Source organism: Eleutherodactylus coqui, chromosome 11, assembly GCF_035609145.1.
Source record: "Eleutherodactylus coqui strain aEleCoq1 chromosome 11, aEleCoq1.hap1, whole genome shotgun sequence".
Classification (NCBI taxonomy): domain Eukaryota; kingdom Metazoa; phylum Chordata; class Amphibia; order Anura; family Eleutherodactylidae; genus Eleutherodactylus; species Eleutherodactylus coqui.
Genome location: NC_089847.1, coordinates 65,406,375 through 65,550,553, shown reverse-complemented (window position 1 = coordinate 65,550,553; position 144,179 = coordinate 65,406,375). Strand labels below are relative to the sequence as shown.

The 144,179-nt window shown below is 46.0% G+C and overlaps 2 protein-coding genes across 3 annotated transcripts in view; both read left to right on the top strand.

Moving 5' to 3' along the window:
• Positions 1 to 25,890: 25,890 nt before the first annotated feature.
• FIBP (FGF1 intracellular binding protein) lies at positions 25,891 to 91,589 on the top strand. 2 transcript variants are annotated; one of them, XM_066582305.1, is made up of 11 exons: positions 25,891 to 26,007; positions 31,524 to 31,619; positions 39,272 to 39,470; positions 45,839 to 45,965; positions 46,063 to 46,163; positions 53,810 to 53,943; positions 55,036 to 55,141; positions 78,275 to 78,338; positions 78,429 to 78,515; positions 89,610 to 89,707; positions 91,310 to 91,589. In XM_066582305.1, the coding sequence occupies exons 2-11, from the start codon at positions 31,535 to 31,537 to the stop codon at positions 91,377 to 91,379; spliced, it is 1,071 nt and encodes a 356-aa protein (XP_066438402.1). In that variant the 5' UTR covers positions 25,891 to 26,007; positions 31,524 to 31,534; the 3' UTR covers positions 91,380 to 91,589. The 2 variants fall into 2 exon arrangements, 1 of the variants encoding a protein (XP_066438402.1); XR_010787083.1 differs by lacking the exons at positions 25,891 to 26,007; positions 31,524 to 31,619; positions 39,272 to 39,470; ... (5 more) ...; positions 89,610 to 89,707; positions 91,310 to 91,589 and adding an exon at positions 57,304 to 60,482.
• Positions 91,590 to 122,270: 30,681 nt separating this feature from the next.
• Positions 122,271 to 144,179, top strand: part of EFEMP2 (EGF containing fibulin extracellular matrix protein 2) — a 101,332-nt gene continuing 79,423 nt past the window's right edge. The window contains exons 1-2 of the mRNA XM_066582304.1: positions 122,271 to 122,539; positions 123,764 to 123,844. Of these exons, the coding sequence (XP_066438401.1) occupies positions 123,764 to 123,844 (81 nt within the window). The 5' untranslated portion in view covers positions 122,271 to 122,539. The remainder of the gene's footprint in view (positions 122,540 to 123,763; positions 123,845 to 144,179) is intronic.

The following is a 144,179-nucleotide window of genomic DNA, read 5'->3' as shown; positions in this document are numbered from 1 at the left end:
TACAGATTGGGACCCTCTTCTCTCCTACTGTCTCTCCTCCATCAATTGATCCACACGGCGGCGGCCCATAAAGGGCTCCGTCTTCTTTAATAAGGTCTTATGCATATTAGAACAACAACAACAATAATAATAATAACACGCTCCATAGAGTGCATCCTTCTGACCCGAATTGTTAGCCCCTTATATATGGCAAAACAACCGAAGGCATCTCCTTCTATGGAACCAGTCCCATAGAGTGCATCCCTCTCAGCTAAACCATCAACAACTAACTAAACTAAAACGGAGGGTTCCTTCGTCTATGGGACCTATCTCACAGAGTGCATCCGTCTCAGCTAAACCATCAACAACTAACTAAACTAAAACCGAGGGTTCCTTCTTCTGTGAGACCAAATGAAAAGAGAAAGAGAAAAAAAAATTCTGCAGATACAAACAACCTTCACTACTGCTAAAACGCTACAGACTTCAAAGTACAAATAGAGTACAGACTAGTTTCTGGGTGAGCGATTGGTGAGCTTATCACGGTCAGTGGTCCGTGACGGCAAACCCGAAGCCCACGAGTTACCGTGTAGAACTCTTAACCCAACCCGTCCGGTCACAAAACACAGATAGTCCCTCCTGCTGCAAGACTCTCAGCGTAAAACACAACATAAATATATGCTGGTCTTACCTGGAGTTCTGTGAGTTGATCAGGCTCGGTTTGCAGCAGGACGGCTTCCCCGTGGCGTGGATCCGGGTGGACTGCGCTGCACGGCTCCGGTTTTACCGCCCCACTTTTGGGTGCCATTTGTCAGGGAAATTTCTGCGTACAGCACCAATCAGGCCCACCCCAATGCCCCGCTGCTGGCGGTAAAGAAGAGACACCACACACGGAGGTCTGGTATAGTTCCTCACACGGGGACATGACTGCGCACTTTATTACAGATTACATGGGATCTTATACCCTTTGGTCTCATCACTAGGAATGGGTGATGGGCTCATTGGCTCAAATTCACCGCATAACCATATATGGGAAGTCCGGATTTCCGGCTGAGGCACTGAAAGTTATATACGTAGTTGAGCAGTCGTTATCTAGATATGGCGCTTCTGGGAAAACAGCCAAGTACGCGGCCTTCGTGTTCGGTTCTGTATCATCTCTGAATTTCTGGACACATCTCTCTCAGCCTTGCAAACCTTTGGAATATCTGATGTAAGGCGACATATAAGTTTTTCTCATTTTAACTTTGAATAGAACTTGCATACAGGTATAAAAGCATAAAAAACATATGGCAATATATACATATACCCTCACAGAAGCCATCCGACCCACAACCGCATCCGCAATTGACATTGCGGATAGGCCACGGGTACCCGCGTCATAGCCTACTGACAGCATTGGAAAAACAGATATTATTTAAAAAAATCTGTACTGCAGATGACCGGCTGTGTGCGCCTGCAGTCATCTGCATTACAGAAAAGACAAGGTACACAGGGTTGCCGGCCGGGGATCAGAGCCAGATTCCGCTGCAGGCTCTCGCATGCCGAATCTGGATTACCCATGTGCAGCCAGCCTAGCAACATAAGAGACTCATTATGCTTATTTTAATGTCCTACTTGGTTCAGGAGACATTAAAAGTAAGATGAGCTACATTTTTTATTTTGGTATGGACTTTGGCCACTTGTTTTGAGGCTCAGCTATCAACATTTTCTTACTGCTTAAAGCATTGTCCAAGACAAATTTTATTTGTAAAAATGGGTTTCCCATGCTGGAAAATAACAAATAAGCTTACGCTCACCTCTCCTGCCTCCCTGCATCTCCCTTGCCAACAGTTCCAGGTCTCCACTGGGAAGTGTTTATGGGACATCAGAGGCTGCTGCAGCCAGTCACCAGGTCAAGAGCTCAATCGCTGAGCTCTGTAGTTGGCTGCCGCAGCTTGTGATGTCCCGTAAACAGGTTGCTGCAGCCTGTAAACACGACACAGTGGAGACCTAGAACTGTCAGCAAAAGACATGCAGGGAGGCAGGAGAGGTGAGTGTAAGCTCATTTGTTATTTTCCAACATGACAAACCCGTTTTAGAATAAAAAAATCATCTCAGACAGCCCTTTTAAAGATCAAGTAGATAAAGGCTGAGAATCACTGAGCTAATCTGCCATTATGTGGGCACCCTTAGTTGCCATCAGGGAAAATGCCATGTTCTGAGTTCACTTTTTTATCTAATGGCAATTTCATTCATCAAATAAGCATGTGTTAGAGTTCTACCGGTTCACAATCTGTGACATGAATCGCACTATTTTTGGAAGATAGTGGTAGCAGCCATTATCTCCTGATCCTGTACAAACCCTTTAAAAGAGTCTCAGAGATGAGGAGTAGATACTGATAACTAGGGTTGATGGAAAAAGCGAAACATTCAATTTGCTGGTAAGTGTGGGTAGAGCACAGATATGGCAATAAAATCCCAGGACCATAATTATAACTCATCCATTTCATGAACTAATTTGCTACCGATAATACATTTGACAGAAAAGGACCATGTTATACCCCTGGTCACTCAGTTGCATTCCTGTTTTAAGCCCACCATGTAGACAAGATAATGATTAGATGCAATGCAGCCCATCAATTAGCCATGGCAACGTTCGTATGAACAATCCCATCTATAACTCTAACAACTATACTGGACAATCAGTGATGCAGTTTAAAAACGGACTCGCTGGGATTTGCACAAAATAGCAAATGATTTCCAGATTTGGCCATTTTGGACAACTTTTAATTCATGTGTATGGGCACCTTTACTGTGGCAGCTGTTGACAAGACTCTAATAAGGCAAATAAATGTAAGTTCACCTAATTGCAAATAGATTCTGAGTAAGGAATGTGAAATGTAGCCTCCAAAGTAACTGCTAGCAAGAATATACAAATATAAAAATACACACAAATGATTTGACTGGGCTATTATGCTTACACATCATTCACTCAGCTTTTGTCCCATGTTTTGCATGGCAGACAATTCCCCTCCTGTGGCATGTCATGGCATAAATGAAATAAAGGTAAGCCTGGTAAAGCTTCAGCCTCTAACTGTATGCAATTAAACTCTTTGTGTGGTTGCTATAGTAACAGAGCGGGGATTCTGATGAATTGTGGCAAAAATTAAGGCAGTTAGGTCACCTGACAATTTTGACAATTTCTGTAAAGTAAATTATATACATATGAGGTTTCTCTATGTATAAGAAAAAAGTAGACAATTTTTTTGTTTTTAATCAGGAAACAAGGTGACAACTAGGATTCACTAACCATCCTACTGTAAGTAACACTTTCTGAAATTATGAAGAGATGTTTGGGCTTATGTTAAAACCCTTGCTCCTTTCAGGGTTGACAACTGTCCAGAAATTCCTGAACAGTCCGTAAAAATAGGGGACGTTTTTTCAGTCTCTCTGAAAAAAAATATAGATTTGCCTGTGATTTTTTTGAGGCTGGTGATACTTGAGCAGTTCCTATCATCATTTAAGAGCTCATATTAAATGCTGGTAATTAGTTAATATCAATATCTAACCTTTAGGGTGCATTCACATGAACGTATATCGGCTCGGTTTTCACGCCGAGCCGATATACGTCGTCCTCATGTGCAGGGGGGGAGGATGAAAGAGCCAGGAGCAGGAACTGAGCTCCCGCCCCCTCTCTGCCTCCTCTCCAGCCCTCTGGGCTACCTTTGACCGTTTAAATTTTACTGGGTGTCTGGTGGGAGTTTTAGTCCCTCACTATTGCAGTTAGGCTTGTTTGCGGCCTTCCTGACTATTTTTTTCTGCCTGGAATTTACCTTACAATACTGCTCTCAGCTACAAAGTGTACGCAAACAATTTCATAATTATTTACACCGGTCTGTGTCTGCAGTGAATTATAGACGCACAGCGTATGGCCAACACAGCCACTTATATAGGGAATGTGATATACACACTATACAGCCTGTATTCTTTTAAAAAAAGAAAAAAAAAGCTCCTTTGACCGTTTAAGTTTTACTGGCTGTCTGATGGGAGTTGTAGTCCATCACTATTGCACAGTTAGGCCTGTTTGCGGACTTCCTGACTATTTTTTTCTGCCTGGAGTTTGCCTTACTATACCGCTCTCAGCGAGAAAGTGTACGCACATAATTCCAAGATTATTTACACCGGCCTGTGTCTGCAGTGAATTTGACGCTCAGCGTACGGCCAACACAGGTACTTATAGAGGGAAAGTGATATACACAGTATTTAGCCTGTCTTCTTTTTCAAAAAAAAAAACAAAAAGCTCCTTCGTTGGGCTACCTCTGACCGTCTGCATTTTACTGGGTGCCTGGTGGGAGTTTTGGTGCATCACTATAGCACTGCTAGGCCTGCTTGCGGCCTTCCGTCCATTTTTTCTGTCTGGAGTTAGCGTTACACGCTCTCTGCGTGAAACTGTACGCATATACTTCCATAATTATTTACAGCGGTCTGTGTCTGCTCTATTCGTAATCCACCATGCTGAGGGATAGGGGTAGGGGTCAAGGATGTGGACGCAGACGTGGGCGAGGACACGGAGTTCCAAGCAAGGATGTGGGCACAGGCCGAGTTCCTGGTCCAGGTAAATCCCAGCCGGCTGCAGTGGGATTAGGAGAGAGGCAAGTTTCTGGGGTCCCCAGCTTCATATCACAATTTATGGGCCCACGTGGTAGACCTTTATTGCAAACGGAGCAGTGTGAGCAGGTCCTGTCGTGGATGGCAGAAAATGCATCCAGCAATGTATCGGGCACCCAGTCTTCTACGCAGTCCACTGCTGAAACTCTGAATCCTCTGGCTGCTGCTCCTCCTTCCTCACAGCCTATACTGCTGCTACAAAAATGGTACTGGGGTCTGCATATGCTTCTGCTACATAAATGTTACAGGGGTCTGCTGATACTGCTGCTACAGAAATGTTACAGGGGTCTGCCTATACTTCCACTACAGAAATGTTACAGGGGTCTGCCTATACTGCTGCTACAGAAATGTTACTGGGGGGTCTGCCTATACTTCCACTACAGAAATGGTACTGGGGTCTGCCTATACTGCTGCTACAAAAATGGTACTGGGGTCGGTCTATACTTCTGCTACATAAATGTTACAGGGGTCTGCCTATACTGCTGCTAGAGAAATGTTACTGGGGTCTGCGTATACTGCTGCTAGAGAAATGTTACAGGGGTCTGCTTATACTGCTGCTACAGAAATGTTACAGGGGTCTGCCAATACTTCTACTACAGAAATGGTACTGGGGTCTGCCTATACTGCAGCTACAAAAATGTTACTGGTGTCTGTCTATACTGCTGCTACAGAAATGTTCCTGGGGTCTGTTTATACCTTTGCTACAGGAATGTTACAAGGGTCTGTCTATACGATGGGTGCACTAAGTCTTCCCATCGAGGTGTTTTACCTATGTGGCACAAATAATACAGTGACTGACTAGGCCAGAATTGCTGGCCGAGGCCAAGTTGCTTGGCGGGTTGAAACTCTCCCATGGTTGGGCACTCCGATTTCTTCCTGTGTAATACCATCTTTGTGCACTTACAGCATAGGCTAGGCCAAGGAACTCAAAGACTGCCCTTTCCAGTGTTGAGCTATCTATGTTGCGACACATGGATTTCCCATTGCTATGTAACTCAGGGCACCTTGGGTCACAAAGGTGGAGGCTTGGAACCAAGCCTGACCCTGGGCCGGCTAACGTGCTTCCCACACAGACTATAGCGGGTCCTGGTCATGGTGTCTTGGGCTTGTAATGCCACCTCCTCCTCCTGCTTGGGGTCAGGGGATCAGCACTGGGCATCATGTATTTTCTCCCGTGTTACCACAGTTCTCTGAGACACTGGTTTGGGCCAAAGAAGAGGAGCGTTACTGCATTGATTAGACCTTCACAGCTGTACTAGCATCGGATACCGCTCTATGCCCACGATTGCTGAGGGTGTGTGCAGAGGCCTATGTCCTCGGCACAGTGAAAGTCTGGCATGTTTGGGCACTATCATTTCTTCATGTTTATTACTGTCTTTGGGTTCCTTCGGCTCACCTACGCTGTGGGTGCACAAAGACTTCCCATAGCGGTGATTTACCTGTCCGGCACAAAGTCACTGACTGACTTGGGTAGGGTGCATAGTGCAGATGGCTTTCCCCTTGCGGTGTCGACACCTAGACAGAATGAATACTGTGTGGGCACATGGACTTCCCATTGCTATGTCAGTCGTGGCACCTTGGGTCTCACAAGGTGTATGCTGGGACCGAGCCTAGCCAAGGGCCCGCTCACATCCTTCCCACACAGGCTACAGCGGGCCCTGGTCATGGTTTCTTGGCCTTGTAAGACCACCTCCTCCTCCTGCTTGGGGTCAGGGGATCAGCAATGCGCATCATGTATTTTCTCTCGTGTTACCACAGTTATCTGAGAAACTTGTTTGGGCCAAAGGAGAGGAGCGTAACTGCATTAATGTTACAGGGGTCTGCCTATATTTCAGCTGCAGAAATGTTACAGGGGTCTGCCTATACTGCTGCTACATAAATGTTACAGGGGTCTGCCTATACTGCTGCTACACAAATGTTAATGGGGTCTGCCTATACTGTTACTACAGAAATGTTACTGGTGTCTGTCTATACTGTTACTACTGAAATGTTACTAATACTGGGCTCTGCCTATACTGCTGCTATTGAAATGTTACAGGGGTCTGCCTATACTGCTGCTACAGAAATGTTACAGGGGTCTGCCTATACTGCTGCTACAGAAATGTTACAGGGGTCTGCCAATACTGCTGCTACATGAATATTACTGGGGTCTGCATATACTGCTGCTACTAAAATGTTACTGGGGTCTGCCTATACTTCTGCTACAGAAATGTTACAGGGGTCTGCCTATACTTCTGCTACTAAAATGTTACTGGGGTCTGTCTATACTGTTACTACAGAAATGCTACTGGGGTCTCCCTAGACTTCTGCAACATAACTGTTACTGGGGTCAGCTTATACCTTTGCTACATGAATATTACAGGGGTTTGTGCATACTATGGGTGCACTAAGGTTTCCCATCGCGGTGCTCTACCTATCTGGCCCAAAAAAAACCCAGACTGACTAGGGCATGGAGTGTGGGGCCGAAGCCAACATGTATTTTCTCTAATGTTACCTCAGCTATCCGGGGCACTGCAATGGGATTTATTTATGTACCGTCTGTGGGTTCCTGGGAGCCACCCACGCTGTGGGTGCAGACAGACTTCCCATAGCGGAGTTGTACCTGCCTGGCACTTTTAAAATAACCCAGACTGACTAGGGCATGGAGTGTGGGCTGAAGCCAACATGTATTTTCTCTAACGTTACCTCAGCTATCCGGGGCACTGCAATGGGATTTCTTTATGTATCGTCTGTGGGTTCCTGGGAGCCACCCATGCTGTGGGTGCACACAGACTTCCCATAGTGGAGTTGTACCTGCCTGGCACTATGAAAAAAACCTAGACTGACTAGGGCATGGAGTGTGGGCCGAAGACAACATATATTTTCTCTCACGTTACCTCAGCTATCCGGGGCACTGCAATGGGATTTCTTTATGTACCGTCTGTGGGTTCCTGGGAGCCACCCATGCTGTGGGTGCACACAGACTTCCCATAGAGGTGTTTTACCTGTCTGTCCCCAAAACACTGACAGACTTGGGTAGGGTGCAGAGTGCAGATGGTTTACCCCTTGAGTTGTCGATGAGGTATCCAACACCCAAACAGAATGAGTAGTGTGTGGACACATGGATTCCCCATTGCTATGTCACTCACAGCACCTTGGGCCACACAAGGTGTTTGCTGGGACAGAGGCTGACCCAGGGCCCGCTCACATACTTCCCACACAGAGTATTGCTGCATTGTGGAGATGTGTAGAAGTGCTGGGCTAGCAGCTGAGTCCCCTTTATGCCCACTTTTGCAGCTCCTGACGGAGGTGGCACAGGATTGGAATGAAGATCGAACATCAATTTCTCATCGATTCTCTACAGCATTGTGGGCTATGGCCCCCCCCCCTTTTAAAGAGGGTCGCTACCTGGCCCTGCCAACCCTCTGCAGTGTGTGCCTCCGGTTCCTCCTCATCGCAGACGCACTTATAAATAGACATGAGGGTGGTGTGGCTATGAAGCCAGCGTGTGGCATGAGGGCAGCTGAAGGCTGCGCAGGGACACTTTTGTGTGCGCTGCAGACGCAGGGTCGTGCAAGGGGTTTTTGGGCAGCATGTAACCCAGGAGAAGAGGCAGCGGTGTATCCCGCAGGCAGTGATTGTGCTTGGTTGGAGGTAGTGTGGTGCTTAGCTAATGCGTGCCTTGCTAATGAGGGTTTGTCCGAAGTAAAAATTGTTGGGGGGGGGGCACTCTTGCCGCTATTGTGGCTTAATAGTGAGACCTGGGAACCTGAGATGCAGCCCTGCATGTTGCCCCTCGCCTGCCCTATCCATTTCTGTGTCGTTTCCATCACTTTCGTATGTTTTCCAGATTTTCACAAATAAAAACCTTAGCGGAGCATGGGTCATATACAAAAATGCTCGAGTCGCCCATTGACTTTAGTGGGGTTCGTTACTCGAAACGAACTCTCGAGCATCGCGGAAAGTTCGACTCGAGCAACGAGCACCCAAGAATTTTGGTGCCTGCTCATCTCTAGTTGGCAACCCTGGTTCTATTGGGAAGGTCTTGTATACTGCTTACAAAAGAGGGAAAGAAAACAATGCATGAGAAGTTTCATTGTACACATATGTTTCAACAAGTCGTAAAATACGAGTACATGAACAAAAGCTTTAGAGAGAACTCTCATTCTTTGCATACAGAATACAAACATAAAGAAAGACATAGACACAGGGTAAGTGTTCAGCTGTCAGCTATTTCCACCATTAGGGTGCATTCGCAAATAGCAGATTTGCTGCAGATCTCGCAAATTTTAACATGGATTTTGACACAAATCCACAGTAGACTTTACTCCTTCAACTGAAATGGTGAAATCCACTGCAGATCTGCACCAAAATCTGCAACGTGTGCATGTATCCTTAAAGGTTTTTTTTTTTAAACTGCTGACCGATCCACATTATAAGTCATCAGCAGCTATCCATTGGGAAATACTGCTTAGGACCCCAGACAATCCGCTGTTTGCCAGGCCAGCTGTCACCCTGTACGGAGTAAGGCCTCATGCCCATGGCCGGGCCAGATTCCGAATGCAACATCTCACAGGGAAATCAGACCTGGTGCCCCCAGAGATCCATGTTCACCTGTGCGGATCCACGCGAGTTTCTCGTTCGACGAGATGGCTTGCATGCTTAGTACAGCGCATGACGCATCGGTGGTGGGCTATGACGCAGACTTCCGCTATACTTCTGCAGTGCTCACTACGGAAGTATCACGGGATGGATGGCTTTCATTGACTGCAATGCTGCGATTCTCCCCCGCAAGCGAAAAATCGCACTTGATTTCCGCTCGTGGGCAGGGGGGAATCTTTTCACCTAGCATGTCCATAGATGGACATTGCTGTGGAATTCACAGTGGGCATCTGGCTGCGAATTCCGCAGCGAAAATCCATCCGTGAGCTTTCGGCCTAAGAAGCAAATAGCTCCATACATTGTGAAGTGGCCAAGTATACTATTGCAGGCACAGCTCCAATTCACTTCAATGGGAGCTGTGCTTTCTTTACCACACTGGGTTTTGTACAATTTACTGAGCTATCTGTTTCGTGCTTTGTAAATGGTGACAACTGTGGAGAGGTCATAATTTTTTTAAGAGCTAGAAACCCCCTCTGATCTTAAGCTTCCCAATTACAATTGATAAATTTCAATCCAAGAGTGTTTTATAATTTTTTGGTTGACAGCTATATGAATACAATACACAAACCTTCTCAACAACTATGTTCTTCTGAAAACAGTTGCTCATTTTCCAAATTTTTATGATTGTTGATCTGTGCATGGCATTTTCGACCAACCAATGATTTGCTATTTTGCTTACAGCATGATGTTTTTTTCCTTACTTTTGTATGGAAAACTAAATTCCTAAGATTGGTTTAGTCTAGTGTGTATGGACTGCAATAATGTTGAGGCAGTTCAAGGATTGCTGCCATGCTAGTAGTCTGTTACAGGTTTTGCAGGTGGTTCTCCATCTTCTGGCCATGGTGGGTTTGTATTAGGTGAGACATACTTAGCCACACCTGTGGGTAATTGTCATGGCCATGTAGTCTGGCTGATGCTGACTGAATTACCGTTGAATCTTTAGTCTAGCTCTGACTGTGGTCTCAGTCAGAACTTGGTCCTGGACCTATCGATTGCCTGCTGCATCTCAAAGCTAAGTTTGTGTTTTTTTTCTTTTGTGTTTATTATGCTATTCCCTGTCTCATGTAGGGTCAACTAAGGACCGAGGTACAAAGTCAGGTACGTCCTTGTAATGGCGAATTGCTTGTGTGTAGGCAGCTCCCCATCCCTGAGGTTATTAAGACAGGGAAACAGTTCCCATGTTTTAGTTTATTATTGTTTTGACGCAGTTTGTGTGCGAGATCTGCAGGTGACGGGTCCAGCACGTCCTAAGTTAGGACGGGACATATTCAACAGCCCATAATTACTCGGTGGGATCTATGTACATCTGAGATGGATCCTATTAAGGTTTTGTCAGCTCAGCTAAAGGCACTGACGATTGAGGTCACTGAGCTTAAACAGCGGCATCTGACTTTGGCATCTCTAGGACAGGAGCTTAAACTTGATCTACCTGACCGATTCTCTGGAAACAGGCAAGAATTTATTTCCTTTAGGGCTGTTTCAGACGACCGTATATCGGCTGGGTATTCACGCCGACCGATATACGGCATCTCTGTCTGCAGGGGGAGGAGTCTGGAAGAGCCATGAGCAGTGCTCTGAGCTCCCGCCTCCTCTCTGCCTCCTCTCCAACCCTCTGCACTATTTGCAATGAGGGGAGGCGGGATGGGGTGGGGCTAAGTTTCCGGGAATTAGCTCCACCCCCATCCAGCCTCCCCTAATTGAAAATAGTGCAGAGGGGGTGGAGAGGAGGCAGAAAAGGGGAGGGAGCTCAGAGCACTGCTCCTGGCTCTTCCAGACTCCTCCCCCTGCAGACAGAGACACCGTATACCGGCCGGCATGAATACCCGGCCGACAGGGGCGTAACTATAGGGGATGCGGTTGCACCCGGGCCCAGGAACCTTAGGGAGCCCATAAGGCCTCTCTTCTCCATATAGGGAACCCAGTACTATGAGTAAAGCATTATAGTTGGGGGCCCTGTTACAAATTTTGCATCAGGGCCCGGGAGCTTCAAGTTACGCCTCTGCCGGCCGATATACGGTCGTCTGAAACAGCCCTTAGGTCTCCCACACACTTGCGTTTTTGTAGCGCTGCGTTTTTTGCTAACGCAATTGTCAATGGGACTTTCTAATGTTAAAAATGCAACGCACCAAAAACGCAAATTGTGTTGCGTTTTTAACATTAGAAAGTCCCATTGACAATCGCGATAACAAAAAACCCAGCGTTACAAAAACGCAAGTTTGTGGGAGCCCCTAGAGAGTCGGGCAGTATTTTTTTTTATAGGTCACGTCCTGTTTCCTTGGGTGATGAGTCACAGAAGGTGGGCATCGTCATTTCCAGGCTGCACGGGGCTCCTCAGGCATGGGCTTTTTTCTTGCTTCCCTCCTCTGAAGCCTTATCCTCTGTGGATAGTTTTTTGGGGTTTTTTTCTGTGCCTTTTGGTTTAATCTATAATGATCCCGATATGTTGTCACTGGCAAAAGGAAAGATCACAGGTGTACATCAGGGAGACTCTCCTGTTGAGGATTTCTGTGCCGAATTCCGCCATTGGGCGACAGAGACTCAATGGAATGACCTTGCTTTGCGAAGCCAGTTTTACTGTGGTCTGGCTAATAATACTAAAGATCTATAGGTTGCCTATCAGATGCCTTACGGCCTTGATGACACCATGTCCTTGGCAGTTGGATAAGAGAAAGGCAAAGTAAGCTGTCCGCTATTTCATCTTTCATGCTTACTGGTGGGGAGGAACCCATGCAACTGGGTTCATTAGTTGGTAACATCAAGAGGAAAAAGAAGTTGTAGTTTAAAGGGCGGTGCTTTGCATGCAAACATATCGGTCGTTTGGTTCAAAATTGTCCTTGTCATAAGCCTCGGCTTGAGGAATTAGGGGGCCTGAAGGTTCACTGATTGCTTGGATGGTGTCCTGCAGGCTGGTTCTGCCCGCTGAGATCCTTCTCAGGGGCGATAGTGATTAAATCACAGTTTTTCTTGATTGTGGAGCTGGTATTAACCTAATCCATCATGAGACGATGAAACGCTTGGAGTTGGAGGTAAAACCTATGGATTCACCCATTCCTGTGTCTGCCATTGACACCTCTCTATTATTACAGTAGTGCTTGAAATTTTGTGTTCCGGATATATGTTTAAAGATCGGATTATTCCATACCAAGATAAGGTGATTTTTTTTACCGACCACAAGAACCTGATCTACTTAGAGTCAACCAAAATACTTAAAGGGGTTGTCCCGAGGCAGCAAGTGGGTCTATACACTTCTGCATGGCCATAATAATGCACTTTGTAATGTACATTGTGCATTAATTATGAGCCATACAGAAGTTATAAAAAGTTTTATACTTACCTGCTCCGTTGCTGGCGTCCTCGTCTCCATGGTGCCGACTAATTTTCGCCCTCCGATGGCCAAATTAGCCGCGCTTGCGCAGTCCGGGTCTTCTTCTTTTCTGAATGGGGCTCCGTGTAGCTCCGTGTAGCTCCGTGTAGCTCCGCCCCATCACGTGCCGATTCCAGCCAATCAGGAGGCTGGAATCGGCAATGGACCGCACAGAAGCCCTGCGGTCCATGGAGACAGAGGATCCCGGCGGCCATCTTCAGCAGGTGAGTATGAAGACGCCGGACCGCCGGGATTCAGGTAAGCGCTGTGCGGGTTGTTTTTTTAACCCCTGCAGCGGGGTTGTCTCGCGCCGAACGGGGGGGGGGTTTAAAAAAAAAAAACCCGTTTCGGCGCGGGACAACCCCTTTAACCCAAGACAGACATGATGGTCACTTTTTTTTTGCGCTTTGACTTTATGGTTACCTATTGTCCTGGCAGAAAACTTTTAAGGCCGATAAGTAACCATAAAGTCGAAGCGGAAGGCCGATGCGCTTTCCAGGAGCTTTGTCACGGTGGGTTTAAACGAACTCCCTGCGCCCATTCTTTCTGAGGAGGTTGTAGTGTCAGCAGTTTCACTATATTTGGAGGAGCAGGTCCTTAAGGCACAGGATTTAGCCCCAATGAGCCTACCGATGGGAAAGCTTATTGTCACTGTTCATTTGAGGCTGCAGGTGCTGTCTGAAGTTCATAGTTCTGTGTTAGCTGGTCATCTGGGGATTAATAATGCCCGAAAATTACTCACAAGAACTTTTTGGTGGCCGTCATTACAACAAGATATTTTCAGTTTTGTCTCTTGTGAGGTTTGTGCCAGAACAAAATCACTTCATAATGCTCCTTCCGGGAGGCTGATGCCTTTGACGATACCAGCGAGACATTGGATTCATTTGTCTATGGACTTTATTTCAGATTTGCTGCTTTCTGAAGGTAGTACTGTCATCTGGGTTGTGGTAGATCGTTTTAGCAAGATGTATCATTTTGTGGCTCTTCCCAGTGATAAAACCTTGTCCAGATTGTTCATTACTTATATTGTGACATTGCACGGGTTACCAGCAAATATCGTCTCTGATTGTAGGTCCAGTTTGTTTCCAGGTTCTGGCGTTTTGTTTGCTCTTGGTTGGGAATTCAGCTCTTTTTCCTCAGCATATCACCCAGAGACTAATGGACAAACAGAGATGTAACCAGAGTCTGGATCAGTACTTGCGGTGTTATGTCTCAGAGAAGCAGGAGGATTGGTCGGGGTTTTTGCCTTTGGCTGAATTTGCACTTAACAATAGATTGTTGGAATCTACAGGGATGTCGCCTTTATTTTGTATTTATGGGTTTCATCCATATTTTGGTCCCTTTTCCAAGAAGGTGTCTGTACCAGAGGAAAATGAGTTTTCCTCTAATAATGAGGCAATGTGGGAGGATATTCAGAAGAACTTTCTGAGGACGATTTAAAATTTCAGCGGGTAGCGTATAATAGGTATTCTGAGGGGACTAATTTCTTGGTGGGAGATTTAGTGTGGTTGTAAACTAAGAAACATAAAACTCAAACAGCCCTTTAAGTTAGGCCCACGATTTATCAGGCCTTTTAAAATCATTGAAAAAATTAATCCTGTATCATTTCATTTGGAGATCCCTAGCTCTAAGAGAATAACTATTGTGTTTCACAAATCTCTTAAAGAAGTTTGTTGATTCAGGAAATGGTTCATCTCCACCAGCCCCGATTTTGGTGGATGGAGATATTCAACTTGAGATAAGTCGCATAGTGGACTCTCTTCAAGTTAAAAGATCCCTACAGTATTTAGTACATTGGCGTGGTTATGGTCCTGAGGAGAGGACATGAATAAAGGCTGCTGATGTCCATGTGGATCGGCTTGTGAAAAAGGGGAGGTACTGTTGTGGCACTTCTGGAATTGATGCCATGCTGATAGTCTGGTGCAGGTTTTGTAGGTGGTTCTCCATCTTCTGGCCCTGGTGAGTTTGGTTTTAGGTGAGACATGTTTAACCGCACCTGTGGGTAATTGTCATGGGTATTTAGTCTGGCTGATGCTGGACTGAATTGCCGTTGAATCTTTAGTCTAGCTCTGACTGTGGTCTCAGTCAGAATTTGGTCTTGGACCTATCATTTGCCTGCTGCATCTTAAAGCTAAGTTTGTATTTCCTATGTTATTCCCTGTCCCACGTAGGGTTACTTAAGGAACGAGGTACAAGGTCAGGTACGTCCTTGACAGAGTGAATTGCCTGCTTGTAGGCAGGTCTACATCCCTGAGGTTATTTATATAGGAAAAGAGTTCCCATGTTTTAGTTTATTATTGTTTTGACGTAGTTTGTGTGCGAGATCTACGGGTTATGATTCCAGCACGTCCTGGGTGGACATGACAAAAACAAAAAAAAGAAAACCAATAAAATCCAATCTGTCCAATCCCTTCAGTGCGATGATGAGGATCCAGGCATTAGTCTGACTGACACTATGGAGTCCGGAAGGAATTTTTTTCCCCCAAAAGGGATAATTGGCTTCTGCCTCATTGGAGTTTTTTTTTGCTTTCCTCTGGATAACAAACTGGGGGTGGAAACAGGCTAAAGGGAGACAACATCCATCTAGTTCAGCCTAACATACTATGTTACTATGTATGTTAGGGAAAAGACAACCAGTCACCATAGGGCTCTGTCACACGAAAATATTCTTATAGCATAATGCACACGCGAGTTTTGCATGTGAAATACGCTGTATCAATCTGACATAGACAGCCATGTTGCCACTCACTTGAATTGTGAGAAATACACATGCAAGAAAAATCACAGCATGTTCTATCTTGGCTGATATTTCATGCATATACACGCCAAGATAGTGCATGGCGATTGGCGGCACACAGCAAGTATGCAATGTCATTGCATACTTGCTAAGTGCCACGTGCATGTCTCTCGTGGGCGGTATGCATTGAACTACAGCCATCTGAGCCCGAACGGAGTGGGCCATGGCCTAGGAGACAGTGGGGTAGAGTTTGGCCTTCTCACAGTGGCTCTACCGTCTCCCACCTGGAGGGTAACCGATGACACGTCCAAGGGCTGAGGGCGGGCCAATAAAGGGGAACCCAAATAATAAATTACCTTGGGTTCTGTTATGTCTCGTGATGCCACCGCTTCTTCCACAGCAGGGGATTCCTGGATGATGGAGTAAATCCTCACCCGTGTAGCTTACGTAGGGGGATTCCTGGGTAACGGAGTAAATCCGCTCACACACACGGGTACAGTTTAAGACAGAGCCTCTGGAAACGGATGGGTGACTGGTCATTTACTTAACTTCAAGAACACAGCAACAGTTCAGCAGCTTCTTGACAAGTGATGTGACAGGGAGAACTCATGGGACATCAGGAGAAACCATAGCCACAGTTATCTGTAGGTCCTGGCCCGGTATCACACTTTCTTCTTTTTCTCTCTCTGACTCTACCAGTTCATATTCATGGCTTAAAACACGCTGCAGAACTTCTGGGGAGTAGTAGTCCCCACACTCGCTAGGCCATCCTTTCGGCCACCTCCATTCTGTGTCTGTGGGTTGAATGTATCCACAGACAGTTGCCTTGCACGCCTTTCTCGAACAAGACTCAGAACAGAACTCCCTTTTCTGCTCAGACCCAGAACACATATCTCAAGCATCATCATGTGACGGACAAAAAGATACAAAACCAAACAGCCATCCACATACCAGACACTTAACTCTTCCCGTGCTGCAGCTATGCAATTCTGAGCATACACACCATTAAGAAGGCGCCCCGGGGTAGAGTTTGGCCTTCTCACAGTGGCTCTACCGTCTCCCACCTGGAGGGTAACCGGTGACGCGTCCAAGGGCTGAGAGCCGCAGTTTGAAAACTGCGGCACTTTGCTGTAGGTTTTGGAGCGGTTCAGCCACTGACATTCCGTTGCAGCTTTCTCTCCCAATAGAGAGACGTGAGGCCGCAACTAATAAAAAAAAAAGAATTAACATGCTGCAGCAGTCAATTCCGCGCCACATCACCGGTTCCGCCCAGCTTTGCTGCGACGGATTGGCTGTCCCGTGTGTACGAGATTTTTGCAAAAACTCGTCCACATGGCTGTCTAATCCCAGGATTAGGAGCCGTGGGTGGATTTGCCACATGGATTTTACGCAGTCAAATCTGTCCCGTGTAAACCCAGCCTGAAAAGTCACCACAGTGGAGACCAGATTTTTTAAGGGCCACCCTTTTAGTTAAAGAGCTCAAATGTAGATATGATTCACGGTTTATAGGTCATCAATACGTGATTGCTGGGGGCAGATCTTTGTCCTCCCACTAGCGAGCTATGGAGGAGCTATGTTGCTCTTTCAAATGACACATTACCTATCCTGGGTATGAAACTGCCATCCTGTATCCCTGTCATTCAGTCATTTCCTATCCAAAGTGTACCAAGACTAGGTTTCTGCACGGCTTGAAGATTGAGAGGATTTTTTTTTTTCATGGATTTGTTTGTGTTATCCATATCTAGGTTTGATATCCCATCGCATCTGTCAACTATACATTTGCATTTTATCCTGTGCCTGCTTCATTTTTGATTAGTGGCGTTTGGTGTTAAATATGTCAACACATACCAACATAAAACCTTGCCAGCGACGCACTAGTCATAACAATTCATTGCATTGTGATATGACCCTCATACTGCAAAAAAGATAGTAGAGCTCCTGTAAAAGATAAAAGGATTACGAGTATTACTGGACAGTTATCCAGTAACCCTTTGCAGACAAACATTTTCACAGCTATTGGGCATAAACAAGGAAAAAATACTTACAAAAATACAAGGCTGGGTTCAAGTAGGATGCATCTCCATGCAATAATGTGAGCTTTCATTCCTGTGAAAAAAATATCTTCAGAAACAACACTTTGGATTTACAAGCTAATCACCCTATTAGCATGTTAGTCTCCAGTCCCATATACCTACCCTGTTTCCCTGAAAATAAGACATAGCCTGATTTTCCAGAATGTTTGAGGATACAAAATGATTTTTCAGCCTTTTTGAGGATGCTTGAAATTTAAGCCCTACTCCAAAATTAAGCCCTGCTAACAGTTAATTAAAAAAGTCAATTTAAATAGTGTCCAGGCAGCTATACATGTAAAAAAGTTAAAACTTTTTGTTCAAAAAATTAATATAAGACACTGTCTTATTTTCGGGGAAACACTGTAGTAGACACAGACACAAAAGTACACGGTACAGGAATGAGTTGTGGCATTTGCTACAAAATAGAACTTTTCTTATCATGAAGAAGCAGGAGCCACCCAGGATAAGAAGAGAGGTTGATTTCTTGATGACCCAGCAAATAAAAAAAAAAATAAAAAAAGGTGCCAAGACTAGAGCCATAAAGGAAGGAAAGTTTTATAGGAAGCCCTGGATGAGTTGCACAGATATGATACATGCAGGGCTGATACTGTACTGTAAACCAGGAGCAGCATCTTCAGTATATGTACAAGACAGCTCTGTTGTTGTTCTCATTTGATCTGAAAAGAATAAGGCCCAATGTCCACAGGCGCATTTGCAATGTGGATTTAAATTGCCATATTGCCAAGATCCGCAATTCAAGCCACTCATAAGGAAGCATGGGCGACCGCACTGTAATTAAAGCTTGCGTATTTGTTTTGTGGACCTCTTGGTCTTGGGGCGCCCGCGTGGGAAATCTGCAAATCAAACGGCCCATATGGAAGCATGGGCGCCTGCAAATTAATTAAAGCATGCAGATTTGTTTTGTGGATGGTCTGTGGGTTCTGTGGGAAAGCAGATCTTTGAAAAAAAAATCTGTACTGTGCATGTCCGACAGCGAGACTCGTACAGGTATGCAGGGTCCTCGGCCATGGGCAGGGTGGGATTACACTGTGGGCTCCCACTCGCGGAATCTGTGTTTTACTTTTCCTGTCTATTTTCATTTGCTTTATAGTGGGCACCATCATGAAGGATTTGTCTCCATCGATGGTTTACATCACCCATAGGTCATAAGACAGTTTGAAAGCAGAGTAGCAAGGTCTTGAATAGCACTGTTACAGAGCTATATCAGACTTCTACCCTGTCAATCTTCCATCATAATGTGCAAGCAGTCAGTCATTGTGACCAGGTCAAAGTCACATGCTGTTCAGCTTCTTAGTTTCTAATGTGGGCTCCCTCTGCTGGCTAGTCACAGGAAATATGTATTTATATTTCTCTTCAAAGAAAAATAGGACATAAAATAAAAAAACAAATAACACACCTTATCCCTTCATGCATGAGAGATGTGGGTATTTGCAACGGCTGAGCAAAGCGCGCCAAAGTGAGGGAGACCATGAAGGTTGCAGAAGGGTTGTCACCGGCGGCTCTATGGTCCCTCCAGACAGTGGCGCCAAAGGTGCTGTGCTCGGGGGTTGTACCGTGATACACTTACAGGAAGGCCTCTCACTCGTGACGCCAGTACTCCAACTGGGATTCTTGGTATGGAATGCTGATTAAATAAATGAGACAAGTCTGGTAGCTTGTGGTAGTAATCTGGGAATATGCAGATATACTAAGTGTAAGTTTGAAACAGTTGAACGGTGTAAAATCTCCAATACAGTACTTGGTAGTGGTACAGAGATATACAGCAGTATGCAAATTGAACACGTTGTAGAATACAGTAATATTTAGTTATGTAGAAACTGACTTCAACGCTCTCTCTCCTTTTCCTTTTTTTTATCTCTGACACTAAACTGAAACTGATTCAGAAAGACAATTCCCCACTAGTTGCTCTAACTGAAGGGCTGAGTGAACTGGTTAAAGTGTAGATGAAGCAGAATGTAATGTGGTTGTTGAACTAATCCTGGCTTTGAATTCACCGGGTAGTTTTCATGCTCACTGTTTTGGTGAAAAGACCGACTGCTGAAAGGTCCTCCTCCTCTTTGCTGCGGATCACCAAGGGAGCGGAATGAGACGTGTCTCAACCCTGGAAAGAACGTGCTGATACTGCTTGCTTTCTTCTGTACGAGTGCTTCCTCCTACTCCGATACGACCTCTCTCCTCCAACAGCCTGACCTCGGAAACCTGTGAAAGTGTGTGTGTGTGTGTGTGTGTGTGTGTGTACCAATCGGGAGCTTTTGGCAGCATTAGGTGTAACCTGGGCATTTCCTGTAGCTGAGCCTGGCCAACCCATACTGATCTGGATTATGGTTTTCTCCAGCAGGTTTCGGGGTATTTTGCAGCTTCCAAATTGTATAGTGTGCACACATCATCGACCAGATCAGACACAAATGCTGGTCTAAAACCAGGAGAGTCTCTACAATGTGTAGAGGCTCAGGCTTTTTATTATAACACATGATAACCACCCTTTAATGGGCGTGCAACAGATTACATCAGTAACATATAAGATTCTCATTTGTCGGATCATATAGAATCCCCTGCCTCTCTGCCCACCCTTCAAGTGTTGATGTGGCGCAGACTTTGTCCTAGCTGAAGTCATTTCTGTGTAGTGGTAAATCATTATTTAACTAACTTCAGGATGGGAGGGGTGGTGAAGTGCTAGGAAAACACTCAGTATTGGACAAGTATATACATATAACACTATGGCCCTTAACTCTTAGAGGCTTCTTGTGCAATTTTTATGTACTCAACTAACATTACATCACACATCCATTGTCTAGCAAATACCATGATTAGATTGTGTGGCCTTTAAACTCTACAGAGCTAAAAGTCATTACAATAGCATAATACATTTGGTTTATACAAATCAATAGACATTTTATACTGACTAATCATCATGTCTATCACAATACTTCTGGTGGAGACATACTACGCTAATACCGATTGCTACTTCCCCGAAGTGATACGAGATATTTTTGAAACCTGTTGCCTGGATCAACAAATGGGGCTATTAAATAGTACAACTCATCCTGCAAAGAGCAAGGCCTTATAGAGCTCCATCAATGTAAAAATAAAGATGTCGGTGCTCTTGGAATGCAGGAAAACAAAAGCAAATCTTAAAGAAAAAAAAAAAATTTGTGTTCAAGAATAGCAAAGATAAAAAACTGCATAAACTTTGTATCACTGGAGTTGTGCTGACCCAGAGAATAAACTTATCACATTACTTATTTTGCACACTGAACACCGTAAAATGAAATCCAAAAAATAAGTGACATAATTTTTTTTCTCCAATCCTGCAAAAAACAATGAATATAAGTTATGCAATAGATTATTACGTACTCAAAAATGATGGCATTAAAAAAATACAACTAGTCCTGCAAAAAACAAGCCCTAATATGGCCATGTCAACGGCAAAAGTAAAAAATATTGGATCCTAATACGACGATGGGGAAAAAATGTAAAGATTAGTTAGTTATTAAGGCGCAAACAAACTTGCTCACTAAAAGGTTAAGTACTATTGTTGTCATTTTTATTTATTGGCACAGTTGCATTATGATGGAGTTAGGGTTCATTCCCACTTGCATATGCGTTTCCTTTTACTGCCACAGGAGTCAACAGTAAGCCAGCTATCGCTGCAAATGGCAGGAATTGTGCACCGTGCATAATAGCGTAAAACACTGACTAGTTTATGTATTTTTTATTAAATTCCTCGCTTTGTCTCAATGTATTGCGTATGTACAGCATTGAATATGCAACCCCTAGAGAACAATATAACTGTACGCACATGATACGCAGTGAAATAGAACATGCTGTACGTGTAATATGTGGTGAAATTACGCTTGTGGGAATGAGCCCTTAGTGTTTGTCTTCAGTAATAAACTCTGCTGTGTTGTGATGATGTCACAAGTAGTTATATTAGTTCATTAAACGTGTGCATTTATAGCCTTTAATACAAACCTCCCACTCCCATTTTCAACATTATTTCCGAGCTGTTCCAGTTTTTATTAGGGGTTACAATTCACTTAAAAAATTGTTTTCTTTATAATTTATTTTGAAATTGAGGATATTTTCGCTAAAATAAAGTACAAAAATGGGTTCCTCACGTTTTGATATACAGCGCACATACTGCAACGGTTTTAGTTGGCGTCTGTGTAGTGGCCCAGAACATCATCCTGGTCCCCTCCATAAATTTCATACATGTTTTGTCTCATATGGATGCACTGTGCAAAGCTGTCATGTCATTTTCTGCATATGTGTTCCACAGCTGCAGCAGCTGAGGGGTTAACTTTAATAAAACCATTGCATGCCTGTAAAGGTAACAGCTTGTCTTGTCATGTGGTACAAGTGAGGTTATAAATGAGAGAGATAGAGAGCGGGAAAGGAGTCCATCTTCTGGAGGAGAGAGTGCTAATACAGAGCCACATGGAAGCACCTTCAGTTTCCATGTAGGTGAAGATGGAGGAAGAGGAGCGACATCCTGTAGCGTGTGGAGAGTGGATGTGAAGGAGTGAGTCCCTAAAGTGAGAGAGAGCCCTACCAAATCCCTAAAAACAGGTACCCGTTCAGAATACAGGTGTTTTCCTGTGTGGCCATCCAGCGCTAGGATGCTGTGCGGCGTGTATCTTGGCTAAGCCTTTTCTTGAATAATTGTCTGCCAGAGTGCATGTGGAGTGACCCCCCCCCCCCCCACCCCCCTTTCTCCTCAGGAGTGCTCCCAATCCAGCACCTGGTGACATACAGATAACATGGACTGTAGGACCGTATTCTTACTGTGTATCCTCCCTACCTCTGAGCTATAGCCTGTCATTACATAAAGTGAACTGAACCTACATTATCAATTGTTCTTAAGTAAAAGTTATACCGGGACTTAACTGTTCCTAAGGACCCGAGGTACTACAGCTAAGTCTCCGTGTTCGTTTCTCCACCGCATAGAATATCAGTGTGTGGCAATGGTGGCGTCACGAGTGATAAGTACTACTACTCCCTCCCCCCCCAATCCTCTTGACATTCCCTACAGTAGGGGTGTCGGAGCTGGCCTGCGATACTACACTGGCCTTGGCTGCATGTCATTCCTCCAGGACCAGAGCATGGTAAGTGCCACTGTGACGAGACAGCACTTAGCCCTCCCAGCTCTTCACATTAGCCAGGTGCCCAGGGTCACCCCTCTGGGATGTTGCTTCTGCGGTGGGTTATTTTTGTTTTTCATTTATATATTTCCCCCATGACATCATATAAGACCTCTGGGAATCATTCACATTGTCTTCTTTTTTTTAATGTCACACTTTTGCACTGTAGCTGGGGCATCCATAAGAGCCCCAGTTACAGGCGAAAACATCACCCTAGTGTGACAGTAGGAAAAAGATACTTCAAGGGCAGCATAAAGGGTGCAAAACTTACATCTGTACTAGATGTGTACTTTATTCCTCACAGCAATGTTTCGATGCTGAGTATAGAGGGTCTTGATGCTGCCCTTGAAGTTTCTCTTTCTCTTTCTGCTGGTGTGATAAGGTGTGCATTTACCACTTCCCTGGATTGCAGTATTATGTCTCGATCATCACTGTAGCAGCGAGAGAAGAGTGCTGCTACAGTGCTGAAAAGATTGCGTGAACGGGCTACTTCATGCTACTTGAAGTAGCCCGTTCACACAATCCGAGGTGCGTGCTACATGCTTTCAAGGCTCCTATAGGAGAGTATGGAAACCATGCAGCAAAGATAGGACACGTCCTATCTTTGCGTGCACCTCGGAGCCGACGTGAGCTTGCACTCGCATGTTCTATCTTTGTTACATGCACATATTCATTGGTTCCTTTAGAAGCACTCGTTTCACATGCCTCTCAAGCGCTACAATGGCGCTCTTCTGAACGAGGCCTTAGGTAGTGCTGCTGAAGATATATGAAATTCCTAGTGTGACGGTAGTCACTGGCAGAGCTGATCAGCCGAGGGCCGGACCTGTTTGATTGCAGGAGCAGGCGCTTTAATCCCACGCTGTACTTCTGTTATCGGCTGGGATTAAAGCCCAGGACCAAGTACCGTATATTTACTGAGCTTAGTCCTTAAGGGGTTAGACAAGCCCTAAAAAGCCCATTTCCTTAGGGAGGCATATCGCATCCCCTTTTGTAATGCTCTCATTTAGATGGCTTCATACACTGCACTTGGATAATACAGGAGACGCTGCTCTCTGTGGCAACCACACACAGAAATAACAGCAATACGAAGGACCTTATACAACAGTACTGAGCCGTATAGATGGGGTTTCAGAAGCTATTACACATTAACTCACTATTAGGCCAGCTTCAGATGCGTGTAGTGTAACACGTCTGTAATATGGATCTATAATACGGACGTGTTGCCTGAAATACGCTTGACTGAAAGTGGCTTTAGCAGCACCCACATCTGTAAGGCCTCCCTTGCACAGACATTTTTTATTGCCATTAGCGCAGCGCTTTCAGCAGCGCACTAATCGCTGTATAGCTCTACCATTGTTTTTAAAGGGACCACACAGACAGCTGCTTGATTGCAGCGCTTTTTAGCGCCATGATTTTCAAGTGGTGCCTGTTCTATTTTTGGGTCATTTAGCGTTTCCTATCAATGATGAGGAGTGCTAAAAGCTGGTGTCGGCTGCAGCATCGCTGCGGCTTAGAACGTCAGTAAAACGCATTTGTGAGGGAGGCCTAAGAGTCTCTCTCACTTTGCAATTCCCTTGTCCTCTCCTTTAACTTCTATCAGCAATTGTTTTTTAAAAACCCAATGTATTGTGTATGGACAGCGTTGCATACAATGCCCATAGAAAAGTATAGGGCTCATGCTGGATTATACAATGAGAAATAGAGCATGCTGCAATGTACTTCTTGCGTGTATCTGCAGGCGGTGTTTACATGCTCATGTGAATGGATCAAGTGCAGTGGGCCAGCGGGTCCCACAGGACAAGTGTTGGTGTGAGTGTTCTGTCTCATCTGTTTATATGCCATCCATGGATATAGAAAGTGCCGTCTGTAGGAGAGACCATTTCTCCCCTTCTCTCCACTAGAGCTTAGCTCTCATGTCAGTGGAATACCGCAACGCCCGTGGACAGGCAGCCTTAACCCTCTCCAATCCACTGTCTGATGTCTGAAGACATTATGATTTAAAGCTGTACAGCTCCGATGTTGGAAGACATCCGTCGGGGTTCTCTTACTGTATATTGCCAGCCTCTCTGCTGTCAGTCTATCCAACGTGTCACCTCGTGCAGTACTGGCTTTAGCCAGCATATAGCGCCGTTATATAACGGCAGAAAAAGAGTAAGCTCCCTAGGAAAACCAGGATACAAATTGGATTGGAAAGGGTTAATGGGGAGACTATAGTTAGTCTGTCATTGTATGTTCAATGAGGGATCCTATTTGGTAATACCTAAAGGCCCATTTACACCCAACAATTCTTGCTCAAAATTCATTCAAAGCCATCTTTTGAGCAAGAATCATTGGATCTAAACGCGCGGCCATCGTGCAGTTTTTGTTAACTATTCGCTCATCGTTGTCTTTCAGCAAGCTGAAAGAGAACGATGAGCTCTATCCGTACCACGCGCTGAGTTCTCAGCGGGATACCGCTGATACTATTGTTTCAGCTGGTATCTGGCTCGGAGAACACAGCAGGGTTGTGATGTGTTTTGTATACCCCACTCAGAGCGCTCAGCTGTATACCAGCTGAGTGCTCAGAAGACAACAGCTGTATGCAGAAGATAGCGCTCCAGCTGTGTTCTGCATTCCCTGCTTGGAGCGCTCAGCTGTATAGCAGCTGAGCACTCTGAGAAGGCAACCGCTGTTTGCAGAAGGGAGCAGTCCCGCTTGTCTTCTACATACAGCGTGAACCTTCATTTACACACTTATGCAAAGTGAACACTCAAAACTGTCACTCAGACTGCCGTTTGAGTGAATTTTGAGCGATCATCTTGCTGTGTAAATGCACACGATTATGGCTCAAAAGGTGTCTTTTGAGTGATAATCGTTGTGTCTAATTGGGCCTAAATACTGGGTCTCATATAAACAGGATATTCATGCATACCATGTGTTGCTCCCTCATCGTTTTTGAGGAGCACGCTCACCTTTACGGTAAATTGATAAATTTGGGCACATTATGTTGCTATTAGATTGCTTTTTTGCAATCCCTATTGTGATTCAATGCACATACATCTCTAGGTGGTCCAGGATCTATGTGTGCACGATATTCATTTATTTTCCCTTCCTCTTGCTTGTAATAAGTGGTAATGTCTCCGTTTGAGGTTGCTATGGCGACTTGAATACTTGATTACGCAGCTCAACGTAGTGAGCAGTGTTCACGTGACACTGGTCACATGACTATGGTGACGCTGTGAGCTCACTGCTTGGGCTTTGTTTTAGCAGTGGGTAAGCGCTCACGTGACGTAGTCACATGACCGGGTTGCTGCTTGCAGTTCCGCACATGTGCAGTAGCATCTGAGGACGCTGATGCCGTTTAACACATGAGAGACCAGCACTGACGAGTTGTGTATGTCCCGGAGCTCAGCTCTTTGCTGCTTCTAGGTACTGAACAAGTTAATTTTTACCATATGGTGTTTGTAGTTAATGCTTTGCACATGTCCGCACCTGTTACCATGTTAGCCTGTGTGCATTCATAGGTGTTTGTTCAGAGTCATGCGTTAGCTTGAGAAAAATCAACAAACGGTCGACCCGTTGCTGCTTGTGATTTTTTTAATGGAGTGATAAAGTTTTATTTGTGCATTAGTCTGCTGCCACTCTTCATTGGTCTGATGTTTGTGGTCCACAGCCTAATCTTTGTGCAGCGTGCAGGTTATTGGGCCTGTGATCTCCTCACCTGTGGGTTATCCATAGCATATGCTGCCGGACACTTTGTTTATAGAGTGCGCATCACATAGTCAGAGAAGCAATGGATTGTGGGGAGCGGGCGCTGATGCGGTGTGTGGGGCGCTGATGCGGTGTGTGGGGCGCTGATGCGGTGTGTGGGGCGCTGATGCGGTGTGTGGGGCGCTGGCGCTGATGCGGTTTGTGGGGAGCGGGCGCTGATGCGGTTTGTGGGGAGCGGGAGCCGATGCGGTGTGTGGGGAGCTGATGCGGTGTGTGGGGAGCGGGCGCTGATGCGGTTTGTGGGGCGCTGATGCGGTTTGTGGGGCGCTGATGCGGTTTGTGGGGAGCGGGGCGCTGATGCGGTTTGTGGGGCGCTGATGCGGTTTGTGGGGCGCTGATGCGGTTTGTGGGGCGCTGATGCGGTGTGTGGGGAGCGGGCGCTGATGCGGTGTGTGGGGAGCTGATGCGGTGTGTGGGGAGCTGATGCGGTGTGTGGGGAGCGGGCGCTGATGCGGTTTGTGGGGCGCTGATGCGGTTTGTGGGGAGCGGGGAGCTGATGCGGTTTGTGGGGAGCTGATGCGGTTTGTGGGGAGCTGATGCGGTGTGTGGGGAGCGGGAGCTGATGCGGTGTGTGGGGAGCGGGCGCTGATGCGGTGTGTGGGGAGCGGGCGCTGATGCGGTGTGTGGGGCGCTGTTGCGGTGTGTGGGGCGCTGATGCGGTGTGTGGGGCGCTGATGCGGTGTGTGGGGAGCTGATGCGGTGTGTGGGGAGCGGGCGCTGATGCGGTGTGTGGTGCGCTGATGCGGTTTGTGGGGCGCTGATGCGGTGTGTGGGGAGCGGGCGCTGATGCGGTTTGTGGGGCGCTGATGCGGTTTGTGGGGAGCGGGCGCCGATGCGGTTTGTGGGGAGCGGGCGCCGATGCGGTTTGTGGGGCGCTGATGCGGTTTGTGGGGAGCGGGCGCCGATGCGGTGTGTGGGGCGCCGATGCGGTGTGTGGGGCGCCGATGCGGTGTGTGGGGCGCTGATGCGGTTTGTGGGGAGCGGGCGCCGATGCGGTGTGTGGGGCGCCGATGCGGTGTGTGGGGCGCCGATGCGGTGTGTGGGGCGCCGATGCGGTTTGTGGGGCGCGGGGCGCTGATGTGGTTTGTGGGGCGCGGGGCGCTGATGCGGTTTGTGGGGCGCTGATGCGGTTTGTGGGGCGCTGATGCGGTTTGTGGGGCGCTGATGCGGTTTGTGGGGCGCTGATGCGGTTTGTGGGGAGCGGAGCGCTGATGCGGTTTGTGGGGCGCTGATGCGGTGTGTGGGGCGCTGATGCGGTGTGTGGGGCGCTGATGCGGTGTGTGGGGCGCTGATGCGGTGTGTGGGGAGCGGGCGCTGATGCGGTGTGTGGGGAGCGGGCGCTGATGCGGTGTGTGGGGAGCGGGCGCTGATGCGGTGTGTGGGGAGCTGATGCGGTGTGTGGGGAGCTGATGCGGTGTGTGGGGAGCTGATGCGGTGTGTGGGGAGCTGATGCGGTGTGTGGGGAGCTGATGCGGTGTGTGGGGCGCTGATGCGGTGTGTGGGGCGCTGATGCGGTGTGTGGGGCGCTGATGCGGTGTGTGGGGAGCTGATGCGGTGTGTGGGGAGCGGGCGCTGATGCGGTTTGTGGGGAGCTGATGCGGTTTGTGGGGAGCGGGCACTGATGCGGCTTGTGGGGCGCTGATGCGGCTTGTGGGGCGCTGATGTGGTTTGTGGGGAGCGGGCACTGATGCGGCTTGTGGGGCGCTGATGCGGCATGTGGGGCGCTGATGCGGCATGTGGGGCGCTGGCGCCGATGCGGTTTGTGGGGAGCGGATGCGGTTTGTGGGGAGCGGGCACTGATGCGGTTTGTGGGGCGCTGATGCGGTTTGTGGGGAGCTGATGCGGTTTGTGGGGAGCGGGGAGCTGATGCTTTTTGTGGAGCACTGATGCGGTTTGTGGGGCGCTGATGCGGCATGTGGGGAGCGGGCGCTGATGCGGTTTGTGGGGCGCTGATGCGGTTTGTGGGGAGCGGGCACTGATGCGGTTTGTGGGGCGCTGATGCGGTTTGTGGGGCGCTGATGCGGCATGTGGGGAGCGGGCGCTGATGCGGTGTGTGGGGAGCTGATGCGGTTTGTGGGGAGCGGGCGCTGATGCGGTGTGTGGGGAGCGGGCGCTGATGCGGTGTGTAGGGAGCTGATGCGGTGTGTGGGGAGCTGATGCGGTGTGTAGGGAGCTGATGCGGTGTGTGGGGAGCTGATGCGGTGTGTGGGGAGCGGGCGCTGATGCGGTGTGTGGGGAGCGGGCGCTGATGCGGTGTGTGGGGAGCGGGCGCTGATGCGGTGTGTGGGGCGCTGATGCGGTGTGTGGGGCGCTGATGCGGTGTGTGGGGCGCTGATGCGGTGTGTGGGGCGCTGATGCGGTGTGTGGGGCGCTGATGCGGTTTGTGGGGAGCGGGCGCCGATGCGGTGTGCGGGGCGCCGATGCGGTGTGCGGGGCGCCGATGCGGTGTGCGGGGCGCCGATGCGGTGTGCGGGGCGCCGATGCGGTGTGCGGGGAGCGGGGCGCCGATGCGGTGTGCGGGGAGCGGGGCGCCGATGCGGGGAGCGGGGCGCCGATGCGGTGTGCGGGGAGCGGGCGCTGATGCGGTGTGCGGGGAGCGGGCGCCGATGCGGTGTGCGGGGAGCGGGCGCCGATGCGGTGTGCGGGGAGCGGGCGCCGATGCGGTGTGCGGGGAGCGGGCGCCGATGCGGTGTGCGGGGAGCGGGCGCCGATGCGGTGTGTGGGGCGCCGATGCGGTGTGTGGGGCGCCGATGCGGTGTGTGGGGCGCCGATGCGGTGTGTGGGGAGCGGGGCGCCGATGCGGTTTGTGGGGAGCGGGGCGCCGATGCGGTTTGTGGGGCGCCGATGCGGTGTGTGGGGAGCGGGCGCCGATGCGGTGTGTGGGGAGCGGGCGCCGATGCGGTGTGTGGGGAGCGGGCGCCGATGCGGTGTGTGGGGAGCGGGCGCCGATGCGGTTTGTGGGGCGCCGATGCGGTGTGTGGGGAGCGGGCGCCGATGCGGTGTGTGGGGAGCGGGCGCCGATGCGGTGTGTGGGGAGCGGGCGCCGATGCGGTGTGTGGGGAGCGGGAGCCGATGCGGTGTGTGGGGAGCCGATGCGGTGTGTGGGGAGCGGGAGCCGATGCGGTGTGTGGGGAGCGGGAGCCGATGCGGTGTGTGGGGAGCGGGCGCCGATGCGGTGTGTGGGGAGCGGGCGCCGATGCGGTGTGTGGGGAGCGGGCGCCGATGCGGTGTGTGGGGAGCGGGCGCCGATGCGGTGTGTGGGGAGCGGGCGCCGATGCGGTGTGTGGGGAGCGGGCGCCGATGCGGTGTGTGGGGAGCGGGCGCCGATGCGGTGTGTGGGGCGCCGATGCGGTGTGTGGGGCGCCGATGCGGTGTGTGGGGCGCCGATGCGGTGTGTGGGGCGCAGATGCGGTGTGTGGGGCGCCGATGCGGTGTGTGGGGCGCCGATGCGGTGTGTGGGGAGCGGGCGCCGATGCGGTGTGTGGGGAGCGGGCGCCGATGCGGTGTGTGGGGCGCCGATGCGGTGTGTGGGGCGCCGATGCGGTGTGTGGGGCGCAGATGCGGTGTGTGGGGCGCCGATGCGGTGTGTGGGGCGCCGATGCGGTGTGTGGGGAGCGGGCGCTGATGCGGTGTGTGGGGCGTTGATGCGGTTTGTGGGGAGCGGGCGCTGATGCGGTTTGTGGGGAGCTGATGCGGTTTGTGGGGAGCGGGCGCCGATGCGGTGTGTGGGGCGCCGATGCGGTGTGTGGGGCGCCGATGCGGTGTGTGGGGAGCGGGCGCCGATGCGGTGTGTGGGGAGCGGGCGCCGATGCGGTGTGTGGGGCGCCGATGCGGTGTGTGGGGCGCCGATGCGGTTTGTCGGGCGCTGATGGGGAGTAACAGGTAGCCCCCAGTAACAGGTAGCCCCCACCCCTCAGTAATAGGCAGCCCCCCCCCCCCCCCCCCAACCCATATACTAACCTCCTCCCTGCTGTCAGCGTCGCTCTCTCTCTGCTTGCCCTGATGTCAGTGTGCAGCCCGGCACGCTTCCTCCCCTAAGACCTCTCCTGCGGAACTAATGAGCAGGGGATTCGGGGAGGAGGATCCTGGCTGAACACTGACATCAGTGTGCGCCGGGATCAGCGTGATTACCAGCGGGGAGCTGCGGCGCCCCCGCTGGTAATCGCTTCATTGGTGAGCGGCGTCGGCACGCCGTGGGCCACATAACACGAGGCAGCGGGCCTTGTGTTTAGAAGAAAAGTTCCCGGCGGTGCCGCGGACCGGTGCTAAACACCTAACGGCCCGGCTCCGGTCCGCAGACCGGTGGTTGGGGACCCCTGATCTAAGCCATCTGGACTTCAGAATGATACATTGTAGCAAACAGTCAGTGAGGTTCATGCTCTTATAGAGAATTGCATAGACTGGAAACAATTGTTTCTCACCGAGGTACAATAGAGCTCTGATCATAAAAAGAACATCCATGTTAGAGTATGTTCACACGGCGTATTTGACAGGGCGGAGAAAAATCTACTGCAAAATCCACTTAAATAAACCACAGAAACCACTCTTGGTTTTTAGGTTTTTGTTTTTTTTTTCACTTGAAATGTATTTTGAAGTTCCATTGATTTCTATGTCAAAAAACAAAGTGGAAAACGGAAAAAGAAGTAACACTCCGCTTTTTGTTTTTTCAATGATGCATACTTTAAATACGATATGGGGAAAAAGCACGCCCCCAAGGCGGGGAGACGGTTGCCCATTACGAATCAATGGGACGCGTATTTTACCGCAGAAGACGAACTAAAATAAAATACCCCATGTGAACATACTTAATGGGCTATTACACGGGGTGATTATCGCTCAAAATTTCTTAAAACGAATCCATTTGAGCTATAGTCGAGCAGCATAAATGCACAAAAACCTCCCTATTCGTTCACAGGCCCTTATTGCTTTCAGTTAGCATAAAAACCAATGCTGGATCGCAGGCTTGTCATTCAGTGTAAACGCTCAGCGCTTCACATGGACGATGAAGCGCTGAGCAAGAAGCCCGTGATCCAGCAGTGAAGTCTGTCAGTGTAAACGCTCTGCGCTAACGACCTTAGCGGTGAGGTCAGCGTTCATGCAGTCGTTTACCCGCCATTACTGTCAAATGTCATTAAGATGTGCAGCCCTTCTGATCCAAACTTTTCTCTTCACAGAAGTTCTCGCTATGGCCAATGAACTAGATGTGTTTGTTGGAAATACCACGCTGATCGATGAAGATGTTTATCAGCTCTGGTTGGATGGATATTCAGGTAGTAAAGTCCATATGAAGATCTACTTCCACTTGATCCATGCTTATTTGTTTAAAAAAATGGGCAAATGAGAGAAATCCCTTTGTTACAAATAACCCCAGATGAGGCGTGGATTATTTGTGACATAGATGAGACCAGGGGCAGGCAGAGGACTATTTGCCTGATTTCGTTTACAAAGTAGGGCTCAGCCGTATATATAGAAAAGGGAGACAGCAGGAGAGCTGGAGAAGATCCTAGTGGTCCCTCTGTGTGTACTGAGGTTGAGCCGTGCTCTGACAACTGTATTTATGACAATGTCGGATATTATTTACAGACACAGCGATGGAAATATTCTCTCGCCTATTTTATGGTAATAGGACAGTGGCTTTCAGTCAGTTGGATTCATTGCGTATGTGACTGCTCAGCTAATCACAGGCTACAGTAGATTGGCTGAGCAGTCATGTATGCAATGCATAGCGTGTGACTGCTGAATCCTCTTCCTGGATCGGAGCGGTAGAGATCGGATGTCCACTTCAGAGCTTTTCGTGGCCCTGAGGAATATTGCAGCTTTTCTTTACTCCCCTCTGTTTCTCCGCAGCAATATCTTTTAGATTTGGCTCCCAGCATTTTTGAATCTGTCAGTTGGTTGGTCAATGGGTGACGTCCGATTGGGTGACAGTAAGCAATGGAGACCGCTCACTGCGACAGAGTTAAAGCATGTAAACAGAATTGAACAGAGGTCAGTACAGGAGAATGTGGAGAAGTAAAGACAAAAGAAAAGCTGCAGTAGAGTCAGCAAGGCAGCCGCTGAAAAGCTATGCAGCAGTCCCCGTTGACCCTAGGACCCCACAGGTCCTCTTTATGTAGCCCTCGGTCCAGTGCAGCTACCCAGTCTCCACAGCTCCAATCCTGGAAGAAGCTTCAGTAGTAACATACCGTTCATTGTGCACATGACTGCCCATCCAATCACAGGCTTCAGTGGTGATACTGCCATGAATGTGATCACTGAAGACTGAATGGCTGGGCAGTTGCATATACAATTCCTTGCTACAGTAGAGTCAGCTGGAGCGCACACAAGAACATGCAGGATTTACTAGTAATTCAGCACTGCCCCGCATAATAATATAAGGGTACTTAATGCACTCAATGTCAACACAAAGAAGGAGTATAAAGGCAAACAATTACTTAAAGGGGTTGTCCCGCGAAAGCAAGTGGGTCTATACACTTCTGTATGGCCATATTAATGCACTTTGTAATGTACATCGTGCATTAATTATGAGCCATACAGAAGTTATCAAAAGTTATTCACTTACCTGTTCCGTTGCTAGCGTCCTCGTCTCCATGGTGCCGTCTAATTTTCAGCGTCTAATCGCCAGATTAGACGTGCTTGCGCAGTCCGGGTCTTCTTTTCTGAATGGGGCCGCTCGTGCCGGAGAGTGGCTCCGTGTAGCTCCGCCCCGTGCCGATTCCAGCCAATCAGGAGGCTGGAATCGGCAATGGACCGCACAGAAGCCCTGCGGTCCACCGAGGGAGAAGATCCCGGCGGCCATCTTCACCAGATAAGTATGAAGACGCCGGACCACGGGGATTCAGGTAAGCGCTGTGCGGTTTGTTTTTTTTAAGTCCCTGCATCGGGTTTGTCTCGCGCCGAACGGGGGGGCTGTTGAAAAAAAACCAAACCCGTTTCGGCGCGGGACAACCCCTTTAAGAAAACGCTTAATACATATCACAGACAACACAAGAAGACAGAAATAAAACCAAAGATCCATTGAATGGGAATTTAAAGTGCATAACAAATCTCAATATAAAAGAGAGATATACGGGTCTTGGGGACTCTGACTAGTAAAACATACATGTCACGTCTGTCCTAGACTGTTGGCAAAACCAAGAGATGATTGAGTACCTGAGCAGACAGAGCAGGTGTGTTTCCTTGCTACACAGGTAGAAAAAAAGAACATATCAATAAATCTCAAAGTAATAATGATAATATCATTGATAATTAGGACCAATCTATTTCTTCTTTAAGATCGCCAATATGCATAGAAGTGCTTCCAAGATTGTGTACTAAGAATACAATATTTAGAAGAATCTCTAGTCCATGTCTATATATTGTAGGGAGGAAGGAACACAGTAAATGGAGGATGGAAGAGCCAGAAACTGTAGAGAAACATAAAATTAGTACATAATTGTGCATGGGAAGGGGAGCATGAGGAATTATAGCAACGGGGCAAATCTGGCCACTTCATTTAATCCCTCAGGGACCCTGATTCCTAATCTGACAATCCACCTGCATTCCTTCTGAGCCAGGATCTTTTTGACAGTTTTCCCCCTGACCCCACAATGCTTTGCCTCATACCACAGGCAAAAAAGTTCTTGGGATTTCAATCCTGAAACATTCTAAAATATTTGGGAATAGTTTTTAATAACAAGGGATCCTCACCTTATTGCACCGCCAGAATATCCCCGCAGGCTCTTGTGTGCATATTCTCCGCTCGCAAGATGTGAGCCCAATATAAATTTTTGAGCACGGACATTATTTTTAATATAATGACCTAGTAAAAGGATTCCATAGTATAACAGCAATATTTGCAGATGATACGAAACTATGTAAAGAAACTAACGCAAGGTGGTTGCAATAGGATCTGAATAGGTTGGGGACTTGATTAATATATGGCTATGCATATGGGCAGAGGAAATACATGTCACCATTACACACTAAATGGGAAATCACAGGGTAACACTGACATGCAAACAGACTTGGGGATTTTAGTTAACTGTAAGCTTAACTAGAGCAACCAATGTCAGGCAGCTGCTGCCAAGGCAAATGGTCTGACCATTGACTTGTAAAAAGGAAAAACACACGTGGAATATTGTGTTCAGTTTTGTGTTCTGGTACTCAAGAAACACATATCAGAGCTTGAGCGGGTACAAAGGCAGGCAACTAAAGTAGTATATGGAATGGGCACACTACAATACCCAGAGAGGATATCAAAATTGTGGTTATTTAGTTTGGAAAAAAGACTGAGGGGCAACCTACTAACTATGTATAATATATCAGAAGTCAATACAGAGATCTCTACCATAATCTATTTATACCCAGGACTGTGACTGTAACAAGGGGGCGCCCTCTACGTCCAGAGGAAAGGTTTGTACACCAACACAGAAGTGGGTTCTTTACTGTAAGAGCAATGAGACTATGGAACTCTCTGTTTGAGGACATGGTGAAGGCAAATTCGATGAGTTCAAGAGGGGCTGGGGGCCTTTCTTGAACGGTGCAATTTGCCTTGTTAAAATTCCTAATTACTTCAAAAGAATCTACGGATTATTCCCATTGTTAGATTGAAGTTAAGAAGACATTTTTATCCTTAAATTGGGAAAATTTGGCTTCTATCCCATTGTTTTTGGGGGGTTTTTTTTGCCTTCCTCTGGATCAACACTAGGGGGGGGGGGGGGTTATAGGCTGAATTGAATGGACATATGTCTTTTTTTTTTACCTTACATACTAGATTACTGTGGCATTTAACATAGTAAAAGACATTCATGGTATTGCATGAGATATATTTCCTACCATCGTCAGCCGATTTAGAAGAGCTGGAACATAATGTATTTTTACAAGCAATGCAGTCACTACATAGAAAACATTCCCTATGAGGTGGATAAGAGGTGAATGCATTTCTCAATCTGGGTACTGTAAGCAAGCGGTGGTATTCTTGCTACTGGATCCCCAACCTTTTAGACTGAAATGTTCACCAACCATGCAGAAATGCTCAGGGGACGTGTAGAAAACACATCCCACAATCCCCGACACATGACATTTCAAGGTTAAAGGGGTTGTCCCGCAAAATAAAGTAAAGTTAAACACTTCTGCATGGCCATATACATGCACTTTGTAATATACATCGTGCATTAAATATTGGCCATACAGAAGTTATTTACTTACCTACAGGGGGTCCCCCCCCCCCCCCCCCCCCCCCTGTGTTGGCGCCCCCGTCTCCCTGGCTGGTCTGCGCATGCGCAGACCAGCTGTGCGGCGCGAGCACGCTGGAGCGGCCCCTTCAACGGGACAGAAGAGGCAGACTGCGCAAGTGCGTCTAATCGAGCCAGGAGAAGGATTCGGTCGGCGCCAGGGAGACGGGGACGCCAGCACAGGGGGGGGACCCCCTGTAGGTAAGCAAATAACTTCTGTATGGCCAATATTTAATGCACGATGTATATTACAAAGTGCATGTATATGGCCATACAGAAGTGCTTAACTTTACTTTATTTTGCGGGACAACCCCTTTAACCCCTTGAGTGGCACGCCCGGAAATTTTCCGGGATGAGCTCCACTGCTCATAGCAACATAGCCCGGAAGATTTCCGGGCTATGTATCACTATGGGAGCTGCAGAGCACAATGCCACAAGCCCTTGACAGTGTGCTCTGCCTGCACAGACCCACAGAGAACAAAGCAAGGGCTTTGAAAAAACAGCAGAAGATATTGCCGACATGCCGGCAATCTCCTGCACTGGTTTGTTTACAGGTTGCCATAGAGACCATCGGCTTGTCAGAAGCAAGCCGATGGTCTCTGTGGCAGGGAGAGCTGGTTGTTAGCTGTCAGAGGACAGCTAGGTACTAGCTCTTACAGCAGAGATCAGAGAAAACCTCCGCTCTCTGCTGTGTTAACCCTTTACATGCTGCAGTCTATGTGACTGCAGCATGTAAAGGGCTGTCATCATCGGACCCCCGGAATGTGATCAGGGGTCCTGATGGGTCCCTGTGGAAGTCCCCTAAAGGGACAAAAGAAAAAAAAAATTAAAAAAAAAAAAAAAAAAGTAAAAAAATTTAAAAAAAAATAATAAAAACACTTGTCTCCCTTACTTTGTACAAAATCAAAAATATAATCACACATGTGGTATCCATGCGTCGTAATGACCCAGAGAAGGAAGTTAATACATTATTTAACCCCTTAATGACATGGCCCCTTTTTTTCTTTTTTCCCCATTTCTTTTTTTCCTCCCCCGTTTAAAAAATCACAACTTGTCCCGCAAAAAACAAGCCCTTATATGGCTGTGTCAATGGAAAAATGAAAAAGTTATGGCTCTTGAGACGCAACTGCAAAATTAGTTGAAATTCAATGATTAGACCATTTTAAAAAACCTGCCCTTGTGGGCACGACAGGGTGGTAGGAAACCCGCCACTCAAGGGGTTAATGGATGTCAGTTCACATTGTGCAGATTCTCCTGCACCGACCTGCAACAAAGACACGTTATGCATTTTGTCTGACTTTGCATTATCAGATTGTTCCAGTCCATGTTGCATCATTTCCTCAGTCCTTGGAGTGCTCTCCCCACTTCCACGACTTGATAGCTGGCATTACTGACGCTCCTCTGGACCCCCAGATGACAGTCCTTGAATACAGTTCACACCTGCAGTTTTTGTAGTAACCTGCACCGTATCCTATCCCTCCCACAGTTGGGAAAAATTTGGAAAGCCCGTGCCCAACACGAATTCTACAGGCAGTCGCTCACATTTTGTCAGGACCCATGTCACCGTATCATATGGAGTCTCAAAGGTCCCTCATCAGTCTCTGGACCACAACAAAGAAACGGTAAAATGTCTAGATTAATAGTAGACTTGTCCTGCTGTGGATCCAAGTCCACTAACAGTAGAATCCCACCCACTATTAGCTGGCAGGTTCTCAACTCCAAATTTACTTGAACTGTCGTCCTGGCACACAACCGTCTGTTTTGTCAACCCTACAGATGCAGTCCCTATGTCTCCTGGCGACAGTCTCCAACTGTCGGCGACTGTTGCCCATGGCAACCGCAAACTTCGGCCTCCTGGCCCTTTAACTAATGCCTGCAGCAGCAACCGCAGTTTTGGCCTTCTAGCCCTTTAAACAGCAGCTTTTGTTGATCCACAGCCCCTTCAACTTCAGCCTCCTGGCTCTTTTAAATGCCTCCAGCACCACAGCTCACAGTAATATTCATCTGCACACACGTTGCTCTTTGCGGCTTTGTGCGCCATTCCATTTGTGCCAGCGCTTCCTCCACCATATGTAAGCAAGGAAGGGGAGGTACACTTGCTACTGGATTACCAATCTTTTAGACTGGAATGGCCACGAACCGTTTAGAAACACTCAGGAGATGTAGATTCTCTTTCATAATTTGGCGCCCGTCAGCCTTTATTCAGTATCACACAGGTATCTCATACATAGCATACAAAGTCCATAAACACCCCACCTGGGTGGGAGTCAAGGGTTGTCATCCCTGTCTGACTCCAGGCCTTACTTGGTCCTCACTGGACCCCGGCATGCAGTCTGTCCAGCTACCAAGCTGTAACTTCTCTCTCTCACTTCTGGCAAGAACTGGCTTTTATATATCCCAGCTGTACCTACTTCCTGCTACGCCTAGGGCAGTAATGGCAAATCTTTTAGAGACTGAGTGCCCAAACCCAAAATCCACTTATTTATCGCAAAGTGCCAACCTGTCAGGGGGCGGGGCTTATCACAACGCATCATTTTTACCTCCGTCGTTATAAAAAGGCCAGGGCTGTTTCAAAATAGATGGTGCAAATTTTGACTGCCTTTTGGATGCTGGAATGCTGCAGAATTTGCCGCTGAATTTTCTGCTGAGAACATTCTGCAGCATTTCCGCCATGTGTAAACCTACCCAAGTGGTAATAGTGACCCCCAGCGGCTATAGTGACCCCCCCCCTCATCTCCTTCAGCGGTAATAGGGACCTCCCACAGCGGCCCCCAGCGGTAATAGGGACCTCCCACAGCGGCCCCCAGCGGTAATAGGGACCTCCCACAGCGGCCCCCAGCGGTAATAGGGACCTCCCACAGCGGCCCCCAGCGGTAATAGGGACCTCCCACAGCGGCCCCCAGCGGTAATAGGGACTTCCCACAGCGGCCCCCAGCGGTAATAGGGACCTCCCCCAGCGGTAATAGGGACCTCCCCCAGCGGTAATGGTGACCCTCCCGCGCGCAGCGGCCCCCCCCCCCCCCCAGCGGTAATGGTCACCCTCCCCCCGCGCAGCGGCCCCCCAGCGGTAATGGTGACATCCCACAAGGGCTTTCTCCCCACCCCCTTCCCCACAACCGCTATATAATTTACCTACCCCCTGCTCGGCGCTGGTGCTGATTCCAGGTGCACACTGTGACGTCAGTGTGTACTGCCAGATGCCTCCTTCCCTGCTCTTGCGGAACCAAGTAGGGGACGTCAAGGGAGGGGGAAGGAGAATCCTGGCTACACACTGACATCACAGTGTATGCCGGTATCGGCGCCGCTAGCAGAACAGCTGAGTGAATACTGCCACGGGAGCCCTAGCCCCTGCCGGTATTCAATACCGTGGTGAGTGGCCGACAGCGGCGCGTGCCAGCAGGGAGGGCTCTGCGTGCCTCCTCTGGCATGTGTGCCATAGGTCACCACTGACCTAAGGTGTTACCCCTTTCTATCTCTTTTTGCAGGTATCAGAATGCCTGTTCAGCACCCTCTATAGGCCCTTCTGATACTGCACTACTACAGTGCATACTAATGAGTATATCACTAAGGTTATGACTCTGTTCCAATGTCATCAGTGGTCTATCAGAAATGTTTAACCATTCCCTACTCGTGGAATTTTTTTCAATTCTGAAAAATCTGTTTGTCAAATTTTAAAGTTTCATTTTTCATGTAACTCATTTTTGCAGTGAGTGATGCTGTCAATATTCGTCTGAAGAGTGGGATTTTAGATCAGACTGGAGCTGGCCCCGATGTTCTGGAGAGCGACACTATGGACCATTACAGAACCTTTCAAATGCTTGAGAGACTTCTTCATTACCCACCAAAACTGGTTCAACAGTTACTCTTTCAGATTCCACCTTACAAGCAAAGCATGCTGATTGAGAGGTAACCGTTAAACATATACAGTGAAGGAAAAAGGTATGTGATCCCTTGCTGATTTTGTAAGTTTGCCCACAAAAACATGAACAGTCCATAATTTTTAGGGTGGGTTAATTTTAACCGTGAGTGATAAAATATCCAAAAAAAATCACATTGTCTAAATTACATATATTTATTTGCATTTTGCACAGAGAAATAAGTATTTGATCCCCTACCAACCATTAGGAGTTGAGGCTCCTCCAGACCAGTTAGATGCTCCTAATCAACTCATTACCTGCATTAAATACAGCTGACTTAAATGGTCACCTGCATAAAAGACTCCTGTCCACAGACTCAATTAATCAGTCAGACTCTAACCTCTACAACATGGCAATGACCAAAGAGCTTTCTAAGGATGTCGGGGACAAGATCACAGACCTGCATAAGGCTGGAATGGGCCACAAAACCATAAGTAAGACGCTGGGCGAAAAGGAGACAACTGTTGGTGCAATAGGAAGAAAATGGAAGACATACAAAATGACTGTCACTCGGCATCGATCTGCGGCTTCATGCAAAATCTCACCTCGTGGGGTATCCTTGATCATGAGAAGGGTGAGAAACTTCACAGGGGGAACTTGTTAAAGATCTCAAGGCAGCTGGGACCACAGTCACCAAGAAAACCATTGGTAACACATTACACCGTAATAGATTAACCCCTTAACGACCAGCCCATAGTGTTTTTACGTCCTCCCGAAGTGGGCTTTATTCTCTGAGGACGTAAAAACGTGTCCTGCAGAGAATAAAGCCCCTCGGGCTATGGACATGAAAGCTCCATGCTGTTGGTGTCCGCAGGTAGCCGATAGCATGGAGCTGTCATCCGGGGCTGCGGGGACTCCCTCACCTCCCGGCAATGCGATCGGCGCTATCCAATGGATAGTGCCGATCGCAAAAAAGTAAATAAAAGTGCAAAAAAAAGTTAGATTCCGCTTCCCTGATGGATCGGATCCATCAGGACAGCTGAAATTACTCACCGAGGTCCGCCGCACTGCTCCCCGCTCTCCTGGTCCTCCGGGTCCCGAAGCCGGCGTTCTGCGCATGCGCGCCAGGCGGCATTACGTTAGCCGCATGCGCAGAAGGCCTAGCGGCCCGGGAATTTTAAAATCTCCCGGCTCCTGTTGGTAGCCGGGAGGCAGAAGATGTCAGCGGGGACTGCGGTGAGCGGTCCCCGGTACCGCGATCGCCGTTATCCAATGGATAACGGCGATCCTGGAAAAGTGGAGAAAAAAGTAAAAAAAAGAAAAGTTTCACCTCCCCTCATGGATCGGATCCATGAGGGAAGGTGAAAATACTCACCCCCGCTTCCTCCATGTCCTCCGGCCGGTCCCAGGACCCTCCGCTGGCTTCTGCGCATGCGCTGATGTGGCACGCATGCGCAGAAGGCCGGTGAGCCCGGCAAATTCAAAGTCTCCCTGCACCCGGCTGTCACAGATAGCCGAGTGCAGGGAGATATAACTGGGGACCGCTGTATGCGGTTTCCAGTCATATGATCACTGTTATCCATCGGATAACGGTGATCATATAAAGTTAAAAAGTAGAGAAAAAAGGTAAAAGTTAAAAAAAAAGTTAGTTTCATCTCCCCTTACGGATCGTATCCGTAAGGGGGGATGAAATTACGTACCCAAGGTCCCGGATTTGTTCCCTGGTGGGATGTTGATCCGTGGACCTTACCCAAGCTTCTGCGCATGCGCCCGTCAGCATGATGGCGGACGCATGCGCAAAAGTGAAAGATTGCCCAAGAAATTTAAAATCCCCCTGCTGCTGGCTACCAAAGGTAGCCAAGAGCCTGGAGATGTCACGGGGAGCCGCGGTATGCGGTTACTGGTCACGTGATCGCCGTTATCCAATGCATAATGGCGATCACGTAAAAGTTCTTTAAAAAGTGGCAGTTTCATCTCACCGATGCGATCGGTGAGAGGAGATGAAACATCTTCTCGGAGGCTTCCGCATTTGAATCCAGATGCGATTATCCTCCATGGATCCTGCCAGCTTCTGGGTATGCGCCCGCCGGCAAAATGCCGGACACATTCGCAGGAGCCGGGGAGCCCAGGAAATTTTAAATCTCCTTGCTCCCAGCGACCAACGGTCGCTGAGTGCTTGAAGCAATGACCGGCGGCCTCGTTGAGCGGTCCCCAGTCACGTGATAAAGTAGCGATCTAACATTAGGCCGGTCACACATGACCGGAGAGGAATTACGGGTTCTGCATGCGCTTGATCAGCGGTAATCCAGGGATCAATCGCATGCATTGGATTACACAATTCCCCCCCCAATAAGCGGGTCGGAATTACGGAATCCACTCACAGAAAACAGAACACGGCATGTTATATTTTACCGCGGACATCCGTGACCTAGAGCCCATTGTGCTCTGACTGCGGATATACTCGCTGCCCATGTGTAAACACATTGTTAACGGGCTGCGGGTACCCGGGTCATCTCTAAGCGACGGCGCGGGAAATATAAACAAAAAACGGTGTACTGTGCATGACCGTCTGTGTGAGTAGGCAGTTATGCGCAGTACATTACGTGGCCATACCCAGGGTCACAGCTGAGATCCGCTGCGGTCCTCTGTAAGCGGATTCTGCATACGGCCGTCAGAGCCTGGCGTTATATGGATCGCTACCTGTAATTCGTAATTTACAAGAAGCCCCGGGAATGCTCGACTTCATGCAGTTCCAGGAGCAGCTTGTTGAGCGCCTTCTATGTGAGACCGCTGCACCGCAGCAAGATTACAAAAGCCTCACAGCGCCACTTTTTACACCCCATCCCCGCCGCTGAGGTCACGAAATACCCCTAAAAAAGCGAGAGAGGGGGGGGGGGGGGGGGGAATACCCGGTTTTCTTGCCCCATGTGCCCATCCCAACCAGCCTCCGTAATTACCCCTGTCTTCGGACATAAAACGCAGTTTATCTAATATTTAGGGAATGCCAAAAAATGGGGGTGGGGTATTTTTAGGAAGTCAATTTTTTTTTTCCATATAAGTGGGCAATGGGGCCTGGAATTTATTCAGTTGTACCCTGAAATCCAGCGGGCATTCCCTCTATTATGGGCCTAGCCACGTGTCCTGTAAGTAGATTAGGGCCACAATGGGTATGTTTCTGAACACGGGACAAACAGGGGTAGCCATTTTGGGGTGACCGTCTTCATTCCTATGTACACTGTACAAAAAAAAACGTTTTTAAATTGACAAAATTGCCAAAAAAATGAAACTGGTAATTTTTTCCTTCTGCTTTGCTTAGATTCATTCAAATACTGTGGGGTCAAAATACGCAGTACACCCCTAGATGCATTTGTTAAGGGGTCTAGTTTTCAAAATGGGGTCATTTGTGGGGGTTCTCTATCATTTTGGCCGGTCAATGGCTCTACAAGTGGGCAATGGCGCCTGGAATTTATTCCGTTGTACCCTGAAATCCAACGGGTGCTCCTTCCATTATAGGCCTAGCCATGTGTCCTTTAAGTAGATTAGGGCCACAATGGGTATGTTTCTGAACACGGGACAAACTGGGGGTATCCATTTTGGGGTGAACGTCTTCATTCCTATGTACACCGTACAAAAAAAAACGTTTTTAAATTGACACAATTGCCAAAAAAATGAAAATCATAATTTTTTCCTTCGGCTTGGCTTAGATTCATTCAAAAACTGTGAAGTCAAAAAAGTCATCATACCCCTAGATAAATTCGTTAAGGGGTCTACTTTTCAAAATGGGGTCACTTGTGGGGGTTCTCCATCGTTTTGGTCACTCAATGGCTCTATAAGTGTGCAATAGGGCTTAAATCTGCTTCAAGCAAAATTTCTGTTCCGAAAGCCACCGGTTGCTCCTTTCATTTTGGGCCCAATTGTGCATACAGACGTAATACTAGGGCCACAGGACAAACAGGGGTATCCATTCTGGGGTGCAAATCCTCATTTTCATGTGTATTATAGAAAAAAGTCCTGTCTTTAAAATGACATATTTGCAAAAATATGAAATTTTAGTTTTTCTCTTCTAAATTGCATTGACTCCTGAAAAAAAACTGTGGGGTTAAAATACTAATGACACCCCTCAGTGAATACGTTAAGGGGTGTAGTTTTTTTAAAATGGGGTGACTTGTGGGGGTATCTATCATTTTGACTCCTATGAGCCATTCCAATCTTGGTTTGGTGTAGGAAAACAAAGTGTTCCTCAAAATGCTGAAAAGTAATGTTAAATTTGTACGTCTCCTAAATGGTTAAAAAAAAAAAGTTTTTCCAATGTGCGCCCAAAATAAAGTAAACGGATGGAAATATATCTTAGCAAAAATTTCTATATTATGTTTGCACATATTTGAGATATTGCAGTTGGAAATGTGAAAAAATGACGATTTTTTTCAAAATTTTCCCAATTTTGGCGTTTTTAATAAATAAACACAAATTCTATCGGTCTATTTTTTCCGCCTAAATGAAGTACAACATGTGGCGAAAAAACAATGTCAGAATCGCTTGGGTATGCAAAACCTTTCTGGTGTTTTTCCATGTTAAAGTGACACATGTCAGATTTGCAAAATTTGGCCTGGTCATTAAGGCGCAAACAGGCTTGGTCACTAAATCCTGCAGTACCCGCAAGATCCCCCTGCTCAAGAAGCCACATGTGTAGGCCCATCTGAAGCTTGCCAATCAACACCTGGATGATTCTGAGAGTGATTAGGAGAAGGTGCTGTGGTCAGATGAGACAAAAATTGAGCTCTTTGGCATTAACTCAGCTGGCCATGTTTGGAGGGAGAGAAATGCTGCCTATGACCCAAAGGACAACATCCCCACTGTCAAGCATGGAGGTGGAAACATTATGTTTTGGGGGTGTTTCTCTGCTAAGGGCACAGGACTACTTCACCGCATCAATGGGAGAATGGATGGAGCCATGTACCGAAAAATCCTGAGTGACAATCTCCTTCCCTTCACCAGGACATTAAAAATGGGTCGTGGCTGGGTCTTCGAGCATGACAATAACCCAAAACATACAGCCAAGGCAACAAAGCAGTGCTCAAAAAGAAGCACATTAAGGTCATGGAGTGGCCTAGTCAGTCTCCAGACCTTAATCCCATAGAAAATGTATGGAGGGAGCTGAAGATGAGAGTTGCCAAGCGACAGCCTCGAAATCTTAAAGATTTAGAGGAGATCTGCAAAGAGGAGTGGAGCTTCTGACGTGCGCAAACCTCATCATCAACTACAAAAACCGTCTGACTGCTCTGCTGGCAACAAGGGTTTTGCCACCAGGTATTAAGCCTTGTTTGCCAAAGGTACCAAATACTTATTTCTCTATGCAAAAAAAAATAAAATAATTTAGACAATGTGATTTTCTGGATTTTTTATTTTTTTGGGGGGGAGGGGGGGGGGATAATTTATCTCTCACTGTTAAAATTAACCTACCCTAAAAGTTATAGTCTGTTTATGTCTTTGACAGTGAGCAAACTTACAAAATCAGCAAGGGATCTACTTATTTCCTTCACTGTATCCTGCTTCATACAGCATGGGTTTAATTATATAGATAGATGTATACTGGGGGCCTCCATCTGTCAGTTGCACCTTTTGTAAATATTGCGTATGACCATCCTGATGTTATTACACAAGCCCTACCTCAAAGTAAGATATTCTATTAGGCTAACCCCTGTCTATATGCCCTATAATGAGCACCATGGATTTCAAAGAGGGTGAACTACCCTATCTCTATTAGCCAGAGTGGAAAATTGCTGAAGTTCATTTTTGTTAATGCATTCTAAAGTCATCCGGTCACAATGTACAATTCTTGCTTATTAAATCATTCATGATGCAAAAAATGTGCTTTTCATCAGTTACCTGATTTAGGGACTCTTAATTTCTTGTTTATGGAAATTCTGTCTAGTTTCTCTACTGTGACACACATACTGGACCACTGGGATTTCTAGACCACTGAGTGCCAAGTAAATGAATGTTGCTCTATATGTTGACATAAAGGGGCTTTCTAGGCAATCTATCAGTAATTGATTGGTTAGATCCCAAGCGGTGGACTCCAGCCGATCAGCTGTTCTGGTGGCCACTGTCGGTAGCAAAATGCATAGAGTATGTAGCGGAAGCAGATTGCTCCAACTCCTCTTTAGTGGCTGCAGCTTGTAATTGCAGGCATAGCTCTCATTGATTTTAATGACCACAGCAGACACCAGTGGTGACCCCAGCCGATCAACTATTGATGACCTATCCAGAGGATAGGTCATCAGTAAAAATTGCCCATAGAAACCCTTTAATTAATTATCCAGAGGATAGGTCATCAATATTATAAGACTGGTAAACCCTTTTAATAAATAATATTTTGTAGTTGTCTTATATTAAGTAAGCTCCATATTGCTGTAGGTACTATGCTTTCGATGAGGCATTTGTTCGCGAAGTTCTTGGAAAGAAACTCTCAAAAGGAACTAAGAAAGATCTGGATGACATAAGTGCAAAGACCGGTGTGACTCTGAAGAGCTGCAGGAGACAGGTATTTGGCATTATTCCACTCTCCGGTCCAGTTATATTATTCAGCACCTTTTTTTTAATCTATTTTTGTATATATATTTTTTTTACTTTCCCTGCAGTTTGATAATTTTAAGCGAGTCTTTAAGGTAGTAGAAGAAATGAGAGGCGCTCTGGTTGAAAACATACAGCAGAATTTCCTTTTGTCAGACAAACTTGCCAGGTATGCCTCCAGCCTTGTTGTTTTATGTTAATAAGATGAAGTAATGTATTCTATCGCTCAATGATGCTGTAGTTCTTGTTTCTACGTTGCCCCTTCCCATTTCCTCCCTCTCGCCGGCTCACCTCTACTCTCCTCCCCGCTGACTGTTTGCAATGGGAATGGAGCGGGACGTGGGCAGAGCTAAGCTCCCCGCCACTTGTCCGCAGCCGGCAATGGGAGGAGGCGGGATGGGGCGGTGCTTAGCTCCGTTCCCCTCTCACCCTCTCCCATTGCAATCAGCCGGAGGGGAGGATAGAAGAGGGGAGGGCGTTTAGCAGTCATGCTGCTAAACTCCCTCCCACCTCCCTTCTCTGGGCGCTGTCATTGGCTCCCATAGGAGCCCACACAGCGCCCGAAGTATTCCGACTATATTGGCTGGCCGGGCGCTTTTACGTCCCGGGAATACTACCATGTGATCTGACGCATTGGAATCCAATGCATTAGATCGTATCAAATATAGGCCCGACCGTGAAAACGGCGGCTGATATGCACTCGTGTGAAAGAGCCCTCATAGTGACGTTGCTTTGAAGGGAGCACTGGCCGAGCATACACGGTCAGTGCTCCATTCATTTTAATAGGAGTGTTGGATAGGGCATAACTTGATACTCGGGTGCAACCTCTTTACTTACTATAAACATTGTTACCCTTTCTCTTTCTATTAATTGCTGCAGCGACAATAAGGTTTTGCTTGCTCTGTAGCTGCCATGGTTGTCTTGTGTGCAGGACTTTCTGTAATGTGACCTCCACTGATCAGAACATATTTATAGGAGTAGAGGACAGAAGAAATATTATTTTACATTTACAGTGGGTCCACAAGTCTTCAGACCCTTTCACGTTTTTACATTTTGTTATGTTGTGGCCTTGTGAAAATTAAAAGAAAGATTCTTCAAGTTTTCCCCACCATTCTGCGCTAAATACCCATAATGACAAGGTGAAAACAGAATGTTAGTTTTTAATTTGCTAAAAATTTACAAAGATTTCTAACATTTTGCATTAACATAGGTATTCAGACCCTTTGGTATGACACCTTAAATTAAGAGCTGAAGGCCTCAGATCTCTTTTTGTCATCTTTTATATGTTTCTACTCCTTGATTAGAGTTTACTTGTGGTAAATTCAGTTAATTGGACATCATTGTAACCCCTTAAAGAGGTTCTGACATGACAAAAAAAAAATTTACTGGCCTGGCCAGGACCGATCGTCGGGCATGTCCCCTCCATCGGGCATCTTCTGACCGCTTCCTGCTCTGCTCCATCCGTGAGCCACTTCCGAGGTGAACGGACGGGCGCCACGTCGCAAGCAGTGCTTGCTGTGGGCGGCCTTTCCGTCCTGGCTGAACTCCAAGTTTTGCGCGTGCGTAGTGGAGAGGCGGACCGTCCTGACTCTGTCAGAGGGCACCTGTCTTCTGCGCCTGCGCGCAATCCCGGAGGGGGGGGGTGGCCCGTCCTGGCTCGTTGGAGGAAGAAGAGAGCCTGCTGGGAGATGACCCCCGCTGCACAACAACAACAGAAACAAAAGAATAGGTAAGTATAAGGTTTTTATGCTTTAGCACGCCAAAAATCATGGGTTCCTTGTGTCCATTAGGTAGACCAGGGAGCAATGGTTGTTAAAGCATAAAAACCTTATTCACGTCAGAACCCCTTTAAGGACCTGGCTTATTTTAGCCTTAACTACCAAGCCTTATTTTTAAAATCTGACCTATGTGACTTTATATGGTAATAAACTTTTTGAATGCTTTAACTTATTTACGGTATTTAACCACCTGCGGGTGTCTAATGCATCCCTATGGGTCGCGGATCCGCGTGCAGGAAAAACTCTGCGGATTTAAGATCCGAATTTGCCCGTGGACATGAGGCCTAACACAACTTTTTAGCTCACGGCGCTTGTGTAAATCGCTAAAGCCTCCAGTATTTTCCCCTTTTTAGGCCACCTGTCCATGGGCGGGATGGATTTCGCACGCGGATTTCCGCCACAGGAGAACACTTAAAGTCCTTGTCATAATTTTTTTTTTTTTTAAATCACAGGGTTGACTTTAAAATGGAAGGTTCATTGCGGAAATTCGCCTCAAATTGAGGCTTTTTATATATATTTTTTTTTTTTTATTAGGAGAGCGGAAAATCGCAATGGATTTCCGCTCGTATAAATCGGGCTGCGTTTTGCATAGTCCTCCTATGGAAAGTATTTCATGTGTGATCCGCATGCGAATTATTGTCGCAGTTAACGTGATGAACAATGGCCTATGGAGAGGAGGCTTTAGTGGGCTCTTTTAGGTGTGTCAAACAACGCTGTTTATGTGGGAGTGCAGTCTGATACCTGCAAAAAGAAAATAAATAGGGTTAACACCTGATGGGTGGGGCAGGAACTAACATAAAAACCAACTGCTGTCGCATTCAAGAGAGAGGAGAGAGACCGCTTATCAAAGCTGAAGGGCTGTTTGCCTGAGGTCCCATGAGGACAAGTGAGAGGCAGTGTGAAGGAGCTGCTTCAGGAACTTGTAGCCTGAGATCCTGTGAGATCAATGTGGGACCTGTCACCATGTCTGAAAGAGGAGGATACCCTCTAGTCACTCCATGTGGGGGTTAGTGACAGGGCCCCTGTAGGGTGTGTACCCTTGATGTTCTAAATCGACTATATGCTTTTATGTGAATAAATGCTGGCAGGCACCAGTTTTGAAGAAATTCAAGTGTCTGGAGCCATCTATCTACACATGTGGTGCGCCATTTCTCTGACATTGAGGTTGTTGATTTACCCCCTTGCCAGACAGTTGCCATACAATCTTATATATAAAATGTAAAATTTGTTTGTTTTGTGTCGTATACAAATCCACAGTTGAGGTCCGATTTGAGTGAAAGCTGTGCTGTGATTGGTTGGTAGAGCTCAGCTTTCATTTCTTAAGGTCCATTTACACACAAAAACGATCTTTCCATCGAATGAAAGATTGACAGTTTTAGTGATCGTTTGCATAAAGTCTTAATGGACACTAATGTTCATTAACACTTAAACCTCTTTATCTGTGTGTAAAAGAGCCCCTGGCAGGTGTTTGCAGAGCACAGCATGTTGTCTGAGCTCTGCACACAGCTCCATTGTTCTTGCAGAATACAATGTTATCTCCTACTTCTGTGCAGACCACAGCTTGCAGTCCCTGTTATCTTACTCTTACTGAGCGATGAATTTTAAGCTCGCCTTAAAATCATCATTCAGCCGGAGAGTGAATGATGGCAGCATTAACATGCAACAATTATCACTCATGCTATAGTTTGAACAAATTATGAGCGATTACAATTGTAGCGTTAAATGGGCCTTTATACTGCTAAGGTAAAATAAAAGCTGCGTTGTGATTGGTTGCTAGAGTTCAGCATTCATTTCTTACACAGCTGAGATAAAATGAAAGCTGAGCTGTAATTGGTTGCTATTTCTAATATTGCTTAGGTAAAATGAAAGCTGCCGTTGGGAATCGAACCCGGGACCTCCTGTACTCCAGAGTGGGCTAAGAGTCCATCATACGATTTAGGCTGTGCAAACTGTTGGAGTATATTGGCAATTTGGACTGCTTAGTTGGAGCTATCAGTAATGCGCGAAACCAAAGTGATGAACAGCAATAAGCTGGAGCTTATATAATATCATAGGGATAACTTTCACAGAGAAAGTTCGGTAATTAACGGATCCTAAAGATGACTGCCGCAGGAGGAACAGGTCCCAGACAGTGACTCTGGCGCAGTACAGGTCTTCGTCAAGAAAGTCGTCTTAAGGCCCATTTGGACGGGACGAATGCCGAGCAAACGATGCCTGACACTCGTCCCCACACATACTCGTTTCCGTGCTGTTGCACAGGAGCGAGTGTTGGCTTACAGCGGGGCAGCAGAGGAGAATTCACTCCTCACTCTCGCCCTCCTCTCTCCATTCACTTAACATAGCGCCCATTCAGTACTGAAGTCTGATTATTTTTTTTATTTTTTTTACACTGAATGCTCATCGTTTAGCTCATTGTCAATCATTTATGCAGCGTAAATGATGGACGATGAGCTGAACAATGATAGTTTAGTGTAAATAGCAACCATTCAGTATTGAACGGCTTCTATGTTAAGTGAATAGAGAGGGGCGGGGAGAGCGAGAAGTGAAATCACCTGCAGCCGCCACGCCCCCCTGCTGGCCACTCTGAGAGCGAGCCAGCGATACTAGCTCCTGAGCAAAAGCACAGGAACGAGTGTATGCGAAGACTAGTGTCAGGCATCGTTTTCCCAGCATTCATCCAGTCTAAATGGGCCTTTAGTGTAGGAGGGAAGGACTGCCAGCCCAGGAGCTGGATGGACTGTACCAGTCTCCGAGGCAGGTCCCCAAGATGTATTCCAGCCCCATGGGTATCGGAACCCGTCCCCCTAACCCCCAACCATCAGGAATGGGTGGGCACTGAAGAAGAATTTTCCCAAATACCAGCAGAACGTTGTGCTTCCGCTGCTAGTCAGGCCATGCCTCCAACAGAGACATTCTTAATGACTAACTGATTCAGAGTGTAAGGGACCTCAAACTGGACAGAAGGTTCACCTTCAAACTAGATAAAGACTATAAGCCCACAGCCAAAACAACACAGGAGTGGCTTAGGGACAACTCTGTGACTGTCCTTGAGTGACCCAGCCAGAGTCCTGAACCCAATTGAACATCTCTGAAGAAAACTGTAAATGGCTGTCCACAGATGGCCCCCATCCAATCTGACAGAGCTTGAGTGACTCTGCAAAGAAGAATGGCATAAAATCCCCAAATCCAGGTGTGCCAACTATGTAGCATCATATTCAAGAAGACTGGAGACTGTGATCACTGCTAGAAGGTGCTTCTAAGTACTGACTACAAAGTGTGACTACTGTAATGTCAGTGCAAAATGTTAGAAATCTTTGTAAATTTTTTACAAATGAAAAACTAACATTCTTTTAATTAATTTGTCACTGTGGGGTATTGAGTGCTGCAACAACATGTAAAAGAAAGTAAAAAGGATCTGAAGATGTTCCAAACCCACTGTACATGGCTGCATCAGTTCAAGGAGAGAAAAAAACAGAACTAGGCGTATTTTTGTAAATCTCAGTATCTTCAATGTAAAATCTGTTGAGTTACATTTTTAAAAATGCAAAACTCCTTTTGCACCAGAGGGGAACATAAATGGTGTTTTTCTAAACATTTATTTATTTATTTATTTTTTTCATTGATGACCAACCCTCAGGACAGGTCATCAATGAAAGGTGACATGGGTCTGACACCTGGCTGGCGCCCCTGACAGTCAACTGTTTTGCAGACCTGGTGCACACTGGAACTAGCAGAGCTTTGTCTACTGTGCAGCAGTCCAGAAAGGTATTTCATTGGGAGAGAACCTAAAGTACTGTTCCCGACCACTTCACAGCAGACAGAGATCTGCTGGTTCCAGTAGACTGCTGGCTCGCAGAGATGCCTGTCGGAAACCTGCCAATCTGTTATTGAGCTAACCTGAAGATAGGTCATTCACAAAAAAAGCCTGGAAAACCCCTTTCTTACCTTTTTATTGCCAACATATTACAACTCTTTTATAGAACATTTACTGGTCGGAGTCAACCCTTTCTACACTATGAGTAACATGCATATATTAAACACTCCTGTATATGAGTTGTGTCTGATAACTGTGACATAGTATGTTAGGCTGAAAAATGACATATGCTCATTTAGTTTAGCTTATTACCCCACCACCACCAATGTTGATCCAGAGGAAGGCAAGAAAAAAACAATGTGGTAGAAGCTAATTTTCTTCATTTTAAGGGGGGAAAAATCCATCCTAACTCCCCTGACGAAGGCTCTGTACAGCCGATATGCGTCCGGTTAGAGATGTGTATACCTGGCAATTTTAAATATGACTACCGTATATACCGGCGTATAAGACGACTTTTGAACCCCGAAAAATCTGCTCTGCAGTCGGGGGTCGTCTTATGCGCCGGTAATACAAAAAAAAAAATGTAAAAAAAAAAATCATTACTCACCTCCCCCGGCGTTCTGTCGCGCTCCGGCAGGATGTCGCTCGCTCCTCGTCCCCGGCGCAGCATTGCTTTCTGAATGCGGGGCTTGAAATCCCCGCTTCCAGAAAGCTAATACACACGCCGTCAGCCGGTACAGCTATTCAATGACAGCATTGAATGGCTGTGATTGGCTGAAGGCGCACGTTGCTTCAGCCAATCACACCCATTCAATGATGTCATTGAATAGTGTGATTGGCTGAAGCCACGTGCGCCTTCAGCCAATCACAGCCATTCTGTAACTGGCTGACGGCGTGTGTATTAGCTTTCTGGAGGCGGGGATTTCAAGCCCCGCATTCAGAAAGCAATGCTGCGCCGGGGACGAGGAGCGAGCGACATCCTGCCGGAGCGCGACAGAACGCCGGGGGAGGTGAGTACAGATTTTTTTTCTCTCCACTGTAATACCGGCGTATAAGGTGACAGTTGGGGGGTCGTCTTATACGCCCCGTCGCCTTATACGCCGGTATATACGGTAAATAAAAGATTACAAATTTTACTCTGCAAGCAAGCGTGGATTACACTTTTTCCTGCATGGAATTTTTTGCTGTTCAAAGCCCAGGACCGGGGGCAGGTGAACCCGCTTGAGCAAGCAGTGGATCGTGAGATATATGAAGTGAGCAAGCTGACAACACAGCACACCATATTCAAGTGTCTGTTCCTTCTGAAGTAATCCGTGATTCTAACATAATATTGTTTCGCTCGAGAAAGGCGTCCAGGTTTCTATTGAACGCTTTTATCGAATTTGCCACCGCCACGTCCTCAGGCAGAGAGTTCCATAGTCTCACTGCTCTTACAGTAAAGAACTCCCTTCTATGTCGGTGTAGAAATCTTCTTTCCTCTAACCGTAGAGGATGCCCCCTTGTTACAGTCAGTCCTGGGTATAAACCGATCAAGGGAGAGATCTCCATATTGTCCCCATATATATCTATACTTAGTTACTAGATTGCATCTCAGCAGTCTTTATTCTAAACTAAATAACCCCAATTTTAATAACCTCTCTGGGTATTGTAGCCCACCCATTCCATTTATTACTTTAGTTGACTGCCACTTAAGTTAATGGGGCAGAACTGCAAATACCACACGCAATCTGAGGACAAGTGTGGCACCTTTCTAGGAGTTCTGCTTCATTTACATGGGACGACTATCTGCTAACTAAGCTCACAAGCAGGTAATGTTACCGCTAGTTGTTCGCGCAGAATGTTCAGACGGGCAGATCATTGCTGAGAATCGCTCACTTCTCGCTCAGTGCTTCACATTCTATATGAAACACTGAGTGGGGAGCATTTGGACGCAGAGAGAAGAGAGTGAACCAGCGATGACTTTTATGCTGGTTAAAACTGTACGACAAACAAGAAGTAAGCGACTAGTACACGATGTCTTTACGTTTAGATGTAACTACTATAACGCATGTTCACTCGTTTGACCGCAGTTTGCATGACAGTCCTTATGTGTAAATGGCCCTTAAGCAGAAATGTTTTTCTAGCCCTGCACAACATCTTAAACATTCTTATACACTGAATTTTTTCCAAAATATAATGCCATTTTTATACTTGTTAACAAACTGTTCTGTGTTTGCTTTTTAGAGATTACGCTGCAATAGTTTTCTTTGCAAACAGCCGTTTTGAAACTGGCAAGAGGAAGCTCCAGTATCTGACATTTGAGGATTTTGCAACTTGTGCTGAGCACCTAATCCAAAACTGGACATTAGGAGCAGTGGGTGCGTAAACAGGGCATGTGCAGTAGTTCAAAGTCAGAAGAGAAACTTCAGCTTTAAAGCAGGTGTTTTATGGAGACCGAGCCTGACTCTTATGTCCCATTAGGGCATAGGGTGTCATAGAGGGGAGTCTCACACTTGTGCCTCCATCCGTGATTAACTAAAAAGATAGCTGCTCACTCTCTATTGCAGTGAAACCACATAGTGAGCGGTAAATGTAAAGCAGTGAGCTTAATGCCAAAGTAAAATCACATGTACAATCAAATGTAAGTATCAGACAAAAAAAATCCCAAAAAGCGAGCATATACTTATTGATATACTGGTACAAGTGGGCAGGCATATAAATCACTTATTCCCTAACATGCAGACAGCCAGACTGCTAAATGCATGAGCAGCAAACACGTGTGAAGGACACTGATGAACAACCACTCACACGCCCTCCTTATATTGAGGGGGTCGCTGTTTAATGTTTATTCCTGCACAAAAGAGTAGATACAGGGTGTCGGGCAACATGATACGTGTAGTGCACCATGCAGGCTTATAACCTATTAGTATTAGTACCTCGTATTTATCACCAGTGCCTGTGTGATTAACCTTTTGGGGTGCAGGACAACCCGCTGAATTCAAATATGGCATCACTAATGGGTTGCAATCAATGGGAGAAGATCACTATTTCTTGCCGCAGCGGTGACAGCCACGGCAGGAGATTCCTTCAGCCCTGCTGTGATGCTAGGCTGTTCCCCTGCGAAAACTCCTCGCATCCAGGGCTTTTCAGAAGCATTGCAATGGCATTATTGGGCCGTGAAAAGCATCCTGATATCGCTCTTGCCAGTGTGCAGGAGCCCTAACAGTAAGTATATGGCTGCTTTCTGTGCAGTAAGGAGCTTATTAATATGTATAATGGTTCATTATCTGGACATAGATTAAATATAAATTATTTAAAAATAGGGAATATATAATGCTTTTGTTGTAAGTTATCCCATTCAAGAACTTAGCCTTAAAACAATAAATTGCATATCCAATGTAGGCTGGTGAGCTACCACAGACGTTGCAGGTTTTGCTTCAAAGAATGTTTCCCTTTCTATGTTCCTGCAGATGTAGCAGAAGACATGGACATGGATTTAGATAAAGAATTTTTACAGGATCTTAAGGAACTGAAAATTCTGATAACTGATAAAGATCTTCTGGACCAACATAAAAGGTGAGAAATGTAAACATGTTTGAGATTAGGGCATGTAAGTTTATCCTTCAAACAGGACTAACATGTTGCTGCTGTTCTGCTTGGGACAGTGGTTTGATCACTCATAAATATACTCCAGTCAGGCATAAAGCACCTGCTCCTGCAATCTAGCAGGAGTAGATTGGATTCTCAGGTGTCAGACACAGCCGAGGACCCAGAAGGAAAAGACAGAAGCTGCTTTTAACTGCTTCTGCCTTCTTTTGTACAGCCTACATAACGCTTAGTAAGCATGCCCCTCTGTACTATATGAATATCCCATTATCTTATGCTCATCAGGCAGTAGTAGTGGGCGGAACGTGATGACGCTACTTACAATTATCATGTAGTAACTCCCAGGCCACGTCGCTCTTCTGTTACTGGCAATCGGGATACAGCGCGATGACGTCGTACGCTTGCGTTCCATGCTGGAACGCGGAAGCGTCATGGTGGGGGACGGATGGGACGCCACGTGATGACGCTACAGGCGTGCGTTCCACCGTGGAACGCGGAAGTCCCAATCTCCAGACACATAGATCGGGTTTAACTAGGAATCGCTATGACCGGCGATCCACTATTTTACCCGATCCATACAGGTTTTGCTCAGGCTCCTTAAGGGGATTTGTTGGCCAGCAATGCTCTGCAGCCCAGCATTATGTTTCCAAACCTGATGTTAATACATGAGAATTGGTTACAACCCCTGTTCCCCGTGATTGGCTACCCAATCAAAACCACACCTAGATGGGAGGAGCTAGCGGGACATTTAAACCTGAGCAATTCAGAGAGACCTCAGATGCCTAAAGCTCACCATCAGAGCCGCAGGCGCTGCTGGAGATTACTCCTAAAATCTCTCTTTGCCTTACTCTACTCTATCTCTCTCGCTCTGCTGACTAGTATAGCTAGCCTAAAATTGCTTTGTGCCATTGTGGCAGTTACTAACAGTAGCTAGGCTAGACTTGGGCATTGTCCCAGATTGAATTAATGAATTTACAATCTGGCAGCCTATTCATGTGAAGCTACTAGTCTTGGCAGACGACTCACTGGTCTAGATTGACCTCTCAGAGACCTTGGGGGCTACCTAAGATAGATTCTACTCTGATAGTGCCTGCATATGTTGTGCGCACATCCCTTTAACCGGCTGGGCCAATAGGTATTTAACCTGGTGGCTGTTCATTTAGTAGCCACCAGCCCTAGCGTATGGTTCATGGTTTTATGCTAAATACCAAAGTAAAACCTGGTTATTCCGTACAGATGCAGGTAGCACTTATACGGATCGTGTGCATTATCCTCACACGATGCACATAGTGCATATTTAAGATTTCTCACTCCAGAGTGACACACCCCCCATGTCTACCTTCAGCTTCTAATTGCGAGCTAACTTAGATCCAGGTGTATTGATCTATAGATGGGTAGAGTACGCTGGTGAACCCGAATATTGTTAGGGTCAAGCAATATATTATAATAAGGCAATTGGGAGCATCTCCCTTTATGAAATATTGACAGACACATTTGAGTTATTCTTCTGTTATACCTTCTCAGTTAGTAAACTCCTCTCTGCTCACTCAAGGGCATATTTTTTTGCCCAGCTCCTGATGAACTATCGGTCATTTCCGATACAGAAACGCGTCGAGCAAAAGCAGAAGCTTTCTATACGAGCAAAAACAAACTCTAAAAAAGCTCTTATTGTTGAGCAAAAGCAGAAGTTCTCTATATGAGCAATAAAATAAAAAGCTCTCATCCTTCGAGCAACAACTATATCTACGTAATAACAGAAATTTCTTGTACATGAGCTATACCAATAAAACTCTCACTTTATTGTCTTGGAGAGTTTTCATGTGAGAAATGGTGAAAAAAAGTACAAGAAACGCACCATTTAATAAAGTGTAATACACCAAAAGACATTCATCTAAACTTCTTACACATAAAAGTCTTTTAAATAAAGACTCTTGGTGCTTCTCTGGGAAAGAATATACGGGAGTTGTTGAGATCCTCTCTCCTTCCCCTATATTCCCCGGGACTCCACTGGCGTGGATCTGTCTGTCTTGTGTTATATGTTCTATGTTTTGTTTTGTTAGTAGGCCCTGACCCTTTTTATATATTCTAAATAAAAGTGAAATTTTAAATTCTATATCTGTGATGGCCTCAACTTTGGACTAATATAGATATTACATACCACTGTGACTTCGTAATCATTTTTGATTGGTATGGCAGGTTTTCTGTCTAGAGACCTCAATGCCACACAATGGCTCAATGACGCAGGCGTAGTGTTCTCCGAAGGGGAATACAACCGATCTAATCCAGATTTTTCCATCAATACATGTTTCAAAGCACTCACAAACCAATACCGTGAATATATTAGGAATCTATGGGAGGTGCAGGGGTTACAGAAATATGAGGAGTCAAAGATAGTTCCTAGAGGCCTTAGAAATCCGATTGTACCCCCTAAACGACTACAGAATACGGAATTTCTTGCCAAGTGGGAAAACGAATGCACGACATCCTCCCTACGTCTCATTAACTTACTACTAGAGGAGGAAAAATCAACTCTAGGTAATAACCAAAAAAAACTGGAAGAGTTAATTGCAAAAACAAAAACTTTCTCCAGTGACCCCGACTTCCACACTAAAGAGAGAACTCTACAAGCGAATATAGAAAAATTTACGGCAAAAATAAGGGAACGCAAACACCTCCAATTTAATAGAGATTTGAGGGACTTTAAAGAAAATCGCGTATATATAACAAACAAAACAACATCAGAAACAGATATTAGTTCCTCTGACGTATCAGATAACGAGAGGGCAATGAACACGAGGAGACCATATAGAGCTCCAAGACGTAACCGCCACCCACAAACGCAAAAGGGACGAGGAAGGGGGGGCGTGGCTAGCCAGCAGCAGGAAGAGAAGCAGCAGTGAAAACTCCTGGCTGCTAGAAAACTCCGGTGCCAATAACTCCGGCCCAAAAGCTCCCACAGGGCCGAAACCACTACTGCTAGCACCACCGGGACCTGGGCTTTAAAACGAGACCTCTCACAGGTCTCTAGCTGAAACCGCGATTTTGCGGCCTACTGCATCGGGCGCATCCCCAGGCTAAATTTATAAACGCGGCCGACCGGAAGTGAAGGCCGGCCGCGATCGGCAGCAACAGATACCTCCTGCAAAGAAGCAGGCAAGGAGGAGCAGCCACTGGCAGGAAAGAGACAGCCGGAGAGCAAGAGGAACAGGGGAAACAAGAGCAACAGGGACACAAGTAAGTGCTCTCCCAGGACAGCCCCCACAGACACCAGAAGTGGAGCAGGCAGTGGGCCACTGCAGGGGAATTAAACTCTTTACATGAGGGTCGGAGCCTGACCTCCGAGCGTGATGGCTGCCTGAGTCCAGCGCTCTGTCTGCGAGGTGTTCCTGCGGGGTCCTATCATCAGCTTGACACAGCGGACATGCCAAAAACGGCGAAGGAGAGGAGCGCAGAGCAGTTGAGCACCCCTCGGGCGCTGAAGAATCAAGTCGGGATGCAGCGGTATCTGAAAGATCGGGACTCGCGGTCACCGCGCCAGCCGGCTAAGATGGTGCCGTCCCAAGAGACTGCTGCACCAGCATACAGTAAGGAGAGGGGAGGGGAGTCCTCATCTGAAGAAGAAGAGGATAATGAAGCCATATCAAAAGGCTTTATGAAGCAACTCCTTGCCGATGCCCTGAAGCCCCTAATTTCAGACCTTTCTGAAATAAAGGAGGATGTGAAACATCTGGGGAGAAGGGTTGAAGACTTGGAGGTCTCTTCCTCCTCCATCACTTCTCACGCCCGTGCTCTGACGCAAGTGTTGAAGGAACAACACGAGCACCTGAACCGCGCCATAATAGCCCAAGAAGACTTAGAGAACCGTAACAGGAGATGTAACGTTCGCATAAAGGGGCTCCCCGAGTCATATGAGGCGGACTCCCTCCTTAAGGTAGGAGCTGAAATTTTTGAACTTTTATTAGGAACTGAGAAAACTCTACAAATGGGCATTGAGCGCATTCACAGGGCTCTAAGACCCCCTCCTTCCATAAACGAACCGCCCAGAGACATTATTTGCAAAATGTTCTCACACCAAGACACCCTTGCGATCTTAAACGCTGCGAGAGGTCACAAAGGATTAAAGTATGGAGGGCACGCATTGCAATTCTACCAGGACCTTGCGCCCTCTACCCTCTACAAAAGGAGACTCATGCGACCGCTACTTGAAGCCCTCAGGGCTAAAGACTTACGTTACGCATGGCTGTTCCCTTTTGGACTTGGGATTACTGTAGGAGGGCGCAGGCTTACTATAAGAACCCCAGAGGATTTGCATAAAGCTTGGCCCTTGTTGGATATCCCCCCTCTTGATCTGCCGTGCTGGCTACCACTTCCAGGGTTCCCGAACTTGCCAAAACTACCTTCGCCGGATGCCTGGCAACCAGCCTCCAGCACAAAATCCCCGAGAGGGAAACGCAAGAAGGGGAAGGAAACCAGCAATAACGAGGACACTTGAAGCTTCCGTACGCTACTGATATTGTTCACCTTTTTACAGGCTGTACACACACGGACTGGTTATACGTTGTTAAGAAAATGCTCGTGTGGAATTATGCCGGCGTCCGAGCCTTCAAGCCTCTCGGCTCCTGACCGACCTCGCCTTCGCTGATTCGGTTTTGTATATTCACCATACAGTGTCGCAACATGTTTTGTTAGGCTTACTATGTTAAAGCGGACTTTCTCGCTATGATTGCACCCCTCTCATGCTCTACTTGAGAGGGGATTCAAGATCGTTTCCCCCCCCCCTTCCACGGATGTCCTAGCTTAAGGACCCTGCTGGACCCCTGCAGTTCAGACTGTACATAGTTGATCGGACTTTATTCGCGTAAAGGCCGACCAACCCGCCTCACACCCACCTTACCCTCCCTCTTTCCATCTTCTCACGAATAGACGACCTTGTCGTCGTGAGACCCTACAGTTCTCTCCATTAGGAGAGTATAACCTATCTTTCTCGTTTATACGTCCCCTATAGTCTACCCTCCCTCTTGTCTCTGTTAAGTTAGTCCTCCCTTCCCAGCCTCTCTCGGGTTGCTCTCTCCTCCCCCCCCTATCCCTTTACCCATTAGTCTCGTGTACCCGGCTAGGCGACTCCGTACACAGGAGGCGTAGCTGACCTTTATCTGCTCACGACTGACGCTTCTTTTTCTCCCACGCTCTCCAAAGCTAGGTGTGCTAGAGCCTATCTTAGCATGAATGAACCACTGAAATGGACCACGTGGAACGTGAAAGGACTGAACTCCCCATCCAAAAGGCATCACATTGCGCTGCTGTTGAGAAGGTACGGTACTAAAATTGCTTTCCTGCAGGAAACCCATTTCAGGGGAAACAGACGCTTATCACTCCCTGGTAGACAATTTACGCAGGCATATCACAGCACGCATCCGACATCCGCCGCGAGGGGAGTCTCTGTACTGTTCCATCATTCAGTAGCTTTTACATGTGAAGCCCAACATTCAGACGAAGAGGGAAGGGTCCTCTTTTTAAGAGGTAAACTCCTAAATCAAAAAGTGACTATCGCTAATTTGTATGCTCCAAATGTGGGGCAGGTGCCCTGGTTGTTGGGACAGCTCGAGACCCTAAAGTATTTTGCAGAGGGCCCAATTATCCTAGGGGGTGATTTGAATCTGACTCTAAGTCCCATTCTCGATTCATCGACCGGTAGGTCCCACGTCTCTCAGACTAAACTCAGACGACTGTACCGCAGTCTTTCGGAGTTGGGTTTGGTAGATGCTTGGAGACATTTTAACCCGTCCACGAAAGATTTTACCTTTTACTCCCATGTACACCTCTCCTTCCAACGCCTCGATTATTTTTTCATTTCCTCATCCCTTTTAAACACCCTCAAAGGAGCTAAAATAGACTCCATTTTAATTTCTGACCATGCTCCACTCCACATCAGCATAGATTTTATCCCTCCCTCTCCTCGGGAGTGGTGTTGGAAATTAAACCCATCGCTCCTGGACGCGGAGGAGGATAAACAATTCCTTAGGTCCCGCTTGGAAGAATTCTTCCGATTAAATAAATCCCCAGAGGTTTCAACTCCAATGACATGGGAAGCACACAAGGCCTATGCAAGGGGCTTATTAATCGCGCTGAGCTCTAGAATTAAAAAAAGGCATCAAAAAGAGACAGAGGAAAAGCTCCAGCAAATTACTAAACTAGAACAAGCCGTGAAAAGCTCCCAATGCAAGGCCTCATTAGATAAACTAACTAGTCTCAGGAAGGAACTGAAAGGTGATTTCGACTCAAGGTACAACAAGAAATATCTACACTTGCAAAAAATAGTTTATATACAGGGAAATAGGGGGAGTAAATGGACCTCTGCTCTTATCAAAAAAGCCCAGAAAAGAAACTTCATCAGTTCCTTAAAGACCAACACGGGTAGGACCGTTACATCCTCTAAGGACATAGCGGCGGAATTTCAAGCCTACTACTCCCAACTGTATAACATTCGCCACCCCTACACCCCGGAAGAGAGACAGACAGCTCACACACAGATACAGGCTTTTCTGAGCGAGTTAGACCTCCCTTGTTTAGACGAAGATGCAGCTAATACCTTGACGAGGCCAGTCTCCTCTCAGGAGGTGGAAGACATTCTGACCTCATCTCCATCGGGTAAAAGTCCCGGCCCCGACGGCCTACCGGCCGCCTATTACAAAGTCTTTAAATCCTGCCTGACTCCCCATTTAACGGAATTGTTTAACTCCCTACTCCGAGGAGATTCACTACCCAAACAAGCGCAAGAAGCGCATATCACGTTAATACATAAAGAGAACAAAGATCCTGAAGCCTGTGGAAGTTACAGGCCTATTTCTCTAATTAACTTTGACGTGAAGATGTGGGCTAAACTTCTCGCAAAAAGATTGGAAAGATACATCCCATCCTTGGTGAATGAAGAGCAGGCTGGCTTCGTCAGGGGCAGGGAGGGTAAAGATAATTCCATTAGACTTATACATGCAATAAGACACGCACAAACATTAAACATCCCATTAGCTTTAGTCGGCTCCGACGCAGAAAAAGCCTTTGACCGGGTCGACTGGCTATACATGCAAACAGTTCTCTCTCAATTTAAAATACCTTTCACTTTTATCACTGCCATTTTCTCTCTCTACGCCGCACCGTATGCCAAACTTAAAATAAACGAGATCCTGTCGCCCTCCTTTAACATTGGTAACGGCACGCGACAGGGATGCCCCCTATCTCCCTCGTTATTTATCCTCGCCCTGGAACCGCTCCTACAGAAGATTCGTCTAGACGCAGGTATCCGTGGGCTAAAAGTAGGTCAGAAGACCCTCTCTTTGGCTGCTTACGCAGACGACATTGTCTTCGTAATCACAAACCCGGAGGAAGGCTTGCCACGTCTTACCACTCTGTTAGAGGAATTCGGAACCCTATCCAATTTCAAAATAAATTACTCAAAATCAAAGGTCCTGAGTGTCTCGATCCCATCTAACCGGAGTAGGGCACTAAAGTCAAATTCACCTTTTACATGGGCCACAGCAGATATTGAATTCTTGGGTATACGGCTGACCAAAAAAGTGGAGGATCTGTTCTCGGCTAATTTTTCTCCTCTCCTACCTATGATAAAGAATTTGTTGCGCTCATATGACCTTCCTTTTTTGTCATGGTTAGGGAGAAAGAATATCCTTCAATCTTACGTTATGCCTATTTTCATATATAAAATGCGTCTTCTCCCGATCCATATCCCTAATACTTTCTTTAAATCATTGCGCTCAATTATTTTGAACTATGTATGGAGGGGTAGAAGAGCGAGAATAGCTTACAGCTTGCTAGAAAAAAGAAGGTCAGATGGTGGTATAGATTTGCCTAACCCAAGGGACATATATCTGTCAACCCAACTAAGTCATTGGATGGAGCTGGTACATCCTATTAAGGATCATCTGGTACATGACTTTGCACTATCTTCTTACGGCCCCACCCTCCTTCAGGACTTATGGTGCCCTAAGCAGATCTTACGGAGACGGGTTACGGTTAGTCCCCTCCTGAGGGGAGCTATGGAGACCTGGCTTAAGCTGGGAGAGGAGTTGGCCCCTTGGCCCTCTCCTCTCACCCCCTTAAACGCTCTACACGCGACAATAGGCTTACAACTGGACCCATGTTCTGCTGGCAGTTGGAAGATCCTGTCTGATAAAACAATATCAGACTTACAGATGAGGGCCCACCTGCCTCCCTCGGATATCTTGGAAGCACTATTACCCGGACATAAGCTACCTTTTCTTGTAACAGCGCACATGACACATATTTTTAGAAAGTTCTTGGCCATGCATAGGTCGACCAGACCCCTATCTAATTTTGAGAAATCTCTTAACGACCAAAATAAATCCAAGAGGAAACTAGCTGTCATTCGTAAACAGTATGTCTCACCACCACACAACTCTAAACCAGCATTCATCACCTCCTGGGAGAAGGAGCTCAAGATCTCTCTATCGGAGAGTGATACGAGGGTCATTCTCAACAACTCATTCGGCACTTCCCCCTGCGTCACTTCACAGGAATCACATTATAAGCTGCTATCTAGATGGTATAGGACTCCCCAGTGGCTCTCGGACCATAAACTCACTTCTAAGGACTCCTGCTGGAGGTGCGACTCCGCAACCGGCTCCTATCTACATCTGTGGTGGGAATGCCCGGTGCTGGTTCCTTTCTGGAAAGATGTGGGATGCGTGCTGAGCAGACTTGCTCCAGGGTTAGTCCTTTCCCCTGAGATGGTATTTCTGTGGAGGCCGACCGCTACCTTCCATCCGCAGAAAAACAAATTGATAGCACTTTTGATTGACGTCGCTAAGTCTCTCATCCCCCTTCTCTGGCTTAGAAGGGATCCCCCTTCCCTAGTTAAATGGAGAGAAAAGGTTGATCTCCTGTCGAGTTTGGAAGAGCTGACTAGCTATGCCAGAGGTTCTCATGAGAAATATCTAGAGACCTGGAGCCCTTGGCATGCTATCAGGGTAACCCTGTGACTAAATTATAGGCCCCCCTGGGCGCCTTGGGAAGGATACCCGGTCACCCATACCTCTGCAGAACCTTGACTCAGGATCTACCCTCCTATTATATTATATGGCGACCCCCCGAGTTAGCCCTCACGATCTGTGGGCTGCTCCCCTAGCCGTTCCAATCCTCTTAGAGCGGGCTCTCACTATACACAAAGACAAACGAAACACGAGACACCACCCCTCCCCCCCCTACTCCCACCCCCCCAACTTTCCCACTTTGTTCTGTTACCTAATGTACCCGTACCCCAGGTTCGTAGTTAATTGATAGTTTCTGGAGGCATCTCGTACGGGGCAGCCCCCTGTATGGCGATCTCCCTCCCCAAGTGGCTTTTGCTACTTTATTGCTGCTTTCGTCTCTAATCTAAAACGGAATGATTTGCATTTCATGTGATCATTTTACGTTTATGTAATCCTTCTTTACATGCTTCTGGAGACGTTGATCTATATTCTGTCTGTTGATTGTTAAAAACTCAAAATGTCAATAAAAATTTGATTTAAAAAAAAAAAAAAGGGACGAGGAAGGTCAGGACAAACAGGGAATTTTTTAGATCAGCCAATTTCACACTATTTCCTACGGCGGAGACGAGACCAACAGGGGCAGCTATGAATTATAATACTAGAATGACACCATCCTATGAGTCACCACCTCTCAGACCCATTACAGATAGTGATACGAGTGATAAACTCCAAGTGGTGAACCTGTCAAATCACAAGCTGACAGATCTGGAGTGTCGCGTGTTGGAGAGGGGGCTGTCCTTCGTCCCCACGACCCGTTTTGACCCGTTCGTGTGGGCGAAGGACATCTCCCTCTTCACGCGCAAACTGCGGTGGCATAAATATTTTGCAACCAAAAACCGTGAAAGAGCTAAAGAGTTCGGTCTAGAGGTCTCTGACCTTACTGGACTGGACATGTTACAAGCCCTTGAAGACGAGAACGTAAACCCAATTGGTCATGGTCCACACACAGATCTAAAACCCAGAAATACAGCAAATCCACCTACCTGTCCATGCCCTGAACTCGATATCTTCGAGGATCTAGTGATCAATGATTTGAAATCGATTAAACCAATCAAAAAATGCTCTAATTTGACACGTCAAGAGAGCAAAGCCCTAGAACAACTGAAAACGAATGATCAGTTGGTGATTAAACCGGCTGATAAAGGCGGTAACGTTGTAATTATGACAAGAGAGCAATACAAAGATATGTGCGAGCAGTTATTAGGTGACACAGCAACGTATAGAACGCTTACATCAGACCCAACTATTCAGTTTCAGCGGGAATTGAGAGAACTCCTCGTTAAAGCACTAGAAGGAGACCTTATTTCTGAGAAAGAATTTGACTTCATATTTCCTTTCCATCCTACAACCGCAACCTTTTATGCACTACCCAAAGTGCATAAAGGTGTTATCCCACTTCGTGGGAGACCTATTGTTTCCGGAGTAAACAATCTGACCCAAAACTTGAGCGTATATGTTGATCTAGCAGGAGTAGATTGGATTCTCAGGTGTCAGACACAGCCGAGGACCCAGAAGGAAAAGACAGAAGCTGCTTTTAACTGCTTCTGCCTTCTTTTTTACAGCCTACATAACGCTTAGTAAGCATTACTTAGAGAATACAGGAAGTGGCAGTGCCGTTTCCTGCACGAGACCCACGATCACGTGATTGCTGGCGATCCTCAGGATACAAAAGCTGCAGGGTCTTAGCAGACCCCTGACCAGCTCTGACAGTGACAACTGTCACAATAGGGGAATACTTTCCCTTGCAACTTTTATGGATGCACCAGTTACAGTAGTAAAGTGTGACATAAAAAAATACAGTGTTAATGTCGCCCTGACATTTTAGATGACATCAAGGGGGACATATACAGCTATAGGACACTTCCAGGCACTAGACTAGCAAGCATTAGCTTGGTGTCTGTTGGAGGCAGACCTTCTTTCCATTGATCTTCAGTGATTTCTTCCTGACTCTGGGAATTCAGGACTGGACTCTCCCTGTTACTCTACCAAGGAGGACAAACAGAGTGGCATTAACCACTGTGTTGCCAACCCAAACCTCAGAAGACAAGGAGACACAGTCAATGTTAGTTTGATCCTGACCCACCAGCTATAGTGGCCCCCACTTTGGAGCACTCCCTTCCTTTCCAAAGGCACTGGGGCACGGACTGCTGGAGTTTGACCTCTTGGGGCCGAAGGGTAAGTCTTTCTCCACCAAGGCAAGTATCCCTACTTCTTTTCTCCTTCCTTTCCTCTCTCCTCCTTCTGCCACTACCACCACTAACATTTGGCCCACAACCCCACTCCTAACTTGGAATACCTCTTGGTGTGCAGCTGGTCTCCATGACCCGCTTTTTTAAAAATCCTGGGCCCTTGTCTTTAGGAGCACTACTGTTTCCGCTCTGGGGAAAGTTTGAGGCTAGGGCCTTGCAGTAATTTCGTGCCTTGAAAATGGTAACGGCCGTTCATGGCCCACTGGCAGGCCTCCCAGACATCTCCAGACTGCTAGCCTCTGGCGTGGTGGGCAGTCGACATCTACTCTTTGCTTGTTGTGCACTTAGATGCTTTTCAGACATCCACTGTACTTTCCAGGCCTCAAGCCTTACTTTAGGCCCCAGCTTCAGCCTAGCATCCGGCACTCCGGGTGGGAGGGCTTGGACAAGGGAGGGCTTCCTGTCCTGGTTTCCAATTAGAATTTACTCTGGCTAGGGGCGGGTGGGCTTCTTGTACTCAGTTCCTCCTCGCTCGGTTCCCTTCTTGGCGCCAGAACTCGCTCCAATTGGCTGCCGCCCCCTCTTTTAACAGAACCCGCCCTCGGGTCCTGTTTTCTTCCTCTTCATCAACATTTTTGATGTGGCGTGCTGGGACCAGTAGTGCCCTAACAAGCTCTTTGCTCATCGGCTAGTTTCTCAAGAATGGGGAAGCACTGCCTGGCAGCTAGCTCCCCCTCTATTGCTCCTCCTGCAATAGTAGTAGGTCCATTTAAGAACTCTCTACTGCCCAGTACGTACTATTTGGTGCCATGTCTGACTCCAGGGTCGATGGCTCCATAGAGGGCCGAGCCAAAACCATACATTTTCTGTGTGCACACTGTAGTACCAAATTTTCATGTGGATAATCTGAGCCATATTGCCACAACTGTCTTCTATGAAGTCAGGCGACCAGTGACCTGCTTGCAGGCACTCTTGCTGTCTTACTCTTGCTGAGCCAGAATAAGCACACTTCCTCTCTCAGCTGGTATCAGACCTTACTAAAGCGTCTACCACCATCATGGATAGGCTGGACTGCTCTATCAGTCAAATTCCAAGTGTGTCTGACAATGATGATTTTGCCAGGCACAACTCTCAATGGGGTAGATCCTAAAAAGCAGACTCGGCCTCCCCCTCAAGGCACTCTTCCAGTTCTCCCACATCGGCATTCCCCCCAGCCTCTATGGGGGAGCATTCTGAGCTCTCTTCCAGAAGAAAAAGTCGCTATAAGGGGGAATTTTCCGACTCTCATTCAGACAAGCAGTAAGCTTCTAAGGTTTCTTCTATGGTCGATAGTTTGATAGTGGCAATGAAGGAGATCCTTCAGATGAAGAATAATCTGCTGACCACTTCTGGTGAAAAATTTTGTTCAGGCGCCAAAAACTTTACGCAAAGGTTTTGCATTCCTGGGCATGGCTAACTAACAGCATGGCAGGATGCTTTTAAGCTGAGCTCCCTAGGGGTGCCCATAATCCTGATTAAAATCCTGAGCTCTGTTGGACTCCGCCGGCCTTATTGAGTGTACTCAGCCACAGCTGGAAGTACTCCTTCTGTGTGCCGCTGGAAGCCGCGCATTGGGAGGTGGCCTTAGTGTTGATGGCAGTGCTTCTCCACCGCTACTTGCTGGCAGCTGAGACCCTGTCCGACAAACAGAGCCACTCTAGGACAACGAAGGAAAACACAATAGGAATGCGCCACAAGGTTCGCCTTCGGATTCTTTGCCACATAGAACCAATCCATTGGACTTAGGGAGTGCTGCAGGACATGTAGAGGGCTTCTCTTAGATAGAGAGCCCCCCAAAGAAGAGGGATATAAACAATGTGGTGTTAGAAAAAATGTCCCTGCACTACACGGTACTGTGATGAGAGAATAAGTCTATCCAAAATGGGAAGAAAACGTAGAGGAACAACCCTTACTGGTCAGGAGGGGGGTATGATGCTCAGAAGCCCCCTCCTTGAAGTGCCTACTCCAACATCAAAGAGAGATACACTCAGGTCCATGGAGGTATAGTCTGATGCTTTTTTTTTTTTTTTTTTAAACTCCTTTTTATTAACATTTTCATAGATTACAAACATGAGCAGATAATTCGAGAGTGTTAACATATAAAATTGTATCATATGTAGTACTTTTACAATAAATTTACATTGTTGAAACTCTTTCCTGTGCATATTCTTCTCTAGGTTTTTCACAAATGTTTTGGTTTTTTTTTAATTTTTTAATATCTAATCTGTGTAATTTTATTTCTTTTTCTTTTATTACTCCTTCTCTTATATATTATAACCTCTATTAACCAATCAAAACAAACATTAAAACATTAAAGCTCGTTGATGATATCAGCTGTCAGTGGAACCTTCCATGGACTAAATCTCTTGCTATTGGCTCCCCTCACGACACCTTCAATATTCCCAACCTATCCCTATCGTTCTGACTGTAGTACCATGTTGTGTTGATAAATTGCGTCATGCATTCTTTGATTTCATTGGGGTTGAGAAATTTTTCAATAAATTCCCTCCATTTTTTGAAAAACTTTGGGGCTTGCGATTCCGCCTTCCGTTCTATTTCGATTCTTTCCATTTTTAGGAGATATTTTAATTGTTGTATGATCTCTTCTATTTCCGGGGGCTCGGCCTGTAACCAGTTATTGAGGAGACATCTTTTACTAATCAGGAGTATAGTATGGGTCATTGTGGTCTTTTTTTGTCTCGTCCGGTAGTATGTGTAATAATACATATCTGGGGTGTTAGCTGAAGAAGTTGGCCCCCCATGTCTTGCACTAATTTCTGGACCTCTATCCAAAATGTATTAATCTTGGGGCAGTGCCAGATGCCGTGCAGAAAGTTCGAGTTAGGTGATGTACACCTCGGACATGCATGTAGTCTTGCTGGGCCGTTAGGGTTTTGGTGTTTGTCAAACCCCTAAATTGCTCCATGTATTATTTTGAAATGTTTCTCTCCATCTTTCGTTCAGTACCGCCCTTCTAACTGAATTCCAACTCTTAATTATTCCCTCAGGTATTTCAGGGTCCTGTAGGTCACGTATCCATCTTTTAAACACATTTGAGCCATTGTCTTTCCCTTCCCCCCCCCTCCCCCCCCCCCCCCCCCCCTTCCTAAATCTGGAATATAGTGTTGAAATTGAGTTTTTATAAGAGTAATTATTGATTAGGATATCTATAGGGTTAAGGATTGCCTCTTTTGAGATATCGGTTAGCCTGTTTCGTAGAAAGTTTCTCACTTGTGCATATGGGAGGAAGTGGGATGCGGGTAGATTGTACTCTTCACATAGCTCTCTGAAGTTTTTATATCTGGGGAATTCCGAGTGAATGAGGTGTTGGACCTTTAGTATACCTCTCTGTTGCCAGGTTTTAAACATTTTATTTTCCCGTTCTTCTTTAAATTCAGGATGGTTCCATAATTCCATATGTTTGGAGATTTTAAATGGTAAGGCATACAGTTTACGGATTACTTTCCAGGCTGCTATGGTATCCTTGGCCATGACAGAGTGTTTACTCTCTGTAGGGAGATTAGAAAAACTTGTAAGCAAGAGTGTATTTAAACTCCATGGGCCAAGTAATTCCGCCTCGATCGTTATTGGAAAAGTTATTCCCCCTTAGCCAATCCAAGGAGTGTCTCATGAGGCTAGCTACGTTATACATTCGAATATCTGGAAAGTTTATGCCTCCCTCACTCTTAGGGAGCATCAATTTTTTTTTTTAGGGCGATGCCAGGTCGTTTCCTTGACCACAGGAAGGCCGTGAATGCTTTGTGAAGTTTCCCTAAGTCTCGTCTTTGTAATAACAGAGGTATTATTTGTAGTGGGTATAGTAATCTTGGGAAACTAATCATTTTAATTATAGGATCTACCCAAGAAGGAAAGTGGTAGGTTGCTCCATTTGTCTAGTTCTTTGGTTATTTTGAGTATCAGAGGGGGGTAGTTTAATGAATACAGTGATTCTGGTCTTTTGCCTATGTGTATTCTCAAGTATTTGATGCTACTCTTGACTATATTAACTGGGCAGTTTTTGAAAGGTGTTTCTGCCAATCTGCCTCGAGGTGAAATATCTAATAGGTCACATTTCGTGGTATTAACCTTAAATCCTGATTTTTATTTTATTCCCCCCCCCCCCCCCCCCCCAAATTCTTCTAGTAGGTTGAAAACTCGAGGTAAATCGTTGAGCGGTCGACCCAGCGCTATCAGTATATCGTCGGCGAATAACATAGTTTTGACTGTTTTGTTCCTAATTTTAATACCTTCAATTTCTGTAGTGGTCTCTAGGAGTCTTGCCAGGGGTTCTATTGCTAAGTTGAATAGGAGTGGGGATAACGGGCATCCCTGTCTAGTACCCTTCTGTAGGGAAAATTTTTGGGAGAGGAAGCCTGGCGTATATATCTGTGCCTGTGGTGAGGAGTATAGGTTCCACAAGTAGGCGCAGAAGGGGCCTCCAAAGTTCATTTTGTCCATTTCTACTTTTAGCCAAGGCCATAGGACATTATCGAAGGCCTTCTCTGCGTCTATCGCGAGAAGGGCTGGTGAGGGGTGAGATAGAGGGTGTATTTTGATGTCGTCTAGTATTGTCAGGATTTTTCGTATGTTCGTAATGGCTGAGCGTCCTTTTGTAAAGCCAGCTTGTAATGGGGACATTATATGGGGCATAATGCCAGCCAGGCGGTTGGCCATAATTTTTGCCATCAGCTTTAAGTCTGTGTTGATTAAAGATATTGGTCTGTAAGATCTTACGTACATTGGTTCTTTTCCGGGCTTGGGCAGCAGTTTGATATGGGCTGTATTCATTTCTGAGGGAATGGGACTGTCTTTCATATATCCTTTAAATAAAGTTTCCAGTATTGGGGCTGTCTGGTCCTTTAATATTTTAAAGAATTCCCCTGTGTAGCCGTCCAGTCCAGGGGCCTTATTTCCCAGGTTTGATATGCATTCTTTAATCTCTGTTAGGGATATGGGGGAGTTTATTTCCGCCTTATGATTTTCAATCAATGAGGGCCAGTGTATGTTTGAGAACATGTCCCTTCCTGATTCTGCATCCGTCTGTGTGTGGGAATAAAGTTTTGAGTAGTAGTTAAAAAATAGGCGGTTAATGTCTTGTGGGTGGGTTTGCATTTTCCCGAAGGTGTCTTTTTAAGCCCACTATATTAGATCTATGAAATGGTCCCCTTGCCAAGTTAGCCATTATTTTCCCTGCCCTGTTCCCATATTTGAATAGTTTTGCTTCTTTACGCGAGTATATTACCGTATTTTCCGGACTATAAGGCGCACCGGATTATAAGGCGCACTTTCTATGAGCGCATTATAAGCAATCTTGTTTCATATATAAGGCGCACTGGATTATAAGGCGCAGCACATTAGTGTTGTGCAGGGGCCGGAGAGGCTTCTATCAAGCCTGATAGAAGCCTGTCCGGTCAGATTGCGGTTGCTAGGCAGCCAGGGGCCTTCTGAAAGGCCCTAGGGCTGTCTATGCAGAGCGCCTAGCAAGTCGTGCGCTAGATGGGCACTCTGCATAGGCAGCCCTGGGGCCTTTCAGGAGGTCCCCGGCTGCCTAGCAACCGCACATCGTGGGACGCTGTACGGGCCCCCTGAACATCGGTTGCAGGCTGTTCTTACAGCGGGCACCCGGCGGCAGCAGTTCTGATGAGCCGCGCCGCTCGTTAGAACTGTTAACACTTTAAATACCGCTGTCAGAGCGGTATTTAAAGTGTTAACAGTTCTGACAAGCGGCGTGGCTCGTCGGAACTGCTGCTGCCGGGTGTCCGCTGTAAGAACAGCCGGCACCCGACATTGTATGGAGCAGGATCCACCCGCGATCCCGCTCCATACTACTACTTGTTTGACTTGCGAACAAAACGGACTTGCGAACGGGCTCCCGGAACGGAACCTGTTCGCAAGTCGGGGAGCACCTGTACTGTAAAAACCCAAGTGAAGAATAAATTCATAGGCGCACGGGGGGGGGGGGGAGGAGCATGGTGTGTGCTGTGGTATGCCGCCCACGATAGAGGTAAAGGATCCTGTATGAACCCCTTTCTTTACTGTCGGGTTCATATATAAGGCGCACCGGATTATAAGGCGCACTTTCTATTTCTGAGAAATTCTCAGCATTTTATGTGCGCCTTATAGTCCGGAAAATACGGTAGTTGTTCTCTTTTATGGAGCCATGCCTCATAAGACTCTTTCGCTGACTTCCATTTTTGTTTATTATGGTCATTCGGATTCCCTTGAAACTGAGTATATGACTCACATAGCTGTTCACTATAATGGCTTATTTTACCTTTTATATTCCTTTTCAGGGAAATCACATGCTATTATTTTGCCTCTTATAACCGCTTTGGCCGCGTCCCACAGTAGCTGAGGATTGTTCGCGTGCGTTTCGTTGTCGTACATGTATTCTAGCCACCATCCCTTTAGTTGGGTACAGAAGGTTTCATCTTCGGCTAAGAATGCTGGGAATCTCCATATGTAGTCTGTACCCTTTGGTGCTTTCTCGCTCAGGGACTATATCACAGGGGCGTGGTCTGAAATTACCATATCGCCTATAGTTATATTAAGTGTTCTTGGTATTAATTGGGGTGCTACGAGTACGTAGTCTATCCTAGACCATGAGATGTGTGCGTGCGAAAAGTGTGTATACTCTCGTCCCTCTGGGTTAAGTTCCCTCCAAGTATCTTTGAGTCTGGAGGTGCGCATAAAGTTTTGCAGATTGGTATCTTGGTATCTGGTGTTGTCACCCCTAGTACCTTGGTTGCGGCGGTCTTCTGTCGTTTTGAATGCTGCATTGAAGTCCCCCACCACCACCACCACTTTGTGAGCCTCCATGTCAGTAAGTAGCTTATCAGATAATTTTGTTAAGAACTGTTTGTTTGTGTTGGGTCCGTACACGTTATAAATGCTATGTTTTTCCGCCCTTATTTTTATATGTAGGTTTATAATCCTCCCCTCTGTGTCATGCCATTGGTCCTGTGCTTCAATGTTTAAGCCATTTCTAATGAGGATCTGTACCCCTGCTTTTGAGTGTACTGATGGTGATCCATACACTTCCCCTACCCAGAGGCTTCGCATACGGAAGAAATCCTCCTTAGTTAAATGGGTTTCTTGGAGTAACGCTATGTCTACTTTAAGCCTCTTGAGGTGTCGGAGAACAGCCGTTCGTTTATGGGGTGATCTATGCCCTTTAACGTTCCATGATATAATTTGCATCACTTAACGTATTATAATTGTAGTCTAACGTCAGGTGGATCGTCCCCTCTAATCACTGCAACGAGTCACAAACTTTAAACTCTAACCTTTTAACTAGAGCTTTCCCTGTCCTTGGTGCCTTTCTTTTTGCGTCCGATGGTTAGCACTGGGATAGCCTTTAGTCGGACACCAGGAAGGAGATACTATGCTTTCTTCCTTGGGGTAAAATGCCTCGCGTAGATCCCTAGGAAGAGTGCATAAGTTGACTTCCTTCAATTCCACTTCGTGAGCAACGTGCGAGAGCAAGGTTTTGTAGTCGTTAGCTTGCGACTACGTCCAACATTAACCTAGTTGCTCCCTTGTGGATCACGATGTGGGATGAAATGGAATAATCTTCCACTTCAATTGTTTACATACGTAAATGTCTTTCTGCTTCAGCTATTTGCATTTTCTAACGATGTTACATGTTATAACATTATGATTGTAGTAATTGAAACCTGTTAAATGTTCTGTTTGTATCAAATGTCCTGAGACGTGTCTTCTCTACCCCTGTAATGTCTCTCTTGTGCAGTCTCATACTCACGACCGAAGGTCTCAAGGGGTGGGATCTGCCGTTATGGTATTCTTACGGCATTGTTCCCTGGATGTCGCCACTTCTTTTGATGTTGATGGGTGGCTTGGGGTGTCATCCTGCAAGCGGTCGTTTTCATCTGTCGATAGGTTTGGTCGACTCCTTCGTTTGTCTGGCGGTCTTCCTGTAGTCGGGGAGGCTAGCTCCTGTTCCGCTTTCCCCGGTTCGTGGAAAATAAGAGTGTCACGATTAGCATAAAACACTTTCAATATTGCCAGATATAATAGTGCAAACTTTATTTTTCTCTTGTAAAGTTCTGAACTGATCGGGGAGAACGCTTTTCTCTTACACTGCACTTCGGCTGAATAATCTGCAAAGATTAAGATTTTGTGTCCCTCAACCTCCAGCAAGGTGTTGCGACTCTTGAAATTCTGTAAGATTAGAGATTTGTCTGTGTAATCCAGGTATTTTACTATTGTCGGTCTTGGGCGTATTCTGGACTCTGCATTTGCGTTAGTATTTGTGTTTACGGGACGTCTGTCTGGGCCTAGACGATGGACTCTTTCGACCCTGCAGTTATGAGCGATATTGGGGATCGTAATCTCACATAGCTGACGTAAGTCTTTTTGTAAATAGGGCTCAGGGATTCCAATAATACGTAGGTTGCTGCGTCTAGATCTGTTTTCTAGGTCTTCCAAACGATCCCAGAGTATTTTGTTGTCTCGTATGAATTTTTCTACATTTTTAGTATTAGCGCTATGCTCTGATGATATTATTTCCATGTCATATTCTATTGAGTCTAGGCGGTTGCCATGTTGGGACACTGCATCTCTAAGTTCGCGTAAGGTGCCGGCTACGGTGTTTGCCAACATTGTTTGTATGTCTGGGGCGATAAGCCTTGCCACCTCGATAGCTAAGGTCTTATAGTCCAAGGTTGGAGTGTCTTGAGATAGAAAATTTTCTTGGTCTAGCGGTGGAGGGGGTGTAGCAGGAGGGTTTTTATGTGGGGTCGCCTCCTTTTCCGGTAGTGTTTTAGCCGTGGCCTTTGCTGGTGTTTCAGCTTGCTTTGCTTTAGTTCGCCCCATCTTGACTACAAATTCCTCCATAAAATAATTCAAACCGTGGAATGCTGTTATATATATTGTTGCACGTGTGCCAGAGAGAAATTATGTAGTGTATAACGCCAGTTGGAGACCTATTGGTTTTAGTGAGCTCTTCGTTCCTGTAACTAATAGTTATCCGACCCAGCGTCCTCTCCTCCTTCTCCTTATGCGGGTCGCGTGTAGACGTCACTTTGAGTAGAAGTCGCGGTGTGTCAGAGGTATGTGGTGCCAATTAGTTGATAAACACGGATGCCAAGATCAGGAGGGCTCCTTTAATGTGTTGTGCTGCTTCACTTTAATAAAGTCCCTCTGTAGCCCCTGGGGTGTCTGAGGGGCACAGTCTGTGGTGATTTAATCCCACTAGGAGGAGACCGTTGGGAGTTAGGTTCTGCTCTTTCTCCCGTGCAGTATATCTCACTGCAGCAGGGAGCCTAATATGGCCGCTGATTCCACGGAGGGGAGGGGAGGGGTGCACGTGCTCCTCTCCATTCTGCTCCTGTAACTGTGCTGTGGGTGAGTCTATCAAGCGCCCGTCTGACTGCCACTGGCTCCCTCTACCCCAAGGTTTTTCTCACCCTCCGTGGCAGGATGCAAGGAGTCCCGGTCTGGTTCTGTCCTCCTCCTTCCCGGTCCCTGTAGGTAGTGCGGGGTAGCGTCGGCACTGTCGGGCGGTCAGCAGTGTGCTCGTGGAGGTTGGCGCCGCTGTCGGAACTCTCTCTCCGCTGTCTCCCGGAGCTCCGCTGTATCAGCTGAGCCGGAGGATCAGTCGGTGAGTCGGCAGCAGCTAGGGGTCTGGGTTTTGCTGAGCGGGTGAGCCGGAGCACTTCTTCGCTGCTCACTCCATGGGGCTGGAACCGGAAGTCTAGTCTGATGCTTTAATGTAAAAGGCAACGCGTTTTGGTGCTTAAACAGTAGCACTTTTTTCAAGCCACTCATATCTGCTGGGACTGCTGTGTGGGGTCACTATTACCGCTGGGGGCCGTTGTGGGGGTGTCACTATAACAACTGGGGGCCGCTGTGGGGGTGTCACTGTTACCGCTGGGGGCCGCTGTGGGGGGGGTGTCACTGTTACCGCTGGGGGCCGCTGTGGGGGGGTGTCACTGTTACCGCTGGGGGCCGCTGTGGGGGGGGGGGTGTCACTGTTACCGCTGGGGGCCGCTGTGGGGGGGGGGGGGTGTCACTGTTACCGCTGGGGGCCGCTGTGGGGGGGGGGTGTCACTGTTACCGCTGGGGGCCGCTGTGGGGGGGGGGGGTCACTGTTACCGCTGGGGACACTGTGGTTGGTCACTATTACTGCTGGGGTATGTTTTTACATTTGGCAGAAATGCTGCAGAAGGTCCTCAGCGGAAATTTCCGGGGCAAATTCTGCAGCATTTCTGCATCCAAAAAGCAGTCAAAATCTGCACCTGGTCTATTTTGAAACAGTCCTGTCCTTTTAATAACGACGGAGGTAAAATCGTACGTCACAATAAGCCCCACCCCCTGACGTGTTGGCACTTTGTGATAAATAAGTGGGTTTTAGGTCGCAGTTTGAGCACTCGGTCTCTAAAAGGTTCACCAACACTGGGCTATCTCATAAGCACATGTTTGAAGTGCAGGGCTAACTTATTTAAAGAGTAATAATGCACTGTATGCAGGCATACTGTATTACAACTGTTGCCTACAAAGAAGGTAAGGGCTCATCGCATCTGACAGTGTACACAGTGTATGCTTCCAAATTTCAAGCAGAAACAGTAATAATTCATTGGAAACAGCAGAGTACAGCTGGCAGAGAGGACGTCTGATGTTGGATTGTCTGAATGTATAATGTGCGGAATCCAATGACAGATGTCTGGTGAACTTGCTATAAACCCGCTAGTTTATTGCTGTTTTTGTTTTTGTTTTTTGTTTTTTTTTACAACTGTTGACATAAGACATCACTTCTTAACAGCAGGTGACTATCAGCTTATTTACACAAGTGGTGTTGATTTGCTACTTTCTTTTTATTTTTTGTATTAAATTGTTTTCTTTGAACGTATTTTGTCACTTTTTTAAACCAGAGAACACCCCCCCCCCCCTTCCCTACAAAGTCTCTCTCGTATTTATCTTCTAAACCAGTGTTCCCCAACTCCAGTCCTCAGGGACCGCCAACAGGTCATGTTTTCAGGATTTCCTCAGTATTACACAGGTGATGTAATTATTGTCAGTGCCTCAGATATTACCACAGGTGTTCTTACCATAGGATATCCTGAAAACATGACCTGTTGGTGGTCCCTGAGGACTGGAGTTGGGGACCCCTGTTCTAAACCATCCATGGCCACTTAGAAATTATTGATTTATGAATTCCATAAAAATTGTTTTTCTTGGTTTATTCACCTTTGTAGGAGATAGATGATTTTTTTTACTACTTCAAGGGAACAGATTTTTTTTTTTTTTTTGCTGTTGCTTTTTCTTCTTTTGTTGTTTCTTTGTCGTCCCCCTCCCCCTTGTCCTTGCAATTTAAATAGATGAGAACAAGATATAAGATCAATTTTTTTTTTTCTTCGGGCCGACGCATGCGCGGGGCACATCACTGATGTGCCCTGCGCATCCGCCGGGCCGAAGAAAGACGATCCGGCCGCGACGCAGAGAAGATGACGCCGCGGCGAAGGGAAGATCCGGAGCGGGCGAGAGGTGAGTTTATTCTTATTTATTCTTATTTTCTGCCCTCATGTCCGCGGGGCAGGAGGGACCCGCTACGGATTCTCCATGGAGATTTTCCCCGTGGACATGAGGCCTAAATCCCACAGTTTGGGTTTTACAGTGCGTATATAAAGGCTTATCTCTTGCCCCTATCCTATGTAAAAACACAGAAGTATGATACACTCTTATGTAATAAATATAGTTGTGCTAAGAGACAATTTAGAGGTCATCTGTAAGATCTCAACCCATTGCAAGTCTTCTATAGGCCCAATATCTTCCTTTTTTCCTTCTTTTCTTAGTTTGGTCTGTACATCACTCAGAGGCAAAATTGCAGTGTTCCATGAAATGGAGGCAAATTTTAAGGTAAGTCCCAAGCTCTTTTGTAATAGCACGGCATAACGGGCCCTGCACTGATATGTTGGCATTAAAACAGACTTTATTATCTCTATACAGACACTCTCTAGGGCTTTAGTGAACATTGGAACAAGCCTTACCCATAACAAAGATGTGCGAGATTTCTTCATTGATCTTGTGGAGAAGGTATACATGTTCATTCTTCTATGCTGACTTCTATATGAGCAACTGGAAATACTATTTTGATCGCCTAGTTATTTTTACATTAAAATTCATAATTTAATTGTTGGGGCTTATTGGCTTCTACATCTTTCACAAGGCCAAGAGTTGAAGGTCAAGAGATCAGCATTAATAGCAATTCCCCATATCTAATGTTATCAGAAATAGCCAAATTTGACATTCAAATAAACAAATATTCCAAGTGCAACCAGGCACATTCGTTCAATATCTCCACAATGCACAATACCACAATCCAATATGAATTATAAAAAAACCACTAAATTAGCCAGTAAATGGAATTCTCCAGACTATATTTTGCCCATATACTTCTTCTATTGTGTATGCAGTGCTTTGATAACAGTATTTAAAGTTTCTCTAAACTGGAAGTAATGGGTTATACTGTACTTTATTTTAACAATACAACACAACAACCTAACTGAAAGTATCACTGTGGCAGCAACAGGAAAACCCAACATTGGCTCATCTGAGCCAAAGTACATTGCTTCATGTCTTGTTTTTGTTGTGCTTAAAGAAAACTAAGTCAGCCCCTCCTGGGGCAGTGAAGCCTGCCACTCCATTGCCAATGCAGTGCTATAAAACAAAGTCGCCACTTCCAACAAATAACTTCAATGTGAAGGTGCACGTAAGCTGGGGCTGCGACAAGTACAATAACAGAAACACACACTTCATAGCTCATACGCATTTATTATCTTCAGAAAATTTCCAAACCATTCTTTATACTAATTAGCTGAAGATGCAAGCACGTATTTTAATATTAAATATGCATGACTGCTAAAGCGTGTGTTTGTTACCGTGTTTCCCCAAAAGTAAGACCCTGTCTTATATTAATTTTTGCCCCAAAAGAGGCACAGTGCCTTATTTTCAGGGGTGGGGCTCATACTCACCTGGTCGGCGGCGTGGCTGTGATTGGCTCATCGAGCGCCGGCTGTGATTGGCTGCTGGCGCTCGATAAGCCAATCACAGTGCTCACTTTGCTGGAGGCGGGGTATTCAAAGCCCTGTCACCAGCAAAGCTGAGATGGCAGATGGGGAGGACTGTGCAGTTTGCCGCAGCGCTACTGGAGACCATCGGGACACCGCGGGCCAGGTGAGTATTGATTTTGTGATTGGGGGGGGGGGGGGCGCATGTTAGCTAGTCCCTATTTTCAGGGAAGGCCTTATATTTTAAGCCTCCCCCAAAACCCGGTAGGTCTTACTATCGGAGTAGTACCTACTTTCGGGGAAACACGGTGCTCTATTTGTTGCACCCATGGCTTACAAGCACCTATTTACATTTAATTTAGTTGTTGGAAGTGGAGACTTTGTTTTTTGTAGCATTGGTAAAGAAGTGCCTGCCTTTACTTTTGTCTTGCACTCCATCACCCAGGTGTCTTAACAAGAATATATTATCAGGTATATAGCTTTCCCCGAGTCCATTTTCACACATGACACATTGAATTCAGTTTATACTTTTTACTCCATGGTGTAAGCTAGGCAATGTACTTCTTACAACTGCTAATTGCTTGCGTCTTTCTGGCTACAACATTTGCAGTCTAAAAGAAGTCTAGGAGACCTCTGAAAACAAAACTATTGAAAATACAAGACAGCAATAGTGTAAAGGGGAGACGTTTGTAAAGTTGTTCTGCCTACCTAATTTCCAAGTGTTCTCCACAGAAACAGAAGAGCTGCCCGTCCATGGAAGAAGGAAGAATATAATCTTATTTAAGGAGTTGTCTCAACAGAAAAACGTTGTTTATATAAAGCTCATTAATTAGAAACCTTTTTGCATTTACACTTACTAAGTGTAAATGCATTTACTACACTAAATGTTTTAATTCTCAGATATTTCAGGACTATTTGTTAAAATAGCCACCCCTGCTGTTTCTGTGCTGTGTCCATCTTCTTAAATTGCTCTACTTGCTCTGTCTTGCTTCCCTCTCTGCCTACTGGATATGTGAGGGGATTCCTGATATGGTGAACATCTGCTTATGACATTGCTGCATTTTCTCTGATGCCAGAAAAGGGTTACTTTAAAAAAGTAAGACTGAGAAGGGAAAGCAATTACTTAAGTGGAGGAGACCTAGAAAGGCTCTTCAATAGAAACAGCAGGTGGTGCTCTTCTAATATTAGTCCTGGAATATCTGGTGATGGAAACATTGTTCTAGTAAGTGTAGATACAAAAAATATTTAGAATTATGGTCTGGTTTTACCTGGAAACTATATATTTCATGGGATAACCCCTTTAACCTAATTGCTTATCAGTGGCTTCTCTGCCCTGACCTGTCATTTAGGGCTCATTCACACGGGTGTATGCAGATTTCGGTCCGTAAATACACCACCTGTTCATGGACTGAAGCACTAAGGCCCAATGTCCACAGGCGGATTTTAATTATAAAATCTACGCGTGGCCCCCCGCACGGGAGATCCACAGCTTTAGAAGCCCATAGGGATGCATTAGAGGCCACAGGGCAACTTAATGCATGCGAATGTGGTTTTTCTCCCAGCATGCGGATCGCACGCGCAGGAAGAAGTCGCAGCATGCTCTATTTTCCAGCGGATCTGGCAGGGACGGCTTCCTTTGATGTCAATGGAAGCCATCCCTGCTGCTTCGCACTCGCAGCTATCATTATGGCTGTGCCGCAGGAGAGCAGGAGATTAAAAAGAAGCGAACACTGCGTGGCGAGTGCATCCGCCGGGCAGAGGAAAGAAGATCTGGCATCGATGAAGAAGAGCCCCGCAGTGTCCGGACAGGTGAGTATAATGTCATTTTTGGCCTCATGGCTGCACGCACGGGTGGAAACTGCTGCGGGATTCCACCGTGCATGCCCATGGACATGAGGCCTAAGTGTTCCGTGCTTGTTGCGCTTTTTTATTTATTTTTATTTTTTTTGCATATATGAGCATTAGATTTTTTTATGCGCGCAAAAAGAAAGCATTATAGGCCCCATTGAGTTCCAGTGCAAATGTACAGTTATGCATTCCCATTGATTTCCATGGGTTATTTCGGTCTATAAATAGGACATGCTGCAATTTTTTTTTTTTTTCACTCAATCGACAGTCACGTGAAAAATAAACTCATGTGATTTCAGGGTGGCTTCACACGAGCATGTGCATACATAGGTGCGCACCCCTGTACGCGCAAAAACACGTGTGTATGAAGGTCTGTGCAGTGCCTTCAATGGAACTGTGGCTTCTGCCGGCGGCTCCATTGAAGGCAATGGTATACCGGCACCCCGTAATTGTTTTTCCCTTCGTCATCATGACAGCATACACCTGGAGGTTGCTCACCTGCTGACCTGATGGGACAGGAAGAGGCAGAACATAAAAAGCACCTCCCCTCCACCAAACACCAGTGTTTTTCCTGTCCCTTCAGGACAGCAACGGCAGAGCTCCAGCGACGCTGTCCCATGCCGGAGGAGGACTTACCGGCGAAGCGGCGGCGTTTTTCTTCGGGCAGCCCCGGCAACCCCAGTGGGAAGGACCCCATCTGGGCGCTTTCCGGGGACTGCGTGGGCCTGGGTCCAAGGACGGACTTTCCGGCGCCACCGCGGTCGCCAACCAGGCGGCGACCGCCATCTCTGGGCGGGCGGAACACAAAAAGTGTGACGCCAGATGCTCCGCAAGAGGGCGTGGCCTCGATGGAGCGCACAAAGGGGGCGTGGCCTGGCGCGGCTTGGCGCCAAATTCAAAATGTAAAGCCCCTGCACCAGGGGGAGTCGGCTGGTGTTTTGTTTTTTCACGCTAGGAATCGATTCTAAGGACAGGAATGGATCCCACAAGCGCAGGATGTCGGCCAAGAGAGGACCCAGAGAATCTCCAAACTGTAAGTGGTCCTGTGGGCCAACCTACAGACACCTGCACTACACTTCCCTTACTAACAGAGCTCTCCCTTGTCACGTACGACAGGGATACTCAAAAACCTAGGGAGGCTAGGAGGAGAAGTAAAAAGCGTCCTGTATGCTTACAAAACTTCATGACTCCTATTCTAAAACATTATGCGCTTCCTGCTCAGCGAAAATTCTGCAGGAAGAAAAATCTTCCCCCATGTCTGAAATCCAGTCAGTTGTCCGGGAAGAAACAGTCCTACCTCTCGGACCTCCAACCAGGGCCCTTAGGGGTCACAAGAGGGTCTGCTCCAGCAGTGTTAGAGTCCGACTCTGACATGGCAGTAGAATTCGATCTTGTAGATCTTGGAAGTGTTGCAGGGGGAGAAAAAATATCTCGTTTGGGGGGGAAAAAAAAAAAAAAACGCTAAAAACCTTGCACTGTGCAGGACGCCATGTTGCGAGTCTGCTTCCACACTTAAACCATTGATCCTTAATGAGTGGAGTTGTATGGATCAAGCTCCCTTAATTTCTAAAAGAATTTTAAGAGTGTCCTTTATTGGCAGACAATGAAGTGGCTATCCTTGAGGAGACTCCATCTGAGGATACGTCCCGCTCAAAGGCAACAAAGTAGACATGACCATGCGTAAGGCTTGGTCCACGTCCAGCTTCATTATAAAGCTAATACTGCGGCCACCTTGGTGGCTCGCTCTACTGCGGTTTGACTAGGTCAGCTTCTACAGTCTGCTTCGGATCTCAGGCAGCCCTATCCAACACGAGCATCTCTTCTGCCAGCCCCGGTTGCCCCAGTGGGAAGTACCTCATCCGGGAGCTAACCGGAGACTGCGTGGGCCTGGGTCCAAGGACGGGCTTTCCGGCACCACTGCGGCAGTCATTCAGGGGTAAAGTAGTGGTCAAGAGACATAACCTCCAAAGATAGGTTGTGTACCCTACCCGTTCGAGGCGGCTAGTCATCAGACCCCGCAAAAAGCGCCTTAATTCCATGTCCCTCCTCTATAACATAAGTGGGGAATGGAAAGACCGGAGGAAGCGGTAAGCGTCTTACTGTTGTCCCTCAACCTGCATCTTCATGCCCGCAGAAGATTAGTTCACTTCTGCACTAGTTGGAGAAACATAGCTACTGACGGCGCCTACCACATGCTGGGAAACGATCCTAATGACAGGAATCGATCCCACAAGCGCAGGCCTGGTGACGGAGGGGTACAAGATTTGAGCTAGTACCCTGCCCTCCAAATAGATTCTTTTTAACCTCGGACTGTGTGGGCCTGGGTCCAAGTACGGGCTTCCGGTTCTACCGTGACCGTCATCCCGGCACCAACCCTAGAGCAGGCTCTTCTTAAGGGTGAACAAATCGTGCTGGATATCGGTGCAGTTATCCCCATCCCTAAGACGGAATGGGGGAAAGGGTTTTACTCCCCTCTCTTTCTGAACCAGATGGCTCCCACCGATGGAGACGATCAGAACCGCAACCCCCCTGATTGGTAGGGATAACGTTATGGCTACGATTGACATAAAGGATGAGTATTATCACATCCCCAATTATGACAACTCGCAAAAAGTTCCTAAATTTGCGCTGAGAATGGCGCCTTCCCTTTGGAATCTCCTCTGCTTCACGGAGCTTTTCCAAAGGGGTGATTGGAATGGTAGCCTTTCTGCACAATCGCGGGATTATCATCATCCCCCATCTGAAAGGGGGCATAGCTCAGTAGATGGTTTCCGGCTGGTGGCAGATCCCCTCACTATTCTGAGGTCATACTGGGGGTCCACGCTTCAGCTGTCTAAGGGTCTGAGCTGGATCAGTAATGATTTGAAATCCAACATGGATCCGGACACCAGGAAAAAATTCCTAGGAGTCATTTTGGATTTTCGTCTCCAATGTTCATCCCTTCCTCCTCTAAGGAAACAGCTCATTCTAGAGAATGTTCTGCTCTCTATAAAAAATCTACAGTTTCAATAAGAGGCGATGCGGATCCTGGGGCTAATGACTTCATGCATTGGAGTGGTTCCCTGGGCCCAATTCCACAGCCGTGATCTTCAGACACTTATCCTCCAGAATGGGGACAAGTCAGTCCTCACTTGACAGGACAATCCCTATTTCCACTAGGGCTAGATCCTCACTCCGCTGACGGTTGTCCTTAGACAACCTTTTAATGGGGTAACTGATAACTGATGCGATAACTGATGCCAGCGCAAAAGGGTGAGGCGTCACCTTTGAAGGTGGCCATATACAGGGTACTTAAGACCCTCATGAGAGAGCCAGGTTATCTAACGTTCGAGAACGTAATGGGGTTTGGGAAACCCGACGTAGCCTGCAAACTGTTTAGGGATGAAGCATGTGAGGATTTTTTTACGATAACATGATGGCAGTGCCACTCATTCGCCACCAGGGTTTCACCGGGAATCCTCTACTTCAGCATTTGGCGAGAAGGTTCCTTCAATGGGCGGAACTCACAACTAAGTAACTGTCGGCCTTCCGTATAAAAGGGGCCGAGAATTCAGTCGCAGGCTTTCTAAGCAGGAAGAAAGTAGACGCAGGAGAGTGGGGACTCCATCCCGAAGTGTCTAGCCTACTCGGGACAAATAGGGGGCACCCAAAATAGTTTTGTTTGCGTAAAGCGCAAATACCAATTGCCGTCTTCTCTTTTCCCGAGACTCGGAGAAACAAGCCTTAGGCACGGGCGCCCCCTCTCACCCCTGGGTTTGGGACTTAGCTTGCGCTTTTTCCCCTTTACCCCTGATTCCGCTACTCCTAAGAAATTACTGCGGCCAGGGCTGTCAGTAACGTTAGTAGCGCCTTATTGGCCCAAAAGACCTTGGTTTCCTCTCCTGAGATCTGTCAGTGGGAGAGCCTCTCCATCTTCCGTCAGGACTGGACCTATTGCTGCAGGGTCCTCTACCCGGAGGTTCACAAGTTCAGGCTTACAGTCTGGATCTTGAACGGGTAAAATTCTTAGAAAAGGGTTTATCATCTAACGGGGTTTCCACTATGTGCGAGAGCCTTATGCCCTCGACGGAAAAGATTTATCCCAAAGTCGGGGAAAAAATTCTCAGAATGGATGGGTCAGGACATCCAATCAGACATTCGTAAAAATTTTAAATTTCGTCCAGGCAGGCCCGTATAAAGGGTTGAGTCCAGATTCCCTCAAAGCCCAAGTAGTGGCTTTGAGGGCATTCTTTGATCTCACGCTTGCTGAGCACAAGGGGATCAGGAAATTTCCTAGAAGAGCGAGTAGATTGCATCCGTTCATAAAGCTGATGGTGCGACCCCCCCTCCCCCCGCCCCCGGGGTCTGACTATAGTCCTTCAGGCCTTCTGCGATTTTCCCCCGTTTGAACCTATTAGAAACCTATCCATCGCCTTGCTGACGTACAAGGTAGCCCACCTTGTGGCAGTTATGTCGGCTATGTGCGTGGGTGAAATTCAGGCCCTTTCGCAAAGGGCCCCATATATGACTATGCACCCTGATGAGATCGTATTCTCCTTAGACCCTTCCCTCCAACCCAAAGTCTTGTCAGACTTCCACGGAGGCCAGCCAATAGTCATTGCAGCCTTTGTCTAAATTTTAAAAAACGAAAAGGAGCAGAGGCTCCATAATCTTGACGTTAAAAGAGCTGCATTAGTGTACCTTGAGGCAACGGAAAGTTGCAGAAAGACTGACTAACTTTCGTTCAGTCTCAGGGGCAGGCCAGAGGGAAGGCCACTTCTAGAGATTCAATAAGCCAGGTGGCTCAGAAGAGCCATCCAGGAGGCTTACAAGGCCAAGGGCATTCCTCCCCCAGAAGGTTTGAAAGCCCACTCTACTTGGGCGGTGGCATTTTCCTGGGCAGAAAGAGCGCACGCCTCAATCGAACAGATTTGTAACGCAGCCACGTGGACTTCTAGTCATACGTTTATTAAACCTTATAGGCTGGACATTAAAATCTAGTGAGGATGCAACCTTCGGGAGGAAGGTGCTTCAAGCAGTAATCCCTCCCTAAAAAAGCCCATGCCAGTTATTTGGTATTCCTCCAGGTGTATGCTGTCATGATGACGAAGGGAAAGCGGGAATTTTTCTTACCGATAATTCCCTTTCTTAAAGGCATCATGACAGCATACGGGCTTTTTCCCCCCTACCGACACGGTTACCCTTGTTGGCTTAAACACATGAGGTAATGTGTATGCTTATGATTTCTTTGTCTAAGGTGTGTGGGGCCAATAAAACACACCACCTGGTTAAGTATTCTGTCACTGTGGTTATTTGGAACGCACTGGTGTTTGGTGGAGGGGAGGTGCTTTTTATGTTCTGCCTCTTCCTGTCCCATCAGGTCAGCAGGTGAGCAACCTCCAGGTGTATGCTGTCATGATGCCTTTAAGAAAGGGAATTATCGGTAAGAAAAATTCCCGTTTTTCAGGTAAGGGCTTTACATATAAGACCTTTCCTGAAAAACAAGAATTTTAGTGTTAAAAAAATAAAAAATTTAAATACTCACCTTTTCCGCCACTGCCGTGTCCCTGCGGAGGTGAAGAACATGCAGATGCTTCCCTCATCCCTGCGAGGAAAAAGAATTCCCTGCTGCACCTGCCACATCTGTGACAGATGCAGCAAAGGAATTCTTCATCCCTGCGATGAATAAAGAATTCCCTACCACAGCTGTCATAGATGACAGCTGCGGTAGGGGATGCAGCTGCTGGCATCCTGTGATTGTTTTTCAAGGAAGGGCTTTAAGTGTAAGCTCTTCCCTGAAAAACAAGAAAAAATGGTGATTTAAAAAAAAAAACTCACCTTTCTTCAGCTGCCCGGGGCTCAGCAGCGTCTAGCCAGCTCTTCTCCTGTACTGCCCTGAAGAGTATTCAGCAGCGGGGATTTAAAATCCCCACCTGCTGAATGGGCTGCCTTTGATTGGCTGAGCACTGACCAATCAGAGGCAGCTCTCACCTATTAAATGACAGCTGAGAGCTGCCTCTGATTGGTCCCTGCGCTCAGCCAATCAGAGGCAGCACTCGCCCATTCATGAATTAATAGGTGAGTGTAAAGCTCTTTCCTGAAAAACAATTCAGGGGTGCCAGCAGGCCATTGTCTTCAATGGAGCCGCCGACAGCAGACGCGGCTCCATTGAAGACAATGCATGCTTTTTCTATGGTGCACGCATGTCCTATCCTTGCAGGCACGCACCTGTAAAACAGACATGTGAACACACCATAGAGAATGCATTGGTTCTAATAGAAGCGTGTTTTTGTGCACGCATATGCACGCACAAAAACACGCTCATGTGAAGCCACCCTCACTCATTTAAATTGTTGGGTTCTGTTCACTCTATATTACGCGTATAATACAGTGCATATTTACGCCTGTGTGAATGAGCCCTTAGATTGTATATACACTGTTTTTATCACTGCATTAGGAACACCTACTCAATAATGGATTGGTCCAACTTCTGGGCGATCACTGCTTTCAGATGTTGGAGAAGAGATTTCACAAGATGGAAAACATCCTCCATATTCAACTCGACCCATGCCCTCTGTAGCCACTCCATCATTTAGTGCACATTTTGCATATAAATAGAAACAGATCTCAGAGCTATTTCCATCATATCCCTAACATGTTCAATGGGGTTATAGTCTGGTGGGTTTGAGAGCCAAGGCAGTGTGGAGAAAGCATGGTTGCATTCCACAAATCACTCCCAAGATCCATGACACTGAATGTTGCACTGTTGAAAGATAATACTGTAATACTTACCAAAAATGGTCAGATAACAGGTCCCTGCAGCGTTTACCATTCAAGGATTGTGGTAAGATGACCAATGGTTCTAGGCTATGCCAGAAAAACACTCACTAGACCATGACACCACCAACACCAGCCTCTTGAACCCCAATGGTACACCAATGGGATATGGCTGTTTTACACTAGATGTGAACCTGGCCATCCGAATGGCTCAGCAGAAAATGGAACTTGGCACTTCATATGACCTTCTGCCATGTATCCAAGGTCCATTAACCTCTTTCCAGGGCTCATGTAAGGCATTGTTGGCGATGACGTGGTGTCATCAGGGGCACCCTTGTCGGTCTTCGACTATTGAACCCCAATCAATGCAAGATATGCCACATGGTCATTGTGGAAATTTGTCTAACTTTGCCGCTGCTGTACTGTACTCTTGGGTCAATTTGTCAATTTGTGGCCGCCTGTTGCTGAAATACCACATGTGCCGCCTGACACTCTCCTCTAAGATTAACCACAGTTTGTCTGCCACTGTGTGATCTTCTTTCGGATGTCTATCTATGGTTCAGTTAGTCTTGGTACACTCTCTTGATATCATGGTTTGGCAACAGCCAACAAGTGCAGTTGTTTAGAAGTACTGGCACCACACCTCCGGGCGCCAACAATCTGTCTGCAGTCAGTCACTCAAGTCACCACTTTTACCCATGACTGCCAAATCTTGATTTCTGCTGTACAGAGGAAAGGTTGACATATCAACTGAACATAGATTGTGATGCAGTGATATCGTGTTACTGATCACAAGATCATGTGCTAGCTGAATGCCGGGCTATTGCTGAGACTGCACACGCGCACTGTCTCACCACAAGTGTTCATATACTATTGTCACGAGACAGCATGCATGCAGCCTCAGCAATAGTGCGGCATAGGAGTCGGCATTCTCTGCCAGGCAATGACGTAGCATAGATTGACCTGCAGGAAGGAGAATGCCGGCAATGTGCGCTTCATCGCTGGAAGAAGAATTGGCCGTCTTGAGGTAAGGTGACCCAGGAGACTGCAGGAGCCAGCAGAAGATCGTCGAGGAGAAGATGCGGTAAGAAGGCTGAGATAATGAATAGGTAAGTATTAATTTTGTTTTTTAATTTTAATATCAGAAACCCTTTAAATATCATTATTTTTATTATTCGTAGAGATGGTATATAGGATAAGCGTTTGCTGTGCAATCACCATTTATTTAGCTTCTTGGCTTCATTTACCATTAGAAGGTAAAGATTACTGTTATGCACAGAACACATTTGTTTCCTTTTTCTACCTCACTTATTCTAATACAGTCGTAAATTTGTAGAATTCTGTTTACAGGCACGTGTTTTTGTTATTGGATTATTACCAAATATTTCTGCCCTTTGCTTCATTATACTGATGAAACAATAGCCACACATCAGACTTGGATTTGTTTTTTATTAGGATATGAAGGTGCTAGTGAGCGGCCGTGTAATAAGTAACAGATGCCCCTTTTCTTTTGCAGTTTATAGAGCCATGTAAAGCTTCTAACTGGTCTTCTTCGGATGTTCAGCTGTTTCTCACTCAGTACACGGCATCTGCTCGTGCTCTTGATGCCTTCAAGTGAGTATTTTATTGGTTTCAGTGATGTAACTGCAGCACATCCTGTTCTGTCTTAAGCCTCTTTCCTCTCCATTCCATTTTCATATTTTTCCTTATGCTATTTCTACCCTTCCTAAAAATTTTCAGCAACCGTTTCTTTGACTTTTTGTTATTTCTCCTCACTTTTCTTGCTCCTCACTTCATTTACTTTCCTCCGATACTACATCTCTTCAAAAACAATCCTCAATTATTTATCTTCTTACTGAAGATAAATTGCCTTCAGTAATTACCTCATTGTACTATGGGTATTGCAGTTGGGATCACCTCACCCAGTCCAATGTGTACTCTATCTTGAATGGTAACGATCTGCATTGTTCCCCCATGAATACTAAATCACTATGTACAATTTCAACAACTAATCTGACCCATAAAGTCAGATGGTTCTGAGCTTAAGTAAACTTTATTCAGAGCCCTCAGGTGATGCATTTCGAGACAGCGTACACACTTTTATCAAATAGCTAGACAAATGTATCTGATGACCGTTTGTCCAGTGGCACATCATCAGAGAGCCTTCAAACGTGTTACCTGCTGGTGTGGAATAAAACCTCTTCTGTTCCAAACAATTGACCTTTTCTTATTCCTGAATATTTTACCACTAATAGGTCAAGCCAGAACTTCAGTTTTTGTCACCATTTTGTTTAACGCTACCTGACGCAAATACAATCTTTGGTCAACCAGCATTACTAGACCAACAGCACTGCACATCTGTGCTTAGTTGTTGGTTCCTGTTCACATGCCTGTTGCTTCTTCTGTTTCCCTCTTTGCTACACTGAAGTATCTAAAGCTGACACGCAACATAATTTATCAAGCTAATCTAAAGTGTATTAGGCAACCAACTGGCCTTCATCTTCTGCTGTCGGGAGATAAAAGAATCATCCATGTTACATCTCGGCATGCTCAGTACATGGTTGAGAATTGACGCCATAGATGCCTGGTAACTGCTTATCTTTATTGCTCCTAAGGCAATAAACAAGCATTTCTGATCTGCGCCTGAGTAGGATAGAGAAGACCGCTAATAGGACAGTTATCTAAGGAGACACGCTTCAGCAGGGTTATAGTAAAACATTGCAAGATGAGGTGTAAGGTTTGGTCGTTACCACTATTTAATGTAAAGACAACATCCATAAAGTCAAGCTCATTGTATTCTTCATATCATAAGGTTGTTCAGTCTATTAACTTTGTATATGAAGTGAAATCAGCTGTGATATCTGAAGTGTTATGTCTAATCTTGTTCAGCTCTTTTCACACCTTTTATATTTTCAGTTTTTCTGTTCCATCACAGGAACCAAAATAGAAAAAAAAAAAGATGTATCACATTAATCATATGATGGACACCAACAGCACCTGATGAAACCCATTGACTATAATGGGTTCCATGGGGGGTTCTGTCATGGTGACTGTTATTTTACCAGAAAAAAACTGTGCTGCATACAGGACCGTTTTATTCCAGCATTTACAATGGAAACCCTAGATGGAACCTTCGAATGCAGGTGTGAACAGAGCTCTACTCAAATATATAGTTATTCTCACCATCCTCCATGTTTACTGTGCTGGTCTTTTCAGGCATCAGTCTCTTTGGGAGAGGTACATGGGCACTTTACGAAGCTGTCTGCTGAAAATGTTTCACAACTGACTGTTTTCCTGGGTTAATTCATGGCCATACCTGAGGCAGTTCATAGACTTGATCATCCAAGAACATGACTACTTAAAATTATGACCCCACTAAGGAGGGGAGGTCAATCTTCATAGTCTGATACTTATGTTTATAATATCTTGTGTGTGTATATGTACATATGGAATGTATGAAGATATTGCCTTTTTAATAAAGTTCCTTAAAATCTCAGTTTGGTCTGCAGTATATATATAACAATTGACAGTCCTACACAATGGTTCTTCAACTATCTGAACACTGACGTCAATTTAATCCAAATTGGTTTTTAAAACCTAAAAAAGAGGCTTTGAAATAAAAATCCTTTAGTAAAATTATTGAGCTGCCAAAAACAATCCAAGTTATTTTTGGCAGATCTCACCAAAATCTGAGGGATCCACCAACAAGCTAATGTATATGGGGTCCTCTATACTGAACCTCAGTGTAGATCTCATGAAAATGAAAATTGGACATGTTGGACTTTAATGCATTGATCTAGCTTTCAACAGGAGATATGCCGCTGCCATCTACTAATATAGATGGACTGCATCTCAATGGGAAGGGTGCAGCTGTGCTGGGGGAGAAGATGGCTAGAAGGTTGGAGGATTGTTTAAATTAATGCGCTGCAGAATAAGTTGGTGCTATACAAATCAAGATTATTATTTAATATTATTATTAGGGACTGTGGGAAGGGGACTGAGATTGAGGGGAAGACAGTGTAAACAGTGACTTGGGACTAAGTAATTGAAATGGGGGCGGAGCGGTGGGAGGGTTTAGTACAGTTAGCACTGGCAGAACAGGTAGTAGGGATACACTTAATAGAAAAATTAAAACCTTCTAAACTGTATGGTGACTAATGCTTGAAGTCTGACCAATAAGGATAACGAACTGGAAGTAATCATGTCTGAGTAAAAATACAACATTTTGGAAATAGCTAAGACCTGGTTGAATGAAAGCTGTGACTGGGCGGTTGAACTTACAGGGTTACAGTCTGTTCAGAAGTGATTGTTAAAACCGTAAAGGGGGAGGGGTTTGTCTTTATGTAAAATCCTATTTAAGCCCTTAAAGCTCCAGGATGTACATTTACATATGGCAGTGTCAGGGTATGTATGAAGAGAAATCGCGGGGTGACCTCTCCATACCGTGAAGGCGTCATCTGTTTATTACAGCTGACAATAGCCAAAATCAGCCACGCAGCATTTAAATCCCCTCATTGATGTTCAGGGGTCCTGTATGCGCCCCTTCCCCGTGATGAGATCACAGGGAGCCGTGCGGGTGTCATGGGAGCCGGGGGCCTTCTGAAAGGCCCCAGGGCTGTCTTAGCAGACTGCCTATCAAGCCATCCCCGTGGGGTGGCTTGTTAGACCGCCTGTCAGAACGCAGTGTGGTGTAATGCTATGGCATTAAATCATACTGCAGGAGCGATCAAAGCATTGCCAGTCGTGGTCCCCTAGGGGGGCTAAAAATTAAAAGTAAAAATAAGATCAATAAGGTTTAACTCATTGTTAAAAAAGGAATAAAAGTTTAAATCACCCCCCTTTTGCCATATCTATAATAAAAATAATCTAAATCCTAAAACAAAACTACATGTTTGGTATCGCGGCGTCCGTAAAAGTCCGATCTTTCAAAAAAAATACAGAATGCCAAAAATGCACTTTTCCGGACACAGTCTCCCATAAAAAATGCAATAAAAAGCGACCAAAAAGTCATATGTATTCCGAAATGGTACCAATGTAAACTACAGGATGTCTGGCAAAAAATTACCCCTCGATCAACTAAGTCGACAGAAGAATAACAAAGTTATTGCGCGCAGAAGATGGTGGCAGAAATTTTTTTTTTAAGTAAATGTCTGAAAAAAATAAAAATAGTACAGCAAAAAAAAGACCTATACAAGTTTTTGGTATGGTAGTAATTGTATTGACCCATAGAATGAAGTTATCATGTCATTTTTGTTGCAGTTTGTGCGCCGTAGAAACAATACACACTAAAAGATGGCGGAATGTCCCCTTTTTTTTTTTTTTTTTTTTTTTTTTTTTAATTTTACTCCACTTAGAATGTTTTAAAAGTTTTCAGTACATTATATGGGACATTAAATAATGCCATTGAAAAGTTCAACTCGTCACGCAAAAAACAAACTGATACAGCGACGTCGATGAATAAATAAAGGAGTTACATTTTTTTTAAAAGGGGGGAGGAAAAAACGAAAATTGAAAGGAAAAAAGGGCCGCATCCTTAAAGGGTTAAAGCCCACATTACAAGAAGATATACGTGAGAGAGATGAACATGTGGAGTCTCTCTATGGGTAGAAATACATGGAGGGAAAAACAATAAAATCCTCATAGGGTTTTCTATAGGCCACCAAATATAATAGAAGCCACCGAAAATCTATTACTGAGTCAAATAGATGAAGAAGCAGATCACCATGAGGTAATTATGTGAGACTTTTAAACTGGATATAAACTGGGAAGTTGAAATCTGTAGATGTCATCAGGGTCACAGTTTTCTGTCAATAACTAAAGATAATTACCTTATCCAACTTGTACAAGACCCAACTAGAGGGACAGCTATTTTGGCCTTAATATTAACCAACAATCCTGATAGTGTAACAGGGGTGCAAGTTGGGGGGTACATGTGAAATAGTGACACTAATATGTATGTGTGTGTGTGTGTGTGTGTGTGTATGTGTGTATATGTATGTGTATATATGTGTATGTGTAATATATATATATATATATATATATATATATACGAAAGCCCTCACTGACTCCACTCACTGACTGACTCGCCACTAATTCTCCAGCTTTCTGATGTCGTAGAAACATGAAATTTGGCACAAGCATAGATTATGTCCAAAATGGGAAAAGTAAAGAGGTCCCAACTCGATTATTTAATTGTAGCGCAGAAGAATTTGCATCCAAATTTTACGTATGTAATCTAATTCTCTCACTTCCTAATGTTGTAGAAACATGAAATTTAGCATGAGCATTGATTATGTAATATATAGGAAAAGCTAATGGGTCCCAACTTGATTATTCAATTCTAGCGCAAAAGAATTAGCGTACAAATTTTACATACGGAATCTAATTCTCTCACTTCCCGGTGTCGTAGAAACATGAAATTTGGCACAAGCACTGATTGTCATAAGTAGGAAAAGCTAATGGGTCCCAACTCGATTATTCAATTTTAAGTGCAAAAGAATTAGCGTCCAAATTTTACGTATGGAATCTAATTCTCTCACTTCCCGATGTCATAAAAACATGAAATTTGGCAGGGCATTGATTATGTCATAAGTAGGAAAAGATAATGGTTCCCAACTCGATTATTCAATTATAAGCGCAAATTTTACATACGTAATCTAATTCTCTCACTTCCTGATGTCATTTTATATAAAGGAAACGTCATATGGTTACCTCCACGTGGGGTTTCCTGGGTAACACAAAGAACCATGCAAAATGGTGAACATATTTTTTTCCTCAGTATCTCTAAAGTAACCACGACTTCATAAGATTTTCCGTGTGAACACCAGATAAACACTAGTACCATATTAACTCGGGCGAAGCCGGGTATATCAGCTAGTAATATAAAAATTTCCACTTGGCTTTCAAAAGGGAATTTAATCGGGGAGCTACAAAAGTACAAACCTTTAGGAAGGGAAAGTTTGATCAGCTTAGAGATGCCCTTAACCTTACTGACCGGAACAACGTCCTCAAAAATAAGAGTACAGACAATACATTGGAAATGTTTAAAGCAATATAAAAATCCTTACTGTGAGCGGTTCATACCATACAGGAATGAAGGAATTGGGAATAGGAGAGAACCAATGTGGCTTTATAAAGATATAAAGGGGGCAATAAACAACGAAATGAAAGCGTTCATAATACTAACACAAGAAGGCAGCAAAGAAGCACTAAAAATCTATAAGAAAAAATGAATTGTACAAAGAGCAGATAAAAGCAGCAAAGGTGGGGACCAAAATATTCATTGCCAAAGAGTCAAATTAACTCTAAACTGTTCTTCAATTATCTAAATAGTTAAAAGATTAAAACTGAAAGTAAAGTGTTGGTCCTTTAATAATGTAAGAAAAATTGTAAGTGTGATGAGGAGAAAGCACGTCTATTAAATAGATTTTTCTCGAGTGTGTTCACAAAGCAAAATTGAAAACAATGGTCTGTCGGCACCCCTGCATTGTTTTTCAGGGAAGGGCTTTACATATAAACACTTTCCTGAAAAACAAAAATTTTAGTGTGAAAAATAAATAAAAATAAAGTAAACGTTCCCTCCGTCGCTGCAGTGTCCCCCGCGGAGATGAAGAACACATCTGCTGCATGCGGCAAATGTTTCCCTTATCCCCGCTAATAAGAATTCCCTGCTGCTACATCTGCCACATCTGTGACAGATGCAACAGAGGAATTCTTCAATACTCTAGAATTAGTAGAGGATTCTGCTGCTGGCACCCCCGTCAATTGATTTCAGGGAAGGGCTTTAAATATAAGCCCTTCCCTGAAAATTCAGTAAAAGTGCTATAAAAAAACAAAACATAGATACTCCCCTTGCTTCAGCTGCCGGGGCTCAGCCGCTTCTTCTCCTGCTGTCCCCTGCTCTGTAGTGCTGATCTATCAGCAGGCGGGATTTAAAATCCCTGCCTGCTGAAAGAGCTGAATGTGATTGGCTGAGGTGCTCAGCCAATCACAGGCAGCTCTCACCGAATGAATGACGAAATTCCTCTGCTGCATCTGTCGCAGATGTAGCAGCAGGGAATTATTTTTACTAGCGGGGATGAAGGAAACATCTGCTGCAGGCGGCAGATGTGTTCTTCATCCCCGCAGGGGACAAGGCAGCGGCAGAGGGTAAGTTTATTTATTTTTTTTTTTTTTTTATTACACTAAAATTTTTGTTTTTAAGGTTGGCTACACACGGCTGTGACTGGCTTCACTGTGAAATTCCACAGCGGAGCCCGTCATGGCGCCCCCCAGAGACCCCAATGCTTACCTGTGGATCCGGCGTCCTATGTCCCGCATGACGCTTCGCAAGACGCGCGGCAGCGTCATGTGACACGCCGGCCACGTCACATGACATGCCCACAGCGTCACATGACGCGGCGGTGGTAGGCGGGGAAGCGGTTTCACGCTGTCTTCCGCTGTGCTACAGCGGAAGATAGCGTTATGGACGGGCTTCCATTGACTGCAATGGAAGCCGTCCGCGCGTACACCTGCGGCAAATAGAGCAAGGCGCCGGTGAGGACGGGTGATTTTTACGGTGCGGAATTCCTCTGTGGAATTCCGCACCGTAAGCATTGTGCATTAGGTTCAATAGAACCTAATAGCTGCGGGCAACGCAGCGGATTCCCGCCGCGTATTACGCGTCGGAAATCCGTCAGTGGGCAGGAGCCCTTAGGGAAGGGCTTATATTACATAGTAACATAGTATGTAAGGCCGAATGAAGACAATGTCCATCTAGTTCAGCCTCCTATGTTGTTGATCCAGAGGAAGGCAAAAACCCCAAGAGATAGGACTCAATTATCCCATTTGGGGGAAAGTTCCTTCCCGACTCCCTAATGGCAATCAGACTAATCCTGCATCAACCTCTAATAGTTTCTAACTGCCTGTATACCCGGATTAACAATTAGCCTAAGATTTATATCCTGTAATATCCTTCCGCTCTAGAAAAACATCAAGTCCCCTTTTAAACTCCTCTATGGATTTTGCCATCACCACATCCTCAGGCAGAGAGTTCCACAGTCTCACTGCTCTTACAGTAAAGAACCCTTTTCTGTGTTGGCGATGAAACCTGCCTTCTTCTAACCGTAGAGGATGCCCTCGTATTCATACATAGTTATTTGATCGCCTCTTAGCTGTCTTTTTTCCAGGGTAAATAATTCCAATTTTGATAGCCTCTTTGGGTATTCCAGTCCCTTTATTCCATGTAATAATTTAGTTGCCCTTCTTTGAAGCAATGTAACGTCTTTCCTGAGCACCGATGACCAGAACTGTATGCAGTATTTCATGTGAGGCCTAACAAGTGCCTTGTATAGCGGTACAATAATGTTCTCATCCCTCGCCCCTATACCTCTTTTAATGCACCCCAAGACTTTATTAGCTTTTGCAGCAGCTGACTAGCACTGGTTACTGCAGTTTAATCCACAATCCACCTAGTACCCCCTAGCCCTTCCCTGAAAAACAATGCATCGGTGTCGGCAGACCATTGTTTTCAATGGAGCCGCCGGCAGCATCCGCGGCTCCATTGAAAACAATGCGTGCATTCACTATGGTGCACGCATGTCCTATCTTTGCAGGCACACACCTGTAAAGCACGGATATGTGCACACACCATAGGGAATGCATTGTGGCTAATAGACGCGTACGCACGCACAAAATACACGCTCATCTGAAGCCACCCTAAACCATTAAAAAATAATAAAATAGACAAATCGCTAGGTCATGGGGGCATGCACCTTCGTTTTCTAAGGGAATTAAGTAATGTGATAGACCATTATTTCTTATTTGTAAGGACTGTGTACTGACTTGGTTTGTTCCAATGGATTGGCGCATCACCAATGTGGTGCCAATATTCAAAAATTGCTCATAAAGGGAACATGGAAACTACAGACTAAATCTTACTTCTATTGTGGGTAAAATGTTTGAAGGGTTTCTAAGAGATGCTATCCTGGAGTACAAGGATAATAGCTGTCAAACCAATATGATCAGCTTATACGAGGAAGTAAGTTCTAGACTGGACAGGGTAGAGCAATTGGATCTTGTGTATCTGGACTTTTCCAAAGCGTTTGATACTGTGCCGCATAAAAGTTTGGTATATAAAATGAGAATGCTTGGTCTGAGGGAGAATGTGTATAAGTGGGTAAGTAACTGTCTCAGTGATAGAAAGCAAAGGGTGGTTATAAATGGTACATACTCTGATGGGGTCACCGTTACTAGTGGGGTACCACAGGGGTCAGTATTGAGCCCTATTCTTTTTAACATATTTATTAATGATCTGGTAGAAGTATTGCACAGTAAAATATCAATATTTGCAGATGATACAAAACTGTGTAAAGTAATTAAGAGACGGCAAAATGCGGTTGCAAATGATTCTGAAGTTGGGGCGTGGGCAGAAAAGTGGCAAATCAGGTTTAATACTGATAAATGTAAAGTAAAGTTTTGCACATAGGCAGGAAAAATACATGTCACCATTACAAACTAAATTACAAACTACTGGACAAAACTGGCATGGAAAAGGACTTGGGGATTTCCGTTAACTGTAAGCTTAACTGGAGCAACGAGTGTCAAGCAGCTGCTGCTAAGGCAAATAGGATCATGTGCATCAAAAGAGGTCTAGGGACACATGATGAGAACATTGTTCTCCTCTTTACAAGTCACTGGTCAGACAAACATGAAATATTATGTACAGTTTTAGGCATTGGTACTCAAGAAGGGCATATCAGAGCTTGAGTGGATACAGATGTGGGCAACTAAAGTAATAAATGGAATGGGTGGACTAAAATGCCCAGAGGTCTTCAAAATTGCAGTTATTTAGTTTAGAAAAAAGACAGCTGAAGGGCGACCTAATAACTATGTATAAATGTATCTGGGAATTAAAAATCGGAGTCAAAATTGGTGGCAGAAATGTCAACAACCTCTGTTATACAGATGACACTACCCTGCTTGCGGAAAGTGACCAGGAGTAGCTTATCCAACGAGTGCAAAAGGAAAGCGAACACATGGGACTGTATCTAAACAGCAAGAAAGCATAAGTCATGACCACGGTAGGCAACAGTACAGCGAACATGAAAATTAACAACGAAGGTAGGGGCGTGGCCAGCTAATGGGAGAGTAAGATGCACTTCTGCTCAACTCCTGCACCCAGCCCTAGAAATCATCGATGTGGATGACCCAGACCCAGCTTCACTTAACTATGGCGAGAGGAAAGAAGAGGGGAACCTCCCAGACACCCCTGAAAGACCCCAGAGGAAACATTACAGCGTACCTGTGGAGTTCAGCGGGAGCGGCGTCCCAGGCGAGAGAGGAGGCGGCATGCCGGGATAGCGACTCAGCCCCCGAGTCGGCGCTGAGCGAGTGCCCAACCCCTACCAGAGACCGCAGGAGAAGAGGAGGAGGAGGAGGAACGGCGAACCGGGAACGGAGCACAGCCATCGGCTCGGAAAGCAGGGAGCCGCAGGTACTCGCCGGCAGTAGAGAGGAGGGGGGGAGGGGAGAGGCTGCAAACGACGAGAGAGGCTCAGACTCGGAGGAAGCAGCAGCAGGGAGTGTAACCTGCGGGCCAGCTCCAGAAAAGGGGGACAATATAATCGGCTCAGAGCAGAGACCCCCAGGGTCACTCCCAACCCCCCCCCCCCCCATGAAAGTACAAGAGAGGGATCCCACGCATGCAAAGCGCTGGAGGCTCGCTACAGCCCCCCCTGGCCATAAGTTCCCCAAAGCCTTGGGAGGAGACGGTGGCATTCCCCACGAGTAGAAAGGAGCGGTCAGAAGGGTACCCAAATGAGGGAGTCACTCAGCACCCAGAGAAAAGGGGTGAACCCCCTCAGCAAAATGCTCCCCAGACCGGCGTCTGGCTCACACCACCACATGGTTCCGCGGTGCCGCACAGCCCCCCCACCTCCACGCAGTGCCGCTGAATTAACCAGGGAGCAGTGGGACACTAACACGAGCTTCACATCCCGTCCTCACCCCGACTTCAACGTGGTGGACACGACGTCGCCCCAACAGCTGCTACGGGACCCGCTAGCGCAAAGAAATGCGGCCCAGAAAAGATCCAATAAGACCAACCCACAGGGTGCAACAAGTCCCAAAGCGACACAGGATGCAAATAAACAGGGAGAACCCAGGGACAGAGCGAGCAGAACTGCCATCCTGCGACAACCGTCTCAGACGCCAACCTATAACCTCCCGTTCACGAGGGAAGAAGACGAAGACTGGGACTGGAAAAAACACCTCAAGGCGCTGCCGACTCCGAACCATATTGATGCCCTATTCTAACAACTAGAAGATGCCCATAAAGAAGACATGGCCTCTTTGCAACATGAGATTAGACAAATAGGCCAGAGGGTAGAGGCAGTTGAAGAGGTTTAGGAGAACCTCCGAAACACTGGAAGCCCACAATCAAGAATTACATCTACATTCGCAACAGATAATGGAGCTCCAAACCCATATAGATGACCTAGAAAATCGTCATCGAAGGAATAATCTACGAATCAGAGGGCTTCCAGAAGAAATTGAGCCGTCTCAACTAGAAACGTGGGCGCAGACTTTCTTCAACAATATTCTAAAAAGACCCGAAACCTCCAATTTCGAAATTGACAATACACAGATCGCTGGGCCCGTAATCGTCTGACCCGGGCAGACCCAGAGACGTGGTCTGCTGTATCCATTTTTACAAAGATGAGGACTTGATTCTGCAGAAACTACGTGCCGTTAAAGACCTCTTCTACAAAGGCCTTCCGATCCAGATCCTCCCAGACCTTTCTCGCCGAACTCTACAATTGCGCAGGGCCCTGAAACCCCTATTGTCACTACTCCAGGACAGGGGGATCCCATAACGCTGGGGCTTTCCTTTCCAGCTCCACGCCGCCAAGAACGGTAGATCAACAACATTCAGAGGACTGGGAGACCTGCCAAATTTTCTAGGTGCCCTAGAGTTGCCATCGATACGACTTCCGGACTGGCCGACGCCGGGGGCACTCCCCGTGTTGTCCCCCAGAAACACCTGGCAGACAACAAGCAGCAGATCCAGACGCCGGCACAGAGAGCCCCGCAAAGAAGGACAGACCGCCACAGGAACGCACTCAGTGAAAACTCATGTCTCTCCTTTTGCGACTTCTCGCACCTGTTACTCGCTTTATTCCTATCTTCCCCCTCCCACTCTGCCATTTCATCCCTCCACTCCTCAGGGCGGGCCTGCGGGGTAGACGGGCGGGAGAGGGAACCCTGACCTGGCCGGGTCTGGAAACATCCCCATGCGTATCCGTTATCTCTAGGCCTAAAACCTGGAATACATTTTTGGTGGGGGGTTGGGTGGCGGGCAGAGCTCACTCCTCCTAGGCCCCCATGCTCCCACTTCGGGCAGACAGCTAGTGGTTGCTGTTATCTACTGCCTAGTCTAGGCAGGCTTCTAGCTTCAAGGGCGCCTCTGTGGCCCCCAAAGTTTACATTCTATGTTACTTTCTATGTTATACGTTGTGACCCCGTGTATACCCCCCTTCCCCACTTCCCTCATGTGCGCTTTCCCGTTCCCTGCTCCCCCCTCCCCCCCCACCCCCCCAGGGGAGCTCGTGGGCGTACACCCCTCTCCACACCGAACCCAGAATGGCGAACCTAACGTTTTGCTCATTCAATACTAAAGGGTTAAATAGCCCACAAAAAAGAAGACAGCTTCTATACCACCTCCATAGAAAAAAGGTGATGGTGGCTCTGCTGCAAGAGACCCATTTCAGAGAGGGGTGTGTGCCAACCTGTTCCTCCTCGTATTACCCAAAATGGATACATGGTCCTGACCCCCTAAGAAAGGCCGGGGGAGTCTCCATTGCGCTCCACAGAACCCTACAGAACCAACAAATTGATTCAGTGATCGACCCAGGAGGAAGGTATATCTTCCTCAAGCTGGAAATAACAGGCTGCATAATGACCTTTGCAAACCAGAATCAAGTGCCTCTCGCATCAAGAGTGCTAAAGGCCCTAACCAACTTCGCAGACGGAACAAAACTAATCCTGGGCGGAGACCTGAACATGGTATTGGACCCAGCCGTGGACTCCTCCTCGGGTAAGTCCTCCGTCTCCCGATCGGCAATCAGGGCTCTTAAGAAAAAGTTAGACACACTCCAACTGGTAGATTTGTGGAGCATTCTCCACCCAGACACTCGGGACTACTCCTTTCACTCAGCAGCCCACAACTCCTACAGTAGGATCGACTATCTTTTGATTTCACATAGTCTCCTCGACAGCGACCCAACCTGCTTCCACGGAGGCCTACTATGGTCTGACCACTCCCTGGTCTTTGGAGGTCTCGCAGGCTGGGGATCTACCCTACATGCCAGTCTTGGAGAGTAAACGACAATTTGCTAAAAGACCCCTTATGTGTCGCAGCAATCAGAAAAGAAATCGAAACCTTCAAAGAGTCACATCAAACAGATCAAACACCCGCGCCAATAAAGTGGGAAGCACTTAAGTGCATCCTGAGAGGCGTGTTAATCTCCCAGGGCTCCAGAATCAAAAAAGATAGATCCGCCACACTATCTGGCCTGCTAGCCTCCTTAAGATCTAAGAAAGCCACTAACAAACACAAACAGAGTGAAGTTCTGAGATCGGAAATCTCAGCAATCAGACAGCAGATCTTGGAAATACTAGACCAGCGCTCGCTGGCCCTAAGAGACAAACTTAGGAAGGGGTCATTCGAGTATGGGGACAAATGTGGAAACAGACTCGCGAGAACCCTTTACCCCAGGGCCCCACTTACGTACATACCCAAAAATACAATCGAATAGCGGCCGCCTGGTCCATAATACAAAAGACATTCTGGAGGAATTCAAAGCCTATTACGATAAACTATACAACATCAAGCTAGACACCCAACCCACAACCCCACAGCTTGACAGAGAAATAAACTCATACCTAGCCAGACACGCACCCAAGAGCCTGACACCTACAAAGGCAGGTGAATTAGATTTAGACTTCTCACCCCAAGAGCTATCAAATATAATCCAAAATCTAAAAATAAACAAGAGTCCAGGCCCGGACGGCTACACGGCCAGATTCTATAAGCTATATGCCAAAGAATTGTCCCCAATAGCCCTAGAAGCATTCAACTCAGTAAATAGAGGATGTCCGCTCCCCAAACAGGCGCTACAAGCCCATATCACCATCACCCTAAAACCGGGAAAGAACCCCTCGGCCTGCGGGACTTATAGACCGATCTCGCTAATAAATGTCGACATCAAGATGTTTGCCAAACTGATAGCAAACAGGCTCCAGGACTTGCTTCCCGGTTTGATCCACTTGAAGCAGGTTGGCTTTGTCCCGGGCAGGGAGGCAAGGGACAACACAATCAACACGATGTCCCTAATTGCCAGGGCTAAAGCAACCAAAACCCCGCTATGCCTCCTATCAATTGACACAGAAAAGACGTTTGACAGGGTTGGTTGGCCCTTCCTCTCGGCCACTCTGAGGAAAATTGGAATGGGACCCTGGATGCTCCAGTGGATCATTGCCCTTTATCAGGACCCCACGGCCAGGATCAGAATAAATGGAACCGTCTGTGATACTTTCAGAATAAGGAATGGGACAAGACAGGGGTGCCCCCTCTCCCCCTTTCTATATATCCTGACCATGGAGACTCTAGCCAACGCCATCCGAAGTAACGACTCGATAAGAGGCGTGAGAGTCAGTTCCTTAGAACATAAAATGGCTTTGTTTGCGGATGACCTGTTGCTGTATCTAACCAGCCCCCGAGTCGGCATGCCCGTACTCCTAAAGGAATTTGATAGGTTTGGAAGAATTAATAATTACAAAATAAATGCACAGAAATCAGAGGCGCTAAACATTTCACTCCCTCAGGCAGAGGTGTCCCACCTAGAATCAGTCCTCCACTTCTGCTGGGTTGGGTCCCATCTAAAGTACCTGGGAGTTACAATCCCCGCAGAAGCACAACTAACCTTTAAGTTAAACCTCATGCCCTTTATCGAGAAACTCGAAAGAGACCTTAGCAATTGGAGCCCCCTATACCTTTCGTGGAATGGGCGAGTCAACGCAATTAAAATGGACATTCTACCCCGATTCCTATATCTCTGCCAAACAATCCCAATTGGCCTCCCGAGAACATTCTTGAAAAAAATTAGAGCATCAATCTCTAACTTCGTATGGAAAGGTCAGAAATCGCGGTTGCGTCACTCTCTACTAAAGAGGGGAAAAGAAAAGGGGGGGCCTTGGCCTCCCGGACTTCGCCCTATATCATAAGGCCAACATAGCTAACTGCATTCTAGACATCCTCAAAAGCAGAAGTACAAGGCTTTGGGTAGACCTAGAGCACGTGGGCGAAATTGATGGTCTCTACGGAGCCCCTTGGATACCGCCTAAATGGATGAAGTTGATACCCAACATCTCCCCCTTTGGGCTACAACTACTTAGGACTTGGGCGAGCTTCGCCCCCCAATATAGGCTAGTCTCAGTACCAGGCCCCCTAACCCCTCTCACAGCAAACCCCCAATTCGAAGCCACGATAAGACAGAAGGGTCTGCTGCCCACTGCAGAAGAGCCTACCCCTAGATTGAGGGACGTGTCGACGCAGGCGGGCCTTAAACCCTTGACCGAGATCCTAGGCCAATCCTCTCCCCAGCCAGGTTCGTGGCTCAAATATCTACAACTGAGAGGTTTTGTAAGCTCGCTGACCCCAAAAGAGAACCTGATAGAACACCTGACGGAGTTTGAACAACTCTGCATATCAGACCAAAGCCAGAGGCACGATCTCTACACTGTACAAGTTATTGCTGGATCGGGAGACGGCGGAGGAGACCCCAAACTACAAGGAGGCATGGGCACGGGAACTAGGGGAGGACATCACGGAGGAGGACTGGGGTAAAATCTGGGACCTAACCCACAAGCTTTCTACAGCTGGTAAAATGCAAGACCTCAATTATAAGATAGTCTCAAGGTGGTACAGGACCCCTGACCAACTACAGAAGATCTTTCCCCAGTCCTCCCCCGAGTGCTGGAGATGCGGCGGGAGCCGAGGCACCATGACCCACATTTGGTGGGATTGCCAGCCGGTCGCTGACCTATGGGACGAGGTGACAGCCCTATATAATCACATCAACCATGCAGGGGTAAGAAGGACCCCAAAATTAGCTCTGCTCTCACTGTTCCAGGGCAGCAAGAAGGCCGCAAAAGTAAGCCTCCTAAAGCATTTTATATTTGCAGTGAGACGACTCGTCCCAAGGCTCTGGGGCTCACCGACAGTCCCGACCAGGGGTATGTGGGTAGAGGAACTACATACCCTCATGAGGTTTGACGAATTGGGGGCAGAAGACCCTAAGTCATGGGAAGCATACTACAGGACATGGCAGCCTTGGGTGGCGTTCAGAGGGTCGGACGCCCTTAAACGCTGGGTAGAATGAGGCTCACTAAACTGATCCACCTTCTGGGTCGGCACATGGAGGACCTCCCACTCAGTCAAACAGTTGAATATACCTCCCCTTCCCCACCCACGCTTGCCCCCCCCCCCTCACCCCACCCCACCCCTTCCTCTGTCTACGTCTGAGTTTTTTTAAATTTTAGATAAGATAAGTTCTCTCGAAGGGGAAGATGGACTAACATTCTCTCAAACACAACCGAGTTCGGGGCAAGCCCCGCGTCTCGAACTCTAGACTGAAGTTGGGGAGAGGAGTAGAGGACGGGTGCCGGAGCAAACCGTGAGTGCTAAACATTATCAGATTAAGATGGTGGCGACGGACACGTCCTCTGCCCTAAACCCTCCACTCTCCCATCTCCCCTCATCTGTTTATCCGTTCTTCCTTCTATACAGTTCCACTAAAAGATTTTATTTTACTGATGTAAGGATTAAAGCATAACCATTATCTACCTGTTTGAATGTAATCAATAAAATTTATTTGAATCAAAAAAAATTAACAACGAAGAAGTCGAGTCGGTCCAAGATTATATCTTCCTTGGACCCAAAATCGATTGCAACAGGCAATCTGGACCTGAGATCAAGAGACGGATTACACTTTGTAGGAATGCAATACAAGGAATGGAAAAGATCTGCAAAAGCAAGGATATTAGCAATGCAACAAAAACCAGACTGGTCAATGCAATCGTCTTTCCCATAACGACTTATGGTTGCAAAAATTGGACGCTCAGAAAAGCAGACAGAAGGAAAACTGATGTGTTTGAACTATGGGGCTGGAGGAGATTACTGCGGATACCTTGGACTGCCATAACAACGAACAAGGTAGTGTTAGATCGTTTCAAACCAAAAATATCACTAGATGGCAAAATCATCAAACAGCGGATCTCTTTTTTTTGGCCATGTGATGTGCGCTAACTCACTGGAAACAGTACTGATGTTTGGCAAGGTCAGTGGAAAGAGACGATCAGGATGACAAAGAACAAGATGGCTAGATACAATCAAGGCCACCATGAACATGTTAATCGTGGAATTGAAAGAAGTTGTGAAAGACGGAAATGCATACAGAACATTGATCCATGGAGTGACCAAGGGTCGGATACCAATGTAGAGATCTCTCCCATCATCTATTTATACCCAGGACTGTCATTGAAACAAGAGTCCTTCACAGTTATAAACAATTAAAATACAGTACTTTGTTAAACTTGATTAAAAAGTGCTGTCATTATTTCTCCATACCCGGGTGGCCGTTACTGCGCATGTTCACGGTGACGTATAGGTTGGGACATACACGCCCACTGTGAGGTTACGGCCAATCAGTCGGCCACAATCAAGGGGTGGTTATCATACCCTTTCCCTGCAGGATTGGATTACATCTGGGGTGATTTGTACAGTGTAGCTATTTGCACTGTGGCTGTGATTTGGCATTGATTTAATCCAGTTGGTTTACTGAGGTATGATGTATACATACTATCTGTACAGGTTGGAGTGCTTCTCTATGACAGTTTGCACACACCTACTACCGCATAATTGGCAGGGAAAGAGGTGATACACCCTGTAGGTGTGGCATTGGCTGCTATATATTCTGGGCTATCTAGATAGGGAATCATAACCTCCGGTCTACCATCAAGGCCAGAGGCTCTATCTCTAACTCTATTTTTTTTTGTTTTTGAACACCTAAGGGGGAGAAGGGAACTTATCGTGAGTTATTTAGTGCAAATGGTGCTAGCTGCAGTTACTGAATCTACATCTCTATCAGGAGACTTATCTTTTAGGTAGCATAAGGCAGCAACCATTTGGTGGCACTGTGAATCACTGGCTGCGTACTCCGTACTTAGTCACAGTTGCTTTGCTAGGCCGATAGCCTCTATGATATAGAGCATAAACTAGCTAGTCATCTTAGCTAGTGAAACTTGGGCCACTCTGTGACCTAAGCAAATTAACGTCTGTAAGCTGCTTTTGCAGCCACAGCTGTAGTGATAGGTCTATAACCCTCATACACGTTGAACAAACTAGTTGGTCAGGCAAGTCATCTAGACCTGTACCACATAAGTATTCCTGCTGTCTACTCATTAATGACAGCCCTTCCCTATAGGTTGACTGTCAAAGTCTTGAACCCATTGTGCATTCTAACATTGGGATTGGTGTGATTGCTTTAACCCCTTAGTGACCAAGCCTGTTTGCGCCTTAATGACCAGGCCAAATTTTGCTAATCTGACACGTGTCACTTTAGCATGGAAAAACACCAGAAAGGTTTTGCATATCCAAGCGATTCTGACATTGTTTTTTCGCCACATGTTGTACTTCATTTAGGTGGAAAAAAAAGACCGATAGAATTTGTGTTTATTTATTAAAAGCGCCAAAATTGGGAAAATTTTGAAAAAATCGTCATTTTTTCACATTTCCAACTGCAATATCTCAAATATGTGCAAACATAATATAGAAATTTTTGCTAACATATATATTTCCATCCGTTTACTTTATTTTGGGCGCACATTTGAAAAACTTTAGTTTTCTTTTAACCATTTAGGAGACGTACAAATTTAACATTACTTTTCAGCATTTTGAGGAACACTTTGTTTTCCTACACCAAACCAACATTGGAAAGGCTCATAGGAGTCAAAATGATAGATACCCCCACAAGTCACCCCATTTTAAAAAACTACACCCCTTAACGTATTCACTGAGGGGTGTCATGAGTATTTTAACCCCACAGTTTTTTTTCAGGAGTCAATGCAATTTAGAAGAGAAAAACTAAAATTTCATATTTTTGCAAATATGTCATTTTAAAGACAGGACTTTTTTCTATAATACACATGAAAATGAGGATTTGCACCCCAGAATGGATACCCCTGTTTGTCCCGTGCTCAGAAACATACCCATTGTGGCCCTAGTATTACGTCTGGATGCACAATGGGGCCCAAAATGGAAGGAGCAACCGGTGGCTTTCGGAACAGAAATTTTGCTTGATGGAGATTTAGTCCCCATTGCCCACTTGTAGAGCCATTGAGTGACCAAAACGATGGAGAACCCCCACAAGTGACCCCATTTTCAAAAGTAGACCCCCTAACGAATTTATCTAGGGGTATGATGACTTTTTTGACTTCACAGTTTTTGAATGAATCTAAGCCAAGCAGAAGGAAAAAATTATGATTTTCATTTTTTTGGCAATTGTGTCAATTTAAAAACTCTTTTTTTTGGACAATGTACATAGGAATGAAGACGTTCACCCCAAAATGGATACCCCCGTTTGTCCCGTGTTCAGAAACATACCCATTGTGGCCCTAAACTACTTACAGGACACATGGCTAGGCCCATAATGGAAGGAGCACCCATTGGATTTCAGGGTACAACGGAATAAATTCCAGTCCCCATTGCCCACTTGTAGAGCCATTGAGCGGCCAAAACGATAGAGAACCCCCACAAATGACCCCATTTTGAAAACTAGACCCCTTAACAAATTCATCTAGGGGTGTACTGCATATTTTGACCCCAAAGTATTTGAATGAAACTAAGCAAAGCAAAAGGAAAAAATTACGATTTTCATTTTTTTGGCAATTTTGTCAATTTAAAAACTGTTTTTTTTGGACAATGTACATAGGAATGAAGACCTTCACCCCAAAATGGATACCCCCGTTTGTCCCGTGTTCAGAAACATACCCATTGTGGCCCTAATCTACTTACAGCACACATGGCTAGGCCCATAATGGAGGGAATGCCCGCTGGATTTCAGGGCAGAACTGAATAAATTCCAGGCCCCATTGCCCACTTATACAGAAAAGAAATTGACTTCCTAAAAATAATCCCTCTCTCTCGCCATCCCCATTTTTTTGGCATTCCCTAAATATTAGATAAAGCTAATAATATAAACTGTGTTTTATGTCTGAAGACAGGGGTAATTACGGAGGCTGCTTGGGATGGGCACATGGGGCAAGAAAACCGGGTATCCCCCCCCTCCTCTCATGTATTTTGGGGGGTATTTCGTAACCTCAGCGGCGGGTATGGGGTGTAAAAAGTGGCGCTCTGTGAGGCTTTGTAATTATGCTGCGGTGCGGCGGTCTCACAGAGAAGGTGCTCAACAAGCTGCTCCTGGAACTGCAGGAAGGCGAGCGTTCCCGGGGCTTCTTATAAATTACGGATTACAGGTAGCGGTCTGAATAACGCCGGGCTCACATAGCCGTAGGCGGAATCTGCTTGCGGAGGCCTGCAGCGGATCCCAGCTGTAAGCCTGGCTGTGACCCTGTGTACAGGCACGTAATGTACTGCGCATAACTGCCTACTCACACAGGCGGTTCTTTGTTTATATTTCCCGTGCCGTCGCTTAGAGATGACCCGGGTACCCACAGCCCGTACACAATGTGTTTGCATATGGGCTGCGGGTATATCCGCGGTCATAGAGCACAATGGGCTCTAGGTCGCGGATATCCGCGGTAAAATATAGCATGCCGTGTTCTGTTTCTGCGAGTGGATTTCGTAATTCCGACCCGCTAATTGGGGGGGAATTGTGTAATCGAATGCATGCGATTGATCCGTGGATTACCGCTGATCAAGCCAATGCAGAACCCGTAATTCCTCTCCGGTCATGTGTGACCGGCCTAATGTTAGTTCGCTACTTTATCACGTGACCGGGGACCGCTCAGCGAGGCCACCGGTCACTGCTCCAAGCACTCAGCGACCGTTGGTCGCTGGGAGCAAGGAGATTTAAAATTTCCTGGGCTCCCCGGCTCCTGCAAATGTGTCCGGCATTTTGCCGGCGGGCGCATACCCAGTAGCCGGCAGGATCCATAGAGGATAATCGCATCTGGATTCAAATGCGGAAGCCTCCGAGAAGATGTTTCATCTCCCCCCACCGATCGCATCGGTGAGGGGAGATGAAACTGCCACTTTTTAAAGAACTTTTACGTGATCGCCATTATGCATTGGATAACGGCGATCACGTGACCAGTAACCGCATACCGCGCCTCCCGGTGACATCTCCAGGCTCTTGGCTACCTTTGGTAGCCAGGAGCAGGGAGATTTTAAATTTCTTCGGCAATCTTTCACTTTTGCCCATGCGTCCGCCATCATGCTGACGGGCGCATGCGCCGAAGCTGGGGTAAGGTCCACGGATCAACATACCACCAGGGAACAAATCCGGGACCTTGGGTACGTAATTTCATCCCCCCTTACGGATACGATCCGTAAGGGGAGATGAAACTTTAACTTTTTAAACTTTTTTTAACTTTTAACTTTTTTTTTTTTTTACTTTTTAACTTTATATGATCACCGTTATCTGATGGATAACGGTGATCATATGACTGGAAACCGCATACAGCGGTCCCCAGTCATATCTCCCTGCACTTGGCTATCTGTGACAGCCGGGTGCAGGGAGATTTTGAATTTGCTGGGCTCGCCGGCTTCTGCGCATGCGCGCCACATCGGCACATCGCAGAAGCCAGCGGGGGGTCCCGACACCGGCCGGAGGACATCGGCGGACCTGAGGTGAGTATTTTCACCTCCCCTCATGGATCCGATCCATGAGGGGAGGTGAAACTTTTCTTTTTTTACACTTTTTTTTCACTTTTTCCGCGATCGCCGTTATCCATTGTATAACAGCGATCGCGGTACCGGGGACCGCTCACCGCGGTCCCCGCTGACATCTCCTGCCTCCCGGCTACCTACAGGAGCCGGGAGCCAGGAGATTTTAAATTTCCCGCGCCGCTGGGCCTTCTGCGCATGCGACTGACGTACTGCCGCCTGGCGCGCATGCGCAGAAGGACGGCTACGGGGCCCGAAGCATCGGGACAGCGGGGAGTCGTGCCGCGGACCTCGGTGAGTAATTTCAGCTGCTCCAATGGATCCGATCCATCAGAGCAGCTGAATCTTTAACTTTTTTTGTACTTTTATTTACTTTTTTGCGATCGGCGCTATCCATTGGATAGCGCTGATCGCAATGCCGGGGGGGGGGGGGTTCCGAACAGCCCGGGATGACAGCTCCATGCTGTCAGCTACCTGCGGACACCGACTGCATGGAGCTGTCACGTCCACAGCCCGAGGGGCTTTATTCTCTGCAGGACACATGTTTTTATGTCCTCAGAGAATAAAGCCCACTTCGGGAGGACGTAAAAACACTATGGGCTGGTCGTTAAGGGGTTAAGCTCCTTGATGAAATGTCTGTAATAGACATAAAAACGCATTGAACCTAGAACAATTACTAATGGGATCAGTTTATCAGAGTAATGGTTCGATCTTCCCATACTCTTATTGAGTGGGGCATTATTATCCCTTGCCCCAATTGGAACTGAGAACTAGTTTTCTGAAAATCTAGACAAGCTTTTTTGCTAGTCTGATGACCTCTCAGCAGAGTATTATCCAATCTCTGCTTCCTTACTGGCAGTTTTAAGAACAGAAGGAATTTGGTTATTTATCTGACTCGTCTCATTCTATCTAATCACAGGGATGTTGTGGTTATAACATACCAACCCTCTTGTCTGGATAATCCAAACCAAAGTCTTCATTGACTTTAGGTTGCCACAACAAACCCTGTTAGAGGCAAGCCTATAGAAGCAATATCCCTATACGGACAGTGACCTGTCTGGCTCTAATCCATATGGCGAGCTGTGACGGATATATGTTTGGTGTGTATTTTTGTTTGTCTGTTTCTGTTTGCCCAGTGATTGTTTTAATCAAGTTTAATAAAGTACTGTATTTTAATTGCCTATAACTGTGAAGGGCTGTAGTATAATAGTCATATAGACGTCGACTGCCTCAATGAAAAGTTTACACTATAAGATGGCAGGATTTCTCTCTAGTAATTTAGATACCGATTCTTGGTTATCCAAGGCAGGCTCAGTATTCTCGGAAGGAGAATTCCAGATTAAAATACAAAATAACATACAGAAGCTCTTTAAAGATCTGATGTTCCATTATAAGGAGCACATTCGAAATTGGTGGGAGATCCTGGGACTACAAAAATATGAGGAACATAAAATTTTTACTAAGGCCCTCCAAATTCCTATTTTACCATCTAGGAGACTCTGCAATGCTGAATTTCTGTCAAAGTAGGGGAATGAACGCACGCTCACATCTCTCAAAGTGAATAAATTACTAATCGATGAGGAGAAAGCAAATCTGCAGAAGAGTCAGAGGTCAATGGAAAACCTTATCCAACAAGCAAGAGGTTTTTCCACTGACCCTGACTTTCTGCAGAAAGAGAAAACTTTGCAGTTAAATATAGATAAATATATCTGTCAAATCAAAGAACGCAAACATATCCAATTTAATCGAGATCTCATGGAATTTAGGGAAAATCGTGCAAATTCCACTAGCAAAATGCAGTCTGATACCGCCGCCAGTTCCTCAGGCTGTATCAATCAGACAAGAAAACGTCAAAACCATCTAGAAGGAATTTTTCCTCTAGACGTAGTTGTGGGCAAGAATCCTTAATTTGGATATGGCCGAAGGTGCGGGTCCTCAAATGAAGAGTTTTTAGGGCAATTAATATCAAATTATTTTTTGAGGACAAGATGAGATCCACACCCTCCAGTATAAACAATCTCTCACTTGAACTGTCAGCCTCTCATGATACTCATGGTTGTCAATCTGATAAACTTCAGATTATTAACCTGTCAAGCTACAACCTGAGTGCTGGGGAGGTGAAAGTGCTGGAGAGGAGGCTGTCCTTTGTCCCCATGACCCGGTTTGACCTATTCCTGTGGACGAAGGACATCTCCCTCTTCACGCGGTGTCAAAGATGGAAAAAGTATTTTGCCATCAAAAATTGAGAGAACCTACAGATCATTGGCCTTGAAAGTGCTGACGCCCCTGCCTTGCAGGTACTGCAGGATCTTGAGGAAGAGTCTGCCCGTCCTGTTGATCATGGACCATTTAGATATTTAAAAACCTCCAAATACATCTAGCCCTTTGACTCCTGGGTGTCCTGAGTTGGACATTTTTGAGAAAATGGTTAAAATCAAAGAGCTTAAGACCATTGTCCCTCCTCGCAAGAGACCCTCCAATTTATCAAAATAGAGTAAAAAATCTCTAAAATCCCTTGAATCTAACAGGTCATTTATAATAAAACTAGCAGGGGGGTACCGTCGTTGTTATGGGTAGGGACGAATATGTTGACATGTGTATGGACCTATTAAAGGATGCCTCCACATGCTCCGTTTTGAGGGGTGATCCAACTACAATCTTCTTAAAATCACTGAAGGAGCTGTTAACGAGAGCTCTAACAAATAACCTGATATGTGATTCTGAATTTAGGTTCATGTATCCATCAACCCCAACCATAGCTACGTTTTATGCACGGCCGAAAGTGCACAAGGGCACTAGCTCTCTGAAGGGGAGACCCATTGTCTCCGGAGTGGACACTCTCACCCAAAACCTAATTGTCTACGTAGACAAGCTTTTAAGACCCTTTGTTACATCTCTTAGATCTCACTTTCGTGATACGATGGATCTACTAAGGGTCCTAGAAGGGATTACGGTTGATTCAGACACTTTAATAACCACGGTTGACTTTGAGGCCTTGTACAGTTTGATTCCACGTAATGGTGGGATTGAGGCTGTCAAGTTTTTCCTGCAACAGAGAGTGCCACAACTTTCAGTACATAATGAGTTTGTAGTTGAACTTCTCAAATGCATATTGCACCACAACTATTTCCTTTTTGACACCAAGTACTTCCAGCAGCTCAAGGGGACTGCGATGAGGACACCCTGTGCCCCATCCTACGCAAATGTGTACCTGGGATGGTGAGAGAAAAAGGTGGTCTTTCCTGCCGAACTACATGATTGGTCCCACAAGATCCAGCTATGGTTTTGTTTCATAGATGATGGTTTCATTCTATGGAACAGGGATGAAACATCTTTTTCGTCCTTTGTGGAAAGACTCATTGATAACTCATTGAATTTGCGTTTCACTTCAGCCATGAGTCAGGATTCTCTAACATTTTTGGACATAACGGTTGCCAAAAATCTCGATGGTACTCTGACCTCCACATTATTTCAGAAGCCTACTGCGACAAAATGGTCTACTCAGCTGGAACAGCTTTCAGCCGGGACCTCTCAAGATGGGAATCCCTGAGGGACAATTTCTTCATCAGACTAAAAAATTTCTCGATACCCACAGGATGTGATCAGTAGGGCCCACACTCATGCACGCCAACAGAATAGATTGGAACTTTTGATCCCCTATCATCGGGACAGAGATTCCCTACCATGTGTCATTGGAACCTATGACACGAGGGTAAACCAAGTTCGAGATACATTATGCCGCTACTGGGAAATTCTCAAACATGACAAGAATCTGAGAGAGATCCTCCCGGATATGCCCTCTGTTACATATAGACGTGGTCGTAACCTTAGAGATCACTTTGTCAAAAGCCATCTCCACCCTTTACCTACTAGTCAAACCTGGCTTCAACCTGATAAACCACTTGGGATGTACTCTTGCTCTAGGTGTGTTGCATGTCCTTTCATTCTGAAAAGCAATACCTTTGTTAGTGCTTCATCTAGTCAGAGGGAACTGAGAACTAGTTTTCTGAAAATCTAGACAAGCTTTTTTGCTAGTCTGATGACCTCTCAGCAGAGTATTATACAAGCCTGTACAAGCAATATCCCTATATGGACAGTGACCTGTCTGGCTCCAATTCATATGGCGAGCTGTGAGGGATATATGTTCGGTGTGTATTTTTGTTTGTCTGTTTCTGTTTGCCCAGTGATTGTTTTAATCAAGTTTAATAAAGTATTGTATTTTAATTGTCTATAACTGTGAAGGACTCTAGTATAATAGTCATATAGACGTCGACTGCCTCAGTGAAAATTCATTATAACAAGGGGGCATCCTCTGAATATAGAGGAAAGAAGGTTTCTGCACTGACATAAAAGGGGGTTCTTACAGGGAGGGTACATACTCAGGAGTGCGAATCTCACGCCAGTTTTGTGCGTCGCTCAAATATGAAGTTATGAATGGAGTCATAGACATGAGTAATTTTTTTTCCTCTCAACAATGTAAAAAATCGCTGCATGTCTTATTTTTTCGTGTCTTTCAGTATGCATTGCCCATTGTTTTCAATCGGACAGTCAAACACATTGCATGATGTGCGATATGCACGCGAATGGGATGTAATGTTTCTCATTGAAACCAATGGGAAACATTTGCGGATCCTCTAGAGCAGTGTTTCTCAACTCCAGTCCTCAGGGACCCCCAACAGGTCATGTTTTCAGGATATCCTATAGTAAGAACACTTGTGGCAATGTCTGAGGCACTGACAATAATTACATCACCTGTGCGATACTAAGGAAATCCTGAAAACATGACCTGTTGGGGGTCCATGAGGACTGGAGTTGAGAAACACTGATCTAGAGCGTGTGAAACAAGTGCCGGAGGACTGCAATTTCACTGAAGTGATGTGAGGCATTTTGCATAAAAAACACCACACACTGCTGGTAAAATGCGTAATATAAGGCCCAGTTTTTCGGCCTGGCTTTGTGTTCGCCCATGTGAATGTAGCCTAAAAGTAATGAGACTATGAAACTCTTTGCTTGAGGACATGAGGATGGCAAATTATATAAGAGTTTAAGAGGGGCTTGGACGCCTTTCTTGAGCATTACAATTTTTTTTTACTTCAGAAGGGTCGGTGATCCAGCGATTATTTCTTTTGCCAGTTTGGAGTCTGGATCAATTTTTTTTCTCTTAAATGAGGAAAAATGACTTCTACCTCATTGCTTTTTGTTTTTTTTACTATGTGTTTTCTATTCAGATTGAAATAAACACGCAGGTTCAGATGATATGTTTATGAGAAGTTGGAGAGAACACTTGCTTCGCACTTTTTAAGCTAATTCTCCTCTTACACTGGGCCGTCGGGTAAACGACTGCACAAGTGCTGATGTCACCGCTAAGGCCATTAGCACTCGTGCAGAGCATTTAGACAGAAATATCGCTGGATTGTAGGCTTCTTGCTCGCTTATTGCACAGTGCTTCACCTTCTATGTAAAATGCTTAGAGGGCAGCATTTACACATATCAAGAAGCCAGTGGATGTTTTTCTGCTTTATCATTACATGTGAATGGCCAATTAGGCACAGTACAAGCTACTGTAAAATTCAATTGAGGCACTCATTCAGGTTTTTGCTTTTCTAAATTAGATTGCTCTAGTTTAGTATATGAAAAATTTCAAAGGACGTTAAAACCATTTCTGTTTTCTCATAATGATTAGAGATGAGCGAGCACCAAAATGCTTGAGTGCTCGTTATTCGAGTCGAGCTTTTCATAATATTCGAGAGCGCCATTCGAGTAACAAACCCAATTGAAGTCAATGGGAGACCCGAGCATTTTTGCAATTCACCTGCCGGTTGCCGATTTTTTTATTTTTTTGTCTCTCTCGCCAGCCAGCCATCCACATACTGCTGTGGACATGCGCATGCTGGCGCATCACAGCAGGAAGTGGTAATGCGGTGAGAGGTCAAAATGGGGAGGGGTCGAACACGGCGGGGTACTCGCTCAAGTAACGAGCACCATCGAGTATGCTAATACTCGAACGAGCATGTTCGCTGATATTAACACAGCTTTGTGTATGTACTGTACATATAGTAAAGAAAATGGACATTGCCGAATCTGAAGCATCTGAGATCAGGTGCTGAGAGAAGCTGAAATAATCAAAAATACTATTGTAACCTTTTACCTGTTTAGGAGTGCTCTAGTATACATACATTTTTTTTAGGGATCACTCAGACAAGCGTATTTAGCTTTTGTATTATATGTATAGTTTTTATGCAGATAAATATGCGTGTAACATGCGTATTTACTGCATATTTTATGCACCACATTGTGATATTAGTGTGTATTTATTTAATGCACGTAATACACAGGTCTGAGTGGCCCAATGTAAATCAATGGGCTTTTAGCACTGCATATTACGCATGCAAAAATACTTGTGTGAGTGAGCCCCTATATCTGTACAGATCAGTAAATGTCTGCTGCCACCAACTGTATGAGATTATCTACCGCTATAATATCCAAAAGTAAATGACACTTTTTGCCCTATAAGAATCATAGTGATCACTAAAGAAAATCTCCAGCCTTGAATAAAGCATTCTGATCATGAATGGGGTTGTCTTATGAAAAGAATGTATCTGTAGCATAGAGGATAACTAACTGATCATTGGGGATCCGACCACTAGAACACCCAATGAGCAAGAGAATGGGGATATCTAAGTTCCCCCAAATGGAGTAGCAGTCGACCATGTGAGCTACCACCCAGTTCATTTCAATGGGACTACCGGAGATGGCTATCTCTGGTAGTCTCACTGAAATGAATAGAGCAGTAGTGTGAATACATTCATGAGACCTTCAGAACCCCTGATCACAGTGGGGTCCTTAGTGGTTGGACCCCAAGCAATCAGATTATCTCCTTTTTCGAAGATGGGGTCCAACACTATTAAGTTATCCCTTTCAATACATCATTCTTTCTCAATGAAAAAAACTTAATTTTCTGTCCTTGTTACTAACAAAGCACAAAATGAGTAACTCTCTCTTGTGCTGCTTGTGATAAGGGTGTGAGAGTTACCCCATCCCAACAAAGTGTGACCAGCAGATGTGATGCCAATAGATGACAGTGACAAAGGTGATGCAGCTTCTTACTGTCTTTTATGTTTGTCGATACAGTGTTTTCCACTCTGTAATGTAGATAGCAGATTACCACTGTTCTCAGCTTTTCTTTCCCACTAGGAAAGTAATGGAGGATTTTATAGTGACAGCTGTTCCCTTTTCAGACCACCCAGGCTGCAGGCACATTTGTCCTGGTCATCTACTTTCATAAGCTCCATACAGAACATGTCACTATATCAATATCCTGTTTGCCCATTTATTTTTGGTTATTTGAGCTTCCCCCAGTGTCTGACACTTTATAAATGTGTGTGTATAATATTTACGGTGATGTACCCACCGTTTATCCCAAGTTCATTTGGTACAGGTGTTTACCCATTGTTCGCACGTAAAATTTTATGAAGGAACCAAGCAATAAAATATGTTCACCATTTTGCATGGTTATTTGCGTTACCCAGGAAACACCACGTGGAGGTGACGATGCGCTTTTCTCGCTTTGAATTGAATAAAGAAGTTGCACCCCCTTTACTTTTTCAATTTAGGACCTAAAGAATGTTTGTGACAAATTGCAAGTTTGTACGACAATGGGAAGTTAGAGAATTAATGATGAGTCAGGGCTTCTTCACATGGCCACATACGCAACTACGCTCTCCGCTACGGTGCGTAGTTGCGTATGAACTGTTTTTTTCCCCTCTGCTACATGTAAGAAAGATAGTGCAGGACTGATCTATTCCTGCTGTTTATTTCAAACTCTCGCACTATAGTGCAAATTTAAATACTTCAGAATATAAAAAAAGGCTTCCTGAGCAACTATGCTCCGTAGTGGCAAGAGTAGTTGCGCATACTCCCATGTCTTTTTGCCCTAAAGGTGAGCCGGATTCTCCTCCGTATATACAAATAGAGGTCAGGTAGATAATCAAGTTGCTATCCCTTTACTTTCCCTATTTACATACCGAATTTCCAAGATTCACATTTCGATCGCGAATTATCATGATTGGACAATGACTTTTTCAAAAAGGCCTGCTTAGTACGCCTCCACAACCTGAAGGTTGTGTGCGTGCAAAAAATCATTTCCCAGGGCTTTATGGTTTTTGAGAAAAGAACTCATGTATCACGTTTTTCCTGGACTTTAACACTTTGAATTGAATAATCAAGTTGTGGCGAATCAGTCAGTGATTGAGGGCTTTCATATACGTGCGTGTGTATGTATGCTTTGGAGATGTTGCTAATCTTTATCTACTTTCCTACACTCTGCCTGATGTAGCAGAAAGATACTGAAGCTCACACATCGAGTAACAATTTCTACATCCATTTATGAGGAAGATGAAACTTCACACAAATGTTGGCTGATAGCTGTCCACCATAAAACATAACTCCACCATAAAATTGTACACACAACTCAACCAAATGTACATGTCTTTTCCCCTCTGACAACGGCTTATCTTCCACATTGAAATCCAACGTGCTCGATTCCTCTTCTTCCCAACATCCACTATCAACGGAGACTTTGAAAACCCGAAATTATCCTAATGTGTAGGGAAACCTTAAGGTGATCAGTTGATTTTTATGTTAATTATGTACTAAAGCCTGGTAGTAGAACATTATATCAGATTACCCATACAGCATTGCTCCATGCAGATACCGTGTTTCCCCAAAAATAAGGCCCTGTTTGATATTTATTTTTGCACCAAAAGTGGCGCTAGGTCTTATTTTGGGGGGACATCTTATTATACTTACCTAGCAGGCTTGGTCTAGGTCCCTCCTGCTGTTCTCTAGGGCCCCGACACGCTTCTTGCAGTCCTCGGCCACTCACAAAGATCACTTTCTGGTTACAAGATTCATAAATCTCGCCTCCAGGAAGCGATGATTCTGGTTCTCCAGCTCTTCTCAGCCAAACAGTGCAGTGCTCCATGAACCAATGCGATGGCTGTGATTGGTTCATCGAACGCTGCATTGATTGGCTTTGCAGCAGTTGAAGAACCAATGCGATAGCTGGGATTGGTTCATCAAGCGCTGCATTGATTGGCTGAGCAGTAGTCAAAGAACCAATCACTGCCATCGCGTTGGAGGCAGGATTTATGAATTGGCTGAGCCGTGGCATTACCAAGCCTGCTAGGTAATGTATTTCTTTTTTTTTATGTAATGCAGTTAGGACTAGAGATGAGCGAACGTGTTCGGCTCCGCCCCTTTTCGCCCGGACACCGAACTTCGCGAGGAATTCTGTGTTCGTGCGAAAAAAGTTCGGGGGTCGCCGTGGCAGCGCGGGGGGTTGCGGCGGGGAGTGGGGGGGAGAGGGAGAGAGAGAGGGCTCCCCCCTGTTCCCCGCTGCTGCCGCCCGCGCCGCCGCGCCTCTCCCCGCCCCCCGGCGCCCCCCGAATACTTACGCGCGAACACGGAAGTCCTCGGAAAAGCCGGTGTTCGGGTGCGTAAGTGTTCGTTAAGAACACGTTCGCTCATCTCTAGTTAGGACTTATTTTTGGGGTAGGGCCTATATGTTAAGCCTCCCCGAAAATCCTGAAAAATCATGGCAGGGCTTATTTTTAGGGTATGTCTTATTTTTGCATTAACGGGGTACTATGGCACTGGGTCCACAGCCACAAATTAGAAGATGTAGGAAGGAGCTAGTACTCACTTTTCCCATTAAAATTTCCAAGCCACTAAAAGTCCCCAGCGGATGTGTTGGGGGCATAAGAAAGCTGCAGAAACACCAGCTACACATTTCTGATAACCATTATTATTAATGGCAAAACATTAATGTGCCTTGTTATTTTAACTGCGGTATTATGCAATGTATTATCTCTGGGATTTTAACAGGAATACAGAGTGCTGCCTTCCTATATACTTTTGTTTGCATGTAATTTACTATGTAATCTAACGCTATGATATAAAAACTGCTTAATATGAGATTGGCATGCCTGATGATGAGTTGTAGAGGAGGCACAAGGCATCTGAAACCTACAATTTAACCCACTGACACGCAAAAAGAGGTCGGAGATGTATAATTAACTCAAACGGGGAAGGAAAATGGCAACAAGTTTAAAAAGAATTAGATGTGGTTCTTCCAGTCATGATGTAGCCCAAGGAGATGTTCGCCACATACAGATGCAATGCAGTTGTGATGCACAGTATTAAGGTATATCTTGTAGGTTTTTGGTCTGTATTTACATAACACATAAATTTCCAAACCGAACACTTGATATATATCTACAAAATATGGTGAATTCAAAAAATAGGACCGAATGAATCTAGATTAGTGTCATATTTGTTGAACGCATTTGCTTCTTGACATGGGTACCGTTCCAATTTAATGTCATCGTTTTCAGATGTTTTCTTACATGTTCTACCTAGGAGTGATTGGCGTAAGACTGATATACAGCTAAGGTAATCTAAATGCATATGTTTGAATGTTAAACAAAGGGTTAACATGTGCATATAAAGTTGCCCTAAGTTGGGGCAGGAAATAAAGTTCATATTTAATGGGACCAAATCCATACATACAGAGCCCAAGGGCCTGTCTCATGAAATACATCTGTGGGATATGGAAAATGAGGGAGCTGACTGGAAGTTCGTCTTACGTGTTCCAATAATAAATTACCCTGTAATGTCCAACAAATGAAATCTGACATGAGTGGAGAAATCCACTGATATAACCATTCTCTTATATGCTTGGACCCTTTAAGATTAGGACAGTGGCATCTGTAGCGATCATGTAGAGCTATTAATAAGCTATAAGATTGTGATACATCTGGATAATGTGAAGACTGCAGAAGTTCCTTAGAAAGGTTTTAGGTGTTGGGGCCTCTTGCACAGCAACTCTTACTAGTGCGGTTAGGTGAAAGGTGGCCGGTGTGTGCAACACTAGTATAAGTTGTGGTTGTGTGGGAGGGAGGAGGAGCTTGGATTTTGGTAAATGCAGGGGCTCAAGCTTACTAGGGGTCTATGTAAGGAGTGAATAATAAGTCATGGGGATCTCTAGGGGAAGACGTTGTGACATCGGTCTCTAGGGGTGTGTAAGGGGTGGGAACTCAGATGGGGGTGAACAGCTGGACATGAAAGAGCTGTGTGTCTGTGTTTAAGTAAAACCAGGTGTGGGGGGGATTTTTACTGGAAAGTAGGGAGGGATTGGCAGAAACTCAGGAATTTGTAGAGAGGGAAAAAAAGAGACAGAGATAGAAGTAGTGAGAGCTTAAACACACAGGGTGGGACTTGGTCACTGGATGTGAGAACTTAAAAGTGTGTAAGACTGAGAAAGGGAAAGGAGAAAGACAACTCTTGGCATAGTGTAAGAAAAGGAGGGGAGACAGGCGCACAAAGAGGACGTGAACAAGGGAGACATTTAGTGCAGGAGAGAAAAGTGAAGAGGGGGGAGTGTCGGCATACGGGAGAGAAGAAGAGATTGAACCCGCTGCATTCATTCATCATAAAAAAGTGTAAGTACGCACATCTGTCTACACCTCTGTACTTATTACAGCTCTTTCTATGTTCTAAATTATATTTATCCTATCTATCTTCTCTAGCAGATCAACTCATAACCTATATCTCAACAGCTTCCATGCGGAGATAGATGAACTGAATTTCACCTTTAATAGAAAGCTTGTAATTTTCTTTTAGAATTGGGTGAAAAATACAATTATATCTCTAAATCTTCTCTTTGTAATGTCTCTCAAATTTAAGTACCTAAAGATTGTGAAGCCCTAAGGGGACAGATCTCAAGATCATGTGATGTGCAGTGCTGTGTAATATGCATGTTCTATAGAAATAAATGTGATTTATTTTTTAAATTAGCCAGAATTAAGAATCCAAGAGATTGAATACTATCTGGAATAAATGTACATTTAAAATGTACTTAACATAAGTAACAGGGAAGATTACACTAATACAGGGTTGGATTTAGCTCATCTGGTATTAAAATGACTTAAGAATTTCAGAGTAACTCAACCAGGAGAAGATGCTCAGTCTAAATCTTTAAAATGTAGTGCCTTGTCTTGGTATATAAAAAAGGTGTTACTATACGTTGAGTAGGTCACACTGTTCACCTATAGGTTAATTAACTACATGCATTGTATCGAACTGTTAGTTAAACTGCTCACAATGCATGTGTTGGTGCTTTCAGTATTTGTGTTTCAGAATTTGTGAAGTGTCAGAGGTTGAAAGCCTTAGCAAGTGGTCAGTCACATCAGAAGGAATTTAATGGATGTCCTCCCCATATGCTGTTTTGAAGACCCTGCTTTAAATATATTCTGTTTTCTTCTCATGGGTGCCCCAAATGAAAATTTGCTAGACTGAAAATATGAATAGGTTTAGATCAGAGCTACAAAATGCGCTCACATATACATATACAACAGAGAGTTTCTGAACAGAAGATATGTGAGATAATGCTTTGACCTTATAAGAAGTTAGTTTCCCACAGCAGCCTTGGAGGTTCATGACAGCCAGACATTTCTAGCTATATTTGTCTGAAAATGGCTGATAAGAGAACAAATTCTTTTATTTGGCTACAGAGGAAGTGTGAAGAAAATTTCAAGTGTCTCAAAATCTTTTGGGTAATAATTCGTCTTTGGGTTTCACTGTCAATATAAAGAATGAGTGTGGTCCTTATTCAAGAATGCTGCATATTATTTCCTTGGCTAATTTTCATCTTCATTTTCTAATAGATGATGTATTTCTTCTTACTACTATGTGTCCTTCTGGTTCCCAGCATCCAACAAGAAAATGAGGAAACGAACACCTTCACGGTAATACTCCTACATAAATACAAGTATAACAAAGTTGTATAATATAGACAATGATGTCATATTTTCATAATTTGACAGTTTTACAGGAGTAAAACCCTTCCAATGAGATAAAGATGTGTCTTTCCTTACCTTTAAATCAGAGAGGAAGAATTGGCCCATGTGAATGTGCAGGATACAATCGCCTGTTTTTCGAGTTTTGCTAAAGTTAAGTCCTGCAAAATCACCAGCTTTGAAAAAAAAAAAAAACATACAAATTTAGCACTAGTCATAATGCTCGAAAGAGTAATGCCATTTTTTTTCTTGTGGTTCAAAATATTTTTATTGGGTTTGCACACATGAACAATTTCGAGAGAATAACGTATTAACTTGATATACACATTGCTTCAATGGCTCTTGTGCATTTTGTCATTTTGTCATAAATGTCGTTCAAATAACATTTCGTATAAACTAGCGAAAGAAATAACTAGATTAACATGGTGGAGATTAGTAGTGAAAGAAAAAGAGAAAGAAATAGATAATAGAGGACAGAGTGGGGGGGGGGGGAGATGGGTCAGTGGGGCAGGGTGAGGGAGGGGGGTGTGGAGCACTAATGGCCACACTAAAGCAACTTGTGTTAGTAATGTGTACCTTAGGGATAGTGGATTCAGGTTGGAACAATGCCCGATTGGAGCCAGGTCTTTAGGTCGTTGGAATTGCAAAATAGTATCCAAGCTGACCAGATTGAGTAGTATCTCTCTCTTTTGTTCTCGTCTCGAGCCATTATTTCCTCCATTTGTGCTATATGGTCCACAGTCTCCAGCCATTGGATCCTTGAGGGAGGTAGGGGAGACTTCCAGAGCCGTGGAATTATTTGTCTCATGGCTATTAGGAAGAATTTGAATGGGCTTTTTTTGTTTTTGGTTATGGAGCCAGGGAGTATAGATAGTAGTGCCGCCTCCGGTGTAAGGACTACCGAGTCCCTGAAGATAGCGTTATAGAGGTTAGTTATATCGCTCCAGAGGGGGGAGACCAAAGGGCACTCCCACCAGATATGGAGGAGACTACCTCTTCCCCGGGAACAGCGCCAGCAGGTATCTGGGGTCTGGGGATACATCCTGGCCAGAGTTGTGGGTGTTCTGTACCACTGTGAGAGTAGTTTGTAGTTGGTTTCTTGAAATTTAGATGAGGTTGTTAGAGTGTGGGTTAAGACAAAGGACTTAAGCCAGTCTTCCTCTAGGAAAGTTTTCCCCAGCTCTCTCTCCCATTTCCCCTTAAAAGCCACAGCATCATTTTGAGTCTCTGCCGACACGAGGAGATGGTACATTACCGAGACCCCGGACCTAATCGGCGTGGGAGCCACACAGAGTTTCTCAAACTGGGAAAGAGGAGAACAGAGAGCCTCCATGGGTCCCTGGATCTGGACAAAATGTCTTATTTGAAGGTATCTTAGCCATGCTCCAGGTCTGGAGACCCCATCTCCCAGGATCTCATTCATAGGCTTAACCCCTGACGTGGAAATGACATCTCTAAGTCGCAGGGGAGGACAGGTCCCCTCTGGTAGTTGGGAGAGCTTCTCATTTAGCAAGGGAAATTCTGGATTCCCTGACAGGGGGGTAAGGGGACCTGGTCTGGAAACTAGTCCAAAGCGATTTGCGAAACTGTTCCAGGTGTCCAGTAGCCGACTTGTCAGAGGTGGTATAGGTGTGACTCTGCGAGATGCGATTGGCGAGAGACAGAAGAGGCCCATGATTTGCGAGGGGATACTCTCGTGTTCGAGTTCGACCCAGAGCTTGGATGTCCTATTGTGAATGATGTCCAGAATGCAATTGCAGATGGATGCCTTATGGTATAAAGAGAAACTTGGAAGGCCCACTCCTCCATCTCTCTTTTGGCGTATTAGAGTCTTGAATCTCACCCGGGGCCTAGAGCCACCCCAGACGAAGTCGCGAGATATCTGGTGTATTTTATCAAAGTACGATTTAGGCAGCTTTAATGGGAGGGTTGTGAAGAGGTATAGAAACTTAGGGAGGGAGTCCATTTTTAAAGCATTAATTCTCCCGAACCAGGAGATGGTAAGGGGGCGCCATTTTTTAAGGTCCCTTCCTAAGTTAGCCAGAATCGGTTTGTAATTTAGGTTAAAGAGATCGTTTGGGTCGCTAGTTAATGCGATTCCAAGGTAGTTAATGTGATCACCCTTCCATTTTATGTTGAAGGAGGACTCTAGGCTCGTAGCTTCATCTGATGGAATTGTTATATTTAAAATTTCGGACTTGTGAGCGTTAATTTTGAAGTTACTGACCCGACCAAAGCATCTAAGTTCTGATAGAATTACTGGTAAGGCAATTCTCGGGTTGGTAAGATATACCAGAAGGTCATCCGCGAACAGAGCCAATTTATGCTCTGATGCGCTTGTTCTGTAGCCTTGTATATCGGGGTTGGCTCTGAGGGCGTTGGCCAGGGACTCCATCACCAGGACGTATAGGAAGGGGGACAATGGACAGCCCTGTCTTGTTCCATTGTTGATTTTTAGGGGGGAGGAAAGAGATCCGTTAACTCTGACACACGCTGTGGGATGTCGGTACAATGCCATAATCCAGGACAGACACCTAGGTCCCACACCAATTTTTCGAAGGGTTGCTTCCAAGAGCCATTTTTTTTCTTTTTCAAAGCTGGTCATTTTGTGTCACTTATCTTAGCATAACTTAAAACAGGCGAAAAGGTAAGCAAGGACACATCTGGAGGACGGCTGGATCAGGACAAGCTGTCTTGCAGTTTAAGGAAGGAGTTTCACAATTGCATCCCATCACTGTCAGTCTCTGATTTTTAAAATGTGATTGTTCCCAGCAAGAGAAATCAAGTAATCTTGTGGATATGATACCTTTTAATGGCTAACAAAAATACATGATATTAATGTGAGCTTTCGGACCTCACAGGGTCCTTCATCAAAGCATAAAAGGTATACTGGCTAACACAGTACCAAACTTTTTTTATTTTCTCTGATTTTCAGCATGATCGCAAAATGCACATACAGTACATTTGTTTGATTACACTCACGGGAAGCTTTCTTCAGACTGTGAATCTTACAGCACTTTAAACAACTTGGACACATTGAGTAACTGGTTGTACAAAGAAATTTAAAGACAGAACTTGTTTTGTTTTAATCCATAAAATGCATGCACAATACAATTGCGTTCCTGGCCCCTTGACTGGGGGGACTCATGAGGCCCTCACCATATGCTGACCAACTGCTGCGGGCGGGCTCCTCATGACGTTCAATAAGGGGAGGGCCGTTACCTGGGCACCTGGCAGCCAATTATATGCTGCAGACTCCCTTCCACTGAGAGATTGCAGCTGTGATTCGTAACAACTGCAGTCTGTCAGTGCACTGCTGACCGTGTGATTGGTCCAGCTGGCAATGTCTGATGGTGGGGAGGGGAGAGATGACCATGCCGTGTTTCTGAGGTATGTCCTGTATGTAATCCTATATGTATAGCTGGTATAAATTATTCCAGCTGTACATATATAATTATATACAGTAGATATCCAGGTTATACCAGCATGCTCCATCAAACTACTAATGACCACTTGTTTGTATGCATGTGTGTGAGTGCTTCTCATGCTCCACCCCTGGTAACATCATCGCTTTGCCCCCTGGTGACTCCATCGAAGGTCCTACAACATATATAAAACACAGAGTCTGACCGACAGACGAACAGCACTCTGGGAAGAGGAGGACAAAAATAACAAAATGAGAATATAACTAAGCCGTTATTATCTCAGACACAACTCAGCAGTCCTGACAGAAGGCAACAACCTACCAGCACCATAGAGAGCCGGTGGGTTAAAGAACCTGTGGTGATGTCACTACTGTGGGAGCAGCCAAGCTGTGTTTGTGATGTGTGAGGTGTAGTAGAGCTGTGTGTGCATGTACCATGTAGCAGAGCTGTGTGGCGCATTGCACCACCAGAAACACTGGTACTGTAATTTCCTACACAACTCAGCAGTCTGTTACCATGCAGGGCGGCACGGGGTCGCACGGTCGGCGCGCGTCGCTCCGGCGCCGGCGTCCTGGAGCTCTGGTGTCGGGGCTCTCCCGGCGGCTTGGGGCGGCCGGTGGGCGGTGGCGTGGGTGTGTCCACCCGTAGGGTGCCGCCCGCACGCCTCCATCCTTATGCAGCAGTGGGAGGAGTTGCCTCCTCCCACTCTCCGCCCCTGGGCAGAGCCTTGTAGTTAAAAGACTGGCAGTGATCTGAGCTCACTGCCAGTTATTGGTTCTGTCAGCATCTAGTTAGTCTGTCTGCAGCTAGTCTCAGCCAGCTCCTAGTTTGCCTGTCAGCTTCCTCCAGCTTGTCTGCAATTCAGTCTGTTTCTGTTTGGTCATTTCCATCCGCCTTCCTGTTGGCACTCTGTCCCCCGTCAGGTAGTTCCATCTAGGTAGTCGCCAGGTCCCTAGCCAGAGTAGGGACCGCCGCCCAGTTGTCCGCCTGGGGTTAGCCAGGTTGAGGCAAGTAGGCAGCGACAGTGGGGGTGCGGTAAGGTCAGGGCACCCCATCTGGCGCTCAGGGGGTCAGAGTGCTGTAACACAGTCCTGACAGAAAACATTGACCTGCGGGCTGAAAGACCTGTGGTGATGTCATTGCTGTGGGAGGAGCCAAGCTGTGTTTGTCTTTTGTGATAATTGAGCTACTGTGAGTGTGATGTACCACCAAAAACACTGCTACTATAATGTCCTAATACTTACTAGTCAGAATACTATCAACCACTTGTCTGTGAGTTACATGTGATGACATTGCCATCATGTGATCAGTCACTGGGACTTTGAGCTTCACTCCTGATCACATAATGGTGATGTCATCACATGTAACTTCATTCTTGTGTACTGAATGAGGGATTACAGAAGGACTACATCCCTCACAATCCCCCTGCGGCCTCATTTGCTATGGATACACCAGTACTCAGTCTGGCAGTTTGTTGTGAGAGAGCTGGACACCTGTGTGGAGACTCCAATAAATGACATCTCACAAATGTACACATACATAGCTGGTGGTGCATATTGACCAACAACATTGAAGCATAGTCCTTCCCCACTATCTTCACATAAACGTCATATCATGTCATCTCAAGTGCTAATGCCGCCAACACCAGTCGAGACTTCATCTAATTGTGAACCGTTGTTCAGTGTTGAAACAAACGTCGCTGTTGTGCAGACATGTCACCACAGAGGATTCAACGCCGCCATGAAGATAATGCAGCTTACATGACACAGCGACAAGCCACAATTTCACCTCAGTCACCAGCTGAAGTTTGTAAATCTTGCACGGAAATATTTTGACCAATTCCAATCCCTTTTCACTATATTATATTAGTAAGTGGCGAACTGCACCACTAGAAACACTGGTAGTAGTATCACTACATACAGGATCTATATCCCTTTATATCCCTGTATATAGGGATATGGATCATGCTGGATATCTCCTATATATAATTATTTATATACAGCTGGTGTAAGTTAAACATCTCCCTGTATATAGTTATATGGAGCATGCTGGTATAACCTGGGTATCTTCTGTATATAATTTTATATATGCAGCTGGAATAAGTTGTACATCTGCTTTATATAGTGATATGGAGTAAGCTGGTATAACCTGTGTATCTCTTGAATATAATTATTTACATACAGATGGCATACGTTATACATCACCAGCATATAGTGAGATATTATGTATGTGTGTGTATGTGTGTATGTATGTATATATATATATCTATATATATAAAGACGAAAGCCCTCACTGACTCGCCAAAAGTTCTCCAACTTCCCAATGTCGTAGAAACATGAATTTTGGCGCGAGCATAGATTATCTCCAAAATAGGAAAAGTAATTGGGTCCCAACTCGATTATTCAATTCTATGCACAAAAGAATTAGCGTCGAAATTTAACGTACATAATCTAAATCTCTCACTTCCCAATGTCATAGAAACTTCAAATTTGGCACGGGCATTGAATATGTCATAAATAGGAAAAGTTAATGGGTCCCAACTTGATTAATCAATTCTATGCGCAAAAGAATTAGCGTCCAAATTTTACGTATGGAATCTAATTCACTTCCCGGTGTCATAGAAACTCGAAATTTGGCAGGAGCATTGATTATGTCATAAATAGGAAAAGCTAATGGGTCCCAACTCGATTATTCAATTATATGCGCAAAAGAATTGGCGTCGAAATTTTATGTGCGGAATGTAATTTTCTCACTTTCCGGTGTCATAGAAACGTGAAATTTGGCACGAGCATTGATTATGTCATAAATAGGAAAAGCTAATGGGTCCCAACTCCATTATTCAATTCTATGTGCAAAAGAATTAGCGTCCAAATTTTACGTGCGGAATGTAATTTTCTCACTTTCCGGTGTCATAGAAATGGGAAATTTGGCACGAGCATTGATTATGTCATAAATAGGAAAAGCTAATGGGTCCCAACTCCATTATTCAATTCTATGCGCAAAAGAATAAGCGTCCAAATTTTACGTACATAATCTAAATCTCTCACTTCCCAATGTCATAGAAACATTAAATTTGGCACAAGCATTGATTGTGTCATAAATATGAAAAGTTACTGGGTCCCAACTCGATTATTCAATTCTAAGCGCAAAAGAACTAGCGTCCAAATTTTACGTATGGAATCTAATTCTCTCACTTCCTGATGTCATTTTATATAAAGGAAACGTCACATGGTTACCTCCACGTGGTGTTTCCTGGGTAATGCAGAGAACTATGCAAAATGGTGAACATATGTTTTTCCTCAGTATCTCTAAAGTAACCACGACTTCATAAGACTTTCCGTGTGAACACCAGACAAACATCAGTACCAAATTAACTTGGGCGAAGCCGGGTATATCAGCTAGCGTGTGTGTATGTATATATACAGGAGCTGTACAGCTTATACCAGCTGTACATATATAATTATATACAGAAGGTATGCAGGTTATATCAGCATGCTCCCTATATATGGGAGCATGCCGGTATAACCTAGGTACCTCCTGTATGTAATTAAATATGTACAGCTGGTATAAGTTGTGCATCTCCCTATATATAGTGATATGGACCATGCTGGTATAACCTAGATATCTCCTGTATATAATTATGTATATATACCTGTGGTATAAGTTATACATGTCCTGTATATAGTGATTTAGACCATGCTGGTATCACCTGGGTATCTGCTGCATATGATTGCACGCTTTACAAACGCATCAAAAACCTGCAGGTGGGTTTACAAAGACCACATGTATTATTTAAATCTACATGTTTTTCATAGTGTATGTAGTTCCTTAAAAACGCACATAGTTTTTGAATACCATATGCAGTTTTTTTAATGTGTTTTTTAACTGTGGTTCAAAAATGCAACAAAAAACATGAACACAGACTTTGGGGCTAAAAACAAATTTTGATGTAGCCCAGGAAATAAGTCATGTTTGGAAAGCGTATGCCAAGGGGCTAGATCATGTATGTAAGTTCATCTTGCAGCTGCATGCAGCACACTTTACATACAAGTATGGGTATGGGTACGGGTACAGGTATAATAATTAGGGCTCATTCACACGTACATAATTTCACTGTGTAATATGCAGTGGAGTCAATGAAAGTACATTTATTAAACATTTTGTATAACATGCTCTTAAAAAAAAGAACGTATCATGTCCTATTTTACGCGCATACAGTCCTATTGTCCTCTATAAGTTGTGTATTAAACACTGTACATACGCAAAGCAGTGCAACGTTTAACACACAACGCCGCTATGAGACAAAGCAGGGAATTTAACCCCTTAGTGACGAAGCCTGTTTGCGCCTTAGTGACGGAGCCAAATTTTGGAAATCTGACATGCGTCGTTCAACGTAGCATAACTCCCTAAAGGCTTTACATATCCAAGTGATTCTGACATTGTTTTTTCGCCACATGTTGTACTTCATTTTGGTTGTAAAAAGAGACCGATATAATTTGTGTATATTTATTAAAAGTATCAATATTGGAAAAATTTTGAAAAAATTGTCATTTTTTCACATTTTCAACTGTAATATCTCAAATATGTCCAAACATACTGTACAAATTTTTGATAAGATATATATTTCCATCTGCAGAGCTCTTGAGCGGCCAAAACCAAACCCAAAATGTAAGGAGTAGTCAGTGGCTTTCAGAACAGAAATTTAGCATGAAGGTGATTTAGGCCCCATTGCCCACTTGTAAAGCCCTTGAGCGGCCAAAACGACAGAGAACCCCCACAAATCACCCCATTTTGAAAACTAGACCCCTTAACGAATTCATCTAGGGGCGTACTGTGTATTTTTACCCTACAATTTTTCAATAAATCTAAGCAAAGCAGTAGGAAAAAAATTACAATTTTCATTTTTTTGTAGTTGTATCAATTTAATAACTGTTTTTTTTTGTACAGCACACATAGAAATGAAGACTTTCATCCCAAAATGGATATCCCTGTTTGTCCCGTGTTCAGAACCATACCCCTTGTTGCCCTGATCTACTTAAAGGACACATGGCTAGGCCTATAATGGAAGGAGCACCCGTTGGATTTCAGGGTACAACGGAATAAATTCCAGGCCTCATTGCCCACTTGTAGAGCCATTGAGCGTCCAAAACGATAAAGAACCCCCACAAATGACCCCATTTTAAAAACTAGACCCCTTAATGAATTCATCTAGGGGTGTATTACATATTTTGACCCAACAGTATCTGAATAAATCTAAGCAAAGCAGAAGGGGAAAAAAATCACGATTTTCATTTTTTTGGCAATTTTGTCAATTTAAAAACAGGTTTTTTTGTACAGTGTACATAGAAATGAAGACGTTCACCCCAAAATGGATACCCCCGTTTGTCCCGTGTTCAAAAACATACCCCTTGTGGCCCTAATCTACTTACAGGGCCCATGGCAAGGCCTATAATGGAAGGAACATCCGTTGGATTGCAGGGCACAACTGAATAAATTCAAGGCCCCATTGCTCATTTGTACGGAATAAAAATTGACACCTTAAAAAAATCCTCCCACCCCACACACACTCCGCGCCCTTTTCGGCGTTCCCCAAATCTTAGCTAAAAGTAATAATGTGAACTGTGTGGTATTTCCGAAGACAGGGGTAATTACGGAGGCTGGGATGGGTACATGGGGCAATAAAACCGTGTATCCCCCCTCCTCTCATGCTTTTTGGGGGTATTTCGTGACCTCAGTGGCGGGTATGGGGTGTAAAAAGTGGCGCTCTGTGAGTCTCCGTAAGCTTGATGAGGTGTGGCGGTCTCGCACAGAAGACGCTCAACAAGGTGCTCCTGGAACTGCAGGAAGGCGAATGTTCCCGGGGCTTCTTGTAAATTGCGTATTACAGGTAGCGGTCTGAATAACGCCGTGCTCACGCAGCCATAGGTGGAATCCGCTTGCGGAGGCCCGCAATGGATCCCAGCTGTGAGCCCGACTGTGACCCTGCGTACGGGCGCGTAATGCACTGCGCATAACTGCCTACTCACACAGGCGGTCATAAGCAGTACTTTTTTTTTTTGTTTGCATTTCCCGCACCGTTGCTTAGCGATGACACGGGTACCCGCAGCCCGTATACAAGGTAGTTGCGTATGGGCAGCGGGTATATCCACGACCATGGAGCACAATGGGCTCTATGTTGCGGATATCCGCGGTAAAATAGAACCTGCTGCTTTCTCTTTTCTGCGAGTGGATTACGCAATTCCGACGCACTAATGTGAGCGGAATTGTGTAATCCAATGCGATTGATCTGCGTATTTCCTGGGCTCCCCGACTCCTGCGCATGTGTCCGGTGTTTTGCCGGTGGTCGCATGTGCAGAATCCGGTAAAGTTCACGGAGGAAGATCGCGTCGGGGTGCAAATACGGAGGCCTCCGGTAAAAAGTTTCATGTCCTCTCACCGATCGCATCGGTGAGAGGAGATGAACCTTCACCTTTTTTTTACTTTTACGTGATCGCCATTATCCATTGGATAAGGGCGAACACGTGACGAGGAACCGCTCACCGCGGCCCCCTGTAAAATCTCCAGGCTCTCGGCTACGTTTTGTAGCCAGGAGTAGGGAGATTTTAAATTATCCTGGCAATCCACGGCTTTTGCGCTTCCGCGGGCCTTAGGTATGTCATTTCATCCTCCCTCACGGATATGATCCGTGGGGGGAGATGAAACGTAAGCTTTTTTAACTTTTTTTACTTTTACCCTTTTTTTTTTTTCACTTTTTACACTTTTATTTTACTTTACATGATCACTACTATCCATTGGATAACAGTGATCATGTCTCCAGTGAAATCTCTCTGCTCCTGGCTACACATGCAGCCAGGAGCAGAGGGATTTTAAATTTTCCGGGGCTCGAGCCCGTCTGTGCACGCACCCGATGATTGACATCGGGCGCGCATGCGCAGACGGGGACTTCGGGTCCCGGGACATCGGGGAGGACTTAGGTGAGTATTTTCACCTCCCCTCATGGATCTGATCCATGAGGGGAGGTGAAACTGACACTTTTTAAAAACTTTTTAACTTTTTCGCGATCGCCACTATCCAATGTGAGCGGTCCCCGGTAACACCTCCTGGTTCCCGGCTACCTTCAGGAGCCGGGAGCCAAGAGATTTCAAATTTGCCATGGGCTCCCGGGCTTCTGCGCATGCGCGTGATGTCATCGTCTGGCACGCATGCGCAGAAGGCCAGCGACAGGTCCGGGAGGACCAGATCTTTGGGGGACACCGCGGACAAGCTGGGTGAGTATTTTCAGCTGCCCTGATGGTTACGATCCATCAGGGCAGCTGAATATCTGACTTTTTTGACACTTTTATTTACTTTATTGTGATCGGCAGCTGAATATCGGACTTTTTTGACACTTTTATTTACTTTATTGCAATGCCGGGGGTGACTGCCCGCATCCTGGGATGACAGCTCCATGCTGTCGGCTACCTGCGGGCACCGACAGCATGGAGCTGTCACTTCCTCAGGCAAGTGGGCATCAATCCTAAGAGGACGCATAAAACTACGTCCTCTAGGATTAAAGCCCACTTGCTGAGGATGTAGTTTCCCGATGGGGCCGTCGTCAAGGTGTTAAAAATAAATGAGAAACTAGTTACACTGCGCATGATAGCGTGAGTGAGATATACTGTCATGCGCATTGCACAATCGCTGACCTATGCAGAGATAGTCGGGTCACCACCGGCTCACACACCACTAAAACGCTACGTAATACATGCAGCATTTTATGCATACAGCTGTGTGAATGAGCCCTTAGGCAGGGCTCACACGGCTGTTAGCATAAAACGTTGGAGGGGTCACACAGCGTTTTACAGCTCTGGAGCCGGCGGTGACCCGGCGTACGGCCTTGTATGGTAGCAAAATTGCACTGAGCATGACAGTGTATCTCATGCATGCTGTCATGCGCAGTACACTTGTTTTTTTAAAATTTCCAGCACCATCGCGAAGTAACAGCGCATATACACGCCGCCCACAGCAATTACATATTGTTGCATTTTGTTTTGAGTTAACGTATTATACAATTTCAACACGCTAACGTAATCGGAACTATGTAAGGCAATGTAAATGATTGTGTGCATCACATGTGCAGCACCTACGTAATACACAGTAATCATACACCTGTGTGAGCCCTTAGTGAAATAATCCTACTTTACAATATAACCACTGTCTTTCTTCCTCTTACTTTGACTCTGGTACTGTTTGTGGGAATAATGGAGCAAAATTCTCTGTAGATTTTTTTTTTGATTATTTTATTTATTTACATACTGTGGATAGAAATGACCAGATGATAATTCCTCTCTTTGGGCCTTAGCTTATGCCCCTTTTACACGGGATGATTCTTGTTTGCCCAAGCGAAGGAGCGGGTGACATCATCACCAGCATGTTCACACTCGGTCAGCATGTTTAGTCTGCACAATTCTCGTTGACAGTCGTACAGTTCTTGCTCACTTATCGTTCAGCATTTCACATTCCTATGTGAAACACTGAACGAACACTGTTTAAACTGCCCAACAAGTGGACGAGGATAGGCCGTCAGCGAAAAAATGGGCAGACAACCCCTTTAAGTGGTGGATGTTCAGTAGGGTTGTCAGCCTGGTAAGTAGGAAGTCCAGTTGTATGAGTCATATCAATTAATCGTTGCAGTAATAAGACAAATACACATGTCAATATTAGTATCTCATATAACAAACACATCCCACATCATATAATCCTTCTAGGGGCAATCAGCTCCTCACATATATACTCTATAAGGCCTCATGTTCACGGGGGGTCGGATTCCGAATGTGGGAGCCCACAGTGGAATCCGACCCTGCTTACCTGTCTGGGTCATCTTTTTTCTGTACTACGGATCTGTGCGGAAGTGTCAGCCAGTGCACATGTGCAGTCCTTTTTTTTTTTTTTTTTGTAAACTCCCGCTTTCCTGTGGAAATCAATGGAAGCCGTCCGTGCGAGAACTACACTGAAATAGAGCATGCTGCAATTTGATTTCCATACCCAAAGATCCGCAAATCAAATCCACATGCTTTAATTCAGCGGCAGACGCCCATGTTGCCCTATGGGTAGCTTGAACTGTGGATTCTGCAATTCAGATCTGCCTGTAGACATTGGGCCTAACTGGGGGCCATTAAAGTATACTCGATCACCAATACTAGTTAATCAAGATGATTCTATTAGGCTGCGTTCACACTAGCGAAGAAAATCTCACACAAATATGAAACCCATTCTTTTGAATGGGTTCATAAACATTAGTGATTTTTTTCCTGCATAGCACCCCAATGTGATGCAGGATACACAACGCAGCATGTCCTAACTTTCTGCAAGATCGCTCATTAAAAGCAATGGGAGAACTCTGCCGCGGCTGTCACAGATTCCCTTCATCCCCACAGTAATGCGAGGCTGTTTTCACATGAAAATGCGTCGTAGCTACGGGGCTTTCAAACGGTAGCAAGTGCGATATCGGGCCGTGATCCACGGCCCGATATTGCCCTCGCCAGTGTGAAGGAGCTCTCAGAAGATCATTGTCCGTAATAGTTCTACAAAGCAATGATAACACTATAGGCTTCACTAGATGTCATACTCACAATTGGTGGGTCGTGTCAGATGCCAGGAGAAAAAACGTGTAAGATCTGATGGATGATGTTACTAAGGGAAAAATAGTCCATTAGTTGCTTGTAGTTTTGTTTAATGCTCAGTACTTGTTTGGGGCAGCATGTTATGTGGACAGTTAATAATGATTTTATGAAGAGGTCTCATGGTGGTAAGTTAGAGGTTACAGGCTATGATGGACACTTTAGAATAATTATAAGACAAGTTGTTGCTAATGTCAAATAAACATCTATATGACAAATGTTTTATTTGCCTTCCCAGTTGGCATGAAAACCTTAGGGCAATGACCTATCTTCAATTTCTACTCACCTGGCATGTTAACGTCTATATATGCGCTGAGATTATGTATCAGCCGTCATGGCCCAACTGCCTTTTACAGGAGCTGCTACATGGTCTCATGTAGGTTGTGGAAATCAGTAGAATTCATAAATGGAGAATATTGATGAATTTCATTAGTTGTGCTGCTTTGTTCATTGACCACTTAGTTTTCTTTCTTCTTGCATATAGCCTCCTGATAGGTCATCCAAGATTTGGTCTCAGTGATGATAGGATGATAGTGTTATGTCTACTCTGGATATACAAAGCTAAATTTATTGAAGGCGGTTTAGCATAGTCCAGGGTTTGGTTAATATTCAGGTCAACATAACCTGCTGTCAGGATTGCTGGTGATGCCACTCTCCTGGCATTCGCATATTCCCAGTTGATGTTGGAAAAAAGCAGATGCTTCCTGACATCTCCTTTTACTTCTAGCTGATGGTAGTGATTAGAGATGAGCGAACGTACTCGTCCGAGCTTGATACTTGTTCGAGTATTAGCGTGTTCGAGATGCTCGTTATTCGAAACGAGCACCACGCGATGTTCGAGTTACTTTCACTTTCATCTCTGAGACGTTAGCGCGCTTTTCTGGCCAATAGAAAGACAGGGAAGGCATTACAACTTCCCCCTGCGACGTTCAAGCCCTATACCAACCCCCTGCAGTGAGTGGCTGGCGAGATCAGGTGTCACCCGAGTATATAAATCGGCCCCTCCCGCGGCTCGCCACAGATGCATTCTGACATAGTTCAGGGAAAGTGCTGTCTTGCTGGAATTGTTATAGGGAGAGTGTTAGGAGTTATTTTAGGCTTCAAGAACCCCAACAGTCCTTCTTAGGGCCACATCTAACCATGTGCAGTAGTGTGGAGGCTGCTTTTTGCAGTGTTGCACATTTTTTTTTGTATATTGGCCGTGCAGAGCATTGCGTCCTGAAGTAATTTTACATAGTCCAGGGCCAGTAGTGGTGAGGCAGGGACAGAAGACATATTTAGTGTATATAGGCAGTGGGCCTTTCCAAAAACATTTGGGAAAAAAAATCTATTTGGGCTGCCTGTGACCGTCCTCAGTGTACTGGGTCTCTGCTGGGGGTAGTTGTCCTAATTCATACGCAGCCAGCTAAGTGTTACAGCAGGCTTGCGCAAAATTCTTTCCTGGCTCTGCTGTGCGTTCCGTAAGCGAAGTCAGCCTCCAACCACAGGCCAATAAGCGGCACATTTAATTACAGCGTTCTGTTTCTGCACTACTGGTAATACAGCATGCTGAGGGGTAGGGGTAGGCCCAGAGGACGTGGACGCGGAGGCCCAAGTCAGGGTGTGGGCACAGGCCGAGCCAGTGCGGTGGCCAGGGGTAGAGGCAAGGCCAGACCGAATAATCCACCAACTGTTTCCCAAAGCGCCCCCTCGCGCCATGCCACCCTGCAGAGGCCAAGGTGCTCTAAGGTGTGGCAGTTTTTCACAGAGACGCCTGACGACCGACGAACAGTGGTGTGCAACCTTTGTCGAGCCAAGATCAGCTGGGGAGCCACCACCACCAGCATGTGCAGGCATATGATGGCCAAGCACCCCACAAGGTGGGACGAAGGCCGTTCACCGCCTCCGGTTTGCACCACTGCCTCTCCCCCTGTGCCCCAACCTGCCACTGAGATCCAACCCCCCTCTGAGGACACAGGCACGAGTGCCTACCGGCCTGCACCCACACCCTCACCTCCGCTGTCCTCGGCCCCATCCAGCAATGTCTCTCAGCGCAGCGTCCAGATGTCGCTAGCGCAACTGTTTGAGCACAAGCGCAAGTACGCCGCCACGCACCCGCACGCTCAAGCGTTAAACGTGCACATAGCCAAATTGATCAGCCTGGAGATGCTGCCGTATAGGCTTGTGGAAACGAAGGCTTTCAAAAGCATGATGGCGGCGGCGGCCCTGCGCTACTCGGTTCCCAGACGCCACTACTTTTCCCGATGTGCCGTCCCAGCCCTGCACGACCACGTCTCCCGCAACATTGTACGCGCCCTCACCAACGCGGTTACTGCCAAGATCCACTTAACAACGGACACGTGGACAAGCACAGGCGGGCAGGGCCACTATATCTCCCTGACGGCACATTGGGTGAATTTAGTGGAGGCTGGGACAGAGTCAGAGCCTGAGACCGCTCACGTCCTACCCACCCCCAGAATTACGGGCCCCAGCTCGGTGCTGGTATCTGCGGCGGTGTATGCTTCCTCCACTAAACCACCCTCCTCTTCCTCCTTCAACGCAACCTCTGTCTCGCAATCAAGATGTGTCAGCAGCAGCAGCACGTCGCCAGCAGTCGGTGTCGCGCGGCGTGGCAGCACAGCGGTGGGCAAGCGTCAGCAGGCCGTGCTGAAACTACTCAGCTTAGGAGAGAAGAGGCACACGGCCCACGAACTGCTGCAAGGTCTGACAGAGCAGACCGACCGCTGGCTTTCACCGCTGAGCCTCCAACCGGGCATGGTCGTGTGTGACAATGGCCGTAACCTGGTGGCGGCTCTGCAGCTCGGCAGTCTCACGCACGTGCCATGCCTGGCCCATGTCTTTAATTTGGTGGTTCAGCTCTTTCTGAAAAGCCACCCACACTTGTCATACCTGCTCGGAAAGGTGCGCCGGGTCAGCGCACATTTCCGCAAGTCCAAGACGGAAGCTGCCACCCTGCGGACCCTGCAACATCGGTTTAATCTGCCAGTGCACCGACTGCTGTGCGACGTGCCCACACGGTGGAACTCTACGCTCCACATGTTGGCCAGACTCTATGAGCAGTGTAGAGCTATAGTGGAATACCAACTCCAACATGGGCGGCGTAGTGGGAGTCAGCCTCCTCAATTCTTTACAGAAGAGTGGGCCTGGTTGGCAGCCATCTGCCAGGTCCTTGGAAACTTTGAGGAGTCTACCCAGATGGTGAGCGGGGATGCTGCAATCATTAGCGTCACCATTCCTCTGCTATGCCTCTTGAGAAGTTCCCTGCAAAGCATAAAGGCAGACGCTTTGCACTCGGAAACGGAGGCGGGGGAAGACAGTATGTCGCTGGATAGTCAGAGCACCCTCATGTCTAGATCTCAGCGCGTTGAGGAGGGGGAGGAGCATGAGGAGGAGGGGGAAGAGACAGCTTGGCCCACTGCTGAGGGTACCCATGCTGCTTGCCTGTCATCCTTTCAGCATGTATAGCCTGAGGAGGAGGAGGAGGAGGATCCTGAAAGTGATCTTCCTAGTGAGGACAGCCATGTGTTGCGTACAGGTACCCTGGTACACATGGCTGACTTCATGTTAGGATGCCTTTCTCAAGACCCTTGCGTTACACGCATTCTGGCCACTATGGATTACTGGGTGTACACACTGCTCGACCCACGGTATAAGGAGAACCTTTCCACTCTCCTACCCGAAGAGGAAAGGGGTTCGAGAGTGATGCTATACCACAGGACCCTGGCGGACAAACTGATGGTAACATTCCCATCCGACAGCGCTAGTGGCAGAAGGTGCAGTTCCGAGGGCCAGGTAGCAGGGGAGGCGCAGAGATCAGGCAGCATGTACAGCGCAGGCAGGGGAACATTCTCCAAGGCCTTTGCCAGCTTTATGGCTCCCCAGCAAGACTGTGTCACCGCTCCCCAGTCAAGGCTGAGTTGGCGGGAGCACTGTAAAAGGATGGTGAGGGAGTACGTAGCCGATCGCACGACCGTCCTCGGTGACGCCTCTGCCCCCTACAACTACTGGGTGTCGAAGCTGGACATGTGGCCTGAACTCACGCTGTATGCCCTGGAGGTGCTTGCTTGTCCTGCGGCTAGCGTCTTGTCAGAGAGGGTGTTTAATGCGGCTGGGGGAATCATCACGGATAAGCGTACCCGCCTGTCAACTGACAGTGCCGACAGGCTTACACTCATCAAGATGAACAAAGCCTGGATTTCCCCAGACTTCTCTTCTCCACCAGCGGACAGCAGCGGTACCTAAGCAATACGTAGGCTGCACCTGCGGATGGAAGCATCGTTCTCTATCACCATCAAAAACGGGGACCTTTTTGCTTCATCAATCTGTGTATTCTATTCATCCTCCTCCTCCTGCTCCTCCTCCTGAAACCTCACGTAATCAAGCCGAACGGGCAATTTTTCTTAGGCCCACAAGGCTCAGTCATATAATTTTTGTAAACAATTTTTATACGTTTCAATGCTCATTAAAGCGTTGAAACTTGCACCTGAACCAATTTTTATTTTAACTGGGCTGCCTCCAGGCCTAGTTACCAATTAAGCCACATTAACCAAAGCGATTAATGGGTTTCACCTGCCCTCTTGGTTGGGCATGGGCAATTTTTCTGAGGTACATTAGTACTGTTGGTACACCAATTTTTTGGGGCCCTCGCCTACAGTGTAATCCAATTAATTTTTTGCCCACCTGCATTAAAGCTGACGTTACATCAGCTGTGCTGGGCACTGCAATGGGATATATTTATGTACCGCCAGTGGCTTCCTGGGACCCACCCATGCTGTCGGTCCACATGGACTTCCCATTAGGGGGATGTACGTGCCTGTGTATACTTATAAAAAACTCGAGCCTGACTGGGGCATGCAGTTTGGGCCGAAGCCCACCTGCATTTAATCTGACGTTAGCTCTGCTGTCCAGGGCACTGCAATGGGATACATTTATGTACAGCGGGTGGGTTCCAGGGAGCCACCCATGCTGTGGGTGCACACGGAATTCCCATTGCGGAGTTGTACCTGGCTGTGACTATTTATAAAAAACCGCAGTCTGACTGGGGCATGCAGACACCTTGACAGAATGAATAGTGTGTGGCACATAGGTTCCCCATTGCTATGCCCACGTGTGCAGCTCCTGATGGCGGTGGCACAGGATTATATTTCTTATTGCTTCTGTACAGCATTGTGGGCTATCGTCCTGCCCCTTTTAAAGAGGGTCGCTGCCTAGCCGTGCCAACCCTCTGTAGTGTGTGCCTGCGGTTCCTCCTCATGGCAGACGCACTTATAAATAGACATGAGTGTGGCGTGGCATGAGGGCAGCTGAAGGCTGCGCAGGGACACTTTGGTGTGTGCTGTGGACACTGGGTCGTGCGGGGGGGTGGGGTGGGGGGGGGTGGGCAGCATGTAACCCAGGAGAAGTGGCAGCGGAGTGTCATGCAGGCAGTGATTGTGCTTTGTTGGAGGTAGTGTGGTGCTTAGCTAAGGTATGCATTGCTAATGAGGGCTTTTCAGAAGTAAAAGTTGTTGGGAGCCGCTATTGTGGCTTAATAGTGGGACCTGGGAACTTGAAATGCAGCCCAACATGTAGTCCCTCACCTGCCCTATCCGTTGCTGTGTCGTTCCCATCGCTTTCTTGAATTGCCCAGATTTTCAGAAATGGAAACCTTAGCGAGCAATGGCGATATACAAAAATGCTCGGGTTGCCCATTGACTTCAATGGGGTTCGTTATTCGAAACGAACCCTCGAGCATCGCGTTTATAGCATTTTTGTATATCGCCATTGCTCGCTAAGGTTTCCATTTGTGAAAATCTGGGCAATTCAAGAAAGCGATGGGAACGACACAGCAACGGATAGGGCAGGTGAGGGGCTACATGTTGGGCTGCATTTCAAGTTCCCAGGTCCCACTATTAAGCCACAATAGCGGCAAGAGTGGGCCCCCTCCCAACAATTTTTACTTCTGAAATGCCCTCATTAGCAGTGCATACCTTAGCTAAGCACCACACTACCTCCAACAAAGCACAATCACTGCCTGCATGACACTCCGCTGCCACTTCTCCTGGGTTACATGTTGCCCCACCCCCACCCCCCCGCACGACCCAGTGTCCACAGCACACACCAAAGTGTCCCTGCGCAGCCTTCAGCTGCCCTCATGCCACGCCACACTCATGTCTATTTATAAGTGCGTCTGCCATGAGGAGGAACCGCAGGCACACACTGCAGAGGGTTGGCACGGCTAGGCAGCGACCCTCTTTAAAAGGGGCAGGACGATAGCCCACAATGCTGTACAGAAGCAATGAGAAATATAATCCTGTGCCACCGCCATCAGGAGCTGCACACGTGGGCATAGCAATGGGGAACCTATGTGCCACACACTATTCATTCTGTCAAGGTGTCTGCATGCCCCAGTCAGACTGCGGTTTTTTATAAATAGTCACAGCCAGGTACAACTCCGCAATGGGAATTCCGTGTGCACCCACAGCATGGGTGGCTCCCTGGAACCCACCCGCTGTACATAAATGTATCCCATTGCAGTGCCCTGGACAGCAGAGCTAACGTCAGATTAAATGCAGGTGGGCTTCGGCCCAAACTGCATGCCCCAGTCAGGCTCGAGTTTTTTATAAGTATACACAGGCACGTACATCTCCCTAATGGGAAGTCCATGTGGACCGACAGCATGGGTGGGTCCCAGGAAGCCACTGGCGGTACATAAATATATCCCATTGCAGTGCCCAGCACAGCTGATGTAACGTCAGCTTTAATGCAGGTGGGCAAAAAATTAATTGGATTACACTGTAGGCGAGGGCCCCAAAAAATTGGTGTACCAACAGTACTAATGTACCTCAGAAAAATTGCCCATGCCCAACCAAGAGGGCAGGTGAAACCCATTAATCGCTTTGGTTAATGTGGCTTAATTGGTAACTAGGCCTGGAGGCAGCCCAGTTAAAATAAAAATTGGTTCAGGTGCAAGTTTCAACGCTTTAATGAGCATTGAAACGTATAAAAATTGTTTACAAAAATTATATGACTGAGCCTTGTGGGCCTAAGAAAAATTGCCCGTTCGGCGTGATTACGTCAGGTTTCAGGAGGAGGAGCAGGAGGAGGAGGATGAATAGAATACACAGATTGATGAAGCAAAAAGGTCCCCGTTTTTGATGGTGATAGAGAACGATGCTTCCATCCGCGGGTGCAGCCTACGTATTGTTTAGGTATCGCTGG

Coding starts and splice junctions, on each gene's coding strand:
- FIBP (XM_066582305.1), top strand. CDS start 31,535: ATGGCCAATGAACTAGATGTGTTTGTTGGAAATACCACGCTGATCGAT. Junction 31,620..39,271: donor CTGGTTGGATGGATATTCAG/GTAGTAAAGTCC, acceptor TCATTTTTGCAG/TGAGTGATGCTGTCAATATT. Junction 45,966..46,062: donor TGAAGAGCTGCAGGAGACAG/GTATTTGGCATT, acceptor CTTTCCCTGCAG/TTTGATAATTTTAAGCGAGT.